Source organism: Biomphalaria glabrata, chromosome 5 (assembly GCF_947242115.1).
Source record: "Biomphalaria glabrata chromosome 5, xgBioGlab47.1, whole genome shotgun sequence".
In the NCBI taxonomy this organism is placed as follows: domain Eukaryota; kingdom Metazoa; phylum Mollusca; class Gastropoda; family Planorbidae; genus Biomphalaria; species Biomphalaria glabrata.
In genome coordinates, this window is record NC_074715.1 from 31,145,718 (window position 1) to 31,250,153 (window position 104,436).

A 104,436-nucleotide genomic window follows, 5' to 3' on the forward strand; every position below is an offset into this window, starting at 1 on the left:
CCTTTTAAATTATCACTTACTATTTAATTTTAATGTCACTTTTAATTTGCATAATTATGAGTTTTTGTTTACAAGAGTTTTATCAATTCCTTTTAACTATTCTTTTTTTTTTTTTTTTTTTAACAATCTCATGATTTTTTCCCCATTCTATTTTACTTGTTATTTATGTATTTCTTTTTTGCCACTAAGATCTCAGAAGTTTGTCTCCAAGTTTTAGACTACAAATAACCCTAACCATTTTCTTGTTCTGTTCTATTTCTTATCAATGAGTATCCCCCCTCACCCCTTCCATGTTGGTTGTGTCTTCACGTAATGTTTGGTCATTAAGCCACTGGTATCTTCTGCTCATGGTCTTAGCATAACTTGGTTGAAAAGTTTCAAAATTAAACTAGAAGATAGTAAAACACTTACGTTTTTAAAAATCGACTAAAGTGCTGTACATTATCTAATACTATAAAGTGCTGTACATTATCTAATACTATAAAGTGCTGTACATTATCTAATACTATAAAGTGCTGTACATTATCTAATACTATAAAGTGCTGTACATTATCTAATACTATAAAGTGCTGTACATTATCTAATACTATAAAGTGCTGTACATTATCTAATACTATAAAGTGCTGTACATTATCTAATACTATAAAGTGCTGTACATTATCTAATACTATAAAGGGCTGTACATTATCTAATACTATAAAGGGCTGTACATTATCTAATACTATAAAGTGCTGTACATTATCTAGTACTATAAAGTGCTGTACATTATCTAATACTATAAAGTGCTGTACATTATCTAATACTATAAAGTGCTGTACATTATCTAATACTATAAAGTGCTGTACATTATCTAATACTCTGAAATACATCCCCTTCACCTAACCCTTAGTCCGTTGTATCGTTGGGGCACCACACAAGTTCTGTTCAACAACATTTCTCCAATCTTCTTTGTCTTTTCCCTTGGATAGAATCTTTTTCTTTTTTTTTTTTTTGTCTTCCCATCGCTTTCTTTTCTCTGGTACTGTTCCCTGAAGGAAGGTCTTTGCGAGCCCTGAGGGCCTTTGATATGGAGTTTTAGTTTGCGTTGTTAGACAGTAGCTAGAAGATCATCGTGGATCCAACCACTGTATTAATTATGTTTCTGATCTCTTCTAATGCGATGCAGTCTTTATATGTGATGCCTTGGATCCTTCTGTAGCACCTACATTTTATTGCTAGGATCCTCATTTCTAGCTTTGCAGTCAGCGTCCAAGATACGCATGCATATGAGATTGTGGCCATGACCAGGGAGCGCGTCAGTCTGTCTACAAACCAGTGGTTTTGTAACCCTTCTATATGGATCTGAGACATCGGCCACGAAGACTTCTTGAACACTTTCACCAAAGATGTTTGCCCTCCATCATGGACATACGATGGCAAGACTACACTACAAATATGTGAATGCCGGTATGGACAGTATATAAGGACTTCTTAAAGTTCGACAATTACGTAGGACAGGGCACGCATCCCGTATGGGGGACGAACGTATGCCAAAGACAATTTTTTTTTTTAAAGAGGTGAAAGGTGGTTGGCGTAACAGAGATGCCCTACGGAAACGTTTCTTTAGTATACTAACGTCATGTTTTTAAGTCTCTTAGGAAAAAATACGTCATTTTAGTTTGTTACAAAGTGTTTTACCCAACAATGTAGAGATTTGGCATCCCTTGATGTTTCGTACTAAAGCCATATTGAATATATCATCATTGCAATAGTAAATGTCTGAACGTAACCATTTGAGAAGTTACACTGCAAAGACTTTCTTCCAAGCCAATCCTAGGCCAATAGTTTGACGCAAAAGATGCAATATAAAACGACAAGACATTAGATGGGGTTCTTCTACACTGTAGGGGCGACTTAAGAGACTTTCTATTTGTATCACCATGTATAATATCATTTAGAACTAAAAGAACAAAAACAACTCTTTAGAATGGTAGTCTTTACCCGATCGCTCTTTTTGGTCATTACAAAAATGTTTCTAACTCGATTTCGGGTGAATATCTTTCCTTAAAAAATCATTCAACCGAGCGAGTTTCGGTCACCTGGTACTTTATACTGGTACCTGATACACGAACCATATTGAATAGTCAAGGGAAGAAAACAACAGAATAACATATCATGAATGGGAAAATGCATTAACATTGGTTTTTTAAAAATCCTTTTTTTTTATTTTTTTTTTAAATTTCTTTATGGGGAAGAACTCCGCACTTTCAAATATCTCTCTCAATAATGTATAAGCTATTTCCCCTTTTCGGTATCAAAATAATTAATTGCCAATAATTAATTGAATAATTGGTTAATTTTTAAATTGATTCATGTTTTGTTAGGTGCTATAAATGTTTAAATTTAAATATGATCCGAGAATACATGTAGGAAAAATAATGTGAACAATTATATAAGGGGACCAAACTCTACATATTGTTAAGTATTTCTGAATCTTCTGGCTAGATGTATTAGTTGGCACACAAATAAAAACACTGCAAAGAATTTGACGACTAAACTCTCAGCTTCATATAACTTTATTGACTATTAACTCTAACAATTTGTTACTGTAACATGTAGCGTAGAAGACTGTACAATATCCGTCAGTTTACATTTAGCTATACTTCGTTGCAATTCATGTCTTCTCAAGTTGCATCGAGTCGTATTCCACAGAACAGACCAACGACACACTTCCCAGTGTCGCTCCAGGTCTCCCAAAGCTGAACCAAGTCGTATTCAAAGTCTACCGAATCAGAGCCGCACACGTCTTACATCGACTGTATCGACTGTAACGGCTCAAGTCCACTGTAGTTCGCTGTATAGACTTTAACGACAGTAGTCCACTCCAGTTAACTCTACACTAGTTAACTTGCATCGAGTCGTACACATCTCTCTTCTACTGTCTCGCACAGTAAAAGAAATAATTGTGCAAAATTTTCAGCTCAATCTGCGATTGGGTGTCGAAGAAATAATGCGTACAAACTTTTGATTGGGTAGATGGTAAGTAAGTTGATATAAAAAAAAATATGTTAAAGCATTGAGTTAAGGTCTTAATCTAAGTGTATTGTTGTCATCATATAACATTTAAAAAAAAATTCTGAAAAATAAAATTGAAAAAGAAACTAAGATTCTCTGTTTAGTTAAGAAGGTATTTTATTGAAGCCAAGCTGAAGTGCTCTTTGTATTTTATTTAGGTCACACTACATTTGAAATCATCAATTATATCACATGTGTATAGAGCACTACTATAACCTTTTCAGTGAATAATGATTTGGAGAAACTTAAATTCATATATTCTAGGCTTGACACAACTGTTCAGATTTTAGTCACCAACAAAATGAAATAAGCCAATGGCTAATTTTTTTATCTTTTCTAAAACTAGAGATCAAAAACAAAACAATTGATCCAGAATATCACTGACTTGTATTCAACAGGATAAAAAAACAACTAAATGATACTTGTGTACAGCCACAAATATGGCAGAGAATTTGTCATTTTAATACTCAGGAATAATACTGAAACTGTTTATATAGAAAACTGGAAAAAATAAAACTACAAAAAAAAAAATGTATCAGTAAATAACAATCTTGTAAGATTTATTCTAAATAGGAACATCATATGTATATGATAAACAGCAACAATTTTTGGTATTTAAGTAACAAAGCAATCAAAATTTTCTTCAAATGTTTTGATTTCTCTAAAACATAAAAAATAATTTTTGCTTTCAATATGTTGATTTAAGTAATCAAGAAACAATGTAACATTATAACAGCAGTATTGAAAACAAAAAAGAAATAATATGTTTAAAAAAAAAAAAAAGGCAAGCCCCAACCAGGACTTGAACCATGGACCTCTGATATGGAAACCAAAATGTCTTACATGAGACAGGACTCTCCAGAGTCTCAAAAGAATCTTTCAAATCAGTAAAGTTAACTGGACCTGCATTCACCACATCACTTGGTGAGAACTCATTGGTTTCAGTTCTAGCCTTCAAACTAATTAATGTCATTAGCTTAATTGTTATAATTTAAGAAGTGCTTATTTGTTCTTTTACTAGACTTTGACTTGACATAACCAACGTCTGAGATAATGACTAACTGAAGTTCAATAGGTTGACATAATAAGAGAAGGACAAAATGAAGCTCAATATATAGACATAGCAATGTCATCAAAATGACAAAGTTGTCAGTAAACAAGTGTATATTATAAATAGCTGGAATATACACAAAGCTTTTATTTTTGTTTCAAAAAGATTAATATTTGAACAATAGCAGGTCTAAAGAAAATGTTTTGTTTTATCATTCTGAAAGACCAGAAATAACTTCTTAAAAGTAAACAAAGTCTATTGATATTGCAAGTATAGAAACTGTTAGAAAGGTCGGCTATTGTATGGTGTCAATAGGAAGCGGTTTGTATGTTATTAAGAATGGTACCAATACATTGCATATTGTAATGTATGGGTTTAAACAAGCCCTAAGAATAGTTGCAACATTTTATACTGCAGTGATAATGTCTAGTTGTTAAAAGATTATTTTATAAACAAACAATGAATATTCAATAAATAATTCATTGTGTTATATAGAAAAGTACTTGTTAATATTGTGAAGTTTATATTGTCAATAAGGTGCATTTAAAGTTATTCCCCTTAGAAAGAGCGTATTTCTTGGTACTAGAAGTTTTTACTAAAATTATTTAATATAGTGCAGTGTAGTCAAGTCTAAACTATAGTGAACTAAAGGGAATGAAGTAGACTCTCTCTAGTCAAATCATTTTAAAAAGTAGAATTAAATGCTTTTGTTTAGAAATGCTTGATAAAATGAGCAAATATGATGATGGACAAACTTTAAACCAGAAGCCTTCCAAGTGTGACATTGGAAGAACAGTTTCTAGTTTGGGATGATGCATTGTGGGAAAGCTACACACAAAAAAATTATATCTAATTGTGTATTGCTTCATTTTTAATGCAGATGAGAAAAGAATTTAATCCTGGTGTCAGGCAAATTACAATGTTGAGTATTTCAGTGTTTTGAGTTTCAGTTGAGTTAGCAACAAAAGAACTAAATAGATCACACATTTATCACCCAGTAGCACTAGTACCCATGAACTACCAGAAAACTTTGAAACATTAGGAATGTTTGGGGAAACCCAATGTACTGAAAAGGTAAAAAGGTTATTATACAGGGGACATAATAAGTTTCAGCATGAACATTTGTTACAAAATAGAAAGCAAGAAAAAAATAACTTTTGAGCTGCTCTCAGAATATAGCCAAGTTTAAAAAGCAATTAATTGGTACATGTCTAGAAAATACTAGTTCATAAGTAATCACTAGTAAAACAAAATTAGACACACACAAAAAGACATCATCCACCATGTTGGACAAGACTCGGATGGTTGCCTGGTCAAGTGGTTTGCGCGCTGGACTGTCGTTTGGATTTATCGATGGTCCCGGGTTCAAACCCTGCCCGCTCCCATCCTCCGTCGTCCTGTGGGAGGTGTGGACTAGGAAGTAAACTATCTTCAACTCTGAAGGAACATCCCAAGCATGTAAAACATTTTACAAAAACATTTTACAAAACATTGGAGGGATGTACATTTCATTCACACAGTTATACTTTAGCCATTCTATGATTGAATGATTTGTCAACAACAAAAACTATCACAAAAATATTTTAAAATGCATAGAAAAATAAAAGTAGTACAAAAAAAAATGTTACATAACAATTTGAAAGCCAAAAACTACAGCAGTCCAAAGAATATAAAATGGAAATCTTGTGGCAAGCATGTTATATAAGGCAGCTGACAAATGTTTCAACACTAAAACTGTTTTCTAATTAAAACAAGAAGTCCTTTGAATCATGTACAGTTTTTGTTCCTTCAATATCTTGATACTTTCTGTGGGATCCTTGCATTGGACATACAAATAGAATGTAATTTTCTAAAGTTGAAATAGAAGCTGTACAACTATTATGTTAAAAAATGCTTACAAAAGCAATACTATTTTAGCGCCTTATTTACGCAGAGCATAAACTGGATCCTCAACCCTGATAGTATTTTCTACAGTAACTCCTGTAAAAATTCCAAACAAAGGAGCAGTTTTGTTGACTTCTGGGAATAGTCGAAAGCTGAAGAGAAACAAAATTAAAGAAAACAAATTGTGCTCATAAAGAATTGTTGAACTTACAAATGTTTAGGGTTGTAAGTCCACATAGCAATGAGAAGCTTTTTTCTCACATATCTACTGTTCTTTTAATATTATTCTACAGTTGAGTTAAAAGATAAGCAGGGCAAGTAAAGTTTATATCTGCAGCCAATATTTATCATAATGTGTTGCCCATGCTGACTCTGCAATTTTACAGTCTCAGAGTTAATTGATTAAACATGTTCTTAACACATCTCTGTTCTCCTCCAGATGTCACTGTTGAATTTGAAGGGATTTTTTTTCTATGTTTAAAAAAATAATTTATCCATGATTACTGCCAATGACTCTACATATAGTTTAAATATCTTCAAGCTTGACACCTATGATTTAAACTGTCCTCTTACCAAGATTAATGAGAGTTGGTAGTTTTAGCAGCTGCTTCTAAATGTTTGTTTGTGAATATTACTGCCACCATGATTGAGTGGTTTTAATTCCAGGGCCAACTATAAAAGAGCTTGACCTGCCAGACAACTTCAGGCATGACCACTAGTAGAATCTTTCATCCACTTTCACAGTGACACCAGAGACTTTTAGTTCGACCACTTAGCTACGTTTTAGCTTATATACTTTTATATACCAAAAAGTAAATGATAAATTTTATAGTGTACTACTCACAAAACAAAAATGTCATAAAAATTAATGAGTTTTAACAAACCTTCGTAAAGTTTTAAGTGGCTCTTCATCATTTCGTCTTTTACATTCTTCAGGGTCAACGGTGGTCATGACACACCTAAACAGCGCATAGGAACAAGACATAAGGGAAGAATAATAACAAATATCAGGCCCAAAAATCTCATGAATATACAAGGAAATACTTTTTAAAAGATAAAGATATATATATATATATATATATATATATATATAGTGCTGTCTCACCTATCACAGGGGGCCAGCACTCTCATTTCAAGCTTATTGCCAATTTTCAAACTGACCCAGTTATCCTAGAGGGATATTTGAAGAAAACAATTTGGGAAACATTGTAAAATTAAAACTGATCAACATATAGCATCCTACAATAAGAAACATTTTAACTGAAATTCATTTTACTTAAAGATAAGCAATATGCCAGCTATAAATGACTACTATTTAGATCTAGTACATTATTATAAACGAAGACACTTCTAAGCAGAAATGTTAGAGACTTACTTCATCCCAAGCTGATTTCACTCCTTTAATAACAATGTTGGGACGGAAGTTTTGTGTGGTGATCTCCCCATTTTCAGAGGATGGTATTCTTAAATTGAGATCATGTAATGATTCTTCTGTTATTATATGATAAGGACTCTCATCAGGAAAGGACACCTGGAGATTAGTACAACTTGCAAACTCTTATAATGCCATAAAAATACATAAAAGGCTGAAAATCTTTAGCACATTATCAATTTGCCTCTAAACAGTTTGTTTAAAGAATTGTAAAAGGCTTTTTGATTACAGAAACTTTAAATTCAACAAATATGAAATTAAATTTTTAACAAAAACTTAGATTTAGAACTAAATACAAGATTAAGGACTAAACCCTAGATTAGAGCTGAAACCAAGATTTAGAACTAAAACCAAGATTTGGAATAAAAATGTATATTGACTAAAAGTACATTACAGAACTAAAACCAAAAGTAAGTTCACTAACTCTTTAATATAACTCTAAAATAGGAAATGACCCCTTTTTTGTGACGAGCACTACCTCATTTCCTATGAATCAATGATAGCTAAGACGTTTGATTTTCACTTTGATGAGTTTATTACACTTAAAGCATTAGATTGGATTTATAGCAGCATTGTTTGCTTTTACTTGAAGAGTATTGTACTAGTTCTTTTCTTTAATCAGCTTCTTTGCACTTTTCCTTTGTCAGCAGAAATTCTAAAATGAGTAGTTATACAGATGAATAAAGTAAATCATATAATAAGCTTGTAACGAAAACAATTTACTTTTTACAACAAACCATTTTAAATGTTCATAACATTTTTTTTTCTGTTATTCTAAACTCATTTAATACATTAGGTAAACCAGATTTCAGCAACTGATTGATACATTTTTTCATAGGATTCTATTGCATTTTACATCCTAAGAGAGGATCTTTCCCCTTTGCAGCTTTTCATTTGACTAGAAAGGCCAATCCCTGATACACATCTGCATCACAGGTCTGGTATTTGTGATCACCAGACACTGCATCATTTTCAGCCTTTTTCCTACTTCTGGTGTGTACATCATTTGCAATCAGGTCTCTTCCAATTTGCTTGCTCTTAAGATGGATCTATCCAGTTCTTCTTTTTCCAAACTGTTGGTTTCAATATGAAGAGCTTCATTTTATATTTGTATACATTAGGATATCTTTAGAGTGGACAATCTGCAGCTCTCCTGCTTTCTGTTAGATAACCATACAAAATTTCTTGTGGGAGTTGACCTTATGGTATTTTATGAACATCTTCCAGCTAGCTCTCAAGGCATCTACTGGTGATAGCAACACAGACCTTGAGGCACACTGCATATTAAAGGACTTCAGAATATTCATTTTTTTTCCTGCCTAGACTAGGTGGACCATGTTTTCTTACCATATAACAGAATGCTAATCGCACAGGTCCTCTAGACTAGGGCTTTAGTATTGGTAGTCAGCAAAGTATTGCCCCACACTCTTTTCTGCAGCTGTGAAATGGCGTACATTGCCTTTGCTATCCTGTTATTGATGTCTTTATCCAGTAGCATATCACTGGAGATTATGAAGCCAAGATAACAGAAATGGTCAACTATTCCCAGAGGTTCATGCAAGGTGCAGTGCTTGTGTTTTGGACTAGTATTTTTGTTTTGCCTTGACTAATGTTTAACCCTAACTTCTGGTATGCAGCTGAAAGTCTGTCTACAGAGTCTGAGCTTAGTATCCCTTAACATTGACAGGTTACGTTCTTTGAATAAAATAGTTGTAACTGCAAAAACTGATAGGGATAACAAATGATCAACTGGAGGGAAATATACAAGAGAGACTTGCAGCTAACTAGCGACTGGAACAATACTAAAGACCATGTAAACTCAGAGCTTTATTGACTGCAACATATAATTTAGGAAAGACATTTTTTTGTGGCAATTTGTATCATCGCTGTTGTGCTGTTAGGCCTGAATTATAAATATATTTACCTTATCTTTATCAATGGCATTCTTCGTAGTGCTAAGTCTTTGTGTCACTCCTGGTACATAGACAACAAGTTGTAAGTCCTCCTCAAGAGCAGAACTTAACCAATTACTTACATCCTGACCACAAAACTGAGCCTCAACATTATGCTTCCAGATTCTAAAAGAAGAAAATTATCAAATTTAGATCTTGACTAGAAAACGGATGACAACAAATTTGTAGTATTTGATGAAGATATAAAAGTATAAACTAGTGTCAAAACAACAACAACAACGATGGAATATGTGCTCATAGATTGCTTGGATGAAAAGTCTTACTCATGCTCTACATTATACAAAAGCTCACTTATAAATCAAATAGACAGATGTAACGATTTAAAAATTATTTAATAAGTAGAATTTGAGCCCCTTTTTCAAATCCAATAAAGATTACAGTATAGTTCAATTATGTTGAGTTTTTTTTTAATAAAACAAAATATTTTACTTATGTTAAAAAATCGTTTCTTATACAACGCTTCGGAAAAGTAGGAAATCAAGAGCTCGGTTCATACTCTGCCTGAGGTTTTTAGGCATTCTAAAGAATTTTGTACTAGCATAAATAATCTAAAAAACCATGACAATATTTTTACCTGCCAAATTAACTAATTGACGTCATTGAGCTTTATGTACAATTAAATTTGTATAGATTAGCTGACAGATAAAATATGTCTTGAGTTCTTGGAACAATAAAATTCTGATAGAGTACCTGATAGGTACAAGTTTGTCTTTACTGAGTTCTGAGTGCAATGACTGATGAAAATTACCTGACAGGTACAATAAAGTCTTTACTGAATTTTGGATACAATGGAGTTCTAATATATTCTTTTCCCTCATAGTCAAGCTGCAACTCTTGGCCTACAATAGATGTCTTCACACCTGCCAACTTTGGCACTTGACGTTGGGTTACAAATGTACCATCAGCACGAGTAATTAGAAAATGTCTGAAATGAAATACATCCATGTTAATATTGATGATATGAGCATAATTAATTTGAAACTTTCAAGTTTGATATGAAATGAGTTCAATGGGAAGTGATTTCTGAACCTTATGGTAATGAATTGAAAAGGCTATCTGGCAGCAAATTTTGAAGGAAAAACCTGGTATAACTAAAAAGTCCATTGAAAGCAAAAAACTCCAAGGGATATTTGGTACAATCAGTTCACTAAGGTACAAATGCATTTCCTCATTATAAAAGTTGCAATTGATTTTTATACTCTTGGAGCCAGTGGAGTGTGCTTGTGTGAGCAGCAACAGAATCTGGTCTTTGATCAGCACTGCTTTGATGCAGCTGTGGAACATGGTTGTCACAATTAGTAATTTATAATTTAGTTGTAAACTTTTCAAATTAGAATACCTTGATACTATCTTCTATTTTTTTTTTAAATGATACCTTAAAAAATGTTTTTAGTGTCAAAACTTTGGCTAATTTTTTATATTGCAATTAATGCTTTTTTCAAAAGAAATTAAAACAATCAGATGTCAGATTATTTTTTTTCTAAGCTTACATCAACTCACTCTGTCTTCTGGTATAATGTTTGCAGATGTTATTTCTCCCACACCCAATCTCAGATCAGATTGAAATTTTGCACAATTATTTCTAGTACCTTACAAAAGAAGAATCAACACAAAAAAAATGTGTTAATTAACAATGGGTAATTATTTTGTTTGGTATTGAACAAGGGACATGCACATTCAATATGAATCCTACTGGCTAAGAGTTTACCTGTCTAGAACATTTGACATTCGCAGACCAGAGTATGTACAAAAGGCAATCTTGTTGGTAATGCCAGAACAGGACTTGACAGGGTAGCAATAGAGAGCAGACACATGACCTACTAGCTCATACTCTTTTTTCTTTTTCTTGGACATTACCACCACAGCAACAGCCGTGACAGCAACAGTAGTCAGAGCCGCAATCACACAGATTTTACTAAAACCTGACCACTCTCTCATGATGCTATTGAAAAAGACAATACAACAATTAATACTTCTGTTGATTACCAGTACAAAATAAAGAAATAATACAACAGTATATATATGTAAAATAGAGGCAATTTGAACACAAAAATTAATGGTTAATACAAAGATATCTAGGAATTGAAGAACTTATCTACAAATACTTTTGAGAAAAAAAAAGAAAAACTCTTATCTAGGGTGTTAGTTAAGTGTGTACTGCATCTTTAAAAATGTAGTAAATTAATTTAATCAAGGACTTTTCACTACAGTGGTTTTTTTTGTTTTTTTTAACATATATATAGGCCTACATAGTTTGCTATGGAATACAACTTAGAGAAGCTGTTCATGGCAATGAGGTTAGCATATTTCAACATCATTTGCATAAAAATGCCATGGTTTAAGCTGACTCTTACTGACTGATCATCTGATATGTGCTAATGCCATCCAGTTCATCAGACCATGGATGCTGCCCTCTAACAATCTGTATTTCTGAAAGAACATCTGCAACATTAACTCTCACACTTTCACAGCATGAAGATCACTCTTGATTTGATTTTTTTTTCCATTATAAGGTCATGACTCCACATTCTTATAAGAGACATCAGGAATTGTCTAGTTTCGCCATAACCATCGAAATAAAGGCCAATTAAAAAAAAAATACAGTGGGGTGTTCAAGAAGTCTCTTAACATGAAGGGATCTGAGTGGCGTCATTTACTCTAGTATTTTGGAATTTAATCTAAATCTACATTTTAATCTAGATCTCTTATATTTATATAGATCTAGATATCTAGATCTATATATAGAGAGTCTAGGTAGAATTTAATCTAGATCATTAGTCTAGAATATTAAGTATAACAAACTGATCTATTTAAAATTACTATAATAGAGACTAGAATGTCTAGATCTAGAATATAGTAATTTCTAGTCTAACGTCTAAAGATCTAGAGCTAAGCTATGTCTAGTCAGTCTAGAGTCTAGAAAGATGTCAGACTAAGAATCTAGTCTAGAATTCTTGTGACTTGTTGACAATACTCTATCAATCTCTATATATAATTCTCTTCGTCGCTCAAGAGTTTGGACAAGAAGAAGTAAGAAAGATCACTCTCTTATTTCTGAAGATAGTCACCCCACGAAAAAACAAGAGGGGGGGGGGGAGAACAAGTATTCACCGGTCACTAAGGATGGCTGCCAGGTCGTGTGGTTTGTGCGCTGGACTGTCGTTTAGATTTATCAAAGCCTGCCCGCTCCCATCCCCCTTCGTCCTGCAGAAGGTTTAGACTAGGAAGTAAACTATCTTCAACTCTGAATGAACATCCGAAAATGCAAAACATTTTACAAACAAACATTTTACAAACACTAAATAGCAGTGCCTGACCATTGTGACCAAGAAATCATGGAAAGAGAACAAGTAATCTACTATGTATATTCACCCGTCACTAAATAGCAGAGCCAGACTTAACCATTGTGGGGCCCTATGCGAAACGGATTTTGCGGGGCCAAGTTTGGGTAGGGAACCGGATAATAAGTGAAATTTAAGAGTTTGTATTAGAAAATAAATTCGCCTATGCATTTAATTCATTCTATACTACGTAAAAAATTACTTTACGAGCCTTGCGTGTAGCAAAGTCATACAGTATATCATAATAATTCTGTTTCCTACCTAGATCACGCTCAATAGCAAGAAGTACCAAATGTTTCAATCTATCTTTGAGAATTCTTGACCTCAATTAATTCTTTATTAGTTTGAGGTGCGAGAAGCTTCTTTCAACAGATTACACAATTACGGCTAATGCATAATGCCGTTTTTATTTAATGCGCATAGGATTGGCGTTTTCCATATAGAATGACACCCCAAAATGACTATATATTTCCATATATTTTAAGGACTTTTTCGTATATTTTGCAATTTTGGGAGATTTCCTGGAGCTCCTCGTAAAGTGACAGGAGGGCGTGGGAAATCTGTTTTAAGTTATAAAATGGTTTAATTTAATAATGTATACACCTAGAATTAGCGCAGGTCCTATGAAAGTGCTGGTCCTATGAAAGTTGAAAGCGCGGGTCCCACTGCAGTCGCATAGGTTGCAGTGGCCTAAGCCCGGCAAAATAGCTGCGTATGCTACGCCGCCGTCGCCTAATACATCTATATTATATTCTAGATCTCTAGATGTTATATAGTATCTATACTATAAAAGACTAATATTTACTATTAATAATAGATCTATTTTATATACACTATCACTATAATTATAAACTATAGATAGATAGACTATCATAGACAGTATAATAGTAAACTAATTAGATCTAGATGTATACTTAATTCTTAATATAATATATTATATACTATAAATATTATACTAGATTGTTTAGATCTATAGTTTCTAGACCTCTAATTTAAGTTTAAGGAAATTGAGTGGTAGAGCATCTAGATCTAATTTAGATTAGATCTAGATAAATTCTTCGATCTAGTCTAGCTTTAGATTAAATTATTCTTTATTATGTCTTACTTACTGAACTTACTCGTATTTCATCTAAATGTAACAAATTCTACTTTTTAATGTATTCGTAGATCTAGATTTAGGTCATATTGTCATATCTAGATGATCAAAATAGCGGTTCTCAAACTTTTAATACAATGTCCATGGCATGACCCCTTTATACCTTGGCACATTTTACCACTGCGGTGACCCCAACCCTATAATTATTTTCTTCCATAAACTAAGTAACTGCATTTGTCATTGTCATAATTACTCATAATGACCCAAACTCGTCCCTGGATGTCTTCTCCAAATCTTCCTTTCCGGAAAAGGATGGGCTTTTATTAACTTTTAATGGTAACTTAGTAACTATAGGCCTACTATGGTTTTGCTTTAGTTTTTGTATTGAAAGGGGAGGATAACCACAAAACTCCCTTTGGCTACGCTTAGGAAATTTGGTGACTGCAGTTTGTTTAAGTTGGCTGCACTGGGGCATTAAGTAAAGTTTCCCCTTCAGACAATGAGGTCTGAGGCAAGTGATGATTTGAACCCCCCCCCCCCTTTCCTGCTCCCGGCTACTCCCATGTGTCAAATTATAAGTGTAAGCCTAATTCTCTTCAAATTTATACAGTTTGATAAGGCATCCAAAACTGGATGTATGCTTGCGTAGGATTACATAATGTATTTTATTTATACATGTATGTAGTTTGAAAACTATAAACAATGCAATAGCAGCCTTAATGAGTTTTTGGTATTATTTATATAGGCCTATAGATAACAGACGTTTCTTAAAAAAAAAAAAAAAAGATAGTTACGTCCTACGCATTTCATGTGTCAATCTAGTCATACATGTTGATCTGTGACTTAGTTAAACTATGCTAGATTTATTTGTTTTTTTAATTAAATATTTTTTTTTGTAAGCCTTAATTGTAGCATTTTTAGATCTATGTTATTAAAAATAAACAAAAAGAAAACTTACTTTTCTGTACAAATCTCAGAAAGAAGAACTCTATACCCATATTGAGGTGTGAATAAGTTGGGTGGTTTGCAATTTCGCGGCTATGTGTGTTTAAGTTATTTCATAGTAAGTATTGTTAAAGAGTTGAACTGCGCAGTGGTTTTCAAATCAGGGAGCTCTCCATATAGTTTTCTTTCTATTGGGGTGATTTGCAATGTTTAATTGTGACTTTGTTCTCCCATACTTGGCGAGTATGCCAGTCTTCTCATTTCCTTCTAGTTCTATAAGTGCTGGTATCCATTGTAGCCATTAAAGAGCTAATTGTCGCCCCTATTTTTTTTCTGCGTTATATCAATGCTTTCTAACTTAACCTCTCTCATCCTTCTTTTTCATTCACTGACAATCAAAAGTCGTGGGAGGGAAAGCGCAAAAACAAAAGGGAGGGCCATCAAACGTGCATTTGCCCTTTTGCCCATATAGCCAGTCCGCCCCTGACTCTAGGGCGAGAAAGTGAGGTCGACGTGTGTGCGAATCCTCCTCACTTAAATCCGAATTCCAGCGTGTCACTAGTCATCCCCCTAAGCAAAGAAACTGAACCACTTCCACAAGACATGTCTGAGTCAGTCTCAGAAAAATACTGAATGTCAAATGGCAAGAAAAAATACCAGATACTGAAGTCCTTCGAAGAGCGGATCTGCAAAGCATCCACACAATCCTGATGCAGTCCCAGGCAGGTGCAGTCAGCAGAATGGAAGACCGCCGCATCCCTGAACGACTCCTGTATGGCCAATTAAGGGAAGGAAAACGCTCGTAAGGCGGACAAAGAAAACGCTTCAGAGACACCCCTGAAAGCGTCCAGCATAAACCCAGCCACCTGGAAGACAGAAGCACATGACAGAGCATCATGGCATCACGCTGTGAAAAATGGCACACAAATGGCCGAGGAGAAGAGAACAGCGCTGGCAGAAGAAAAGCGCCAGAGAAGAAAAGCAAGGCCAATGACACTAGCTCCAGCTGGAATAACCTGCCCGGTGTGCAGCCGAACATTCCGGGCTCACATAGGTCTCACCAGTCACACGAGGAGGCACAAAACCCCAGTGCAAAGCCCTCAGCCCCCTGAATGACAATAGTGGTCAACATCGAACCACGATTGACGAGATATATATTTTCATTGTACACCAAGGCCTAATAATTAAGAAACTGAACAGTGCAAAAGCTTTCTGTAATTATATTTTCGAGTAAAATACATTTTTGCTTATAATTAAATTTATCAGTCCCCCCCCCCCCGTTTCTTTTTAATTTACTGTCAAAAAAATTAGATACCCCCCCCCTTTTTTTTTCAACCTTCACATCTTTAATAGCACTAAATATAAATGGTATTAAGCAAAATTAGAAGACATTTTTTCCGGAGAAATTAACTTGTACCATAGACTATATATAGTCTATGCTTTTACATAACCAAAGTCCACAATTACAACCTAAACAGTTCCTAGAAGGGTTACACATAGTCTACAATCTAAATAGACTTTCCAAGGAAGTCTGGACAGAGGCTACAATGCAAAGAAATACTGTTTTACCAAATCAATTCTTACTTTTATGTTCAAATAAAGTCAACTAAACATTCAGATTTTATGTTTCATAATTTTGTTACAATTCTAATTAATAAATGTGGTGGGTTTGGCACAGAAGACAACTAAATGATGAAGGCAACTCGTAGGACGATTCGAAACTGTTTATTATATACTAAAGACCTGCCAAAGGCAAACATAAAACATAATAACAAATGAGCATTAACTAAAAATAATGAATAAGCCTAAATGGTTAGACCAAGTTGTTCACACAACATCAAAGTCTAAATACTAAATCTTAACAAAAACGAAAAGAAAATCATATAGTGTAAACCAACCATCTCTTATACAAACACAAGAGAGATATGGAACACCCGAAACATTATAAAAATAAAAGACAATGTAGTTCTCTAAAAATAAATCAACTAGTTGTTCTACATCAAACGGATTTTCAAACTAACATACATTGTTTGAAGAGTTTCGCGCTTTACTTTCCTTACAAAAAACTACAACAATTAAATAGAACAAATCTATACACTCACAAATACAATGTTTCTTAAAAGCTAGTATGTAAACACTTGTTGTAAAAATACATTTACAAGATCAACAGTTAACATTCTATATAGAATACTACAGGTACGCATTTCAATAAATGAATTCATCTACATGCTGGCTTCTAAAAATAAGAATAGTCCAACATGAACAAAAACCGCGGTAGTGATATTCTATATAAACTACTAATTAAAATTACAATCTACAATATGAATAAGTAAAATGTGATTACCTGCAGCCATACGTGAACACATGGTGTAGAACCAAGCACAAAAGGGAGTGGAGACAACTTAGGTCCAGTAACATACGGACATTACAGCGATAAGAGATGCCGGTCGAATGGACAGTGCCCACGTTGGTCTGCCTTGTCATGCGCGGACACAAGGTGCCATCTAGGGTGAAGGGTCACGTGGATATCGAGGTGGCCGGTGTTTTTCTAAAAAGATATCCACTCCACTACAGAGCCCCTAGCTTGAAACGACCCGTCCCGGGGCGTTCAGCCTAGTAGGTTTCTGAAAACTGAAACAACTGTTTCTTGTCAGTGTCTTCTGGAACGACAAGCATCTTTCCAGTTTGTAACGTGCTGGTTCCATCGGTCATACAGAGTGGTCTGTCTTTCTCTAAACATAATGACTGGGAAGCTGTAGAAAGTGTGATAGGGAGCAGTGAGTGAAATCGTCTTTGTGGCTGGTTAAAATGCCTGTAGTTTCTTCTTTGTCTATCTGGCCTCCGGCCTCTGTTATGCCTGTTCTTGTTTGGCTGCCCAGTGTTAAAGTTTCTATTTCTCGATGTTTGAATTGAGTGACTTGCATCTGTATTGTACATTGCATCGGCTTGTGGCTCATTGGTTCGTTGGTTTATTATATACTAAAGACCTGCAGCCATACGTGAACACATGGTGTAGAACCAAGCACAAAAGGGAGTGGAGACAACTTAGGTCCAGTAACATACGGACATTACAGCGATAAGAGATGCCGGTCGAATGGACAGTGCCCACGTTGGTCTGCCTTGTCATGCGCGGACACAAGGTGCCATCCAGGGTGAAGGGTCACGTGGATATCGAGGTGGCCGGTGTTTTTCTAAAAAGATATCCACTCCACTACATAAAGATGTCGAATGATAAGTATTGCTTCCATATTGTCCACATGTGCCTCTAGTAGAACATATGGTTATTTGTGAAGTAAAATTAACAGTTGATTTATTGTAGTCAAGCCTAACGTTGACAATTGTATAAGGCTATTCAAACCATTGATTTCAATTTGTTCACAAAAATAAAACAAACAACTTCATTTAAAAAAAAAAATACAGTATAATATACATAATGTATATATAGTTGGCTAATAATTTGATTAGTAGGCCTATATCTAGTGTTAAATTCAAGCCTCATAGCCTACTGATCAAGTTGGTCACAATCTTCTATTAATTATATAAGTGTTACTATCAAAAGTAAAATAATTAATACAATTTCCTTCGTGACAGAACGATGTTTAATTTTCACGTTAGACTCTAGTAGACAATGTGGTAGAGGAAATTAAGCTCAGCTTTTTTTAATTTAAAAAATCTAAGTGCTAAAATCAGCACTCACATCAGCCCCTAATAATTAAGATTAATGGTGGCTGCTCAAGAGCCCTTTTTAATCGGGCACTTCTTGACCAGTAACTCAAAACTTTTTCATCTAGCTTCTTTTCTTCTTCTTCTTTTCTAATTAATAAGGTAGTAAGCTGCCTCTGGTCAACAAATAACCAACGAATCCAATGAATCTGTTCTGGATGAACTATGAACTCAGTACTCTGAAAGTTTGAAGTAAAAAAAAAGTAAAGTTCCCCTTTCAGACATTGCGATGCATAGGGCAGACAATGTTAAGGACATCTGTTTCTTTGACCAATGGTTAACCAGCAGGTTGTCATGTGGCCAGCACAACGACCAACCGCCTTTACTCTCCCCAACTAAAGTCAGGTACCCGTAATAGTCGGGTGGACTAAGGGGCGCCCTAAATACCCCGAAATTCAAAATCAGTCTTTACTGAGACCCCAGGTTTGGAAGCCAAGCGCTTAACCACTCGGCCACCTCGCCCTCCCCCCTGAAAGTTTGAAACGTCTTGAAATGTATGTAGCCTCGATCTAGAGATGAAAGCGTAATAGTTTGCAGCAGTACTCCTTTCAATAAGGCGGGTCATTTTAAGGTCATCTGTTTCTGTGACCCATGGTTTACGAGGGTCTCGTGTGTCCAGGCAAGAGCTTTAACACTCAGCCACCACCCAACCCATTTTACAGTTAAATAATTATAAACCGGCATAATATATATAGGTATGTTTTATAAACATTTTCAGCTGCAGCAAGCATGTCAAAACCCAAATAATCTTCGACAGATGCCAATTTTGTTGATTTTCTAATGTCGACTCTCGTCGATTGTTTATATATATTAGTCTTTAGGTGTGGACTAACTTAATCAATTAGTTAGGCTATTTGATCCATTTGTTTTGGTAATAATTGTAAACATTCATAGAGGCAAACAAAACATTCAGGTATGATTCTTTGACATCATGAACTGTAAAAATGAAGATTTTGTTTACTTTCTATAAGTTTTCTATCCGATTCTATAGATCTAGTTTGAAAACCTTATGCTGCAGAGAGCAGTTGAATTAGAATGACATTGTGCCCACCAGCCAATGTACAACATTAGATGCCAATAAGTTGGTCTAAACTATTTTAAACTAAAAAAAAAAACTCGAATCTTTTCCTAATATCATAACAAAGACATAACCTACACCAACCCATAAGGCTTAATAATACAGTTGTGTGATAATCAGCAAGCTATTTTCAAGGCACAGATTGCAAAAACCTGGCTACTAGATCAGCAGAGCATTTGATTTTAATATTTAATGAGCATAACATTTGATCGCCCATTTGGAGCATGCTATTGACTAGATCCATACATTTGGAGCATGCTATTGACTAGATCCATACATTTGGAGCATGCTATTGACTAGATCCATACATTTGGAGCATGCTATTTATTAGATCCATACATTTGGAGCATGCTATTTATTAGATCCATACATTTGGAGCATGCTATTTATTAGATCCATACATTTGGAGCATGCTATTTATTAGATCCATACATTTGGAGCATGCTATTTATTAGATCCATACATTTGGAGCATGCTATTTATTAGATCCATACATTTGGAGCATGCTATTTATTAGATCCATACATTTGGAGCATGCTATTTATTAGATCCATACATTTGGAGCATGCTATTTATTAGATCCATACATTTGGAGCATGCTATTTATTAGATCCATACATTTGGAGCATGCTATTGACTAGATCCATACATTTGGAGCATGCTATTGACTAGATCCATACATTTGGAGCATGCTATTGACTAGATCCATACATTTGGAGCATGCTATTGACTAGATCCATACATTTGGAGCATGCTATTGACTAGATCCATACATTTGGAGCATGCTATTGACTAGATCCATACATTTGGAGCATGCTATTGACTAGATCCATACATTTGGAGCATGCTATTGACTAGATCCATACATTTGGAGCATGCTATTGACTAGATCCATACATTTGGAGCATGCTATTGACTAGATCCATACATTTGGAGCATGCTATTGACTAGATCCATACATTTGGAGCATGCTATTGACTAGATCCATACATTTGGAGCATGCTATTGACTAGATCCATACATTTGGAGCATGCTATTGACTAGATCCATACATTTGGAGCATGCTATTGACTAGATCCATACATTTGGAGCATGCTATTGACTAGATCCATACATTTGGAGCATGCTATTGACTAGATCCATACATTTGGAGCATGCTATTGACTAGATCCATACATTTGGAGCATGCTATTGACTAGATCCATACATTTGGAGCATGCTATTGACTAGATCCATACATTTGGAGCATGCTATTGACTAGATCCATACATTTGGAGCATGCTATTGACTAGATCCATACATTTGGAGCATGCTATTGACTAGATCCATACATTTGGAGCATGCTATTGACTAGATCCATACATTTGGAGCATGCTATTGACTAGATCCATACATTTGGAGCATGCTATTGACTAGATCCATACATTTGGAGCATGCTATTGACTAGATCCATACATTTGGAGCATGCTATTGACTAGATCCATACATTTGGAGCATGCTATTGACTAGATCCATACATTTGGAGCATGCTATTGACTAGATCCATACATTTGGAGCATGCTATTGACTAGATCCATACATTTGGAGCATGCTATTGACTAGATCCATACATTTGGAGCATGCTATTGACTAGATCCATACATTTGGAGCATGCTATTGACTAGATCCATACATTTGGAGCATGCTATTGACTAGATCCATACATTTGGAGCATGCTATTGACTAGATCCATACATTTGGAGCATGCTATTGACTAGATCCATACATTTGGAGCATGCTATTGACTAGATCCATACATTTGGAGCATGCTATTGACTAGATCCATACATTTGGAGCATGCTATTGACTAGATCCATACATTTGGAGCATGCTATTGACTAGATCCATACATTTGGAGCATGCTATTGACTAGATCCATACATTTGGAGCATGCTATTGACTAGATCCATACATTTGGAGCATGCTATTGACTAGATCCATACATTTGGAGCATGCTATTGACTAGATCCATACATTTGGAGCATGCTATTGACTAGATCCATACATTTGGAGCATGCTATTGACTAGATCCATACATTTGGAGCATGCTATTGACTAGATCCATACATTTGGAGCATGCTATTGACTAGATCCATACATTTGGAGCATGCTATTGACTAGATCCATACATTTGGAGCATGCTATTGACTAGATCCATACATTTGGAGCATGCTATTGACTAGATCCATACATTTGGAGCATGCTATTGACTAGATCCATACATTTGGAGCATGCTATTGACTAGATCCATACATTTGGAGCATGCTATTGACTAGATCCATACATTTGGAGCATGCTATTGACTAGATCCATACATTTGGAGCATGCTATTGACTAGATCCATACATTTGGAGCATGCTATTGACTAGATCCATACATTTGGAGCATGCTATTGACTAGATCCATACATTTGGAGCATGCTATTGACTAGATCCATACATTTGGAGCATGCTATTGACTAGATCCATACATTTGGAGCATGCTATTGACTAGATCCATACATTTGGAGCATGCTATTGACTAGATCCATACATTTGGAGCATGCTATTGACTAGATCCATACATTTGGAGCATGCTATTGACTAGATCCATACATTTGGAGCATGCTATTGACTAGATCCATACATTTGGAGCATGCTATTGACTAGATCCATACATTTGGAGCATGCTATTGACTAGATCCATACATTGCATCTACGACTTGCAAGTTAAGTGTGGTCGTAAAATTAGCTATTTCTATCATTCTCGTAGATGGCATACCCAGGGTCTTATTGAAGGGAGGTCAGGCCGGCCTATTGTCCAGGGGACACCACAAGAAAGGGGCCCCACAAGGGAGAAAAATCCATATTTCAACGGGACAATACTTTGTGGTTAAAATATGTCCACCCTGTGTATGTTCTTAATATACTCCGTATTTACTACATCACGTAAACCCTAAAAATGTACTTTTTTTGTGACTAAAATTTGCATATTAAACAATGTTAATTTTCTAAACGAAGGAAAGTTCAATTTTATTAACAATTATTCTCTTTTTTGTACACTATGGCAGGCTTTGAAGATATTATTATTTGTATTAATACGTAGATTTTTATTAAAGCTTTCGAATAAGTGAAGAGGCCTCCAGATACTTCAATCCGGCTTGTGTTGAAACCCAACATCTGATTTCTTTTTTTCCCCACATGATACCAAGATGATTCATCATGGACAAATTCAATTTGATTCTGTCAGGAGCGGCTATTCAATTAACCCTATGCTGAAGTTATCTCCCTTATGTACAATGCTTGTATTGACAGGTTCTGGGAAAATGAGCTCCGACCCCCAAGAAGTCGATCATTGCCTATTTCTATTGCCCGAGCAATATTGGAGGAGAACCTAAGCTTGTCACGCACTAAGTCTAATAGGTTATAATCATAGAAATACTAGTCGAACTATTAAGTCTTCCCTTGATGAATAAAAAGGAATATAACGTTATTATTGAAATAATGAGCTGTCCTGGTCAACTAGGTCACAACGTATTCACCAAATGGTTTGACCCACTATTTTGACCACAGGCTATGGTGGTGTCCCACTGGACAAAGTACACTGTAGATTTATTTCCTGCTTACTGACTTAGGAGGTCCTCCCGGAGCATTGGGCGGCAAGCTGTCTCCACAAAGATCTGTCACTGGCAATGTCTGTAGCCTCCTCCCACCTGGTGTCCACTGTTCTGAGGTTGTCCATGAAGGTGTGGCGCCAAGTTATACGAGGACTTCCCTGTTTGCGATTTCCTCGTATTGGCCTCCATGTCATCGCAAGTCTTATTATGCGTAGTTCATTTTGTCGGAGAACATGTCCTGCAAACCTCATGCGACGCTCTGTCACAACCTCACTAAGTGTTCGACTCCCAGTTCGGCATAGGATTTCCTTGTTTGAGACCCGATCTGTGTAACCTACTCCCAAAATTCCTGCTAGCTAACATGATAATAGAATTTCAGGAGTGCAACAGGAACACCAGGTCAGCTTTTAAAATTTTTTAAAAATTTCATAACTTTTTTTTTTTTTTAAATATATTGTTTGCTTGGAAGAGAAATGTGAATTCATCAATCTCTTGTTTGATTGTTTTACATATTTCATGTGCTCCAGAATTGAAGGTTCTTATGTCTCAGTCCAAACTTTCCGCAGAATGGAGGACGATGGCGACGGCTGGGCTTGAACCCGGGACCAACGAAGCAACAGTCCAGAAAGTATACCTCACGACTAGGTAGCAGAGGAGTCAGCGCTCAAGGTATTAGCACCAACACACGCACACAAACACATACTCTCTCACACACACACATAAATTTCATGAGAATCTCTGGCAGATCACAAGTTTGAAGTTTACACATTTGAAACTCTCTCTCTCTCTCGCTCCTGTAAAGACATTGGTGAGTTTGATTAACATAAAACTTTAATTTTGAGCATTGGTTTAGGTTGACAAAAAGTGAAGGTCTAGAAATCATAACAAATTACATACATTAAAAACAAATTTCAAACAAATAAATAGTGTTTTTTTCTCCTTAGTTATTCATTCTACCGTCTAAATAGCAGGATTTGCATTAGTCCTTAAGTATACGTTAGACCGTAACAAAGTTTATGTTACAAACAAAAAAAAAGATATATTGATTAAAGTCAATGAACAGAATTTGCTATAAATAATTAGATATACAAACTATACACGTGTTACCAGAAATGAACGAATTCAGACTGTAAATGGTAAAATGATTTCTAAGCCATAAAGCCCATTGTTTTATCCTAATATAGCCTACAGGCGTAGAGGAGAGAGCTAGATCACGTGACTGGGTGTTTCTTGGGAAGGGGGAGGGAGGGACGTTGAATATCATCCCGCATTTTTTTGAGCAAATATTCTCAGCGATATTTTTGTGAACTCATACCCACAATATTTGAGTCTTTTTAAAAACACACGGATGAACTCAACAGCATTGGAAATAAAATGGGCAACCAAACAAAACAAAACGAACAGATTATGTACAAGCTTTTTAAAAAAACATAATTGACCCACTCGCACATATGTATAGCAACTTTTAACACATTCATTTCTTCGCATTGACAAACACATGTACAGTGAGTATTATCGTATGCCGATACACACATTCAAGATGTACCTAATCCTGCCGTATGAACGTAGTAGAAAGAGCATTGTCAAACTTACACTCTAATAGTTTTAATATGGAGTCTGTGTATTTGTCAAAATTTGTGTGTATTTTTGACTGTCTGTGTATGTAAGGTTTTTATTGCCAGAAGTTGTAATGGAAATAAGCACGACACTGACCTATCAAATGCTTCCAATAGCATGCGTCTCAAAAAGCCTGTGACTACCAGTCCAACTGACGAGCGGCTCAGAGAATTGATCCGAGGAGAACTGGTATTACTGACAGGAGAAGGGGGTAAAGGCGAATATATGGCATCTAAACCAGGATCGGCTCGTTGGTTGGCTCCCCATCTAGGAGAAGGAAAACTTCTGCTGCGTTGCAGCTATACCTATAGGAGAGACCTTGGGAGTCAATCCTGAGGAAAAATCAAGAAGTACACAAGGGCTGACCCCAAACTGTATCAGCACTTGCTGTTCCTTTGGATACATCAGCTTGGTGGGGAAGAGGGGAGTGAACTGTTGTTTGGGAGACAGGCATTTTGATCAAGTTTATCCCTAGTCGCTTCATGACTGAAGGATTCCATAGAGTTTGTATGATGACAACCTACGAACAATAGTTTTACTTTTCAAGCTATACTCAACATTGTGCCATCGACACCAGCAACGACTGGATGGAATCTTAAAGTTATCCACACATCAATTATGTTTCCTGCAAAACTAGCATCCACTTGACCCAAACACAGTCAGAATACATTGAGCTCTTTAAGATCTAACGTGTTTCTATTTAGTTCACACCAATGTCTGGGTTGAGATCTGCCTCACCATAGAAAACATTGATTTCCTGTATACTGTATACTTTGCTAGCATAACTTGGCAACTAACACTTGTCTACATACGGGAGAAACACGTGACTCAAATATAAGATCATGTTTCAGCCCTTCCTAGAAACAAGTTATTCATTACTAGACTTTACATTGATCTTTCTTCTATCTGTGATTGTAAAATATTTTTGAAAAAAAAATATATAAGAAATATCAATTTTAAAGGTAAAAGAATATAAAAGTAAATATTAAAAGATACAATTGCAATTTCTTAGTTTTGCTTGATTCAGTAGTTAGGCTACAAGGAAATATAAACAGTAAACACGAATTCTCGGAAAAAAAAAAAAAAAAACTTGAAATTTCACCTCCATTTCTTTTGCAGTCTGTTGTTTTAGTGTAAACATTATAGGCAGATTTTTTTGTTGGTTTGAAGTTCTGCCAGTTAGGTTGAAAATACACCACCATATGAATTAACTAATGGTTTTGAATCTGTATAATAAAAAAATATAACTGGAAAGTAAAGCGAATCAAAAGATGTGCTCCAAGTGAAAAATTGATTTTAAAAAAGGCTACACTGGTAAAAGGCGAGAAAGATGAATGTATGCTATCTAGATCAACTGGAGCTAATGAGTTTAGTTTAGATTTAAAAAGCTGAAAGTTAACATTAAAAATGTATCTTACATTTATAGAGACTGGTTTATTGTAGAAAAAAAATCTAAATAAATGCGATGAAAAAAAAAACAAGGCTTTACATTGTTTATAACATAATACATACATAATGGTTTGGTTTAGACTTGTCAACTATCTATTTAGTTTGTGCTAACGGCTTAAAGTTTGTTCCAAAGAGATCGTCTGTGGGTTCCTGTAGAATGATGTCCATCATGGAAGAGTTCTCACTAAACTTGGCAAGCGGCACGTAACATGTTTTCACCGCGCTGCTAAGTCTTGGCTTAACTTTGTCTTCTGTGGAATCTTGTACTGCACAGGCGGGCATCGCCGTTGTGGAGCCGTTGCTGATTCCGGCAGGCTTATTGTTCACAGACGACATTGTCTGCATTTTTAAGAGCACCGAGCCGTAATCTGGGGGCTGTTTAGGCGTGTACATTTCTTCCACATCATCTTCTTCTTCATCGTCCTCTTCGCTTTCGATTTCCTGTTTGATTGTCTTCGTGCGCGGCGACAGCGACCTTGACCTCACGTGCTCGTAAAAAAGCGTGAAGTTGTTGGAGATGACGGGAAAGGTCAGGGCCATGAAAAGAACCCCGCAAACGGCGCAGGCAGTACCCACGACGTATCCGACGGGGGAGGACGGCGCCACGTCCCCGTAGCCCACAGTCGTCATGGTGATGATGGCCCACCAGAAGCCTATGGGAATTGTGGTAAAGTGGGTTCGGCTGCCGGTGCCAGTGAGAAAGTCCCTCTCGGCGTAGTAGATCATGGTGGCGAAGATGAGCATGGCAAGGAGTAGGAAGATGAAGAGCATCATGAGCTCCTGAAGGCTGGCCTTGAGAGCGTAGACGAGGACCTTCAAGGCCTGGTAGTGCTTCACCAGATGGAAGATGCGAAACATGCGGAAAATCCTCAGCGTGAACATGATCTCGAAGACATATCTCTCGTTGAGGTAACAGTTCTGGTGCAGGTCGGACTGCTCGAAGATGACCTGTACGTACAGGGGTACGAGCGCCAGGAGGTCGATAAAGTTCATAATGTTTCGGATAAATCTAAGTTTCTTGGGGCAGACCAAGAACCTCATGACCAGCTCCAGCGTGAAGAAGACAGTGCAGATAAAGTCTAGGACGTTAAGAGCGTCATTTGACTTATGTTCCACGTAAATGATTTTGTTGTCGTCTGCGTACGAGCAGGAGCTGTTGGTGGCATTGACCGCTTTGGGTTTAAGACTGGGCAAGGTTTCCAGGCAGAAGCCAGCGATGGACGCAGTGACAAACAAGAAAGACGTTATTCCATACATCTGCAGAAAATAAAGGACCAGGTTTAACAGTCTACAAAGTAAAACATTCAATACATTGTAGACGTTGATCCAATGGTAGAAACAAAAAGGAAAGGGAAAAAAAGTTTTGAAGATTTTTTTGCAATTTTTTTTTTTTAGAAAGATACATAAAAACAATTTTTAAATAGGCCCTATGTCCAATGCCCTATGTCCAATGCCCTATGTCCAATGCCCTATGTCCAATGCCCTATGTCCAATGCACTATGTCCAATGCCCTATGTCCAATGCCCTATGTCCAATGCCCTATGTCCAATGCCCTATGTCCAAGGCCCTATGTCCAATGCCCTATGTGAATACAATAAGGTTCTAAATTGTTATTCGTATGTCAAAAAATCCCAATTTAACAATCTTAATTTATCTTTCGACATACTGAATACTAACATCAAATATTTCTATGATAACTACAAACACTGACTGAAACACTAAAATAATTATCTTAACCATTACCTTACGCACACATATGTTAATGAGTTCAAAGTCTCTTTTTTTTTAAATTTCTGAGTTTTAGTGAAATTTTATTTCAAGCTGAGAATGTGTGACCTTTTGGTTCTATATAGATCTACTTCGAGAACAGTTTGAAGTTAAAAAAAACGAATAGAGATGAATTGATTGAGGGATTAAAACAAAGCACAATGAAAAACATTATGACCTAAGATAGAAGGCAACAGGCTCAGAGAAGATGACATTGAAGTTTTCTTTCAAATAAAATGTATTTCAATTTTTTAAAATATATTTATGACATTTCTGTAAACATCTAAGTAAGACAAACCCTAAATTTCAACTCAGATTAGATTTAGAGGAAAAGGTGGCATAGATTTATTTTGATATGAAAAAAAAAATGGGACAGAATAAGATAAGGAAGAGGGGGGGGTCTATTAAAATGTTGATAGTATAGCTATTTAGCAACATGTTTTAATTGATTTAAATAGTCCACTAATACCAAGGACAAGGGTTATTTTTTTTTAAAATTGAGACAGTCGAATTTTAGAGTTCTTGAAGTCACTGACCATAGCCATTCTCGATGTCCTGGGGTGGTCCATAACTAGCCATAGTTTCATCTGGACAAGCCTCCATCCAGTTAAATTGCTAAGGTCAACTTTCATCTGCTCGTGTTCCAAACTTTTGTTGAAGGAATTCAATATTCTCTGGTTCTCTATATACGACCTGTAATGTCTCCAACAGCAGGCCTGAAAAACAACAGCAAATCTTAAAACTTTATACATTGGTTAGAAAACTAATTAGAGCACTACCTGACCCAATGAGACTAGTGATGAACATGTAGCTAAGGCACACAGTTTGATGTTGAAAGGTTTTTCAGGAAGGGAAAGAATAAACTAACATGGACATTTTCTACCGAGAGAAACATTATGAACGGGAAAAGGGGAAAGAGTCTTGGCAGGAGAAAGAAATCGATAATCAAAAAGAACCTTTTTATTGCGGGAAAAAACTGTTTAGAAAGGAATGGTGAGGGCTGTAAAATGTAACATGCTCAATATGACCTGAGCCTCAATATGATGTACAATGTAAAAGAGTCAATATAAAGTACACTGTATTAGTTACAAATATAATGTACAAGGATAAAGAAGAAATATCCAATGCAGTGTACAGTATAATAGTCAATGTAACGTATTCAGTTGGAAGTACAAATAGAATATGCTTGTCATGAAGTACTCAATACTTTGTAAACCATAGTGGTGTCAATATCAATATAAAGTAGATATTTCAATGTGTTATAGCAGTGGTCTTCAACCTTTTTTGGCCTACCGCCCCCTTTTCGTATTTTTTCTTTAAAAAAATCCGCCAGCGCCCCCCTCTAAGAACAACACTTATAAAGAAGCGTGAGAAGGTAAATTTGAACAAAATGTCATTTATTTATTCATTTTTATGCAGTCAATAACACTTATATCGCATGGGAGACAACCGCATGCCAAAGTCGATCTTCTTTGGCGAGCTTAGAGTAGATCGGAGCTACAGAGGTGCCCCCCCCCCCCACGTAAGCGCTATAAATATCCATTCAGGCGCCATTTCGCCCTCACTGGCACAGAGGAAAGTAACTAGCAGCCTTCTCTGGTAGCAGATGGCCTGAGAGAGACAGTTGAAGAGCTCTCATAAAAGCTGTGGGACAAACATTTGAGACTAAAAGAAAAGCCATTATTGAAGACAGGCGCAAAAGACGGAATGAAAACTTAAATAGACCGCCAGCAGACAACGGCTTTGTCTGCACAAAATTCGGGAAAATATGCAGGTCGGAACTGGGCTTGCGTACTTATGTGAAACACTGCACTCAGCCGCAATCTTCGGAATCGAAGGCATTGGAAATATTATCATTATACAAACATTATATCAAATAATTTACAGTGATTACACACAAAAATTAATCTCATTGTCATGGCTTTCTTTCAAATCCTAAGAATTTTGGAATATTAGGGCCTACTGCTTTCAGGTTTATTTGTAAATGTATTTTTATTTTTGATATAAACATTATTATTGCTGAATTCACTACAAAATGAAATGAAGCTAATGGGAACTATTGTGCCTCCTGCAGTCTGGCAATATTAAAAACTTCAAGCTTTAAATTAGCCAAAAACAAGGCGAAGGTCTATTCTAATGGCTACATCCAGTCTATTTCTTTGCTTATTCATTACGTTTGTTACACACTAAATCTAGTTTAGCAATGTATGCTGATGAAAAAGCTAAAAAATAATTCGATTTTCGACCACAGTTTTGGAATTTTACTGAAACATTGAAGTGCAGCCACATCTCTGTTGTGTCTCTTATGTTAACATTCTTTTTAGTGACGACATAATTCGTAAATCTATTTTTTTTACTGCAACTCAGTTTGAACATTAGTAACAGATGTTTAATAATTGTCATTTATATTTATTTTTTTATTTGTATTAGCATTCTAGAAGCGAATCATCATTTCTTCATAGAGCATTGTTATGTGAATTGCAAAGATATCGATTTCCTTAGGCATTACTTCAATTGTCAACAAAGAAGTTATGTGAGATTGTAAAACTCTTTAAAATAGATTTAATATCTCGATAAAAGTAAAAATGATATAATCAATGAAAGTCCATTTCTTTCCTAGCAGTCGGAAGTTGGTTTCATTCATTTCTGTTAGATGCCTACGATTTTTTAGCCTGCTTTAAGTCACCGCCAACCGTTGAATCTTCCTGTTTCTCAAAAAGAAATATCAAAATTGTATTTATGAGCTGAACAAAACGAGCAATAACAAACCCCTTTCGATATCCAGCGAACTTCAGTTTACAACAAGAGTCTAACACCTTTTTCATTATTTGTTTCACAAAGCTGTTGAAGGATGAGATTATTTTCTGCATGGGTTTCTATTTTGTTTACAATTTTTATAATTAGATTCAAATAGAAATGAAATTGCGGGCTAAACTTTTCTTAAGATGTTGCCTGTGTATCATAACTCACAATGTGAAAAGTGGATAGATCAGTTCTTTATTCTACATTACTTATGAAGCCACTGTCCAACCACTGATGGTTCCCTACATGCCGTCATAAGCTACATAACTACACAATTTTGAAATAATATTTCATCACTGACAGAAAAAAAAAAGTCTTTTTGTGTAACATATGTTGTTGTTTTTTTTTAAATTAGTTTTAATCAATTTTCAAACAATATCATAAGACTTAAAAAAAAGCTATGAATTTTTCTAAGAGGCCATTAAAACATATCCTGTTTTGCCGTTTTAATATTGTTTTAATAGTAGATTTTTATAATTGTTCATGACTATTCTTAAATTATTTTTGGATTTTGCTATATGTTTGTTAAGCCGACATGGCTACATAACCTCATCTGAAAATGCCGTCATTCAAAGTAGAACATTGGAATACTTTTTATCTAATGGCCATTCACTAAAACTCTTGGCAATATTCTATCACATACCAGTAAGTTTTCGTAACAACACTTTGTCAATGTTGTTTGTTTTTAAAAAAAGGTAACATTTTTCTATTTGAATGTTTGATTTAACGTTTTTATTTTTCAACCAACATTTACATATCAATGTATTAGCATATGTAGATAAAATAAACTATAACCCAAATAGCCTATCACCTAGTTTGTTTATTAAATCATAAACGTTTATGCGCGCAAGATCTAAGGACACTAGGTACTCTAATCACAGAAAATGGGATTCCCGAACTCAATTTCTAACGTTATTTCTGTTCTTAAATAAGAAGCAAGCGAACTATAACTTGTATATATCTGGTTTGCCAGCTTTAATGTTGAAGTTTTTTTAAAATTTGTTTTGTTTCAATGCACCTTTAGTTTCTTCTTTCCCCCTTTATGCCCAGCGCCCCTTTACCGCCCCCAATTGAGCCCAGCGCCCCCCTACCGCCCCTTTGGCTCGCAGCACCCCCCAAAATCTCGAAAGCGCCTCCTAGGGGGCGATATCGCCCTCGGTTGAAGACCACTGTGTTATAGTCTCAGTATGTAGTACACTGCAGGTTCTTGATTTTTAAAAAGTTTTAAATCAATTCAATTCATCATGAATATAGTTTCAGGTAAAACATTCGGATAGACAACTAGTCATCAAGCTGCTTTGGGATGTGTGGGCGAGAGAGTTGGGGTCATAAGTACCACACATGGCTTAAAGCAGGGTTGTATTTACTGAGCGCCTAAAGGCAGCACTGAAAACTTCCCAGATACCCCCGCCCACACACACACACACTGATTCACACAAGAGATTGGACCATAGCTCTCTGAGCATGCTATTAGCATGAAAGTTGCGCTATGTAAAAGCTTTAAAAAAATATACAAAATATCTTTGAATATCTTGAAAGCTCAAATCCTCCATTTTGAAATCTCCGGATAAAATCCAAACAATGCTCTAGCTATCTGAGTACGTGATGGTTGAGACTCAGTGAGACATGGCCGCTCTAGCTATCTGAGTACGTGATGGTTGAGACTCAGTGAGAAATGACCGCTCTAGCTATCTGAGTACGTGATGGTTGAGACTCAGTGAGACATGGCCGCTCTAGCTATCTGAGTACGTGATGGTTGAGACTCAGTGAGACATGGCCGCTCTAGCTATCTGAGTACGTGATGGTTGAGACTCAGTGAGACATGGCCGCTCTAGTTATCTGAGTACGTGATGGTTGAGACTCAGGGAGAAATGACCGCTCTAGCTATCTGAGTACGTGATGGTTGAGACTCAGGGAGAAATGACCGCTCTAGCTATCTGAGTACGTGATGGTTGAGACTCAGGTAGAAATGACCGCTCTAGCTATCTGAGTACGTGATGGTTGAGACTCAGGGAGAAATGACCGCTCTAGCTATCTGAGTACGTGATGGTTGAGACTCAGTGAGACATGGCCGCTCTAGTTATCTGAGTACGTGATGGTTGAGACTCAGGGAGAAATGACCGCTCTAGCTATATGAGTACGTGATGGTTGAGACTCAGGGAGAAATGACCGCTCTAGCTATCTGAGTACGTGATGGTTGAGACTCAGGTAGAAATGACCGCTCTAGCTATCTGAGTACGTGATGGTTGAGACTCAGGGAGAAATGGCCGCTCTAGTTATCTGAGTACGTGATGGTTGAGACTCAGGGAGAAATGACCGTCTACTCGCTGTAAGAACGAAACCCAGAAAGACATTCCCCCCCCCCCATCTATTGTTGCACGTATCTCTCCTGTATTTCTCTTGGTAATCATTTCGTGTGATACACTACTTCATTTCCGCTTCCGGTCTTCCTGTCACCAAGATATGTCTATACATCTATACAGCAGGGAAAGGCTGAACATGTCTCGCGAGTATGACTAGGCTCTTGTGTAGCTCGCTCTTTTGCCGAAAAAATATGCCTAAAATTTAGTTTGTGTGTGTTGTCATTATCGAAGTGGAATGTACCATGCAGTACCGGGTATTTTTATGTTTTGTAAAAGATTTAATACAAAAATAAGAAACAAATTCTATTTGAAATGTAAAATTTAGATGCAAGTAATTGTTATGACTGTCTATTGATTTAGCAAACTATTAATAATAATAGAACGCGCATTTTTATATCTACTTTGTATCAATGTTTACTTATATGAGAACTTGAAGTCAAATTGACCTTGCTGTTTTCTTAAGTAACAGACACTAAACGAGATTCGTAAAAAACTTAACTGGTCACATGACACCTTCCTTAACTGTCGGCCACATAAACAGATGGCGTTTACATCATCTGCCCTATAGATTGTAAGACCTGAAAGGTCTAAGAGATACTTTTGATTTTAGTAGCCCCCGAAATGGGAAAAGACGCTATTAGTTTTGAGTGGAATGTCTGTCCGTCCGTCCGTCCTGTTTAGATCTCGTAAACTAGAAAAGATAGTGAAAATCCGACATCATAATATTTTAGACCATTCAAAGTTCTGATGCAACGGATACTTTTTTCTTTTCTGAAAGCGAAAAATATAATGTTTTAAATCACTTATGCAAGCAGTTTTTTTTCTTTAAAATACTCCGCATTTACAACTATTCACTATTAATAGTAACAAACACGGGAGGCTCTTTAGTATGGGAGATCACTATTTACCATATTTTAACACATTTATGCAAACGGTTTTAGATCTTTTGTAAAAAAATATTTTTTTTTATACAAATGTACTGCTAAGTTAAGTTATTTCTGTTATACTAACAATTACTTTAATTAATACAAATACACTTAATGTAAGCTTTGTTTTTTTTAAAGTATTTTTTCTATATTTTTATTTATTTATATATGCTGGTACCTTTGTTTTCCAATGAGATTTACGTTTTTTTGAGTCAAATCTCACCAATAGTATTAATCTTTTGGAATCAAAAAAGCTTTGTCATTTAACCACTACCTTAGGTAGTATCTGCCTGCGTCAGTTACTTAGCAACGTAGTTTTACGTAGTCATCAATTGAGCTCTAGTACCTCGCGACATCATGTTCAGCAGTAAAGGTCTTGGTCACGGCAAGTTTAAATTATATCCCTTGTTAGTCATGACATGGCTCTGGGATAGTGTTATGTGCCCGGGACAGGGAGACGCAGACAATGTAGTCATTCAATAATGTCGGGCCGAAGATCGAACAGTCTGGTCAAGTCGATTCTTACACCTTGTACAGTGAATGTGGAGTTCTGATCTATTAATAGTTAACAGAGGAGGCACACAAACGCTGTAAGGGAGAAACAAGGAGACGCCAGTGTCTATGTAGGAGTATGTAGGATATGTAGGAGTTGGCTTTTACCTCCAAACAGCAAATAGAACTAACTGATGTAGACATATTTTTATTCAATTAAAAACAAAGTAGAATAAAACTTTTATTTATAAATATACACCGATTCAACTTGAGAGTAGATCTACGAAGAAACAGAAGTCCAATGATAATTGAAACAAGATATAATTTACTGAAACTACACAAGTCTTTTCTGTCTCATGTCTTTCGTTTGTTGTCCCCCAGTTCATCTTTCACACCAGTAGTTTATAAGTTCAGTGATGACAGACCACCTCGTGCTTTCATCAGAAACTCTCCAGCTAACACAACCAAAAACATCTGTCCTACTTTCTCCATGGTGACATCAGACACACGCCATTTCACTTTGTAACAGTGTCTGTGTTTATTGTTCTTAACGTCTTCAACGGTACCCCAACAAAGCTCTCGAGGCCCCCAGGGCCGTTTTAAGTATGTGGAGGTCCCAGGTCAGGGTTTTTGTAGAGGTCGTGCTACAGCATATCTCTGATTTGTTTTCAAGTAGGTTGTGCTATAGCATATCTCTGATTTGTTTTCAAGTAGGTCGTGCTACAGCATATCTCTGATTTGTTTTCAAGTAGGTCGTGTTACAGCATATCTCTGATTTGTTTTCAAGTAGGTTGTGCTACAGCATATCTCTGATTTGTTTTCAAGTAGGTCGTGCTACAGCATATCTCTGATTTGTTTTCAAGTAGGTCGTGTTACAGCATATCTCTGATTTGTTTTCAAGTAGGTCGTGCTACAGCATATCTCTGATTTGTTTTCAAGTAGGTCGTGTTACAGCATATCTCTGATTTGTTTTCAAGTAGGTCGTGCTACAGCATATCTCTGATTTGTTTTCAAGTAGGTCGTGCTACAGCATATCTCTGATTTGTTTTCAAGTAGGTCGTGTTACAGCATATCTCTGATTTGTTTTCAAGTAGGTCGTGTTACAGCATATCTCTGATTTGTTTTCAAGTAGGTCGTGCTACAGCATATCTCTGATTTGTTTTCAAGTAGGTCGTGCTACAGCATATCTCTGATTTGTTTTCAAGTAGGTCGTGCTACAGCATATCTCTGATTTGTTTTCAAGTAGGTCGTGTTACAGCATATCTCTGATTTGTTTTCAAATAGGAAACAAGTTAAAACATTATAGGAAAGGTGGAGCTCTTTCAATTGGTTCTACAATTATAGGAAAGGTGGAGCTCTTTCAATGGGTTCTACAATTATAGGAAAGGTGGAGCTCTTTCAATGTATTCTACAATTATAGGAAAGGTGGAGCTCTTTCAATGGATTTTACAATTATAGGAAAGGTGGAGCTCTTTCAATGGGTTCTACAATTATAGGAAAGGTGGAGCTCTTTCAATGGATTCTACAATTATAGGAAAGGTGGAGCTCTTTCAATGGATTCTACAATTATAGGAAAGGTGGAGCTCTTTCAATGGATTTTACAATTATAGGAAAAGTGGAGCTCTTTCAATGGATTTTACAAAGGGAAACAAACATGAAAACAAGGAAAAACTCAAAAAAAGGTTTCAAAGTCCGTCTCAATGTCTTCCAATAGACTGACCTTGATTTGTAGTTCTTCTATTTGCCAGAAATCTAACTCTCTCTTGACAACAGCACCGCACACTTCTAGTGGAACATGAAGTTCACCTGGAGATAGCATACAACATAAGTCATTAGTACATACAACATAAGTCATTAGTACATACAACATAAGTCATTTATGCATACAACATAAGTCATTATTACATACGATATATGCCATTAATATATACAACGTAAGGCGTTATTACATACAACATAGAACATAATTACAGACGACAAAAGTCTTTACTACATACAACCCCGATATCTAACTAAACCCAATTTGATTACTTTCAGTTACCAATCAAGCCAAACTCTAGAAAAATGAATATGTATGTTCAAGTTTATACATCAAAAAAATACAAGCAAGGCTTTTACAATAGCTAGAGCTGGTAGATAAGATACACACATAGAATGTAGTGTACAGGTATGGCAATGGAGTCGCAATGACAGTCAATACTTACAAGAGCCAAAAGTTTGACTTATTTGTTTTCAAGTCCGGTAACTCCATTTGAAATACGATACTTAGCCACCTACATAGACATAAATAAATATAGACTGGCCGAAGGAAGTAACACCATGTAAGTTGAAAACATGTATATCTATTGTATTCGGATTTCCGAATTATGAAAAATTGCCTGATCTTCATTCTTAGAGATTTAAAAAAAAAAACACTAGTGAAAATAATGTAATACTTATATAGGTCATGGCTAAAATAGATATGAATACTTAACTTTTATACTGCTCATAAATGCTGTATAATAAGGTACACAAAATTGCAAGTCACAAATTTTCGTTTCATAAAACTCTTTAATCGACCAGTCTATATCACTTATCACTCTCCAGTGTTTATGTTATGCAAAGTAGAAAGCTGAATCCAGGGAAAAAAAATTTGCATTAAAAAAATAGCTACGTAAACACACATCTTAAAAGAATTTTGTAACAAAACAAGGTTATAAAGAGAGTTTGTGTGGAAACATTTTGTAACAATACTAAGTTATAAAGACAGTTTGTGTGGAAACATTTTGTAACAAAACAAGGATATAAAGACAGTTTGTGTGGAAGCACAAACTTAAAATCGGCCCCCAAAGTGGTCCACTCAGGCAGATAAAAAGGCAGGTTTCAATAGTTCCAGAAAGAACATCAAAAACTATGAACTACAAACGACCAACAAGTAGAACCTTATCTCTGTTGATACAACATGAGGAGACGTACTCATGTGGACAGTTTGACCTATACTGTTGTAGTGTTGGTTCAACTCAAGACTTGATACAACAAGAAGAGACGTACTCATGTGGACAGTTTGACCGATACTGTTGTAGTGTTGGTTCAACTCAAGACTTGATACAACAAGAAGAGACGTACTCATATGGACAGTTTGACCGATACTGTTGTAGTGTTAGTTCAACTCAAGACTTGATACAACAAGAGGAGACGTACTCATATGGACAGTTTGACCGATACTGTTGTAGTGTTGGTTCGACTCAAGACTTGATACCACAGGATACGACGATTTGGTAATGTTATTATTATTACATGAATACTATACCTATGTATTCAATGAACTGATAGTTTTGAAGATAGAGCTAAATCCCAGGTGTCACAAAAGGAGGCGCGCTGGCTGAGCGGTAAAGCGCTTGACTTCCGAACCGTGGTCTGGCCGGGGTGCGAATCCTGGTGAAGACAGGGATATTTAATTTCGGGATCATCGGGCGCCTCTGAGTCCACCCAGCTCTAATGGGTACCTGACATTAGTTGGGGAAAAGTAAAGGCGGTTGGTTGTTGTGCTGCCACATGACACCCTGGTTAACCGTAGGCCACATAATCAGATGACCTTTACATCATCTGCCCTATAGACCACAAGGTCTGAAAGGGGAACTTTACTTTTTAGGTGTCACAAAGACGGCATCACGAATGAAGAGATTGGAAACAGGATTAATACAGCAATTGGACCCCACAATGACCTGCTAACCATTGTCAAAAAACGTAAACTCAAACTCTATGGCCACATCACAAAATCCTCAGGGCTCGCAAAGACCTTCCTTCATGGAACAGTACCAGGAAGAAGATGGGGATGATTGAGAAATCGATGGGAAGACAACATCAAAGAATGGTGAGTATATAGTATTTACACTCAATGCTTCATGTACGTTTAGACATGACCCAACAAACCACACGGGCTATTAGTGTGAGTGCGTGTGTTTGTGTCGTCTATTAGTGTGAGTGCGTGTGTTTGTGTCGTCTATTAGTGTGAGTGCGTGTGTTTGTGTTGTCTATTAGTGTGAGTGCGTGTGTTTGTGTCGTCTATTAGTGTGAGTGCGTGTGTTTGTGTCGTGGCCAGAGTGCAACTTGAACTAAATTGTTTTGTAAACATTTTTTGAAAGGCATTGGATTAATCTAGACAGAATCTCTACCTCTGTTACGCCTAATAAAATTTTATTTGTTTTTAACGGCTTGAAGCAGCCTGCTTAGCACTTGAGTGGCTGGTCGATAGTCTCCCCTTAAAAGACGTCCCGTCGCTGTGTTCAATCAGATCAATGTAACTTTCTCTGCCACACGCGTACATCTTGGCTAGAACATTTCTCCTGTAGATAGCTCATCATTCACGAAATGACAGATGAACTAAAAAAAAACTAGACCAGTTGATTTGAAAAATAAATCTAATCTTTAAAACTACGCCCATAAACACTGAAACATTTCGCCGAAGCGGCCTTTGCAGTGCGCGGGGGCCTGGGCGACTGTCATTACAGACATATCAGGGCCACGAATATTTGTACTGTGGGCTGACAGTAACACTAGATTCACTTTGTCTCGGAGCTCCCGTATGGCGCCGTTACCACCCCCTAAAACCGCCTCTACCATGTCTACAAGTCCTTGATAGAGTTGAGCAGCAGAGTTATGCTCCCTGATTGATCCAAGATTATTGACCACTTCAAGTTTATAACTATTGTATATTCCTATCCAACAAAAGTTCAGTGTGAGCAAGAGAGACGCAATCATCAGCAAAGAGTAGTTTTGTGACGACTATCTGTTTTGTTTTAAAATGGGACATTAGGCGCCGTAGATGGAACACATTGTCAGCGGAACATGACGTAGATCCCCATTGTTTAGTCGCTGCTTCATGGGACCCAACTTTAGGCCAAGAAAAGATAAAGAGGAGAGTAGGGTCAAGTACACTTCCCTTGTTTAGAGAGTAGGGTCAAGTACACTTCCCTTGTTTAGAGAGTAGGGTCAAGTACACTTCCCTTCTTTAGAGAGTAGGGTCAAGTACACTTCCCTTGTTTAGAGAGTAGGGTCAAGTACACTTCCCTTGTTTAGAGAGTAAGATCAAGTACACTTCCCTTGTTTATAGAATAAGATCAAGTACACATCCCTGCTTTAGAGAGTAAGATCACGTACATATCCCTGCTGAAAGAGTAAAATCAATTACACAGAACTGCTTTGGAGAGTAAGATCAAGTACACATCCCTTGTTTAGAGAGTAGGGTCAAGTACACTTCCCTTAGAGTAACGTCTACATAAAAGTCTTTGTGGATCTTACTGCATTTAGAATTGCAGGAATGCTTTGTTTCAACGTTTATAGCGCAAATTTCATCAAAGTAAAAAACAAAAGGGCGCTGGACGTGTCTAAGCGGGCCTCTTTTTGTCAGGATCAAGACGTCAAGAGAACGATCGTTCGGCGCTCGGTAGAAATGTGTCCTGTGTTAAGCAAGGAAGGTAGTATTGCATTGCCAGAGACATTAACGTTATGGGTTTATCTTGTTTCAGAAGCATCTCTCGAAAACGGTATAAAGTGAAGTATTGTTCGGTGACAGACGTCTCTTAATTGCATAATTAATTAAAATTTAGTTTCATAGTTTCATTAAATTTTTAAACGACATTTGTAGAAAATCTATTGGTAATAATATCGTTTTACTGAGTCAGTTATGAAATCTATAACTATAAATCAAATACAAGAGACTTTTGAAAAAGGTTACCTTAGCGGACTATTTGTGGAGATAAGCTGGCTTAGTACAAGGGCAACGTACATGTATAGAACGACCTCAGTCGAAGGGACATCTCAGTCGGAGGGATGTCATTTCACTTTTTAGAATGTCTAGGGTCATGAGGGTTCAAGTGTAAAAAAAAAATGTTTAGACAAAAAGTTTAACTTTAATCTAATTAATGACTATTTTTTTTGTTACCTTTCAGAAAGAAAAAATGCTAGGTCGAAAAAAAAAGAGGGGGGGGGGGGGGGAGAGATTGTTCTGTACTTAAAATTCTACTGAGATTCATGAGTCTCAAAATTGGATTCAATTAGTGCATGTTACACAACTAAGATGTACTCTGCTTATTGCTTCATTGGAGGTCGCCTTTTCTTGTAATCATTACTTTCGAGGCGCAGTGGCTGAGCGGTAAAGCGCTTAGCTTTCGAAATGGAGGTCCCGAGATTGTATCCTGGTGAAGGCTGGGATTTTTAATATCAGGATCTTTGGGCGTCTCTGAGTCCACGCAGCTCTAATGGGTACCTGACATTAGTTGGGAAAAAGAAAAGGCGGTTGGTCGTTGTGCTGGCCACATGGAACCTTCTGTAACCGTGGGCCACAGAAACAGATGACCTTTACATCATCTGCCCTATAGATCGCAAGGTCTGAAATGGAAACTTTACTTTTATTACTTTCAAGTGAAATATTGTTGTTTTTTAGCGGCCCCGAAAGGGGAAAAGACGCTATTAGTTTTGTGTGGCCTGTCTGTCCGTTCGTCCCGTTTAGATCTCGTAAACTAGAAAACATAGTGAAATCCGACATCATAATATTTTAGACCAGTGATGCCCAAAATACGGCCCGCGGGCCAGATATGGCCCGCGACGTGGTTTCATCCTGTCCGCAGAAACGTCGACACAAAGTGTAGAAAATTCCCCCTCTTTTTTAAAGTTGAAAAGTATCTTGAAGTACGTTAGGGCCTCTCTTTTTCTCTGATGGATTGGTACAATGGCCTTTTACATGTACGTTATGACATGGAAGACCTGAAGAAACTCTGAAGTTAGAATATACCAGGAAAAGTTGAACGGATCTTTAATTTTTTTTGTGAAACGTGATAATAAGCCAACATATTTGATTTATAAAAAAAGTTTGGCTGTTTTAGAAAAGAACCACATATAAACGGCATTATAAAACAATTATGTTGTCCTTCTTGGTTTGAGTCTCAGTTAAAAAAATTGTTAAACTACGCCAAGAGATTGGAGGAGAAACAAAAGAAGACAATGATTTGTTGGTAAACTGGCTAAAATGTCGCTCGCATTTTAAGTAGAGGCGCGTAAAAAAAGAAAGAAAAATTTCAGACACCCCATTAATTAATGTAAGTAGGCTACTAGATCCAGAGGCTTCTAATACCTTTTCGGTCATGTGGCCCGCGCCACGAGTGTCGAAAAGTGAAATGGCCCGCAAGTCGAATTACGTTGAGCATCACTGTTTTAGACCAATCAAAGTTCGGATGCAACGGATACTATTTTCTTTTCTGAAAGCGAAAAATCTAATGATTTAAATCACGTATGCAAGCAGTTTTTTTTTCTTCAAAATACACCGCACTTACAACTATTCACTATTAATAGTAGCAAACACTTGAGGCTCTTTATTAGGGGAGACGACTATTTACCATATTTATAACACATTTAAGTGGACTATTGTAGAATTTTTGTAAAAAAATAAATTTTTTACAAATATTTTTATTGTTAAGTTTTGTAAGTTCTGTTATACTCAATACTATATTTACACACAAAAAATGTTTACTATTTTTTTAAAGAGAAAAAATCTGTTTAGTATGCGTACAAGTTAGACATGATTTAAAACAACAATTAATAAGTAGTTTTTTATATCACCGCGTGACCTGTAATGCAAAGAGGACATATTGTACAATCAAATCAAAGAATTAAATAAAAAAATATTGTTTTTGGAAATTTTTTTTATGGAAATATTTTATTCTTGAGGAACAAGAGCTTGGTCCTTTACAAAACAATCAGATCAATTAGATATTCATTATAAGACATCAGTTAGGCCAGGTTCGCATTTAATTTCACATACACTTTCACCTAGCCTTTGGTCTGCTGAATCGCTGGGGTACCACACAAGATCTGTTAACCTTTTTTCTCCATTATTTTCTGTCATTTGTTTTTGATAAAATTTCATACTGATAATATTAAAACCTGCCTTTTTACCTGCCTGGGTGGACCACTTCGGGGGCTGATTTTCAGTTTGTGTTTCCCCACCAACTGTCTTTGTAACCTTGTTTTTTACTTCAGAGGTGAAAGACATTTGTGAGTGATTACTTTTCGTATGTTAAATTACCTGTTACTTTCAGGAATTCATTGCCTTCGATTAATCTACATCTAAAACAAATTATCTTCATTCAAATAAATGTTTAAATTGCATAGAAAAAAAATGCCAGTATTTCATCGTTGTCATACATTGTTCCAGATCGATTTCCGAGTTCAGGATTTTTAGTTTCAAGCATAATTTAGTTTTAGCGAGTTTTAGTTTAAGAGTCAACTTGAAATTGCAAGCTACTTACACAGTAATCTTAGATCTCTCCGTAAGAAAAGTTTACAGGTTAAAAGAATGTAACACTCTGTAAGCAACATCAGAATTTACTCCTTTCAGTTCTTGTGAGCCATGGGGCAGATGAAGTTCATCTGTCTGTATGGCCTACAGTTAACGAGGGTGTCATGTGGCTAGTACAACGACCAACAATGCTTTTTGAACTAACGTTGGGTACCCTTTAGAGTTGGCTGGACCTAGGACGTCCTATAAATACCAGTCTAAATCGTGATTCGAACTCCAGATGTTCAGTTCGGAACCCTATCACTCATCCACCACACCCTGTTATGACAGAATGCCATAATTAAGAAAACATTGCTTTGTCTTTTTTTGGTTTATTCGTCACAGAAGTCAGCTGCTTTGTTTTTTTTAGATTACATAGGAGTGTGTGTGTGTGTGTGTGTGTGTGATTGGGTAACCAAGGTGATGTGTAATGACTCGGTCGTGGATGAACGTGTCCTGTCTCCGAACAATCCTTTGTAAAAGCAGAAGATGTTCTGAGCTCGAATGAAAGGAACACGAAAGAGGGTAGGAAACAGCGAACCAAGCAATGGACTTCATGTCGTCAGGATGTGAACTCTAGACCATTGCTAGACGGTGTGGCAATGGAAGAACCACAACAGAATGTGTCAAGAATGCACGATTTCTAAACCAATGGGGATTCAATACAAAGTGTACAAAGAATGAACCAAACAAAACGGGTAAAACAACCAAAAAGTCAGTAAGTACTGTTGCACTCTTGTTTCCTGTCCCATCATTCTCCCCCACTTTGTTTGGTACTCTAGGTGTCACTTGCTCTTTCAACTTCTTAATTACCATTTAATTATTGACGTTACAATTAACTGTGTCCAATAGAGCAATCGATATCCCAGTACCGGCTTGAAACAAAAATCGAATGTGAATAGAAATATGAATGAATGTCATTGTTTTGTTTCAAGTCAGGCACATAGAAGTTTATTGCTAGATATACAACTCATTATATAGAGTCTATGATAAAACTCCAAGATGCAATAGATGTATTATGATGTCCTTGTTTGTCAGATAGTATCGACTGTTTTAGTCTTCATGGGACTTTTAATGGAGTGCTTCACATTTCTATTTCTTTATTGTCCCACTCCGGAATTTTAATATTATAAGAGCATTTATTCGACTCTCAGGTTCAGAGTTAATGTGTGTGTGTGTGTGAGAGAGAGAGAGAGAGAGAGAGAGAGAGAGAGACAGAGAGAGACAGAGAGAGAGAGAGAGAGCTGGGAGATACCTATACAATGATCATAGTTAGCAGTGAGTTTTGTGCTGAACAGAATGCTGATCCAAGACATTCTAACCCTAACCCTTGTCAACTTGTAACAGGTTTAATTAGAGATGACAACAAAAAGCCTTCCAAATGTGTACACTTTCACTGTTTCATGAACTTGAGTTTTTATCTTTGGCCAACCTTCTCTGACATAATTCATTACAAGTTTTAATTTAGCATCAGATTCAGTTTTCCTTCTAATTTCAATAAGTATGTTGGTATCGTAAAGCAGATATTCAACAAAGCATACAAAAGTGGGAAAGATCCATATCTCGCTATGCTCGAGTATAGAAATACTCCGATAAGCGGACTGCTTTATTCGCCATCACAACTGCTGATGAGTAGAAGACTCAGGGACATCATTCCAACTGATCCCAAACTATTGAAACCATCGGTAGCTGAAAATGCAGAGACATTACTCAACGAACGACAGAGGAAAAGCAAAGTAAAATACGATTCAAAAGCAAGGTTACCTAAAGACTACTCTGTCGGGGAGAAGGTGAGAGTTCGTCTAGGACAAACATGGCAGAAAGCAGTCGTCATTAAGAAACATCCATCACCCAGATCTTACATCATAAAGACAAATGATGGGAAAACATACAGACGAAATCAACGGTTTTTAAACAAGAGCTACGAAGAAGACATCTCTGGGTACTATGACACCGACGAAGACAATGAACAGCAAACTGTTAGAACAAAAGAAACAGACAATAATAAACCAACATCTAGAGAACTTGCTGTGCCGGTCAAGACAACCAGAAGTGGTCGAGTTGTCAAAATTCCTTGTAAATATAAGTATTAAGAACTTTAAAAGGAAGGATGTGATGATAGCTTCAAAAGGAAGGATGTGTTAATATTAGAAGATATTACGTCATTGTTTGTTGTTTATGTTTTATGCGAAAGCAAAGAATCGGACGGAAATAAAAAGTGAGTTATATATGTCTACCTTGATCAAGACAGTCTCGTTATTATCATTATTAATTAGTAACGTCTACAGTAATTCATTATTAATCTGTGACTACAGAACAGAAACTATAAAGGTCTGGTTATGAAACTGTATAGGTCTAGTTATGAAACTATAAAGGTTTAGTTATGAAAGTAAATAGGTCTAGTTATGAAACTATATAGGTCTAGTTATGAAACTATATAGGTCTAGTTATGAAACTATATAGGTCTAGTTATGAAACTATATAGCTCTAGTTATGAAATTATATGGGTCTAGTTAGGGGCGGACTGGGTATCAAAATATGCCCGGGCATTTCTATGCACTGCGACCCCAAATTGTATGCCATATGACGGGCATCTAATCATAACTGTCCTAAAACATTGTGTAAAGTTTAATTATGTATCAAAAGTATTTTGCTATATAAGTAATTTGTTTAATGATTTTGAAACTACATAATAAACACTATTACTATATGAATAAAGTATAATACTTGGAATGGCGAATCTCTTATTGTGAACACATTTCAGCTACCATATACATTAGAGATTCAACTTGACATTCAACTTCAAGGCATTTAAAGCTGGTTAGGTCATAGGTTGGACATGACTCGCTGTCATTTAATTTTTTTCCTTTCAAAGTGCTGTTTAATTTTTATGTGCCTTTTATAAACTCTTTCTGCCTTAGTTTCTTTACATTTTCTATAGAGATTTTCCTTCTGTTCGTAAAGCTTCTTTAATGTATTATTAAACCAGGATTTATTTATTTTGTTTGATGTGAATTTAGTTGGTATATGATTTTCTATAATGTTTTTTTATGAAATTCCAGAGGTCATCGACTGGTTGGTTAATGTCTTTTTCTGATAAGAATGTTTGTTGGAAGTTTAATGCAGCTTGGTGTAGTTGTGTTAGGTTGCATTTGTTCCAGAGTAAGAACATCTGCAAGGCCTATCACATGACCTATTTTGAAAAGAAGATTTTAATTCATGAAATAATTATTACCTGGATTGTGTCCTTCACCACACTTGGAAAGGCAATGTGTAAATTTTTTTTTTAATTTCGGGATTTTAAGGGCGCCCCTGACTACACCCAACTTTAACGGGTACCCAATTTTAGTTGGGAAAAGCAAAGGCGTCTTGTCGTTGTGCTGCTCGTAAACATTGACCAAAAAGGCAAATGACATTAACATCATCTGACCTATAGATCGCCGCAAGCTTTGAAAGCGGAATTTTACTTTACTCAAAAGGTCAAATATTCCTTTCTCAATAACTTGGAAACCTAGTTTTGACTGTCTGCATCCAAGAACTGCCTACACACACAACAGAAAGTTAAGTCACTCGTTAATTTAATATACTAACGTTCAGTAAAACTAATACTATCAAGATTATTTCATACTAGTCGACCGGCGGCATAGCATACGCCGCTATTTTGCAGGGCCGGTCTTAGGCCACTGCAACCTATGTGACCGCGCTAATTCAAGGTGAATAAATTATTAAATTAAACCATTAAAACAGATTTCCCGCGCACTCCTGTCGATTTACCATGAGCTCCTGGAAATCTCCCGAAATTACAAAATATACGAAAAAGTCCTTAAAATATACGGAAATACATAGAAAAAAATTGTCATTTTGGGGTGTCATTCAATATGGAAAACGTCAATCCTACGCACTGTTAATAAAAACGGCATTATGCATTAGCCGTAATTGTGTAATCATGTGAAAGAAGGTTCTCGCGCCTCAAACTAATGAAGAATTACTTGATGTCAACAATTCTCAAAGATAGATTGAAACATTTGGCGGGATCTATGTGGGAAACAGAATTATTATGATATACTGTATGACTTTGCTACACGCAAGGCTCGTTAAGTAATTCTGTACGTAGTAAAGAATGAATAAAATGCATAGACGAATTTATTTTCTAATACAAACTCTTAACTTTGACTTATTGTCCGCTTCCCTACCCAAACTTGGCCCTGCGAAATTCGTTTCGAATAGGGCCCCACAATGCTTAAGTCCGGCCCTGCTATTTAGTGTTTGTAAAATGTTTTACATGTTTCGGATGTTCCTTCAGAGTTGACGATAGTTTACTTCCTAGTCCAAACCTCCCGCATGGGATGGGAGCGGGCAGGGTTTGACAGTCCAGCGCGCAGCCATCCGTAGCGAGCTGTGAAAACGTGTTCCCCCCCACCCCCTCTTGTTGTTTTTTTGTGGGGTGACTATCCGCAGAAATAAGAGAGTGATCTTTGACCAGATTAGGGAAGAAGAGAATTATATATAAATATTTTAGCAAAGCCTCTATGTATTTCGACGGGGCTCTAAACCTTTGTCGTCTTATGGCGTTGAGCCTGTACACTTGTAACTACTGCCATCACAACGTTGGTGGCTCTCTAGTGCTTGCCAGTAAACATGAATGATTTTAGTACATTTTTTAAAATTTTTTTTTTCGCACAAGATTCTAGCACCTGACTTATTTTCTGCTCCTTCTTTTCGATTCTTTTGCATTTTGTTTCCAATTAGCACATTTCTACACTGTTCAAGATAATTGTTATTTGTGAAGGACTTTGTAGCGGCTACTTTAGATCATAGGACAATTCCACCAAACCAATAACAATTCGTATGAGACTGGACATGTCATCTCTAGGACTTAGAACATTGTTGGTCTCTCCATAGATTCATCCGAATATATTCACACTAACGTCGATCTCGGTAAGAAATAAAGGCCGTGATTTAGGTTTTTGTTTTGTGTTTGCTATTCCACACTATAGATGACACACACACACACTTACAAACACACATGCACACCCATGTATAGCATCAAAACTCACACTGAAAACATTATCATTGGAGATAAGGACTACAAGATGAATGCATTGCTCGTGAGCACACTATAGTTGTGGTACTATGAACTTAGAGCATGCTTTTTTTTACAAGTATCTATTTGTAATGTACAGCACACAGTTCAATGGCTTAGCTGAAGATCAGTATTATTTTAATTTTTTTGAAAGTATCGTGTAAATGCTTATAGGTTTAAGCAGAGCAGACCACAGACCAGACCACAGCATGATCACGTGATCCTTTTCACGTATCGCTTAACATAATCAGAAAACAATTATTTGTCCAGTTCGTGGTCTGAAATGTTGAAAGAGCGGACACGATGTTAGTGATGGACGACCACGTTGGAATGGATTTGTGACATTTTCCTTTTTGTCAACAGATTTAGGAAATGTCAATACTTGGGTGTGTTGGTTGTATTATCTATCTATCTATCTATCTGTCTATCTATCTATCTATCTATCTATCTATCTATCTATCTATCTATCTATCTATCTATCTATCTATCTATCTATCTATCTATCTATCTATCTATCTATCTATCTGTCTCTCTATCTATCTATCTATCTATCTATCTATCTATCTATCTATCTATCTATCTATCTATCTATCTGTCTATCTATCTGTCTATCTATCTATCTATCTATCTATCTATCTATCTATCTATCTATCTATCTATCTATCTATCTGTCTATCTATCTATCTATCCTATCTATCTATCTATCTATCTATATACCTATCTACCTACCTACCTACCTGTCTGTCTATCTATCTATCTATCTATCTATCTATCTATCTATCTATCTAATCTATCTATCTATCTATCTATCTATCTATCTATCTATCTATCTCTCTGTCTGTCTGTCTATGTTTGCCTGCCTGTCAGTCTGTCTATTTGTTCGAACACATTGGAAAATTAGAAAAAAAAAAAGCACATTATGACAGATCTCTATTATTCAGTTACTAATGAATTCTTCTCCTTTGTGCAGGGACATCTAGGAAGTAGGTAGACTGGAAACCAATCGATTGTAACCCACACTTCACTCATCTACCCTACTGAAATAGACACCTAAGTGTTGATGCGTGACTCACACTGTGACTAGGCCAAGAATAGGGCTCAGCTAGGATCTACAACTTGGCTATAGCCTAGGACTCAGCAAGGACCTACAACTTGGCTATAACCTAGAACTCTGCAAGGACCTACAACTTGGCTATAACCTAGGACTCTGCAAGGACCTACAACTTGGCTATAACCTAGGACTCAGCTAGGACCTACAACTTGGCTATAACCTAGGACTCAGCAAGGACCTACAACTTGGCTATAACCTAGGACTCTGCAAGGACCTACAATTTGGCTATAACCTAGGACTCTGCAAGGACCTAAGGGATGGATGGATAGATGGAACTAGAAAACGACAGGATCGTTTGGTCCATTCTTCAAAATGCCCACATGTGTTACCATAGGTACAATGAAAATGGAAACTTAAGTAAATAGAAACTGATAAATAATAAAATAAAATGGATAACTGTATATTACACTCTCTTTGTCATTTAGAGACCACGATACATTGAATTCTCATCAAGTACTTTTATTAATATATTACATTTTCTAACGAAATTTACATATAAATTATTTGTTTACATTGGTCAAACGTTTGAATGTTATTATGTCTTTCAAAAAAGGTCGATAAATAGTCGATCTACATTCGCCCAATCCAAAGACTACCACAAATATTCTTTGTGTTTATCTTATATACTATGCTTATATATACATTAGTTCTTTTTTCATCTTCTTTTTTGAAGTAACGTCTGTATTGTATAAGATAATGACATTCCCCCCCGCCTTCTTCCATTAATTCATTGCATGTATGATGCAAATCTGTAATCTTTCAAAGTGCTGAATTTAAAAACTAATTTAAAAAAAAAAATCTGACAGTAGCTGACGTGTGTTAGGCTCAATTTAGAATCCCCCCCCCCCCGTTTCTTTTCCCCTTCTGAACCCAATCCTCCTCCAGAGTAAGATCATTGTCAATAAAGCCAGACATTCAAAGCATCTCACAATTTTATTGATTTGCTTCCCCTGACATAATGTGAATTTTTATAGACACTTTTTACAATTGATGACTACATTTTTTTGTACTAGGTGATTCATTCCCGCCTGGCTACAAGTAATAATAGACAGCATCAACACAATGGCTTCGTTTAATAATAGACGTTCTAAACACATGGACTAAATGTTATAATATACATACAGCTTGAACACAGTAGTTGCATGTAATAGATGACAATATAATCACAATGGCTACGTGTATTAATATAGGCCCCAGTGGATGTAATAGAAGAATTTAACACGCAGTCTACATGTAAAAATAGCAGATGTATTGAACACAGTGGCTACATGCAACATCTTGTTCTCATCAGTTACTTTCTGCAACATCTTGTTCACATCAGTTACTTCCTGCAACATCTTGTTCTCATCAGTTACTTTCTGCAACATCTTGTTCACATCAGTTACTTTCTGCAACATCTTGTTCACATCAGTTACTTCCTGCAGCATCTTGTTCACATCAGTTACTTCCTGCAACATCTTGTTCACATCAGTTACTTCCTGCAACATCTTTTTCTCATCAGTTACTTTCTGCAACATCTTGTTCACATCAGTTACTTCCTGCAACATCTTGTTCTCATCAGTTACTTTCTGCAACATCTTGTTCACATCAGTTACTTCCTGCAACATCTTGTTCACATCAGTTACTTCCTGCAACATCTTGTTCACATCAGTTACTTCCTGCAACATCTTGTTCTCATCAGTTACTTTCTGCAACATCTTGTTCACATCAGTTACTTCCTGCAACATCTTGTTCTCATCAGTTACTTTCTGCAACATCTTGTTCACATCAGTTACTTCCTGCAGCATCTTGTTCACATCAGTTACTTCCTGCAACATCTTGTTCACATCAGTTACTTCCTGCAGCATCTTATTCACATCAGTTACTTCCTGCAGCATCTTATTCACATCAGTTACTTCCTGCAGCATCTTATTCACATCAGTTACTTCCTGCAGCATCTTATTCACATCAGTTACTTCCTGCAACATCTTATTCACATTAGTTACTTCCTGCAACATCTTGTTCACATCAGTTACTTCCTGCAACATCTTGTTCACATCAGTTACTTCATGCAACATCTTGTTCACATCAATTACTTCCTGCAACATCTTGTTCACATCAATTACTTCCTGCAACATCTTGTTCACATCAATTACTTCCTGCAACATCTTGTTCACATCAATTACTTCCTGCAACATCTTATTCACATCAATTACTTCCTGCAACATCTTGTTCACATCAGTTACTTCCTGCAACATCTTATTCACATCAATTACTTCCTGCAACATCATGCAACATCTTGTTCACATCAGTTACTTCCTGCAACATCTTATTCACATCAGTTACTTCCTGCAACATCTTGTTCACATCAGTTACTTCCTGCAACATCTTATTCACATCAATTACTTCCTGCAACATCTTGTTCACATCAATTACTTCCTGCAACATCTTATTCACATCAATTACTTCCTGCAACATCTTGTTCACATCAGTTACTTCATGCAACATCTTGTTCACATCAGTTACTTCCTGCAACATCTTATTCACATCAATTACTTCCTGCAACATCATGCAACATCTTGTTCACATCAGTTACTTCCTGCAACATCTTATTCACATCAGTTACTTCCTGCAACATCTTGTTCACATCAGTTACTTCCTGCAACATCTTATTCACATCAATTACTTCCTGCAACATCTTGTTCACATCAGTTACTTCCTGCAACATCTTATTCACATCAATTACTTCCTGCAACATCATGCAACATCTTGTTCTCATCAGTTACTTTCTGCAACATCTTGTTCACATCAGTTACTTCCTGCAACATCTTATTCACATCAATTACTTCCTGCAACATCTTGTTCACATCAGTTACTTCCTGCAACATCATGCAACATCTTGTTCTCATCAGTTACTTCCTGCAACATCTTGTTCACATCAGTTACTTCCTGCAACATCTTGTTCACATCAGTTACTTCCTGCAACATCATGCAACATCTTGTTCTCATCAGTTACTTCCTGCAACATCTTGTTCACATCAGTTACTTCCTGCAACATCTTATTCACATCAGTTACTTCCTGCAACATCTTGTTCACATCAGTTACTTCCTGCAACATCATGCAACATCTTGTTCACATCAGTTACTTCCTGCAACATCATGCAACATCTTGTTCTCATCAGTTACTTCCTGCAACATCTTGTTCACATCAGTTACTTCCTGCAACATCTTATTCACATCAGTTATTTCCTGCAACATCTTGTTCACATCAGTTACTTCCTGCAACATCATGCAACATCTTATTCACATCAGTTACTTCCTGCAACATCATGCAACATCTTGTTCACATCAGTTACTTCCTGCAACATCATGTTCACATCAGTTACTTCCTGCAACATCTTGTTCACATCAGTTACTTCCTGCAACATCTTGTTCACATCAGTTACTTCCTGCAACATCTTGTTCACATCAGTTACTTCCTGCAACATCTTGTTCACATCAGTTACTTCATGCAACATCTTGTTCACATCAGTTACTTCATGCAACATCTTGTTCACATCAGTTACTTCATGCAGCATCTTGTTCACATCAGTTACTTCCTGCAACATCATGTTCACATCAGTTACTTCCTGCAACATCTTGTTCACATCAGTTACTTCCTGCAACATCTTGTTCACATCAGTTACTTCATGCAGCATCTTGTTCACATCAGTTACTTCCTGCAACATCTTGTTCACATCAGTTACTTCCTGCAACATCTTGTTCACATCAGTTACTTCCTGCAACATCATGCAACATCTTGTTCTCATCAGTTACTTCCTGCAACATCTTGTTCACATCAGTTACTTCATGAAACCCAACACAAAATATCCCATCAAAAATATTTGTAACCGCCTTTGTTCAGAACCAAAGAACCAAAAAACAAACACCCAACAACAGAACAACACAACAACAGAACAACACAACAACAGAACAACACAACAACACAACAACAGAACAACACAACAACAGAACAACACAACAACAGAACAACACAACAACAGAACAACACAACAACAGAAGAACACAACAACAGAACAACTCAACAACAGAAGAACACAACAACAGAACAACACAACAACAGAACAACACAACAACAGAACAACACAACAACAGAACAACAGAACAACACAACATCAGAACAACAGAACAACTCAACAACAGAACAACACAACAACAGAACAACACAACAACAGAACAACACAACAGCAGAACAACACAACAACAGAACAACACAACAACAGAACAACACAACAACAGAACAACACAACAACAGAAAAACACAACAACAGAACAACACAACAGAACAATAGAACAACAGAACAACACAACAATAGAACAACAGAACAACACAACAACAGAACAACACAACAACAGAACAACACAACAGCAGAACAACACAACAACAGAACAACACAACAACAGAACAACAGAACAACACAACAACAGAAAAACACAACAACAGAACAACACAACAGAACAATAGAACAACAGAACAACACAACAATAGAACAACAGAACAACACAACAACAGAACAACACAACAACAGAACAACACAACAACAGAACTGATTCTCTTCGTTTTCGAGCTCACTATTTCTAAACTGTCTTAGAAAGCCAATACATTTGTTGGTCCAGTCGAGATCTGAGACTGAAGTTGGCAAACGTTGTAGAATCAATCAGAGAGAACATTGCGTCACACTGGTAGAGAGAAATGACTAGTTCTATGTAGGAGGTCAGATTTTGTTTTTGATCCATTTATTAGTATGCGGATGAGTACGTGACCTCACCTGGACAAGTCATTGGACTGGTCAGTGTGTTTACCAATTCACTAGCTTTTATGTCCCTTCATGTCTTGAACTAATAAACTTTTGAATTGTACAATGGCTACTCATTATGTTATTAAAAAAGTAATTTATTGATTAAACCATTCAGACGCATTCAAGATGACAGGTTTATCTTAGAGACCTACTTGACAAGTAATTCCCAGTCACTAACTTGTGAACAAAAAATCTGTCAGGTACTACCTATGTACCAGCAGTAGGTCGAATAAAATGATGAATGTAAACCTTTGATACAAACTATTAAAAAACAACTAGCCGAGTATTAGCGTGTATTATATATTCTAACGAGTTCAAAGAACACAACACGAGGACATTGAGACTACTCTAGACTCTAGATCAATGATGCTCAATCTAAATTGACCTGAGGGCCATTTTAATTTCCGGCTCTCGTGCCGCGGGCCACTTGAATGAAAAGGTACAAAAACGAAATAAAATTGATATGAAACTATTTGATTAGAAACTAGTGGATCCAGAACTACATTAATTAATGGGATATTAATTCATAAAATGGCTTCATTTCTCTACTTACAATGAGCAACATTGTAGCGACATCTACCACCGACTCATTTTCTGGTTTCTTTTTAGTAAATATTCCCATCAATCTTCAAATCAAAAAGTAGTTTAACAATCTTTTATTCGCGACTTATACCAAGAATTTTTGTTTCGTAATGCCGTTTATATGTTGTTGTGTTTTAAAACAGCCAGACTTTCTTTCTAAACCAAATATGTTGGCCAAGCTTGGCTTATTATCATGTTCCACACACACAAAAAAAAGTAAAGATCCGTTCACTTTTCCCGGTAGATTCTACGTTCTGAGTCCTAACGTAGGTTAGGATACATTTTTCAACATTTTCTATTGAAACAAAAAGGGGGAGGGGGAGGGAGGATATGCCATACTTTGTGCCAACATTTCGGTGGGCCGGATAGAACCACGTAGCTAGCCGGATCTGGCCCGCAGGCTTATTGTGAGCATCACTGCTCTAGATGATATGCGATACTCTGGGTCATTAAATAGGCCTATATTGACTGAAAAGTGACACTTTGCTTGACCTAATTAAAACACAGGAAGTTGTCAGAGCTCTTCAATTTTCAGAGGAGAAAACAACTACAAAACAATGTCAAGATGGTTTCTCTGAATACGTCTGTTGTTGTAGACTCAAGTAACAAAACAAAAAACAGCCAGAAAAAAAAAGGAGGTATGTTCACTTTGAATCATGGGTAGGTGCAATGGTGACAAAAAAAAAGGGGGAGTGTGTACAGTGGAAGGGCCCATCTTCGTGTCATATCATAGCAATATAAGCTGATTATTAATACATATGGAAAATGGCGTCAGGCTTTTTTTTTCGTCTGTCGACGTTTTTTGTGTTTTCTTTTGTTATTGTGACGTAACGATCCGATCACTAATGCATCAGTGATGTTTTCTGCTGACATGGCTAGAGATGAGTCAAGTGCTTTGCTAATTCAACTGTCTACGAGATAATCTAACAGAAGTGATCAGCAATTAGTGTATACACTTCCTTTAGTCAAACCACATTGGTGCAGAGGAAATAACGTACTCTTGTCAATCAGTCTAATCGATACTTTATACAGATGGGCCTAGGTTGACTTGTAGCACCAAACTGCTGGTAGACAACTAAACCGCTGCAGGCGTATTGTTTTGTTCACTTGTGAAACTTGAAATAACTAATAGTTTCTTTGTGAACACTACTGACTAGAACTTTTATTAGAATATAGACACATTTAACTTGAGATGAAATGAAATAATTATAGTAGATTTTAGTAATAATATAAACATGCTATTTTGAACAAAATCCTAACTCACTACAAAAAACACGTCTTTTCCTTCTGACGTTCTGGAGTTGTCTGTGACCTACCCAAGACAGCTTACGACACTGCCGCTTAGCTTGCATCATTCACACTGTATAGCCACCAATCAATCATTAACATTTTGTCACCATCACCATAGAATCACACTCACAAACACACTCCATAACAGCCTGAATGAAGAAAATAAGTTGACTTTGAAAGGTACCATAGAAATACACTCACACACACACACACTCCTCATAATACAGTACACTTCTTCATTCCAACGCTGCTTGTCTCTAACACAGAATCGCATTTTAATAATTTTCTTTAATCAATACACAATACGACTTAGTGAAACAGAGGCTGTCCTAGTTGTGGCGATAGATGCATTGAGGATCACGGTGCAGACTCTCGCACCGCAGATTCTGATGATTTCATTGTTTGGTATTGTCGGAGAGCAATCAATACATGATCAATTCAAATAGCCATTTCGTTTCTGTTCATGTAGATGAAGTCCATTCATTGAGGCTTCAAGTGTAATCATTTTTCCTTTTGTTTTCGCAGTGGCAAAGAAAAGAGCGAATCAGCGTTATAATACGGCGCATTGATATCAAAGAAATGAAGTGTCTCAAAGAAATGAAGTGTCTCAAAGAAATGAAGTGTCTCAAAGAAATGAAGCGTCTCAAAGAAATGAAGTGGCTCAAAGAAAGTTGTTCCAAGAGAACTGGTAGTTACGCTCAAGAGCGCGAGCACGTTGCCCTGCCTCATCGTGGCGCCCGCGTGGAAACGGCCACTAGAGGAAGTGGCTAGGCTAAATGGGTAGCAACACAGGACTCCCGTGGGGATGCCCACGGGTAGACGAGAGTCCACTCATTTCACGGGCGGGGTTGTAATAAAGTCCCCACAAACATGTCACCAATCCATGCGCTGTTCCTCAAAGGGACCGTTACATAAATGGCGGGTCCCGCACAGTTAGCTTGGTACATTGAAGGAAAATGGCAGAAGTCCCCGGTGCATTCTCGGCCTTCGGCCGTGTATCTAGCCCACGTGTCGGGGGTCAAACGCATCGGTCAACAGCAATGCCTTACATAGGAATTGTCTAGGGTCTCTCCCAAACAGAACTGTGTGTTCACACAGGTTTTTTTTTTTTTTACTGTTTGGCGTCCAAACAGGTTTTTTTTCAAACTTAGAGCTCGAAGAGCCTTCGGCTCAGCTCTTAGACATCAACAAGGTTACGCTCAAGATAAAGGGAGATAATTAACAAAAAAAATAAAATAAATAAATACAACAACAAAGCAACTAAATGACCTGATAATAATCAGAAATTAATATTTATGCCAGTAGATTACCAGAGTTAGTTCAATTTATTTTATTAGTTGTTAAGTTGAATGTTCACAACAACAGAAATATATTTGACAATGAACAATATACACATAAAATAATAAAATGTAAAAATAAAACCATAAATTAGTTAAAGCAATGCAAATTAGCAAATGTTCTTGAAGATTTCACTACATGTAGTATTTCAAACTGGCAAATTACAGACTTCGGGCCACATGCGGTCTGCCGCAGTGTTTTAAGCGGCACTCGGACACCTACAGAAATAAGGTGTGCCTAAAGTATATACATATAAAAAATGCAAATATATTAAAAATAATTCTAAATATCTATATAAATTATTGCAACTGTCTCATTATAAAAAGTTTCAAGTAAACGAAGATTAAGCTAATTGACTATACTTCAATACACTCAGTCCAAAACACAATCTCAGGCCAGTATTTATTCAATGCTATGAAGAACTGAGTTGACTTGGAAGAAGATGGCAGTGTAACAACTGGTGGAACTCAATCTTTGACTGAGAAAGACAGTTTGTTTGTAGTTGTTGTTTTAAAGAATATACCAACCATAAACTCTAAACAGGAAAGTTAGCATAAAATAACAATATTGGACCATGATTCACTTACGACAACGTAACAGCTACGGAGCATTACGAACGAGTGTAAACAGTTAAATACTTCACAGTAAGTACAACTGTACATTTAGAATTAAAGGTTGTGATGTAAAAATACAATTGCAATTTTTTTATTTAAAAAATCGTAAAATCGGTTTCAGAAATTGCTAACTCTTATTGTAATAACTCAATTAGTTGTGTGAAATAATAATGTATAATACAGTATAAATATGAATTGAGAGACATTATACATAGTTAGCTAACGTATTTTTCTAAGTACTAAGTACACACACACACACACACATATATATATATATGCGGCCCCCCCCCCATACCCTCGATACAAAAAGGTTGCCCACCCCTGCATAGTATATACTTACATACAAATACCGACCGCTCTCAATTCTTACATTAATTGATTTCACGTCATCATAAACCTAAGTGGACACCATAAAAGTGCATCAGATATTAAAAATATACTAGATCATACGTGCAGACGGAAGATGACTCTGTTGGCCCACCTATCACAATACCAGCTTGGCCTTATTGCTATGTTTATTAAAGAAGCTACTATATAAGTAAACAGAATAAAGAGTAACAGGTGATCGACCTTGACACACGCCCTTACAAATACACAAACAAATAAATAATGTGCCAAATGAGATTGTCTCATCCTGTAATGCAAAGACCACACATGTTTGTTAAAGACCACAGATGTTTGTAAAAGACTACATATGTTTGTTAAAGACCACAGATGTTTGTTAAAGACTACATATGTTTGTTAAAGACCACACATGTTTGTTAAAGACCACGCATGTTTGTTAACGACCACACATGTTTGTTAAAGACCACACATGTTTGTTAAAGACCACACATGTTTGTTAAAGACCACACATGTTTGTTAACGACCACACATGTTTGTTAAAGACTACATATGTTTGTTAAAGACCACACATGTTTGTTAAAGACCACACATGTTTGTTAAAGACCACACATGTTTGTTAACGACCACACATGTTTGTTAACGACCACACATGTTTGTTAAAGACCACATATGTTTGTTAAAAACCACATATGTTTGTTAAAAACCACACATGTTTGTTAAAAACCACATATGTTTGTTAAAAACCACACATGTTTGTTAAAGACCACATATGTTTGTTAAAGACCACAGATGTTTGTTAAAGACTACATATGTTTGTTAAAGACCACACATGTTTGTTAAAGACCACGCATGTTTGTTAACGACCACACATGTTTGTTAAAGACCACACATGTTTGTTAAAGACCACACATGTTTGTTAAAGACCACACATGTTTGTTAACGACCACACATGTTTGTTAAAGACTACATATGTTTGTTAAAGACCACACATGTTTGTTAAAGACCACACATGTTTGTTAAAGACCACACATGTTTGTTAACGACCACACATGTTTGTTAACGACCACACATGTTTGTTAAAGACCACATATGTTTGTTAAAAACCACATATGTTTGTTAAAAACCACACATGTTTGTTAAAAACCACATATGTTTGTTAAAAACCACACATGTTTGTTAAAGACCACATATGTTTGTTAAAGACCACACATGTTTGTTAAAGACCACACATGTTTGTTAAAGACCACATATGTTTGCTAAAGACCACACATGTTTGTTAAAGACCACACATGTTTGTTAAAAACCACATATGTTTGTTAAAAACCACACATGTTTGTTAAAGACCACACATGTTTGTTAAAAACCACACATGTTTGTTAAAGACCACATATGTTTGTTAACGACCACACATGTTTGTTAACGACCACGCATGTTTGTTAACGACCACGCATGTTTGTTAAAAACCACACATGTTTGTTAAAGACCACATATGTTTGTTAACGACCACACATGTTTGTTAACGACCACACATGTTTGTTAAAGACCACACATGTTTGTTAACGACCACACATGTTTGTTAACGACCACACATGTTTGTTGATGATCCACTATTATCTACATGTTGAGAACCAAGACAAATAGATCACAGCTGTGTACCTAAATAACCCAATGTCAAGCGACGCTCTCTTTACGGTTTACAAATTGTGGCTCATGTTTCAGAAAATTTATAACCGCCCAACCAACATGATGAAAATATCTCACTTTAAGCAGACTTTACACGATACACTTACACAAGGAAGGTCACCCAGACATTTGTTTTTTTTTCATTATTAGACTGATTCGAACTTTGACAATTCCTAATGAATAAACTACATGGTATATTTAAGTCCTTTGAGGTTTTATTATTGGTCATTTGGCGTGTGTACAAAGTACAAGCATAATAAATGTTCCCATGTTGTATTTTTTATTTCTTTTAACACATATAACCAGCTGTGCGGTTCGTCAGTTGGGCTCACCCATGCACTGTAAGATCAGACGTGAATTAAAAGACACGTGTTGATATCTTGTTGCAATTCTCCGCAGAAAACATCAAATAATGGATTAATAACGAGAATTACAGTAATATTAACATTCAGATCACAGCAATGGTAAAATACTGACGTACACATCGATGGATAAATTAAAGTGAATACAAATTGAACGTGTTCCACAAACTAAATCTCTCTGGGACTAAAATGGACTTTTCATTCTCTTAACATAGACGTCTTGATGGTAACAGAGCTTCTAATGAACTGATCTGTAGAGGTGATGGTGTGCAAGAAAAGTTACATTATCTGACCAATAGATGTCTTGCTGTGCAAGAAACTTCACATTATCTGACCTATAGATGTCTTAGTGTGCAAGAAACTTCACATTATCTGACCTATAGATGTCTTAGTGTGCAAGAAACTTCATATTAACTAAACTATTGACGTCTTGGTGTGCAAGAAACTTCATATTAACTAAACTATTGACGTCTTGGTGTGCAAGAAACTTCACATTATCTGACCTATAGATGTCTTAGTGTGCAAGAAACTTCATATTAACTAAACTATTGACGTCTTGGTGTGCAAGAAACTTCACATTATCTGACCTATAGATGTCTTAGTGTGCAAGAAACTTCATATTAACTAAACTATTGACGTCTTGGTGTGCAAGAAACTTCACATTATCTGACCTATAGATGTCTTAGTGTGCAAGAAAAGTTACATTATCTGACCTATTGATGTCTTGCCGTGTAAGAAACTTCACATTATCTGACCTATGGACGTCTTGGTGTGCAAGAAACTTCACTTTATCTGACCTATAGAGGTCTTGGTGTGCAAGAAACTTCACATTATCTGACCTATCTTCACATTATCTGATAATAGATGTCTTGCTGTGCAAGAAACTTCACATTATCTGATAATATATGATAATAGATGTCTTGCTGTGCAAGAAACTTCACATTAACTGACCTACTAACGTCTTGATGTGCAAGAAAAGTTACAATTTCTAACCTATAGATGTCTTTCTGTGCAAGAAACTTCTCATTATCTGACCCATAGATGTCTTAGTGTGCAAGAAACTTCACATTATCTGACCTATTGATGTCTTGCCGTGAAAGAAACTTCACATTATCTGACCTATTGATGTCTTTCTGTGCAAGAAACTTCACATTATCTGACCTATTGATGTCTTGCTGTGCAAGAAACTTCACATTATCTGACCTATTGATGTCTTGCTGTGCAAGAAACTTCACATTATCTGACCTATTGATGTCTTTCTGTGCAAGAACCTCTTCACATTATCTGACCAATAGATGTCTTAGTGTGCAAGAAACTTCACATTATCTGACCTATTGATGTCTTGCTGTGCAAGAAACTTCAGCTTATCTTACATATAAACTCTTGCAATGAACAACAAAGTTACGTTTCTTTACTATTCAATTGAATTACCATCTTTTTCTTTTTGTTTTTTAAAGTTAGATCTAGTTGAAACTTTGAAACTTTATTTTGAAACCAGTGACTAGACTGTGACTACATTAATTACAGATAGAGAAGAGGGGGAATATAAAACATTGGATACTAGATTTTTGTTTTTAAACATTTGCAAAAAATTTCAATTCTCATATTATCGAACTTCAATCCTCTCTACCACCAGATGTGTTGACATTAAATAGCTTCATTAAAAACTTTTACAAATAAAATAGAGAACCAGACTTTAAAAAATCTGGTAGAAGGATGGTTCGTTTCTTGATGAAAGTAATGTATTAGGTAAGACACCTTTGAAAAGAAATGTGTAGCACGAAGTAATGCACTTGTGGGCTTTGGTTTCGTTAAGGTCACTCTAGGTCAAGAAATCAAGCAAGTGTCTTAACTTTGTTAAAAACACCTGATAGGTCGGTCAACCCTTGATGGTTTGTTTCTATTTTATATGATTACTAGGTGTACCGTGATATGATTACTAGGTGTACCGTGATATGATAATTAGGTGTACCGTGATATGATAATTAGGTGTACTGTACTAATACTTTGACAACCTTATCATGGTTATACACAACTACTGAAATTTTCTACAGACTATAAAACAATAGACTATAGCATGATGATTATAGACTAAAGCATGACTATTGACTAAACTATTATTTGAGCTTAAAGCAAGACTATAGACTAAAACATAACTATAAACTAATCAATGACTATAGACTGTAAGGACACGATTAGGAGTTTGGCGTGAAAAAGTTATTTGTTTCATCAAACGGGTAAATTTTTGGCTTATCGACAATGACGTGACAATGACGTGACAATGACGTGACAATGACGTGACACTAAAACACAGTTGGCATCGTTCTTTAGTGTCGAATATCTTTGTTGGACGTCTGCCTGTACCGGTACTATTTGGTTATTTGAGTTTGGACGTATCAAACACAAGACACAGCGCAGAGGCGCTAACAAGACTATAGATTAAAGCAAGACTAAATTATGACTATAGACTAAAGTATGACTATAGACTAAAGTATGACTATAGACTAAAGTATGACTATGGACTAAAGCATGAGTATAAAGCATGAGTATTGACATTATTTACCTGTCCTGTAAAAGTCTATTATGGAGTTAAAGACTGCAGGATGACGATCAAAGAAATACTCCTGTTTGCCCTTCCCACTGGACATGTGCAGGGCGGCGAGTCTTGAAAGTCTAGAGTTGGGAATGTTTTTGAGTGTGCTGACGTGGGTCTCGTGCCGAACTCCGCCTACGTTCAGCAGCACCCTCTCGTCGCTGCTGGTGTCCCCCAGGTCCTTCCGCCTCCGAATGGGCGTGCTGTTGTGGTGGTGCACGGACTGTTTGATTGGTTCGTTGTTGCAAGCCCCGCCCCCCATAAGGTCATCCCAGACCCGGACGTGTGTAGTTGTGTCCTCCTCCACTGAGTCTGTCCGGACGTAACCTTTCTGCCAGTGAAGCCGGTGCTTGGTGGAGCCGTGGCGCTTTGGGGTGGACGCCTGCTGGCCGTCAGACTCCTTGGGAGTGTCTGTGCTTGGACCCGCTGTGTAGCAGTTGGTAGCTTGGACATCATGGATGAGCCCTCTCTGTGCATCGTCTTTGGTGGAAGTCCGGCCAGACCTGATGGTTGGCCGGTCAGCAAATATCATGCCCTTCAGTTTGGAAGACAACTTGCCTGGCATTTAGCCGCTCATCTGCAACTGATCGAAACAAAAACAAAAAGTCAATGTTATTAAACGTAAAGATTGACAGTCTTTCTGCAAACAGGACCCTGCTTCATCAATATCATTGTTAAGGTCAAACATATTGTGGCTTAATTATTACGCTGTGGTCAATAATTGCCGATTGCAACAAAGGTCAAGTAAATATTATATTAATTAAAAACGCTTTGATAAGCCACCATCGAACAAACGTTATTTAATTATTGACCTCAATAACTAGACAACTAAACTTTATCTTTCCTTAATTACAATGTTGAGAATCATTTACCTAAGTTATTTGTTCTCAAAACAAACGACACGCAGGATGTGACGCATCCCTTCCTCAACCCTAATCTAGTTACTTATCTTCTCCCTGAGTTCATTCAGCAATGTAAAAGTATCCCCAATGTGATTCTTTTATTAGCGGAATTCATCAACTGTATTTAGAGCTAACATTAGAGGCTTACAAAACAAAACAAAACTAATGGAAAGAACATAACGTATCAACTGTATTTAGAGCTAACATTAGAGGCTTACAAAACAAAACAAAACTAATTGGAAAAACATAACGTATCAACAGTATTTAGAGCTAACATTAGAGGCTTACAAAACAAAACAAAACTAATGGAAAGAACATAACGTATCAACAGTCTACTTTCTAAACGGAGTATGGTTTTCATGGGGACCATTCTAAGGCCTAGACAAATCGTTGACAATTGCAACTATAAAAATTGAAATTATATAAAAAGATAAGTATCAATTTATATATATATATATAAAAAAACAACATGCATACACATAATACAATACAAAAATGTTGCAAGATAAGTTGAAAGATGTTTATGTCTGCTCAAATGTCAATCTAGTGAAAGGAAAAAGGGATATAAATCATTGAGTTCTCGCTGAAACATAAACATAGTTTCCTTCCCCTGCCAAGCACTGTAAATGTCTTGAAGGTTCGACTCGCTTCTGAAAGTTCATGTCAGGCAATGCTCATCACATGGAGACGTTTGCTCCTGTTTAAGTTGGCTACACCCCCCCCCCTAACATCCTGTCAGTCTTGGACTTGTACCTGTGTCAGGTCTTCAAAGGATATTCTTCTTGTCACCTCCACCCCCATCTAAACGTGTGTAGTTGTAGTAGTGCCTATAGAAAGTCTTTCACTCTTTTTGTTTGCCATGAAAGGTCAGCATCAGAATTTGTTGTATTTTGATATCTCTAACTTTTCCTGAGTAGATCTTATCATAATAGTAGTAAAAGAACTTGTTTGATACCCAATACAGAAATCTAGAAATAAAGGACCAAAAAAAAAATAATTAAAAATCCAAATTTCGACTTTTCAAAAAAAAAATAAATTTGAACAACTTTTGACGTCACGTTTTGATCTAGAGGGCTCAGAAGATATATTGCTATTATTATACAAATTGTTAATAAAGTCATCTGTATTTATTATTATTATTATTTGATACAAAGACATACATTAGCAACAAATAACTTCTAAGGAAATGGATAACTGTTACAAAGATTGCTGCGAATGTATTTGGAACACTAGCTTAAAATAGAACTTAAATAGACCCCCAGCGGACAATACTCCTAGCTGTCTGCATCGCGTGGCGAAATATACATAACGCAATTCGACTGCGTAGTCATGTGAAATACTGCACTCATTCCTGTGTCTACGTAGTCATGTGAAATACTGCACTTTTATCTGTGCCTACGTAGTCATGTGAAATACTGCACTTTTCTCTGTGCCTACGTAGTCATGTGAAATACTGCACTCATCCCTATGTTTACGTAGTCATGTGAAATACTGCACTTTTCTATGTGTCTACAAAGTCATGTGAAATACTGCACTTCTCTCTGTGTTTACGTAGTCATGTAAAATACTGCACTTTTCTCTGTGTCTACGTAGTCATATGAAATAATGCACTTCTCTCTGTGTCTACGTAGTCATGTGAAATACTGCACTTTTCTCTGTGCCTACGTAGTCATGTGAAATACTGCACTCATCCCTGTGTCTACGTAGTCATGTGAAATATTGCACTCATCCCCGTGTCTACGTAGTCATGTGAAATACTGCACTCATCCCTGTGTCTTAGTAGTCATGTGAAATATTGCACTCATCCCTGTGTCTTAGTAGTCATGTGAAATACTGCACTCCTCCATGTGTCTTAGTAGTCATGTGAAATATTGCACTCATCCCTGTGTCTACGTAGTCATGTGAAATATTGCACTCATCCCTGTGTCTTAGTAGTTATGTGAAATACTGCACTCCTCCCTGTGTCTGTGTAGTCATGTGAAATACTGCACTCATCCCCGTGTCTGTGTAGTCATGTGAAATACTGCACTCATCCGTGTGTCTTAGTAGTTATGTGAAATACTGCACTCCTCCCTGTGTCTGTGTAGTCATGTGAAATACTGCACTCCTCCCTGTGTCTTAGTAGTCATGTGAAATACTGCACTCATCTCCGTGTCTGTGTAGTCATGTGAAATACTGCACTCATCCCCGTGTCTGTGTAGTCATGTGAAATACTGCACTCCTCCCTGTGTCTTAGTAGTCATGTGAAATACTGCACTCATCCCTGTGTCTGTGTAGTCATGTGAAATACTGCACTCATCTCCGTGTCTGTGTAGTCATGTGAAATACTGCACTCATCTACGTGTCTGTGTAGTCATGTGAAATACTGCACTCATCCCTGTGTCTGTGTAGTCATGTGAAATACTGCACTCATCTCCGTGTCTGTGTAGTCATGTGAAATACTGCACTCATCCCTGTGTCTGTGTAGTCATGTGAAATACTGCACTCATCTCCGTGTCTGTGTAGTCATGTGAAATACTGTACTCATCCCTGTGTCTGTGTAGTTATGTGAAATACTGCACTCATCCCTGTGTCTTAGTAGTTATGTGAAATACTGCACTCATCCCTGTGTCTTAGTAGTTATGTGAAATACTGCACTCATCCCCGTGTCTGTGTAGTCATGTGAAATACTGCACTCATCCCTGTGTCTATGTAGTCATGTGAAATACTGTACTCATCCCCGTGTCTGTGTAGTCATGTGAAATACTGCACTCATCCCTGTGTCTGTGTAGTCATGTGAAATACTGCACTCATCCCTGTGTCTGTGTAGTCTTGTGAAATACTGCACTCATCCCCGTGTCTGTGTAGTCATGTGAAATACTGCACTCATCCCTGTGTCTTAGTAGTTATGTGAAATACTGCACTCATCCCTGTGTCTGTGTAGTCATGTGAAATACTGCACTCATCCCTGTGTCTGTGTAGTCATGTGAAATACTGCACTCATCCCCGTGTCTTAGTAGTTATGTGAAATAATGCACTCATCCCTGTGTCTTAGTAGTTATGTGAAATACTGCACTCATCCCCGTGTCTGTGTAGTTATGTGAAATACTGCACTCATCCCTGTGTCTGTGTAGTCATGTGAAATACTGCACTCATCCCTGTCTGTGTAGTCATGTGAAATACTGCACTCATCCCTGTGTCTTAGTAGTTATGTGAAATACTGCACTCATCCCTGTGTCTTAGTAGTCATGTGAAATACTGCACTCATCCCTGTGTCTGTGTAGTCATGTGAAATACTGCACTCATCCCTGTGTCTTAGTAGTTATGTGAAATACTGCACTCATCCCTGTGTCTGTGTAGTCATGTGAAATACTGCACTCATCCCTGTGTCTTAGTAGTTATGTGAAATACTGCACTCATCCCTGTGTCTGTGTAGTCATGTGAAATACTGCACTCATCCCCGTGTCTGTGTAGTCATGTGAAATACTGTACTCATCCCCGTGTCTGTGTAGTCATGTGAAATACTGCACTCATCCCCGTGTCTGTGTAGTCATGTGAAATACTGCACTCATCCCCGTGTCTGTGTAGTCATGTGAAATACTGCACTCCTCCCTGTGTCTGTGTAGTCATGTGAAATACTGCACTCATCCCTGTGTCTTAGTAGTCATGTGAAATACTGCACTCATCCCCGTGTCTGTGTAGTCATGTGAAATACTGCACTCATCCCTGTGTCTTAGTAGTTATGTGAAATACTGCACTCATCCCTGTGTCTGTGTAGTCATGTGAAATACTGCACTCATCCCCGTGTCTGTGTAGTCATGTGAAATACTGCACTCATCCCTGTGTCTTAGTAGTTATGTGAAATACTGCACTCATCCCTGTGTCTTAGTAGTTATGTGAAATACTGCACTCATCCCTGTGTCTTAGTAGTTATGTGAAATACTGCACTCATCCCTGTGTCTTAGTAGTTATGTGAAATACTGCACTCATCCCTGTGTCTTAGTAGTTATGTGAAATACTGCACTCCTCCCTGTGTCTGTGTAGTCATGTGAAATACTGCACTCATCCCTGTGTCTTAGTAGTCATGTGAAATACTGCACTCCTCCCTGTGTCTTAGTAGTTATGTGAAATACTGCACTCATCCCCGTGTCTGTGTAGTCATGTGAAATACTGCACTCATCCCCGTGTCTGTGTAGTCATGTGAAATACTGCACTCATCCCTGTGTCTGTGTAGTCATGTGAAATACTGTACTCATCCCCGTGTCTGTGTAGTCATGTGAAATACTGCACTCATCCCTGTGTCTGTGTAGTCATGTGAAATACTGCACTCATCCCCGTGTCTGTGTAGTCATGTGAAATACTGCACTCATCCCCGTGTCTGTGTAGTTATGTGAAATACTGCACTCATCCCTGTGTCTTAGTAGTTATGTGAAATACTGCACTCATCCCCGTGTCTGTGTAGTCATGTGAAATACTGCACTCATCCCCGTGTCTGTGTAGTTATGTGAAATACTGCACTCATCCCTGTGTCTTAGTAGTTATGTGAAATACTGCACTCATCCCTGTGTCTTAGTAGTCATGTGAAATACTGCACTCATCCCTGTGTCTGTGTAGTCATGTGAAATACTGCACTCATCCCCGTGTCTGTGTAGTCATGTGAAATACTGCACTCATCCCTGTGTCTTAGTAGTCATGTGAAATACTGCACTCATCCCCGTGTCTGTGTAGTCATGTGAAATACTGCACTCATCCCCGTGTCTGTGTAGTTATGTGAAATACTGCACTCATCCCTGTGTCTTAGTAGTTATGTGAAATACTGCACTCATCCCCGTGTCTGTGTAGTTATGTGAAATACTGCACTCCTCCCTGTGTCTTAGTAGTCATGTGAAATACTGTACTCCTCCCTGTGTCTGTGTAGTCATGTGAAATACTGCACTCATCCCTGTGTCTGTGTAGTCATGTGAAATACTGCACTCATCATTAATCTTCAGAGTCAAGGACAATGAAATGTTTAAAACTGACAGTTACTGAGCTCATTCCAAGAAGAATCCTGAGTGTCAATGAAACTGTTATGGTATTAAAGATTATGATGTTGATTAGGATGTCGAGGTGTATGTGTGGGTGTCAAGTGAAAGGCTTAACATACTTAGACCTACATACCAAGCAGCAAATGTTCCGTCACCAGATGTAATATTGACTATATCATTTAGCTGTCAGCATGGCACGTGTTATGTAAACCTGGCCCCTGCTCAGCCCGAGCAAACAGACAGACAGACCAGTCTACTCACATTATTCAGCAATTCACGTGTAAATAAGGGTATGGATAACAACGCATTAGTTGGGGAGGAGCAAGAGACGAATTACCTCCCTTTCCTCCTCCCCCACCCCGTTTTATTTCAACATCGCAGTGTTTGGGTATAGGAAGAAAACAATGTTGTTTTTTTTATTATTCCAATGATGACCTCCCCTTTGGAATTTTCCAGACACTACACAGTTTATGCAAACTCAGGATGAAAATATTTCGCCAACCCATTTCTTATAACGTATACATAATTAATTCATGGGATGGAGATAATTCACATTGACATATTACGCAAATATTGAGTGAGCGTTTAAAAATGTAATATACTATTTAGAACAACAATCTAATATTTGGTGAGAAGTGTATAAAAAACCCCCCAGATATTAAGTGAGCAAGTTCTAACTACAAGCCAGTATTTGTGATTGAACAAGCGTTTGTTTTAGGCTCGTTCTGATACCTGTGTTGGTGTTCTGTGTGTTTACGTCTGCTACACAACGTCTGCTACATGGATAACACCAGCGAGAGTTAGTGTGTGTGTGTGCGTGTGCCTTGTACACCTGATGTGTCACAACAGATGTCTCTTCAATCAGACACAATTATGCCATCGCCTTACGTAGAATAGAGAAACTCATTAAGTAAGTGTCATCTGCAAGTTTTGAACACATTTGTTCCTTCAATGGCGTCAATAACCTGTTAGATACACGGACATAAATCTAGTGACTTTTAGCGAGAGGCGTCGCTAGAACATGGTGTATATGTCAGATCTCTATGGTGGGGGCAGAGATATCGATCAATTTGGTGTTACATTCATATACAACAATAATTATTAATCACAGGGCCATTTCTTTAAAGTCTATGGAAGAGTGCAGAATTTGACTTGTTTACGCAGGAACTAATCCTATACATTGTTACGTCTAACATTGACTATGCCATGCCATAGTATATTCAAACAATATCTTTGTTTCCCAAATACGTACATAAGCTGTTATCTATTTTATCAATAGTCAATTAGAAGAAGATATAAAACAAAACATTTCGGTATACGACTACATAATTTACAAATAGAAAAACAAAACCAAATGAAATTGTTAGAAAGACACAAAGATAGAGGCACATTTCTTATTCCTAATGCTAGAACTAATTCGTACAAGTGCTCCTTTTTCCGTAGTGCCATTAGATGAAATGGGTTGCCTGAATCAGCCACAAAAATCAACAACTTGGCAGAGTTTATATCACTGATTAACTTGCATTATTAGATTTAACCTAGGGACACGCGTAGGACGTAATCATCATCTTTTTTAAGTAACGTCTGTAATAGATAAGATCTTGTAAAGTCACAATTCACATTGTTTGGCCGCTAATTACTTACTGTGGTAGAAATATAGTCCTCCTTCTTGTTTCTAACAACGAATCGACTTCTTAATGATAATACGATCAATAGTAGAGAGAGAAATGCAATGACTCTCTACTCACTCCCACGATACACTTGGAGTTAGAGTGCTCACGCGCTCGATCTGTTGCGTGAAAGTTCTACTATTTGTCTTCTGGTATTCGCTGGGTCGACTCACCTGGGTTTGATGTCAGCCAGTCGTTGTACTAGCTCAGAGTTCGCAAGCTTTTGTTTGTATTTTGTTAGAAGTACTCACACTTGAGTTCATGCAATTAGAATGGAAACGGAATTTCTAACAAAGCCAGTTCCTTTATGTTGTTACAGGTGGTGTGGCTGTATTCGTGTGTGTCTGAGAGGTTCATAACCCTTTCAAATAAGTGTCTGTTTCTCAGCATTAAGTGCAACCCTCGGGCACGATCACAGACGCCTCAGGTTTTGGTTTAAGTTTTATACAGAGATGATTTGAATCATATTAATACTATTTAATATTTAATAATTCAACTATATGTCCAAACTACTATATTAGTAAAGAACTAAACTACTATTCAACTAAACAACTATAGAACAATGGTGCGATTTATAACAAACGAATATTCCAATTCGATTAGAGTAACACCATTAGTAAAATCACTAGACTTATAGACACTTCAGGACAGAAGAATACAAAGTAAAGTAGTTATAATACATAAAACACTAAACCATAATTTACAAATAAAAAAAAAAACAAGACCCAATGAAATACTCAGAAAAACACAAAGATAGAGGCACATTTCTTATCCCATACGCTAGAACAAATTCTTAAAAAATGTTCCTTCTTCCCTAGTGCAATTAGAGAATGGAATGGGTTGCCTGAATCAGCCAGGAAAACCAACGACTTAGCAGAGTTAAAGTCATTGATTAACATTCATGACTACATTGACACATGAAATGCGTAGAACGGAATTATCTTCTTTTTTTAAAGTAACGTCTGTAATATATAAGATAAGAACTAAACAACTATTCAACTTATTAACTACTAAACAACTAAATAACACATATACTATACAGCTATTCCACTAAACAACTATTGAATGCAACTTAAACAAATACTGAACTAAACACTAAGTAGCTTTATTTTTTTTTTCTATAGAACTAAAGATTAGGGATAGAAATATTCAATGATTAAAAATATTACAGAGAAGCCATGTTACAATAGAAATGTCTGCGTTTGTTCCAGAGGAATACGTCAATAATAGATGCAGTAGACCTATACATAAATAATACATATATTTTTGTATGTAAATATGTCATTTCTAAATGCGAATAAAGATGGAAGATGTGAAAGCAAGTCTATCGACCTGGTCCAATGGTGAGCACTGGGCCGACAGTTGGACAAGTTATTTATCTAAGCTCTAGACTTTTTTAGCTTCAGTTTCGTTTGTCCTTTTCTTGATTCTACCAGTAAGTGCCTCTCCTTCTCTTGATTCTACCAGTGAGTGCCTCTCCTTCTCTTGATTCTACCAGTGAGTGCCTCTCCTTCTCTTGATTCTACCAGTGAGTGCCTCTCCTTCTCTTGATTCTACCAGTGAGTGCCTCTCCTTCTCTTGATTCTACCAGTGAGTGCCTCTCCTACTCTTGATTCTACCAGTGAGTGCCTCTCCTTCTCTTGATTCTACCAGAGAGTGCCTCTCCTTCTCTTGATTCTACCAGTGAGTGCCTCTCCTTCTCTCAATTCTACCAGTGAGTGCCTCTCCTTCTCTTGATTCTACCAGTGAGTGCCTCTCCTTCTCTTGATTCTACCAGTGAGTGCCTCTCCTTCTCTTGATTCTACCAGTGAGTGCCTCTTCTTCTCTTGATTCTACCAGTGAGTGCTTCTCCTTCTCTTGATTCTACCAGTGAGTGCCTCTCCTTCTCTTGATTCTACCAGTGAGTGCCTCTCCTTCTCTTGATTCTACCAGTGAGTGCCTCTCCTTCTCTTGATTCTACCAGTGAGTGCCTCTCCTTCTCTTGATTCTACCAGAGAGTGCCTCTCCTTCTCTTGATTCTACCAGTGAGTGCCTCTCCTTCTCTTGATTCTACCAGTGAGTGCCTCTCATTCTCTTGATTCTACCAGTGAGTGCCTCTCCTTCTCTTCTAAAAAGATTCTAGAAATAAAAAAATAACCCTTTGGGTCAGGATTTTGTGACAAAAAGAGATATAAGATACCGATGGCAAAGACAAACCGACACAAAAACTCTTTTGTTCCCCTGACAATCAAATCATTAAATAGAAACAATCTGATATAAACTTTGTCACATGTAAATTATGAGTGAGTCTGGTGTGAATGTATATTTTGGTTGTCTATAGCTATAATGTTTTGGTTTGGTGTTATGCACAAATTGTAAGACAAATTTCCTTATGGATAAAAAAGATTATTATTATTATTATTTACTCTATCCCTCATTTTTCTCTTCTTTCTCTCCACTCTAACGCTAGCACTTTTTTCTCTCCACATCTGACCTTCTCTCTTTTCTCTCCACATCTGACCTTCTCTCTTTTCTCTCCACATCTGACCTTCTCTCTTTTCTCTCCACATCTAACCTTCTCTCTTTTTTCTCCACATCTCACCTTCTCTCTTTTCTCTCTTCTCTACACATCTGACCTTCTCTCTTTTCTCTCCACATCTGACCTTCTCTCTTTTCTCTCCACATCTGACCTTCTCTCTTTTCTCTCTACATCTGACCTTCTCTCTTTTCTCTCTTCTCTACACATCTGACCTTCTCTCTTTTCTCTCCACATCTGACCTTCTCTCTTTTCTCTCTTCTCTACACATCTGACCTTCTCTCTTTTCTCTCCACATCTGACCTTCTGTCTTTTCTCTCCACATCTGACCTTCTCTCTTTCCTCTATTCTCTACACATCTGACCTTCTCTCTTTTTTCTCCACATCTGACCTTCTCTCTTTTCTCTCTTCTCTCCACATCTGACCTTCTCTCTTTTCTCTCCACATCTGACCTTCTCTCTCTTCTCTCCACATCTGACCTTCTCTCTTTTCTCTCCACATCTGACCTTCTCTCTTTTCTCTCCACATCTGACCTTCTCTCCTTTCTCTCTACATCTAACCTTCTCTCCTTTCTCTCCACATCTAACCTTCTCTCTCTTCTCTCCACATCTGACCTTCTCTCCTTTCTCTCTACATCTGACCTTCTCTCCTTTCTCTCCACATCTGACCTTCTCTCCTTTCTCTCTACATCTGACCTTCTCTCTGTTAGTTAGTTTTCTTTCACTCTTCTGTCTCCTTGAATTTCTCTTATTCTCGCCTTTGTCTCTATTCTCTTCTGTTTGTCTCTATCCAGCTAGATTCTTTAAGCTTCGTACATAATAACATAGCCACTTTTGTGTCTGTAAAGCTTCTTATGTACACTCTAATTTAATCTTTCTATTTCTTTCTTTACATTTATTTATCACCCACACGTTTTCTCTGTCCAACACACTTACACATACCACACACACACACACACTCCCAAGCTTAGGTGTGGTCTCTTCCTCTTTCGTACTGAAACACTGAAATACTACTTACGTCTTCACTAGATCATGAAACGTAAGGCTAGACAAAGAGATGACATAGAGTGGTTCAGGAGGGGAACTAACTAACTATACATTGGAAGTAAACAAGTAATGTGTACAAAATACGTTTTGAAAAATGCTTATATAAGGGAAAGAACTGCATATTTAGTGCATTATCTCTCAGTACTGCACGATTTATTCCCTTTTCTATATAAAAAAATATTAACCAATACTTAATTAACTTTTTAAAAACTGATTCATGTGTTGTCATTGACAATGGATAATTTTTAAAAGTTTCAACTTGATCCGAGAATGGGAAGTGGGAGAAATAACGAGATTTGTACCAAAACAAACAGACAGACAGACATTAATATTAAAAGCTTTGTAAAAAAAACAGTGTATACCTCACATAATGGCATAAATCAATGAGCTGCCATCGAAGTGAGTACATGGCAGCAGAGATGTACACCTTGAAGTGAGTACATGGCAGCAGAGATGTACACCTTGAAGTGAGTACATGGCAGCAGAGATGAGAACCTTGAAGTGAGTACATGGCAGCAGAGATGTACACCTTGAAGTGAGTACATGGCAGCAGAGATGTACACCTTGAAGTGAGTACATGGCAGCAGAGATGCACACCTTGAAGTGAGTACATGGCAGCAGAGATGTACACCTTGAAGTGAGTACATGGCAGCAGAGATGTACACCTTGAAGTGAGTACATGGCAGCAGAGATGAGCACCTTGAAGTGAGTACATGGCAGCAGAGATGTACACCTTGAAGTGAGTACATGGCAGCAGAGATGCACACCTTGAAGTGAGTACATGGCAGCAGAGATGAGCACCTTGAAGTGAGTACATGGCAGCAGAGATGAGCACCTTGAAGTGAGTACATGGCAGCAGAGATGTACACCTTGAAGTGAGTACATGGCAGCAGAGATGTACACCTTGAAGTGAGTACATGGCAGCAGAGATGCACACCTTGAAGTGAGTACATGGCAGCAGAGATGTACACCTTGAAGTGAGTACATGGCAGCAGAGATGCACACCTTGAAGTGAGTACATGGCAGCAGAGATGAGCACCTTGAAGTGAGTACATGGCAGCAGAGATGCACACCTTGAAGTGAGTACATGGCAGCAGAGATGTACACCTTGAAGTGAGTACATGGCAGCAGAGATGTACACCTTGAAGTGAGTACATGGCAGCAGAGATGCACACCTTGAAGTGAGTACATGGCAGCAGAGATGTGCACCTTGAAGTGAGTACATGGCAGCAGAGATGTACACCTTGAAGTGAGTACATGGCAGCAGAGATGTACACCTTGAAGTGAGTACATGGCAGCAGAGATGAGCACCTTGAAGTGAGTACATGGCAGCAGAGATGTACACCTTGAAGTGAGTACATGGCAGCAGAGATGCACACCTTGAAGTGAGTACATGGCAGCAGAGATGTACACCTTGAAGTGAGTACATGGCAGCAGAGATGTACACCTTGAAGTAAGTACATGGCAGCAGAGATGTACACCTTGAAGTGAGTACATGGCAGCAGAGATGTACACCTTGAAGTGAGTACATGGCAGCAGAGATGCACACCTTGAAGTGAGTACATGGCAGCAGAGATGAGCACCTTGAAGTGAGTACATGGCAGCAGAGATGTACACCTTAAAGTGAGTACATGGCAGCAGAGATGTACACCTTAAAGTGAGTACATGGCAGCAGAGATGTACACCTTGAAGTGAGTACATGGCAGCAGAGATGTACACCTTGAAGTGAGTACATGGCAGCAGAGATGCACACCTTGAAGTGAGTACATGGCAGCAGAGATGTGCACCTTGAAGTGAGTACATGGCAGCAGAGATGCACACCTGGAAGTGAGTACATGGCAGCAGAGATGCACACCTTGAAGTGAGTACATGGCAGCAGAGATGTACACCTTGAAGTGAGTACATGGCAGCAGAGATGTACACCTTGAAGTGAGTACATGGCAGCAGAGATGTACACCTTGAAGTGAGTACATGGCAGCAGAGATGCACACCTTGAAGTGAGTACATGGCAGCAGAGATGTGCACCTTGAAGTGAGTACATGGCAGCAGAGATGCACACCTGGAAGTGAGTACATGGCAGCAGAGATGCACACCTTGAAGTGAGTACATGGCAGCAGAGATGTACACCTTGAAGTGAGTACATGGCAGCAGAGATGTACACCTTGAAGTGAGTACATTTCAGCAGAGATGCACACCTTGAAGTGAGTACATTTCAGCAGAGATGTACACCTGGAAGTGAGTACATGGCAGCAGAGATGTACACCTTGAAGTGAGTACATGGCAGCAGAGATGTACACCTTAAAGTGAGTACATGGCAGCAGAGATGCACACCTTGAAGTGAGTACATGGCAGCAGAGATGCACACCTTGAAGTGAGTACATGGCAGCAGAGATGTACACCTGGAAGTGAGTACATGGCAGCAGAGATGTACACCTTGAAGTGAGTACATGGCAGCAGAGATGTACACCTTGAAGTGAGTACATGGCAGCAGAGATGTACACCTTGAAGTGAGTACATGGCAGCAGAGATGTACACCTTGAAGTGAGTACATGGCAGCAGAGATGTACACCTTGAAGTGAGTACATGGCAGCAGAGATGTACACCTGGAAGTGAGTACATGGCAGCAGAGAGGCACACCTTGAAGTGAGTACATGGCAGCAGAGATGTACACCTTGAAGTGAGTACATGGCAGCAGAGATGCACACCTTGAAGTGAGTACATGGCAGCAGAGATGTACACCTTGAAGTGAGTACATGGCAGCAGAGATGCACACCTTGAAGTGAGTACATGGCAGCAGAGATGAGCACCTTGAAGTGAGTACATGGCAGCAGAGATGCACACCTTGAAGTGAGTACATGGCAGCAGAGATGTACACCTTGAAGTGAGTACATGGCAGCAGAGATGTACACCTTGAAGTGAGTACATGGCAGCAGAGATGCACACCTTGAAGTGAGTACATGGCAGCAGAGATGTGCACCTTGAAGTGAGTACATGGCAGCAGAGATGTACACCTTGAAGTGAGTACATGGCAGCAGAGATGTACACCTTGAAGTGAGTACATGGCAGCAGAGATGAGCACCTTGAAGTGAGTACATGGCAGCAGAGATGTACACCTTGAAGTGAGTACATGGCAGCAGAGATGCACACCTTGAAGTGAGTACATGGCAGCAGAGATGTACACCTTGAAGTGAGTACATGGCAGCAGAGATGTACACCTTGAAGTGAGTACATGGCAGCAGAGATGTACACCTTGAAGTGAGTACATGGCAGCAGAGATGTACACCTTGAAGTGAGTACATGGCAGCAGAGATGCACACCTTGAAGTGAGTACATGGCAGCAGAGATGAGCACCTTGAAGTGAGTACATGGCAGCAGAGATGTACACCTTAAAGTGAGTACATGGCAGCAGAGATGTACACCTTAAAGTGAGTACATGGCAGCAGAGATGTACACCTTGAAGTGAGTACATGGCAGCAGAGATGTACACCTTGAAGTGAGTACATGGCAGCAGAGATGCACACCTTGAAGTGAGTACATGGCAGCAGAGATGTGCACCTTGAAGTGAGTACATGGCAGCAGAGATGCACACCTGGAAGTGAGTACATGGCAGCAGAGATGCACACCTTGAAGTGAGTACATGGCAGCAGAGATGTACACCTTGAAGTGAGTACATGGCAGCAGAGATGTACACCTTGAAGTGAGTACATGGCAGCAGAGATGTACACCTTGAAGTGAGTACATGGCAGCAGAGATGCACACCTTGAAGTGAGTACATGGCAGCAGAGATGTGCACCTTGAAGTGAGTACATGGCAGCAGAGATGCACACCTGGAAGTGAGTACATGGCAGCAGAGATGCACACCTTGAAGTGAGTACATGGCAGCAGAGATGTACACCTTGAAGTGAGTACATGGCAGCAGAGATGTACACCTTGAAGTGAGTACATTTCAGCAGAGATGCACACCTTGAAGTGAGTACATTTCAGCAGAGATGTACACCTGGAAGTGAGTACATGGCAGCAGAGATGTACACCTTGAAGTGAGTACATGGCAGCAGAGATGTACACCTTGAAGTGAGTACATGGCAGCAGAGATGCACACCTTGAAGTGAGTACATGGCAGCAGAGATGCACACCTTGAAGTGAGTACATGGCAGCAGAGATGTACACCTGGAAGTGAGTACATGGCAGCAGAGATGTACACCTTGAAGTGAGTACATGGCAGCAGAGATGTACACCTTGAAGTGAGTACATGGCAGCAGAGATGTACACCTTGAAGTGAGTACATGGCAGCAGAGATGTACACCTTGAAGTGAGTACATGGCAGCAGAGATGTACACCTTGAAGTGAGTACATGGCAGCAGAGATGTACACCTGGAAGTGAGTACATGGCAGCAGAGAGGCACACCTTGAAGTGAGTACATGGCAGCAGAGATGTACACCTTGAAGTGAGTACATGGCAGCAGAGATGTACACCTTGAAGTGAGTACATGGCAGCAGAGATGTACACCTGGAAGTGAGTACATGGCAGCAGAGATGTACACCTTGAAGTGAGTACATGGCAGCAGAGATGCACACCTTGAAGTGAGTACATGGCAGCAGAGATGTACACCTTGAAGTGAGTACAGGGCAGCAGAGATGCACACCTTGAAGTGAGTACATGGCAGCAGAGATGAGCACCTTGAAGTGAGTACATGGCAGCAGAGATGTACACCTGGAAGTGAGTACATGGCAGCAGAGATGTACACCTTGAAGTGAGTACATGGCAGCAGAGATGCACACCTTGAAGTGAGTACATGGCAGCAGAGATGTACACCTTGAAGTGAGTACATGGCAGCAGAGATGTACACCTTGAAGTGAGTACATGGCAGCAGAGATGTACACCTTGAAGTGAGTACATGGCAGCAGAGATGCACACCTTGAAGTGAGTACATGGCAGCAGAGATGTACACCTTGAAGTGAGTACATGGCAGCAGAGATGTACACCTTGAAGTGAGTACATGGCAGCAGAGATGTACACCTTGAAGTGAGTACATGGCAGCAGAGATATACACCTTGAAGTGAGTACATGGCAGCAGAGATGTACACCTTGAAGTGAGTACATGGCAGCAGAGATGTACACCTTGAAGTGAGTACATGGCAGCAGAGATGTACACCTTGAAGTGAGTACATGGCAGCAGAGATGCACACCTTGAAGTGAGTACATGGCAGCAGAGATGCACACCTTTAAGTGAGTACATGGCAGCAGAGATGAGCACCTTGAAGTGAGTACATGGCAGCAGAGATGCACACCTTGAAGTGAGTACATGGCAGCAGAGATGTACACCTTGAAGTGAGTACATGGCAGCAGAGATGAGCACCTTGAAGTGAGTACATGGCAGCAGAGATGTACACCTGGAAGTGAGTACATGGCAGCAGAGATGCACACCTTGAAGTGAGTACATGGGAGCAGAGATGTACACCTTGAAGTGAGTACATGGCAGCAGAGATGTACACCTTGAAGTGAGTACATGGCAGCAGAGATATACACCTTGAAGTGAGTACATGGCAGCAGAGATGTACACCTTGAAGTGAGTACATGGCAGCAGAGATGTACACCTTGAAGTGAGTACATGGCAGCAGAGATGTACACCTTGAAGTGAGTACATGGCAGCAGAGATATACACCTTGAAGTGAGTACATGGCAGCAGAGATGTACACCTTGAAGTGAGTACATGGCAGCAGAAGTCGAGGTCACAAACACAAATCTGTTGGAGGGGGGGGGGCTCCTTGTGATACATTCACCTCAAACTTAAGTTACATTTTTCTAGTCACTTTCTGTTGTTTTATAATGAATTAAGAGTCAAGTCTGCAGTAAAATAAGTTAGTATTTAAACAGCAAACCTTTGGATTGACATCCGAAGCTCTATTTTGAAAATCGTCTGCTGTCTATGAATTAGCCGAAACAAAACAATAGTTTTTTCTCAGAATAGCAACAAAACAATTTGAATAGCAAACAGCCACTTGACCAATGCATAAGCACTTGGACAGATATAGCCATGGTCACACTAACGGCATTCGAACACATTTGTACAATTTTGTCTAACTTATTAGCACATCTCAATAATTTGCCAACCAACCAATCTTGTACGTTTAGCACTTTACTCTATACTGGTTCTTAGTGGTAAAAGAAACTTAAAACATTTTTTTTAATTCGAAGGATGTTGATGGTAGAGCTAAACAGTAGACCAATAAAATAAAAAAAATAAAAAAAATAGAGGTCTTGTCAGGCAATATGCCATTACCCTACTTGCAGAGTAGGTCATTTCAATGCTGATTGGTCAAAATCAGCATGACAAATGTATATAGTATGCTCACTTGCTGAGCGACCACTGCTGAGATATTAATGATATGTTAATCTAATCAAACGTATGACATGAACCACCGTGGTGGTGATAGAGATAAATGAGAGGAAATCACGGCATGTTGTCGCTCGCAGGAGGAGATAACGTCAGGTGCAGAAAAAGGCGGAAAATATACATTCCCTTCAATGGCCCCATTACGACCAATTATAATCGTAGTTGGGCATCTACGTCTGGTGAATGCATCCTATTGAGGTCTTTCAAGAGTTACATTTGTCTCACTGACTAGGGTGCCCATAAAATGTTCAAATAGGTACATGAGGAGAAGTGTTAGAGTCTATTACTTGTATAGACTTAATCAAACCAACTACTTAACAGTGTCAACAGTTTGTTAACATAATCAAACCAACTACCTAACAGTGTCAACAGTTTTTAACATAATCAAACCAACTACTTAACAGTGTCAACAGTTTGTTAACATAATCAAACCAACTACTTAACAGTGTCAACAGTTTGTTAAGATAATCAAACCAACTACTTAACAGTTTATTGGCACCACTTAGACATCAATGGGGATTGGAAATGAATAAACAATTCTTAACCTCGCGTTGACACAATTAGACAAAACTAAACCAATAGACAGTGTCAATTATCTGTTCCCGAGACGATGTCATCCATTAGACTTGAATTCCACTTTATTGATAATCAGGTTAGTTCATAGAGATAGAGCGAAAAAACTGATCAGCGAAAGAATCTGAGAGAGAAAGTGTGTGTGAGAAAGAGAGGGAGAGAGAGATAGAGAGAAAGTGAGAGATAGAGCCTAAAGAAAGAAAAAGAGATGAATACGACGGGCTGGAGGAGAGAGACAAACCGAGAGAATGGTTGTGGAAGGATAGGGGGGGCTGAAAAAGGAAACTGAAATCGACCAGATGAACCTAATCTTTATGTGCACTCTGAAGAGGATAATGTTTTTACATGATCAATAAGATTTAAGAAGAAAGAAAACTTCTTTGATTCAATATTTCTTTTTAAAAAAATAATTCACATAGCTGCTTCATAACTCATTTCTATTTAGAATCTAATCAATAAATGATTACTCAAGGTATGAGAGTTGTTACTATTGTGCTTATTAGATTAAAAAAAAACAGCAGTTGCAGCAGTGACTGCGGTACCAACAGGCTTTGGTTTCTTGCTGCTGCCAGTGCCTCGTTGATCCAATTCATCAATTGGACTCGGACGAGGGCATGTAAAGAACTTTCGTAGATCCTCGGCCTTCGTAGACTGATGGGCGTACTTAACATGTCGCTTAATCAAGCGTTAACACTGACCTCAACTCCGCAAAATGTAAATACATTTTAAAAAATGCCTGCTCGCTTCACTGTTGTTCAAAGCAATGTGCACATTTATCACATTGACAGACAGCTGGCTAGGATTTCTCCTAAAAGCCAAATTTGAAAAGAGATTCTATCAAAGGCAAAAGAGGAATGGAGAAAGACAGTAAACATATTTTGTGTGGTGCCCCAACCGGCTAAGGGATTGGTGAAGATGTCCACTTTGAATCACGTCCCTGTCCTCTGGACCACATAGTACTGTACTGCAGTTTTACTATCTAGGGCAGCGGTTCTCAACCTTTTTATGTCGGCGACCCTCTTTTTACGATTATCCACTTTGAGGCGACCCTAACCGTAAAAATCAGATGAATTTGTTCCTGTGCTTCTCATAATGTTCTAAAACAGTTTACTTAATGTAAACATTTGATATACTTTGCCAAAGTTTTAGGTTTCATTATGAAACAATTGTCATTATTGTCTTGAAATAAATAGTTCTCATTATGATTACATTATAAACACATAATATTGCATCTTTGTGACATGCATTTATTTACTTTTCTATTTCTTATTCACCATTTTTATATTGCATACTTATGTGACTATTTAAAAAAAAAGTATGACGTAGAACATGTAACACATGGTTCATACTGTCAGTGCTCTTAGTTGAGAACCCTTGGTTTAGGGAAAAGGCAGCGCTACAAGATCACAACTATGGCATAAGTTAGAGTGAGTAAAAGGAAGAAACAAAATTATTTTGAGACGGGAGGGGGGGGTGGTTTCTAACTGAAAGAAAAGACGCAAATTAAACTTTAAGGCCATATCATTAGGTCCTTAGGCTAGCAAAAACCACCTTCCTTCAGGGAACAGTACCAAGAAAAAGAAGAGGCAGACAGAGAAAGCAATGGAAAGATAACTTAAAATAATGGACATTGAAAGAGCTTCTATGCAAAGCAAAAGTTAGAGAGGAACAGAAAAAGACAATCAACAGATCACATGTAGAGCCCCAAGAGTGTAGGTGAGAATCAAAAAGAACGTGACCTACTTAAGAAAGGTCAACGTGTCACTCTATCACTTCATGTTTGTATTTGTATTTCAAAAGTTTTCTTAGATAAATAAACGGACTTTAATTTGCTATGATTACAAACAGCTATTTAAGAGAGTGTATTTTTGTTTAATTAGACACTAAGTATTCTTCAAGAGTTATGATAAGAGTAAAGAAAATTGCCAAGCTTGTCTGTCCCGCAGTTGTGTAAGTAATTGTCTACTGTTTCTTTATTTTGTCATGTGGTTCTATAAAATCTAGATTCAAGGAAGACGAAATTGAGATTAAATAAGAGAATAAAGTGACTGAAAAGTTGTTGGACAATCTGCTTGAGAGTGGGAGGATAAATAGAACAAGTTTAAATTATGAAAAATCACTCTTATTGAAAAAAAAAAAGAGGCCCGGGGGGGGGGGAGTGAGGGATACAAGTACAGAGATAGGCAATACACTTTTCAAAACAAAATAGAAGCTGAAGGTGAGTGACTGATACCTGTATAGAGATAAGGCAATACACTTTTCAAAACAAAATAGAAGCTGGAGGTGTGTGACTGATACATGTACAGAGATAAGGCAATACACTTTTCAAAACAAAATAGAATCTGAAGGTGAGTGACTGATACATGTACAGAGATAAGGCAATACACTTTTCAAAACAAAATAGAATCTAAAGGTGAGTGACTGATACCTGTATAGAGATAAGGCAATACACTTTTCAAAACAAAATAGAAGCTGAAGGTGAGTGACTGATACATATACAGAGATAAGGCAATACACTTTTCAAAACAAAATAGAATCTGAAAAAACAATCTTCGTGGCAAGTCAGAACTTCACGGAGCCTTGAACCAAGAACATGGAAAGCTGATCTCAAAAATAGCTCTAACAATTTTCCTGTAAGTGTAACTGTTGATGTATGTCGCTAAGAAAAGAATGACTAGGTCATTGGCCACACACTAGGAAAACTTAGTTTCACCTTCACAATTTTTCCACGTAACAAGAAATAGATTTAAATTAGGCTTGAGAACTAGACCTAGATCAAAATCCAACATCGGTTTTGAAAGGAATATCGCATTAGGGAATTTCCGAATGTAAGGCATTATTTATTCAAGAGTTTAATAAATTAAAAATGTTCCATTGTTTTGAAATGGAACATTCATTAGTTATGAGAAAAAACAAATAAAAAAAAAACAACAACATGGCGTAGTCAGCCGTAGTGTACCGATAACTGAGTTGTTAATTAAATTTAAAGTTCATTGATAGATTCTTTAAGCTTTGCTTGTATTTTACGTAAATCTAATATACATTACAATCTAGATTCTGATTTTGAGAGTTTTAAATCTGAAGTACCATTAAATACACTAGTCATTTATACCTTGCCCGCTGGTCGAGTGGATATCGTCGTTCGTAAAAGGAGCAGACCGTCAATAGAATCACAAGTACGAGTTTGGAAAAAAACATTTTACATTTTTATTGTAAGTACAAGTCACATGATGGAGGTCAAATGTATTTTGAAGATGTTTTTCTTGTTTTAAATCGAACATCAATTTTAGAAGACTGAAATGTACAAAAGTACAGAATGTTTTCATTGTCTTTTGGAGTTCAATTAAAATTCCGTGTTTTTTTTTTTTTTTTTACACTTAAGTTATGGACTCTCGGTGACTCCCTTTGGTATTAAAAGAAATGTATTTGTTCTCATTTAAGTAACTCTAAGAGAATATAGTTAAAAAAAAAAACAAACGAACATTTTTTTTTATGCCTTTATGACATTTAATGGAAACAGTGTGTGATTTCCACTTGATGTCAGAGTTGTCTGTCAAATTTAATTTAAAGGCTAGACAAATAAAGGGCAACAATTCAGTGCTCCATCAATGAGTCTCCTCAACGTGTGTGTCTGCTCCTCGCCGAGCAGCAGGAGCTCGAGAAATGACGTGTTTCTACTTACGTGTACCAGGAAGGGATATGTACAGTGTGTGTGTGTTTGAAGTGTGAGCTGTATACGCTGATAGTGTGTTTACTCAGTGCGCGTGCGTCTGTTGGCACGTGTGGGTGTTTAAACTGTATGTTTAACACCGTGACATTTGAGGACACGTTCAATTTGTGTCTCCTTATTTGAAGCGTGAGTCATGGAGTGGAAGAGGGAGAAATCCACAAAGTTGGCAGCGTGTGCAAAGCTGTTGTGACATCTCCAGCAAACCATGACAACTGAAGGATGGTAGAGGAGGATAGAAGAGAAAACAAGATGATGGAGAGCGAGAGAGAGTTAGAGGAAGAGACAGAAAGATAGCGGAAGAAGGGAAAAAACTCAAAGAAAGAGGACAAGAGAGAAAGATGAAGAGAGAGAGAGAGAGAGAGAGACAACGAGAGCAGAAAAGAAATAACGAGGAAGAGGAGAGAGATATCCAACGCGAGTAGAGGACGAGTTCTCCCTACCACTTACAGCCTGCAGGAAACATTTTTCTCCTACTCCAGACGCTGATCAATATTTCAAACTGGACACTGGAGCTAGTTAAAAGTAAGTGTGAACCTAGGAGCACGCGGCTCACAGACTATCTGTGACCTGCACAGCACACCACCACACAATGCTAACACAAACATTGCCAAGTAAAAACAACGTGTTGATAAAGGCACATGATCCGACGGACACTATCTCAATATAATCAATTAGGTGTCTATAAACACAAACCAATGAAGACACTATCAATATAATCAATTAGGTGTCTATAAACACAAACTAATGAAGACACTATCAATATAATCAAGTAGGTGTCTATAAACATAAACCAATGAAGACACTATCAATATAATCAAGTAGGTGTCTATAAACATAAACCAATGAAGTCACTATCTCAATATAATCAATTAGGTGTCTATAAACATAAACCAATGAAGACACTATCTCAATATAATCAATTAGGTGTCTATAAACATAAACCAATGAAGACACTATCTCAATATAATCAATTAGGTGTCTATAAACATAAACCAATGAAGACACTATCTCAATATAATCAATTAGGTGTCTATAAACATAAACCAATGAAGACACTATCTCAATATAATCAATTAGGTGTCTATAAACATAAACTAATGAAGTCACTATCAATATAATCAATTAGGTATCTATAAACATAAACTAATGAAGTCACTATCAATATAATCAATAAGGTGTCTATAAACACAAACTAATGAAGTCACTATCAATATAATCAAGTAGGTGTTTAAACACAAAGCCCCAAAGACACTACCAATTGCGGGTGTTTAAACGCGAACCCATGAAGACAGTACAAATTTAATTAAGTATCCCATAATTAGTCTAATAATTGAATGCATTCTCTGTTTGGAACAGTCACAAACTAGACAAAATAGAGCAGAGACACACAATAGAGCAGAGACACACAATAGAGCAGAGACACACAATAGAGCAGAGACACAAAATAGAGCAGACACACACAATAGAGCAGAGACACAAAATAGAGCAGAGACACACAATAGAGCAGACACACACAATAGAGCAGAGACACACAATAGAGCAGACACACACAATAGAGCAGAGACACACAATAGAGCAGACACACACAATAGAGCAGAGACACACAATAGAGCAGAGACATACAATAGAGCAGAGACACACAATAGAGCAGAGACACACAATAGAGCAGAGGCACACAATAGAGCAGAGACACACAATAGAGCAGAGACACACAATAGAGCAGAGACACACAATAGAGCAGAGACACACAATAGAGCAGAGACACAAAATAGAGCAGAGACACACAATAGAGCAGAGACACAAAATAGAGCAGAGACACAAAATAGAGCAGAGACACACAATATAGCAGAGACACACAATAGAGCAGAGACACACAATAGAGCAGAGACACACAATAGAGCAGAGACACACAATAGAGCAGAGACACACAATAGAGCAGAGACACACAATAGAGCAGAGACACACAATAGAGCAGAGACACACAATAGAGCAGAGAGATTCATACGAAAGGAATATTCACATTTCATGAGCTTTAGTAAACTCCTTTGATGTAGAGAGGAGAGAAGACCAACAAGTACTATGTACTGAGCGCACTTGGTGCGTTTGTTACTAAGAGTCAGAGCACACACTACACGTTTATAGTTACTTTTTTCGAGTATAATTTTTAAACATTCTTTTTTATTAGACACAAAGCGACTTATAACTGTTTTTGTTTATCTTGTTTAGTTTCCGTTTCCGTGGAGGAGAAACTATTCTAAGCATTTCGTTTTCGGTCAAGTCTACGACCATGTATAGGGAACTTACAACTGTAAATACAACAATTATTTATATCAATAAGATAACTGCGATGTCTATATATTTTTGGTGTATTGAAGACTTCAATTTAAAAAGGGGATTTCTCAGTTAAAATTCTTTCAAATACACTGGAAACAAACTCTCTAATCCTAGTATGTATCCTTGCATTCGGTTAGATCTCTTCAAATGTCAATATCGATACAGACCAGCTGTCGATTCCCTGACTCAGTGTCAATGACACTATCGATACTGACCAGATCTGTCGTGGGAAAACGCCCGTTATACACCACCATTAATCAATTAATCCAGGGGGGAGAAACTGAATTGGGCTGCGAAACAAGAACAACAACTTCAGACTTTCTCCAACGCAAAGCTACAGCTTACATTCTTTTTTTTTCAAAAAAAACACAAGCAATCTAGACTTAAGAACAGAGGGAAAGAGTTCAACTCCCGTATGATGTGATTATTTTGAATTCTATGCAATACAATCCCATCCTCAAAACTAAACATCTGGCATTGTGTAGGGTAAGACCTGTATAGTCCCAGAAACGTGTAGGGTAAGACCTGTATAGTCCCAGAAACGTGTAGGGTAAGACCTGTATAGTCCCAGAAACGTGTAGGGTAAGACCTGTATAGGCCCAGAAACGTGTAGGGTAAGACCTGTATAGGCCCAGAAACGTTGGCTGTAGTCATGCTGTTGTTTTATGTCAAGTTTTCTTTCAGACCTTGTGGTCTATAGGACAAATGATGTTAAGGTCATCTGTTTCTTTGGCCAACGGGTAACGAGCAGGGTTTCATGTGGCCAGCACAACGACCAACTGCCTTTACTTTCCCCAACTAAAGTCAGGCATGTTGTGATGTGTAATGCACAGATTGAATTGTAACACAATATGTATCCTCATGGATAATGAAGATTATTAGTATTATTATAATTTTAATTTGTAACATACATTTTGTAAGGGAAAAGAAAAGCGCTTGGATTTTGTGCTGTCCACTCCTATAGACCGCTACGAGAAACAGATGACCGCTACATCATCGGCCCAAAAGATATCTAGGGAAACCTTCCTCTAGCTGAAGTGGTCGATAATAGGCAAAGTTTTTTTCTGAATGACTGAAATCTACTTCCTCGACCTGTATATATGGCATAGCGCGTAGAGAGCAACCACGAGTCCGACTAGAGTTTAAAGATTGAACCTTATTCTCCCCCTTTCCCCGTGCATTTTGAAACCTTTCTTTGCCAAGCAGATACTTAGTTCAACACGGCATGGATGCATTAGTTCAAAATTAGAATCGTGTGTGTGTGTGTGTGAGTGGAGATGGGGGAAAGGAGAGGGGGGGCTAAGCGAATTTAGAAGTCATTTATTGTTATTAGCCTGTAAGATAAACTGGCTTTACACTGGTAAGATAAACTGGCTTTACACTGGTAAGATAAACTGGCTTTACACTGGTAAGATAAACTGGCTTTACACTGGTAAGATAAACTGGCTTTACACTGGTAAGATAAACTGGCTTTACACTGGTAAGATAAACTGGCTTTACACTGGTAAGATAAACTGGCTTTACACTGGTAAGATAAACTGGCTTTACACTGGTAAGATAAACTGGCTTTACACTGGTAAGATAAACTGGCTTTACACTGGTAAGATAAAATGGCTTTACACTCGTAAGATAAACTGGCTTTACATTTGTAAGATAAACTGGCTTTACATTTGTCAGATAAACTGGCTTTACATTTGTAAGATGGTTGTGAGAAACATAAGAGAAACTTCTGTATAAAGAATAAAGTTTATGTTTTCAATTGATATGCTATGAGATGAATTCTATAACTATGTAGTACTGTTTCAATTTTTTTTCATTGTGGGTGTTTGTGAATAAGTGTCTGTGTGAATAAGTGTGTGTGTGTGTGTGTGTGTGTGTGCAGGGATGCTGACCATTATTTTAACCAAATATAAATTATTACAGGAAGTGCATCTCAAAAAAAATAAATAAATCGCAACCACTGGTCAATTCTTATTATATCTGTTTCATTTCCAAAAATGGTAAGAAAAAGTGATTGACATAAACCCAGATTTTGCTAACGTAAGCTCCTTATCAAACGCCGTAGATTTTTGTATTGAAGAAGTAGGTTCAAACCGAAACGATTCATGTGTTACAACTTGTGTGGGAGAAATACAAATTATACAACTTGTAACAACAGCATATAGCAATTACGTAACACATTTTAAAAGGAGAGTTTATTTAAACCTTTCAAAGTGTCAATAAACATTTTGTCTTAAGCTTAGGAAATAGTCATAGCCAAGAACATAAACGATAATTTCATAGAAAATAAAAGATGGTATGTATGTGTGTGTGGGTGTGTTTGTGTAAAGCTTTGATGAGTGAAATAGAGATTAATAATATAGATTATCAAGTTAGAAAGTAACTATTGGGATCAATATGTCAATGGAAAGTATAACTTAGTAATACGTGGTTAGTCTCTACTAGTAGTTCTGCCTCAAAACGTATCTCTGAAGTATAACTTAGTAATACGTGGTTAGTCTCTACTAGTAGTTCTGCCTCAAAACGTATCTCTGAAGTATAACTTAGTAATACGTGGTTAGTCTCTACTAGTAGTTCTGCCTCAAAACGTATCTCTGAAGTATAACTTAGTAATACGTGGTTAGTCTCTACTAGTAGTTCTGCCTCAAAACGTATCTCTGAAGTATAACTTAGTAATACGTGGTTAGTCTCTACTAGTAGTTCTGCCTCAAAACGTATCTCTGAAGTATAACTTAGTAATACGTGGTTAGTCTCTACTAGTAGTTCTGCCTCAAAACGTATCTCTGAAGTATAACTTAGTAATACGTGGTTAGTCTCTACTAGTAGTTCTGCCTCAAAACGTATCTCTGAAGTATAACTTAGTAATACGTGGTTAGTCTCTACTAGTAGTTCTGCCTCAAAACGTATCTCTGAAGTATAACTTAGTAATACGTGGTTAGTCTCTACTAGTAGTTCTGCCTCAAAACGTATCTCTGAAGTATAACTTAGTAATACGTGGTTAGTCTCTACTAGTAGTTCTGCCTCAAAACGTATCTCTGAAGTATAACTTAGTAATACGTGGTTAGTCTCTACTAGTAGTTCTGCCTCAAAACGTATCTCTGAAGTATAACTTAGTAATACGTGGTTAGTCTCTACTAGTAGTTCTGCCTCAAAACGTATCTCTGAAGTATAACTTAGTAATACGTGGTTAGTCTCTACTAGTAGTTCTGCCTCAAAACGTATCTCTGAAGTATAACTTAGTAATACGTGGTTAGTCTCTACTAGTAGTTCTGCCTCAAAACGTATCTCTGAAGTATAACTTAGTAATACGTGGTTAGTCTCTACTAGTAGTTCTGCCTCAAAACGTATCTCTGAAGTATAACTTAGTAATACGTGGTTAGTCTCTACTAGTAGTTCTGCCTCAAAACGTATCTCTGAAGTATAACTTAGTAATACGTGGTTAGTCTCTACTAGTAGTTCTGCCTCAAAACGTATCTCTGAAGTATAACTTAGTAATACGTGGTTAGTCTCTACTAGTAGTTCTGCCTCAAAACGTATCTCTGAAGTATAACTTAGTAATACGTGGTTAGTCTCTACTAGTAGTTCTGCCTCAAAACGTATCTCTGAAGTATAACTTAGTAATACGTGGTTAGTCTCTACTAGTAGTTCTGCCTCAAAACGTATCTCTGAAGTATAACTTAGTAATACGTGGTTAGTCTCTACTAGTAGTTCTGCCTCAAAACGTATCTCTGAAGTATAACTTAGTAATACGTGGTTAGTCTCTACTAGTAGTTCTGCCTCAAAACGTATCTCTGAAGTATAACTTAGTAATACGTGGTTAGTCTCTACTAGTAGTTCTGCCTCAAAACGTATCTCTGAAGTATAACTTAGTAATACGTGGTTAGTCTCTACTAGTAGTTCTGCCTCAAAACGTATCTCTGAAGTATAACTTAGTAATACGTGGTTAGTCTCTACTAGTAGTTCTGCCTCAAAACGTATCTCTGAAGTATAACTTAGTAATACGTGGTTAGTCTCTACTAGTAGTTCTGCCTCAAAACGTATCTCTGAAGTATAACTTAGTAATACGTGGTTAGTCTCTACTAGTAGTTCTGCCTCAAAACGTATCTCTGAAGTATAACTTAGTAATACGTGGTTAGTCTCTACTAGTAGTTCTGCCTCAAAACGTATCTCTGAAGTATAACTTAGTAATACGTGGTTAGTCTCTACTAGTAGTTCTGCCTCAAAACGTATCTCTGAAGTATAACTTAGTAATACGTGGTTAGTCTCTACTAGTAGTTCTGCCTCAAAACGTATCTCTGAAGTATAACTTAGTAATACGTGGTTAGTCTCTACTAGTAGTTCTGCCTCAAAACGTATCTCTGAAGTATAACTTAGTAATACGTGGTTAGTCTCTACTAGTAGTTCTGCCTCAAAACGTATCTCTGAAGTATAACTTAGTAATACGTGGTTAGTCTCTACTAGTAGTTCTGCCTCAAAACGTATCTCTGAAGTATAACTTAGTAATACGTGGTTAGTCTCTACTAGTAGTTCTGCCTCAAAACGTATCTCTGAAGTCTAAAACCAAGGCCAACGTCTACAATCAACGTGAAGTTCATGTTATAACGAAGTCCACTGTGGCTACCCAAATTAAAGATATAAATATCTTACACTAATAAATGAACCTACGAGGAAAAAAAAAACGATAACAACATTCATTGCAAAACAAAAAAGAAAGTGAACAAAATATTCATTGTCTTTAAAACCAAAATGTAAACAAAGCGAAGAAGCTAAGAACTAACCAAATAGAACAGCAACACTTGCCAGTAGGGCATTGAATGCCAGATAATAGAATGAAAGGAAATATCAAACACACCAACGATTGCATGTGAGATTGGTGCTGTAGTCCGAGTTAGTCCTCACGTCGTCACATCACACTTATAGATCTAAGTCTTTTGGCTTGACTCGTCCATGACTGTCATCATGGCGACTGCAGCAGCATCCTATGAAGTTGTGTATGGATCAAACCAGCAGCCACTACATTGCCGTGATTTTCACGAAGAAGAAGGGGAGAGGTTTTTTGGTCTTGTTTTTTATCTGGCAACAAACGGCGGGATTGTAGGGGTCGTATCGATCTCCTGTGAGTGAGGCGGCATAAGCCCCAGCGTCCTGCGCTCGGGAAGGAGAGGCCATAAGATGAGCGACAGTGTGAGAGTGTGAGTTGGAAAGAGAGTAGCAAGAGGAATAGAGAAGAGAGAGAACGTAATAGAACAATGTGGGTGTGAGAGAGAGAGAGCGTACCAAACAACTACAAAAAAAAAAAAAAAAGAATTAATATTAAAGAAAGAAGAAAAACCTATGAAAGAAATAGTCGCGTGCAGACGGCAAGTTTGAGAATGAAATGAAAATAGAACATGTGACAGAGAAATTGAAAAAGAGAGAGTGAAAGACAGAGACACGGAGAGAGGGGGAGAGAGAGAGAGAAAGAACGCTAAACATAGAAAAGAGAAAAAGGAGAATCAGAATACACGAGACTGCCCCAGGCGATGGAGCAACTAATGGATGCTGGCCATTGGTTGAAGACTAACTGACCAGGTCTTGTGGGAGACTAAGTAAGTCCTACCAACAGATGCCTTAAGTTGAACATGGCCAACTGGACTCAGACATGTCATGACGTTGAAAAACATTTTGTGTGACATCACTAAAGACTGTCAGAATCTAAGTTAGAATGGACTTAAAACTTAAGACAACAATACTTTTAGGTGAATTTGGAGAGAGATGACCTACTGTTAGTGGATCCACTGTCAGTTGTTAGTAGACCTACTGTTAGTGGATCAACTGTTAGTTGTTAGTAGACCTACTGTTGGTGGATCAACTGTTAGTTGTTAGTAGACCTACTGTTGGTGGATCAACTGTTAGTTGTTAGTAGACCTACTGTTGGTGGATCAACTGTTAGTTGTAAGTAGACCTACTATTGGTGGATCAACTGTTAGTTGTAAGTAGACCTACTGTTGGTGGATCAACTGTTAGTTGTAAGTAGACCTACTGTTGGTGGATCAACTGTTAGTTGTAAGTAGACCTACTATTGGTGGATCAACTGTTAGTTGTTAGTAGACCTACTGTTGGTGGATCAACTGTTAGTTGTAAGTAGACCTACTGTTAGTGGATCAACTGTTAGTTGTTAGTAGACCTACTGTTGGTGGATCAACTGTTAGTTGTTAGTAGACCTACTGTTGGTGGATCAACTGTTAGTTGTAAGTAGACCTACTGTTGGTTGATCAAATGTTAGTTGTAAGTAGACCTACTGTTGGTGGATCAACTGTTAGTTGTAAGTAGACCTACTGTTGGTGGATCAACTGTTAGTTGTAAGTAGACCTACTGTTGGTGGATTAACTGTTAGTTGTAAGTAGACCTACTGTTGGTGGATCAACTGTTAGTTGTAAGTAGACCTACTGTTAGTGGATCAACTGTCAGTTGTTAGTAGACCTACTATTAGTGGATCAACTGTTAGTTGTTAGTAGACCTACTGTTGGTGGATCAACTGTTAGTTGTTAGTAGACCTACTGTTGGTGGATCAACTGTTAGTTGTTAGTAGACCTACTGTTAGTGGATGAACTGTTAGTTGTTAGTAGACCTACTGTTTGTGGATCAACTGTTAGTTGTTAGTAGATCTACTGTTAGTGGATCAACTGTTAGTTGTTAGTAGACCTACTGTTAGTGGATCAACTGTTAGTTGTTAGTAGACCTACTGTTTGTGGATCAACTGTTAGTTGTTAGTAGATCTACTGTTAGTGGATCAACTGTTAGTGGTAGTTCTTAGCGGATCTAGTGTTAGTTGTTACATGGTTGTTATTGTTAGTGGATCTACTGTAAGTTGTTTTGGGACCGATTATCAGTGGATAAATGTTCAGCTAAAAGTTAACTTTTTAAAATCGATAATGAAAGAATGAAACAATATACATTTGCTCAAACATTGCAATTATTATTAATCAATACAGGTTTTTTTTTCATATAGATAAAAGTTAGAATTTCAATGTCGACATTTGTCAATATCAAATCAAATCATCAATATCAGCGACTAGATCTATGTACTTCAACAACAACAAACCCAAACTTACTTCCTTCATACAAAATGTTCATTTCAACTAATTTAAAGCATAATGGCTTGCGATCACAACGAGGTCCTGCTTGTCACCTAAGTCCAGCCTGAGCATTGCAGGATTTTGGGCTCAAAACTAAAACATTTACACTGCGTGTGGATTAACTCATTCGTTGTCTTTCTCAAAGTTTGACCAATGAGCCATTTTGTTTTGCACTCTCAGAGATTCGAACTAAAGTGTAGGACCTAGTTTTCACTACAAGCTGACTAGGGGTGACAACAAGTAGATTTCGTTTGCAATGGGTTCCCGGAAGGATTTGATCTACTACAAAAATGGGCTTCAATGACAATGTGTACAATGTGTACAGTGACTTCAACGTCATTTCATCCATTGACCAGTGTAGAACCATAAGTACAACTGCGAAGTGTTCATGCTTAGCTCACTTAGTGCTGCCTTTAGCCGATCAGCAAACACAACTCAGCACCAGTCGGGATTCGAACACGAGCCCCCAGGCTAGCTATCCAAGAGGCTTATGTCACTCAGCCCACAAATCAAATTAACATTTTGTATAATTTCATGAGACAGGAAGAAGGATGGGCTACCTGGTCGAGTGGGATGCACTCTGGGCTGTAATCTCGATAGCCCATCGTCTTACAGATAGTTGGGCTACGATGTAATAAAACATATAGTATAAAGTGTCCAAATGGTAATACGCGTCAAGGAAATGCTGAAGGTATTATAGTGCACTGTTCAGCCCGCTTTCAATGTGGGATATAGATATCTTAGGAATGTATGTTCATTACCACACTGTTCACTGTTCAGCCCTCTTTCAATGTGGGATATAGATATCTTAGGAATGTATGTTCATTACCACACTGTTCAGCCCGCTTTCAATGTGGGATATAGATATCTTAGGAATGTATGTTCATTACCACACTGTTCAGCCCGCTTTCAATGTGGGATATAGATATCTTAGGAATGTATGTTCATTACCACACTGTTCACTGTTCAGCCCGCTTTCAATGTGGGATATAGATATCTTAGGAATGTATGTTCATTACCACACTGTTCAGCCCGCTTTCAATGTGGGATATAGATATCTTAGGAATGTATGTTCATTACCACACTGTTCAGCCCGCTTTCAATGTGGGATATAGATATCTTAGGAATGTATGTTCATTACCACACTGTTCACTGTTCAGCCCGCTTTCAATGTGGGATATAGATATCTTAGGAATGTATGTTCATCACCACACTGTTCAGCCCGCTTTCAATGTGGGATATAGATATCTTAGGAATGTATGTTCATTACCACACTGTTCACTGTTCAGCCCGCTTTCAATGTGGGATATAAATATCTTAGGAATGTATGTTCATCACCACACTGTTCAGCCCGCTTTCAATGTGGGATATAGATATCTTAGGAATGTATGTTCATTACCACACTGTTCAGCCCGCTTTCAATGTGGGATATAGATATCTTAGGAATGTATGTTCATTACCACACTGTTCACTGTTCAGCCCTCTTTCAATGTGGGATATAGATATCTTAGGAATGTATGTTCATTACCACACTGTTCACTGTTCAGCCCGCTTTCAATGTGGGATATAGATATCTTAGGAATGTATGTTCATTACCACACTGTTCAGCCCGCTTTCAATGTGGGATATAGATATCTTAGGAATGTATGTTCATTACCACACTGTTCAGCCCGCTTTCAATGTGGGATATAGATATCTTAGGAATGTATGTTCATTACCACACTGTTCACTGTTCAGCCCTCTTTCAATGTGGGATATAGATATCTTAGGAATGTATGTTCATTACCACACTGTTCACTGTTCAGCCCGCTTTCAATGTGGGATATAGATATCTTAGGAATGTATGTTCATTACCACACTGTTCAGCCCGCTTTCAATGTGGGATATAGATATCTTAGGAATGTATGTTCATTACCACACTGTTCAGCCCGCTTTCAATGTGGGATATAGATATCTTAGGAATGTATGTTCATTACCACACTGTTCAGCCCGCTTTCAATGTGGGATATAGATATCTTAGGAATGTATGTTCATTACCACACTGTTCAGCCCGCTTTCAATGTGGGATATAGATATCTTAGGAATGTATGTTCATTACCACACTGTTCAGCCCGCTTTCAATGTGGGATATAGATATCTTAGGAATGTATGTTCATTACCACACTGTTCAGCCCGCTTTCAATGTGGGATATAGATATCTTAGGAATGTATGTTCATTACCACACTGTTCAGCCCGCTTTCAATGTGGGATATAGATATCTTAGGAATGTATGTTCATTACCACACTGTTCAGCCCGCTTTCAATGTGGGATATAGATATCTTAGGAATGTATGTTCATTACCACACTGTTCAGCCCGCTTTCAATGTGGGATATAGATATCTTAGGAATGTATGTTCATTACCACACTGTTCAGCCCGCTTTCAATGTGGGATATAGATATCTTAGGAATGTATGTTCATTACCACACTGTTCACTGTTCAGCCCTCTTTCAATGTGGGATATAGATATCTTAGGAATGTATGTTCATTACCACACTGTTCACTGTTCAGCCCTCTTTCAATGTGGGATATAGATATCTTAGGAATGTATGTTCATTACCACACTGTTCACTGTTCAGCCCTCTTTCAATGTGGGATATAGATATCTTAGGAATGTATGTTCATTACCACACTGTTCACTGTTCAGCCCTCTTTCAATGTGGGATATAGATATCTTAGGAATGTATGTTCATTACCACACTGTTCAGCCCTCTTTCAATGTGGGATATAGATATCTTAGGAATGTATGTTCATTACCACACTGTTCAGCCCGCTTTCAATGTGGGATATAGATATCTTAGGAATGTATGTTCATTACCACACTGTTCAGCCCTCTTTCAATGTGGGATATAGATATCTTAGGAATGTATGTTCATTACCACACTGTTCAGCCCGCTTTCAATGTGGGATATAGATATCTTAGGAATGTATGTTCATTACCACACTGTTCAGCCCGCTTTCAATGTGGGATATAGATATCTTAGGAATGTATGTTCATTACCACACTGTTCACTGTTCAGCCCTCTTTCAATGTGGGATATAGATATCTTAGGAATGTATGTTCATTACCACACTGTTCACTGTTCAGCCCTCTTTCAATGTGGGATATAGATATCTTAGGAATGTATGTTCATTACCACACTGTTCACTGTTCAGCCCTCTTTCAATGTGGGATATAGATATCTTAGGAATGTATGTTCATTACCACACTGTTCACTGTTCAGCCCTCTTTCAATGTGGGATATAGATATCTTAGGAATGTATGTTCATTACCACACTGTTCAGCCCTCTTTCAATGTGGGATATAGATATCTTAGGAATGTATGTTCATTACCACACTGTTCAGCCCTCTTTCAATGTGGGATATAGATATCTTAGGAATGTATGTTCATTACCACACTGTTCAGCCCGCTTTCAATGTGGGATATAGATATCTTAGGAATGTATGTTCATTACCACACTGTTCAGCCCGCTTTCAATGTGGGATATAGATATCTTAGGAATGTATGTTCATTACCACACTGTTCAGCCCGCTTTCAATGTGGGATATAGATATCTTAGGAATGTATGTTCATTACCACACTGTTCAGCCCTCTTTCAATGTGGGATATAGATATCTTAGGAATGTATGTTCATTACCACACTGTTCAGCCCGCTTTCAATGTGGGATATAGATATCTTAGGAATGTATGTTCATTACCACACTGTTCAGCCCGCTTTCAATGTGGGATATAGATATCTTAGGAATGTATGTTCATTACCACACTGTTCAGCCCGCTTTCAATGTGGGATATAGATATCTTAGGAATGTATGTTCATTACCACACTGTTCAGCCCGCTTTCAATGTGGGATATAGATATCTTAGGAATGTATGTTCATTACCACACTGTTCAGCCCGCTTTCAATGTGGGATATAGATATCTTAGGAATGTATGTTCATTACCACACTGTTCAGCCCGCTTTCAATGTGGGATATAGATATCTTAGGAATGTATGTTCATTACCACACTGTTCAGCCCGCTTTCAATGTGGGATATAGATATCTTAGGAATGTATGTTCATTACCACACTGTTCAGCCCTCTTTCAATGTGGGATATAGATATCTTAGGAATGTATGTTCATTACCACACTGTTCACTGTTCAGCCCGCTTTCAATGTGGGATATAGATATCTTAGGAATGTATGTTCATTACCACACTGTTCACTGTTCAGCCCGCTTTCAATGTGGGATATAGATATCTTAGGAATGTATGTTCATTACCACACTGTTCAGCCCGCTTTCAATGTGGGATATAGATATCTTAGGAATGTATGTTCATTACCACACTGTTCAGCCCGCTTTCAATGTGGGATATAGATATCTTAGGAATGTATGTTCATTACCACACTGTTCAGCCCGCTTTCAATGTGGGATATAGATATCTTAGGAATGTATGTTCATTACCACACTGTTCACTGTTCAGCCCGCTTTCAATGTGGGATATAGATATCTTAGGAATGTATGTTCATTACCACACTGTTCAGCCCTCTTTCAATGTGGGATATAGATATCTTAGGAATGTATGTTCATTACCACACTGTTCAGCCCGCTTTCAATGTGGGATATAGATATCTTAGGAATGTATGTTCATTACCACACTGTTCACTGTTCAGCCCGCTTTCAATGTGGGATATAGATATCTTAGGAATGTATGTTCATTACCACACTGTTCACTGTTCAGCCCTCTTTCAATGTGGGATATAGATATCTTAGGAATGTATGTTCATTACCACACTGTTCACTGTTCAGCCCGCTTTCAATGTGGGATATAGATATCTTAGGAATGTATGTTCATTACCACATTGTTCAGCCCTCTTTCAATGTGGGATATAGATATCTTAGGAATGTATGTTCATTACCACACTGTTCACGCCCGCTTTCAATGTGGGATATAGATATCTTAGGAATGTATGTTCATTACCACACTGTTCACTGTTCAGCCCTCTTTCAATGTGGGATATAGATATCTTAGGAATGTATGTTCATTACCACACTGTTCAGCCCGCTTTCAATGTGGGATATAGATATCTTAGGAATGTATGTTCATTACCACACTGTTCAGCCCGCTTTCAATGTGGGATATAGATATCTTAGGAATGTATGTTCATTACCACACTGTTCAGCCCGCTTTCAATGTGGGATATAGATATCTTAGGAATGTATGTTCATTACCACACTGTTCACTGTTCAGCCCGCTTTCAATGTGGGATATAGATATCTTAGGAATGTATGTTCATTACCACACTGTTCAGCCCTCTTTCAATGTGGGATATAGATATCTTAGGAATGTATGTTCATTACCACATTGTTCAGCCCTCTTTCAATGTGGGATATAGATATCTTAGGAATGTATGTTCATTACCACACTGTTCAGCCCGCTTTCAATGTGGGATATAGATATCTTAGGAATGTATGTTCATTACCACACTGTTCAGCCCGCTTTCAATGTGGGATATAGATATCTTAGGAATGTATGTTCATTACCACACTGTTCAGCCCGCTTTCAATGTGGGATATAGATATCTTAGGAATGTATGTTCATTACCACATTGTTCAGCCCTCTTTCAATGTGGGATATAGATATCTTAGGAATGTATGTTCATTACCACATTGTTCAGCCCTCTTTCAATGTGGGATATAGATATCTTAGGAATGTATGTTCATTACCACACTGTTCAGCCCGCTTTCAATGTGGGATATAGATATCTTAGGAATGTATGTTCATTACCACACTGTTCACTGTTCAGCCCGCTTTCAATGTGGGATATAGATATCTTAGGAATGTATGTTCATTACCACACTGTTCAGCCCTCTTTCAATGTGGGATATAGATATCTTAGGAATGTATGTTCATTACCACATTGTTCAGCCCTCTTTCAATGTGGGATATAGATATCTTAGGAATGTATGTTCATTACCACACTGTTCACTGTTCAGCCCGCTTTCAATGTGGGATATAGATATCTTAGGAATGTATGTTCATTACCACACTGTTCACTGTTCAGCCCGCTTTCAATGTGGGATATAGATATCTTAGGAATGTATGTTCATTACCACACTGTTCACTGTTCAGTCCTCTTTCAATGTGGGATATAGATATCTTAGGAATGTATGTTCATTACCACACTGTTCAGCCCTCTTTCAATGTGGGATATAGATATCTTAGGAATGTATGTTCATTACCACACTGTTCAGCCCGCTTTCAATGTGGGATATAGATATCTTAGGAATGTATGTTCATTACCACACTGTTCACTGTTCAGCCCGCTTTCAATGTGGGATATAGATATCTTAGGAATGTATGTTCATTACCACACTGTTCAGCCCTCTTTCAATGTGGGATATAGATATCTTAGGAATGTATGTTCATTACCACACTGTTCACTGTTCAGCCCGCTTTCAATGTGGGATATAGATATCTTAGGAATGTATGTTCATTACCACACTGTTCACTGTTCAGCCCGCTTTCAATGTGGGATATAGATATCTTAGGAATGTATGTTCATTACCACACTGTTCAGCCCGCTTTCAATGTGGGATATAGATATCTTAGGAATGTATGTTCATTACCACACTGTTCACTGTTCAGCCCTCTTTCAATGTGGGATATAGATATCTTAGGAATGTATGTTCATTACCACACTGTTCACTGTTCAGCCCTCTTTCAATGTGGGATATAGATATCTTAGGAATGTATGTTCATTACCACACTGTTCAAGCCCTCTTTCAATGTGGGATATAGATATCTTAGGAATGTATGTTCATTACCACACTGTTCAGCCCGCTTTCAATGTGGGATATAGATATCTTAGGAATGTATGTTCATTACCACACTGTTCAGCCCGCTTTCAATGTGGGATATAGATATCTTAGGAATGTATGTTCATTACCACACTGTTCAGCCCGCTTTCAATGTGGGATATAGATATCTTAGGAATGTATGTTCATTACCACACTGTTCACTGTTCAGCCCGCTTTCAATGTGGGATATAGATATCTTAGGAATGTATGTTCATTACCACACTGTTCAGCCCTCTTTCAATGTGGGATATAGATATCTTAGGAATGTATGTTCATTACCACACTGTTCAGCCCGCTTTCAATGTGGGATATAGATATCTTAGGAATGTATGTTCATTACCACACTGTTCAGCCCGCTTTCAATGTGGGATATAGATATCTTAGGAATGTATGTTCATTACCACACTGTTCAGCCCTCTTTCAATGTGGGATATAGATATCTTAGGAATGTATGTTCATTACCACACTGTTCACTGTTCAGCCCGCTTTCAATGTGGGATATAGATATCTTAGGAATGTATGTTCATTACCACACTGTTCACTGTTCAGCCCGCTTTCAATGTGGGATATAGATATCTTAGGAATGTATGTTCATTACCACACTGTTCACTGTTCAGCCCTCTTTCAATGTGGGATATAGATATCTTAGGAATGTATGTTCATTACCACACTGTTCACTGTTCAGCCCGCTTTCAATGTGGGATATAGATATCTTAGGAATGTATGTTCATTACCACATTGTTCAGCCCTCTTTCAATGTGGGATATAGATATCTTAGGAATGTATGTTCATTACCACACTGTTCACTGTTAAGCCCGCTTTCAATGTGGGATATAGATATCTTAGGAATGTATGTTCATTACCACATTGTTCAGCCCGCTTTCAATGTGGGATATAGATATCTTAGGAATTTATGTTCATTACCACACTGTTCAGCCCGCTTTCAATGTGGGATATAGATATCTTAGGAATGTATGTTCATTACCACACTGTTCAGCCCGCTTTCAATGTGGGATATAGATATCTTAGGAATGTATGTTCATTACCACACTGTTCAGCCCGCTTTCAATGTGGGATATAGATATCTTAGGAATGTATGTTCATCACCACACTGTTCAGCCCTCTTTCAATGTGGGATATAGATATCTTAGGAATGTATGTTCATTACCACACTGTTCACTGTTCAGCCCGCTTTCAATGTGGGATATAGATATCTTAGGAATGTATGTTCATTACCACACTGTTCACTGTTCAGCCCTCTTTCAATGTGGGATATAGATATCTTAGGAATGTATGTTCATTACCACACTGTTCAGCCCGCTTTCAATGTGGGATATAGATATCTTAGGAATGTATGTTCATTACCACACTGTTCAGCCCGCTTTCAATGTGGGATATAGATATCTTAGGAATGTATGTTCATTACCACACTGTTCAGCCCGCTTTCAATGTGGGATATAGATATCTTAGGAATGTATGTTCATTACCACACTGTTCAGCCCGCTTTCAATGTGGGATATAGATATCTTAGGAATGTATGTTCATTACCACACTGTTCAGCCCGCTTTCAATGTGGGATATAGATATCTTAGGAATGTATGTTCATTACCACATTGTTCAGCCCGCTTTCAATGTGGGATATAGATATCTTAGGAATGTATGTTCATTACCACATTGTTCAGCCCTCTTTCAATGTGGGATATAGATATCTTAGGAATGTATGTTCATTACCACACTGTTCAGCCCGCTTTCAATGTGGGATATAGATATCTTAGGAATGTATGTTCATTACCACATTGTTCAGCCCGCTTTCAATGTGGGATATAGATATCTTAGGAATGTATGTTCATTACCACATTGTTCAGCCCTCTTTCAATGTGGGATATAGATATCTTAGGAATGTATGTTCATTACCACATTGTTCAGCCCGCTTTCAATGTGGGATATAGATATCTTAGGAATGTATGTTCATTACCACACTGTTCAGCCCTCTTTCAATGTGGGATATAGATATCTTAGGAATGTATGTTCATTACCACACTGTTCACTGTTCAGCCCTCTTTCAATGTGGGATATAGATATCTTAGGAATGTATGTTCATTACCACACTGTTCACTGTTCAGCCCTCTTTCAATGTGGGATATAGATATCTTAGGAATGTATGTTCATTACCACACTGTTCACTGTTCAGCCCTCTTTCAATGTGGGATATAGATATCTTAGGAATGTATGTTCATTACCACACTGTTCACTGTTCAGCCCTCTTTCAATGTGGGATATAGATATCTTAGGAATGTATGTTCATTACCACACTGTTCAGCCCGCTTTCAATGTGGGATATAGATATCTTAGGAATGTATGTTCATTACCACACTGTTCACTGTTCAGCCCGCTTTCAATGTGGGATATAGATATCTTAGGAATGTATGTTCATTACCACACTGTTCACTGTTCAGCCCGCTTTCAATGTGGGATATAGATATCTTAGGAATGTATGTTCATTACCACACTGTTCAGCCCGCTTTCAATGTGGGATATAGATATCTTAGGAATGTATGTTCATTACCACACTGTTCAGCCCGCTTTCAATGTGGGATATAGATATCTTAGGAATGTATGTTCATTACCACACTGTTCACTGTTCAGCCCGCTTTCAATGTGGGATATAGATATCTTAGGAATGTATGTTCATTACCACACTGTTCAGCCCGCTTTCAATGTGGGATATAGATATCTTAGGAATGTATGTTCATTACCACACTGTTCAGCCCGCTTTCAATGTGGGATATAGATATCTTAGGAATGTATGTTCATTACCACACTGTTCAGCCCGCTTTCAATGTGGGATATAGATATCTTAGGAATGTATGTTCATTACCACACTGTTCAGCCCGCTTTCAATGTGGGATATAGATATCTTAGGAATGTATGTTCATTACCACACTGTTCACTGTTCAGCCCTCTTTCAATGTGGGATATAGATATCTTAGGAATGTATGTTCATTACCACACTGTTCACTGTTCAGCCCGCTTTCAATGTGGGATATAGATATCTTAGGAATGTATGTTCATTACCACACTGTTCACTGTTCAGCCCGCTTTCAATGTGGGATATAGATATCTTAGGAATGTATGTTCATTACCACACTGTTCAGCCCGCTTTCAATGTGGGATATAGATATCTTAGGAATGTATGTTCATTACCACACTGTTCACTGTTCAGCCCGCTTTCAATGTGGGATATAGATATCTTAGGAATGTATGTTCATTACCACACTGTTCAGCCCGCTTTCAATGTGGGATATAGATATCTTAGGAATGTATGTTCATTACCACACTGTTCACTGTTCAGCCCGCTTTCAATGTGGGATATAGATATCTTAGGAATGTATGTTCATTACCACACTGTTCACTGTTCAGCCCGCTTTCAATGTGGGATATAGATATCTTAGGAATGTATGTTCATTACCACACTGTTCACTGT

At 37.6% G+C, this 104,436-nt stretch overlaps 2 protein-coding genes and 1 long non-coding RNA gene across 5 annotated transcripts; 1 reads left to right on the forward strand and 2 right to left on the reverse strand.

The window, feature by feature from the left end:
- Positions 1–3,422: 3,422 nt before the first annotated feature.
- LOC106065721 (mitochondrial amidoxime reducing component 2-like) lies at positions 3,423–13,712 on the reverse strand. Its single transcript, XM_056029166.1, has 9 exons — positions 13,692–13,712; positions 11,749–11,824; positions 11,103–11,336; positions 10,143–10,319; positions 9,346–9,499; positions 7,365–7,520; positions 7,095–7,159; positions 6,874–6,948; positions 3,423–6,141 (listed from the first exon to the last, which is right to left on the reverse strand). Exons 2-9 carry the CDS (start codon positions 11,757–11,759, stop codon positions 6,027–6,029), a joined length of 987 nt encoding a protein of 328 aa, XP_055885141.1. The 5' UTR covers positions 11,760–11,824; positions 13,692–13,712; the 3' UTR covers positions 3,423–6,026.
- Positions 13,713–24,020: 10,308 nt separating this feature from the next.
- LOC106065752 (potassium voltage-gated channel protein Shaw-like) lies at positions 24,021–92,247 on the reverse strand. Of its 3 annotated transcripts, none has more exons than XM_013224662.2 (5): positions 91,804–92,247; positions 62,751–63,363; positions 36,348–36,433; positions 28,581–28,760; positions 24,021–27,534 (listed from the first exon to the last, which is right to left on the reverse strand). In XM_013224662.2, the coding sequence occupies exons 2-5, from the start codon at positions 63,343–63,345 to the stop codon at positions 26,371–26,373; spliced, it is 2,025 nt and encodes a 674-aa protein (XP_013080116.2). In that variant the 5' UTR covers positions 63,346–63,363; positions 91,804–92,247; the 3' UTR covers positions 24,021–26,370. The 3 variants fall into 3 exon arrangements, with proteins under 3 accessions (XP_013080116.2, XP_013080109.2, XP_013080123.2); XM_013224655.2 differs by having other exon boundaries at positions 91,730–92,247; XM_013224669.2 differs by lacking the exon at positions 91,804–92,247 and adding an exon at positions 70,333–70,491.
- LOC129926474 (uncharacterized) lies at positions 44,451–49,536 on the forward strand. The gene is made up of 3 exons (XR_008778151.1): positions 44,451–45,272; positions 47,691–47,879; positions 48,995–49,536. It is a non-coding gene; the product is annotated as an uncharacterized LOC129926474 (long non-coding RNA).
- Positions 92,248–104,436: the final 12,189 nt, after the last annotated feature.

What these genes read in the sequence shown, in the direction of transcription:
- LOC106065721 (XM_056029166.1), bottom strand. An exon ending in ATGTCAAATGTTCTAGACAG is followed by an intron (nt 10,320 to 11,102) that starts GTAAACTCTTAG and finishes ATTTCATTTCAG; the next exon opens with ACATTTTCTAATTACTCGTG. An exon ending in GACTTTATTGTACCTGTCAG is followed by an intron (nt 9,500 to 10,142) that starts GTAATTTTCATC and finishes TTCTTCTTTTAG; the next exon opens with AATCTGGAAGCATAATGTTG.
- LOC106065752 (XM_013224662.2), bottom strand. Translation starts at nt 63,345, where the DNA reads ATGCCAGGCAAGTTGTCTTCCAAACTGAAGGGCATGATATTTGCTGAC. An exon ending in TAGAAGAACTACAAATCAAG is followed by an intron (nt 28,761 to 36,347) that starts GTCAGTCTATTG and finishes GTTGTTTTTCAG; the next exon opens with GCCTGCTGTTGGAGACATTA. An exon ending in GGACATCGAGAATGGCTATG is followed by an intron (nt 27,535 to 28,580) that starts GTCAGTGACTTC and finishes TATTTTCTGCAG; the next exon opens with ATGTATGGAATAACGTCTTT.